The sequence below is a fragment of the Anopheles moucheti genome, chromosome 2, assembly GCF_943734755.1.
Source record: "Anopheles moucheti chromosome 2, idAnoMoucSN_F20_07, whole genome shotgun sequence".
In the NCBI taxonomy this organism is placed as follows: Eukaryota; Metazoa; Arthropoda; class Insecta; order Diptera; family Culicidae; genus Anopheles; species Anopheles moucheti.
The window spans coordinates 10,269,464-10,393,455 of NC_069140.1; the positions used below are offsets into that span (position 1 = coordinate 10,269,464).

The following is a 123,992-nucleotide window of genomic DNA, read 5'->3' on the forward strand; positions in this document are numbered from 1 at the left end:
ATAAAGTAAACGGCTTTATTGCTAGAATTTTATATTACCTAATGGATATCTTTCTATTTCCATAACGATTAATTTTATTTCTTTTCTGAAAATGTATTACGCTGTCATCAATAAAAGCAATCGCGTACGGTGAGATGTTCGGTCTTTTTCGGTTTTATGTTTAATATTATTGACATTCTGTTTTTGTTTATTTTTCCTCCACAGATACATTGATACACCGCTAACGTGGGGTATTGCTTTACTATTGCCTTTCTATTCTTACATTACTTCAAACCCCCCGATTTGTAAGCATGAGTTCGCTGCGTTTTAGTTTTCCGTGTTTTTTGTTTTTTGCTAACCCACCCCTTGGTATTGTGTTGCGCCGTATGCCGGCAGCGGGCAGCGCCACAACACCACTCTTAAACACCACGGCCTAAGTGCGCTAAATGGATAAGAAACGTACTACAAAATAAGTTTAATATTAGTTCGTTGTCCGTGTTGTATGTATTCGTGGTATTCCTTGTTCCATGTTTTTTTTTCCCCGTAAAATGTAAACATATATGCAGTTTGTTCTGTGTCCCTTTCGTCTAAACCGTATCTGTTCCTTCACGGCACGATGGCCGCCTCGAACACGGAGTCCGGGCCATGCTTGAGCTGTGATGAATTCGAACTACAGTTTTAACTAGTAAAAAAAACAATAGAACGCCAATGTCCATTGCTCCTCCGCAGCGGTCAGGTGGTTGTTGCAGATAGGTCAAACCCCATTCCAAACGAACGTAAGTCTCCCGGGACACGCAGCTCAAAACGTGGGGGGAATGTTCTTGCGCACACAATGAACCGGTGAACAAGGCTTCGATGATGGAAGTTGCAGGGAACAACAGGCATCCATGTCGAAAGTTTAAGACCGATCCTGATATCATCGCTAGTTGTCAGTGCCATAGACCTTCACACACATAAGTTGGGTAAGTTTTTAAACATAAGTGAAACTCCTTACAGTATTATCGGACGAAAAGGGATAAAGAGAATACTATCGCGTCTAACCGAAAAGCCTGATAGACACAGATTGTGGGATTAATATATATTTATATGTATGTATGTATGTATGTATATATGCATGCACAATTCTGCCCCATAGTGTAACCACGTACGGACATAGTTTATGAGTCGGAAACATAAATTACATTCTGTGTGACCACAGGAGTGTATTTTAACCAAACACCCCCGCTGTGTATGTTGTGAATGTTGAATATATAAACCCCCGAGAGGGTAAAACTGTTGTGGGGATGTTTCCTATACTGATAATTTCTTTTCAAGATTTAAAGTTCCTTCCTTTCGTAGGAACTAATTGTTCAAAATCTGATCTGATCTTCCTGCCTGCTGCTGACTTCTACAGGAAATGCATATATTCTTAGTGGCCTGAACTGTTTTGTGTATGTATTGGTATGGTTCTGTCAGTGTGTGTGTGTGTGTAAGTGTGCATGCATGCGTAAACCAATTGTTTTGGATCTTCCATATTACACCATTAGATTAATACAAAATACTCTGGTATGATGATACATATTTATAATAAAAAATAGCTTTTGCTCATTGCTTTACAATCACAGTTCACATTGACGCGTTCGTGTATATGTTTTTTTTTTGTTTGTTTTCAATTTGTTTTATGTGCGTGTTTTATTAGTTTGTTTTGTTTGTATGATTTTCTCCTTGTCACTTTCTCCCTTTTCGTTTCAAAAAAAAAAAAGTATACCCCCACCCATTACGCATTACAATATAGCCACACGAACACGCACTTTTCAATCTGTATTTCCCCGTCACACAAACACACACACAATCGTACGTTACTGTTACTCGCGCACATACCGACATTAAAACACACTCATGCTTCGTTCACGATCACTCCAATCATCGTTCATGCTAAATTGTCGTGCGATTTATTCTTCATACCAACTATCTCTTATTTTGGCCGCCGACAGCCAAAAGCCAGCGTGCCGGTCGAACGTTCGAATAGAATATTCCAGTCCTGCCTATATCCTGCTATGGTAAAGCTCGCCCAATTGCTTGAAGGTTGGGCTTGTTGGCGAAATGGTTTAAAACAATTAATAGAGCAATAGAAAAGGAAACGCCAACAGCTCCTCTGCGAGCGATCCTACGGGTAACTGGAATTTCTTACTAAACTAGTTGTATCGTAAAAAGGAGAAACCATACAGCAGTAGTACTGCTACTGTTGCAGGGCGATAAAAGGTGATAGATGAGAGTTCAAGACATAAGATTGAGCAAATTGTAATGTGTGTATGTGTGTATGTTTCATGTACAGCACCACGGCTCGTGATGCTACACGCCCTTACTCTGTAGTCCCTTCTTCCCACACATGCACGATCATACGCTGGTTTTTTTTGGGTTCAACGGTATCCGCCGATGCATCGCCCACAGCAAAGGGCAGTTACATCAGGCTTGGGTGACGTTCATGCGAAGCCACAGTGAAACGAAAACCCTGGACAGGTGACAATGAAGCTATCCCCCTTGAGTCCCGGTGGCACTGTGTCAAGCGGTTTAGCCTCGCTTGAACTTGAGCACCAGCATCGTGATGACAAGGAACAGCGCGATCCAGGCGATCGTGGAAACGAAACCCATGTACACGTCCGGTTCCATTATGCTCCAGCCACGGGCCAGTATCGAGCGGAGGGACGTCGTGGCCAGCGTAAGTGGCAGACAGAGCGATACGTATCGCAGCACCAGCGGCATACCTTCGATGGGCCAAATAACACCCGACAGGAGCAGCGTGGGATAGAAGGACCCAAGCGCCAGCTGGATGGCGTTACGTTCGAGCTCACAGATTGCCGAAATGACAAACCCGAAGCACATACCGCACAGACCCTGCAGGATGGTCAGCACGACGATCCAACCAATCTCACCGTTGTTCGTCACACCGAATACGACGATCATGAAGATCAGTACCAGTGCCGTTTGGCCGCACATCACCACAAACTGTGTGACGACGTGCGAGAAGAGAATTTCGGTCGGCGTTACACCGGCCACCCACGAACGGTCCAGCAAACCCTCGGTACGTTCGATGATCAGAGCGGAAGAGGTCAGTGCTACTGCCAGGAAGAACACGATACTGCGAATGAAAGCGAAAAAGGCAGGTTAATGGGCATGGCACGCAAATGCTGCTGCGGCTAGACAAACATACGTCAAAATGACTCCTGGCGCAACGAAGTCCGTGAACGATGGATCGTTGGTGCCGTAGATCGGGGCCTTGAACTGAATCGGTACATCGCCAAGCTTCGGGTTGTTGTCGCACACTCGGAGCAGCTGTTGGGCAAACTCCCGGTAGGCGACCTGCAAGTCCCGGTTGAGCATGATGCCGATCTGCTGGTTAGACATATCGAGCCACACGCGAATCTCCGATTGATCCAACGTTTCGTCGTCCGCATCGCGTCCTGCGGGTAAGATAAGCGCGTTAGTGAAACAAATTCCAATTCTCGTTTGCAAATCAACCTCAAGATCACTTACCAAGAGCGATACGCGCCACGAGTGCGTCGGTGAAGTTATCCGTGAAGTATAAAGCACCCCAGGCATTGCCATCGCGTACCGCACCGAGCGCCGAATCCAGATCCGTGTAGTACTCCTTCACGATGGTCGTGTTCAGGTGGCTCAGGTATCGACAGGACAGGTTGGTAAAGCTGCACCCCGGATCGAACGCACAGTCCGCACCGATGGTCGAGTTCATCTCACCGTTTACGATGGCCATCTTCAGGTTGGTTGGGTCGCGACCGATTGCCAAGCAGAACAGAATCACCTGCATTACCGGGAGGGCAAAGATGAACAGCATCACGCCCACGTTTCGCCACATGCGCAGGAAGTTTTTAACGAGCAGTGCTCGGATTTTTCCCTTCGATGTGAACTTTGGAGATGCGAAACAAAAAAAAGGGTACAGGAGATTAATACACTGTCGTCTGAGGTCATCTTGTCTAAGGTGAGAACTTACATTGGAACAACCCGAACATTCGGTACAGTTATCGCATTCGACGGCCTGACTGATCGCACCGGGCGCTGACCCATTGAGTCCGTTAATCTGGTGTAATAAATTGGTGGGTTAACTTCGCATCCTATCGAAAGTGGAACTCAAAATACTTACAGCAATGGTCGATCCGTTACTGTCACTGATGAGCACTTCCTTGCTCTGGTGGAAGTTTAGTCCGACGACTCCACTCTCCTGGCTGACGTAGACTGGGTTATCCTTTTTGTTGCCAAATGCTAGCGCCGACAGTGATATGTTGTTGCTGTACGACAAACATTCTCCATTAGTGTTCGTTCGATACAAGGCAACGAAAAGAAGCACAATATGCCAGCTTACCTGATGTTCAGCTCAGCTGGTGCCACATTCGCTTGGCCCTGTTTGCGTGACAGCTTAAGGAAGACATCTTCCAGGCTGCTGCAGCGATACATCGACAGCAGACAGCTGGGCGATTCTTCGGCCAACAGCCGACCGGATCGCATCAAACCGATCTAAAACGAGGCGAGCAAACAGGTTTTGACAGCGTAACGCAACTTCACCCCGGCAGAGTATCTTCCGACTTACCGTGTGTGCTTGTCGGGCTTCTTCGATGTAATGTGTCGTAATGATGACGGTTTTCTGGCCGGCCTTGGTGATGTGTACGAGATGATTCCATATACTTTGTCTAAGTAGTGGATCCACACCGACGGTTGGTTCATCGAGAATGAGCAGCTCCGGATCGTGCATCAGGGCAACGGCGAACGAGACACGACGCTGCTGACCGCCACTGTAAGTACGCGCGAAACAAATGTACGCAGTCAGCACCGTTTCGACAGAGAAACAACCGTGGCTATTTCAGACTTACCTCAAGTTCTTCACCAACCGAGACTCCGATGGCAAATCGAGAAAATTGAGCAAAAACTGTAACCGCTCGACGATCTCTGACGTGTGCATGCCAAAGATCCAACCGAAGTACATCATCGTCTCGCGGATCGAGAATTCGCCGTATAAAGCTATCTCTTGCGGCATATAACCTACGCGGGCTCCCGGGACACCAGATCCTGTGGAGGAGAAGATGCATTAGACGGTTTGGACAAGACTCAAGACTTCGAGACTCCTGCAAAACGACGCCACTTACCCTTTGTTCCCGGCTTTCCTCCAAGCACCCATATTTCTCCTGAGTTTAGTCGCTTTCGGCCTACTATGCATGATAGAAGTGTCGTTTTGCCGCAACCGGATGCTCCTAAAAGTCCATAACTGTGAAGAGAAAAGTGAGAATAAAGAGATCACTTGATTGAAATTAAATAGCCACCCATATTTAGTATTCGGCTTGAGAGTATTTTTTTCGATTTGGAGAAGCTTCAATACGATCATTCCTCCGGTGCTTTATGGTACTTCGAGCTAATTGTTTCCACGGTTTTTTTACCACTCCGAACTACCTTTTTTGTTGCGATCAGACAAGAAATATCACACACAAGGGTAACTAAACAACAATACTGATCCCCGACGCGTCACAATGCTTTAACGCGTCTGCCGAATCCATTCCGATCACGTACCAACGATTTATGTACGCCTTTGGACGGTTGGGATGTCCATTTGCGTTAGATGGCCTCCGTTGGCCGACTGCTTAAGGTAACGAAATAAACAATCATTGCCATCAGAACGCGCAAGGGCCGAAGCGAATACGACCATTACACGATCTAACAAATTCCTGTGTGGCTGCTGTGATGATATGGCAGACGCTTAATGTGTAATAAAAAGATTCTCTCCGGACAGACTTTGCAAATAAAATGCCATCAATCAGTCAGATACCGGACCGGTCGGTGTTGTGGCACGGTTATTGCATTTGGGATGCATCGAACGGGATGCACTTGTCACATGAGCCCGGTACATGTATGGAATCTATCTAACCGGACCCTATCCTTTACTCCGACACGTTGCCGCTGGAGATCTCGAAACAATGATCATTCTGAACCGGACGGCTTTGTGTTGCATTAGGGAGGATTCTATGACCATTGTGCTGGTGTTGAACAACAGTAATTAAAGCTATACCTCATTGTCCTGAGAGTTTCTACGATCTAATATCTCTAAGGTTGTTTGTGTGAGTCACTATTCTTGAAGTACCTCCCGTAACATGCTTCAATATTCATGTGGCATGTTCCAAAGCCAGGGACACAATTACTTCAACATATGCCACCACATCACCATGTGTGATTGTTTTTGACATAAAACGTTCTAAAATTTGCCTTGACCTTTAAAATGTTGTAATAACTTTTTGGGGGCGCCCAAAAGGCGAAATAAAAAAGCGCCGGTGTTAAGATTTGATGCTTTGCGCGTGTCTTCAATGTGCAACCATCGAACAATGCTCCGGAAGCGGCACATCCAAGGACGATACGCAACGAACCGCTGGCGATTGTTCCCCCTGTGCGGGCAGTGTCTGACAGCGTGAAGAAAACATAGCGGAAGCAACATCCAACCGGGCCCTCCAAAAACCCTTGGCGCGCGCAGTGTCTTGGATGATTCCGCTCGGACGAATCAACGTCCATTGTTGGGCGCGGGAAAGAAGACAATGTACTCGTCGTGCCATAAGTGAAATGCACAGGGACGTCAACAAAACGGTACGACGTAAGGCCATGCCAGACCGTGGCCATAGTGTTATCAAATCATAAAACACGGAAATAAAAGGGAGCTGAGGTTTTGCTGATTTGTGGGGAGGGTAATTCTTGAAGCGAAAGGTATTCTACCTTCGGCAATCAGACGACTTAACTTCATTAATCATGGGACCAAACTTCGGCGACGTGTTGTATTAAATGGTTCAGTTATAGCTCAAAATAGCACTACATTTGGTTCTAAACGTTGGATTCGGTGTGGTCCAATCATTGTAACTACAACAATTACTCGTGTGTCCATTGACCATGCAACCGTTACGGACCGTGTGTACGTATGTCGGCCTTGTATACTGCGCGAGTTCCATCATTGCATGGTACAATCCGTTGCATGCTCGTCTATTACATCGTACCGGAACGGACAGTAAACTTTCGACCTCGGTGAAAGGTGTATTACTTGGGGTTGTGATGAGAAATTGTCTTTTTGACAACAAACTCCAATTGCACATCATGCTATTCAGTGAGATCGAAGGTTAATTCTCCTTGAGACCTTTAGAGATATTAGCTTCACCGTGGTAAACAAACCCGAAAGGAAAGAAACCTTTACATAGTTCGTTGAATATGAGAGGTATTTTTTCTCACCTCCACAGCAAAACTATTAACGGCCGACCACACGTTGGTCACAATAAATTGAGAGTAAAATTGCCCGTTTTCATCCGGATGCTGCCGGTGAAAAATGTGGTACGCATGTGTCTGGCCTATCAGGTGGTTCACCACCGGAACACAAAGCGCACAGAAATAAAGGTGTAGAAAGGCATTAGAGGACAAAACAGACAACCGAAGGCAACGGCTGGTTGGTTGGAGGAGGTTTTTTTCTGTCTGTTTTGGAAAAGTCGATGATTAGCAAAGATGAACGCAATCCGTAATTACTTCCGTGACGGTGGTGAGGGAACGGTTCGTACCGAGCAGTGATGGGTCGGATAGCTTACAGCAAACATTTCGTTGGCTGCCGCTCGTTTTGCGGTGATTGAAAACGTTGAGAAAGAAACGGAATGCACGATTGGGGTTCGATTGGGGGTTTTCCCCACCCGAAATTGCTTAGTTTGCTTTTAAATAAGCGAACGGGAGAATTACAAAATCTTTAAAATCTCCCGGTCTGCCACGTCAAAAAACGATCTGGAAAAAACGGAATTATTTTGCAGTCATCGTACATTCTGCAAGTTGTACTTTCGATTTCCTTCAATACTAAACAATAGTTTTACGCCACCCCGAGTACGAGTTCCTGCTTCGGTAGTCAAGGTTAATCGATGAGCTCTTGTTCGGGTTCACCCGTATGGCGAATCGTTTCCGTATTGCAAAAATGGAAAACATCTGAAGTGAGCTAATTATAAGATGAGTGTAAATTTTTTTTTATTTAAAAAAAAAAAGATTTCCAAAACTGTCCACATTACATAAAACCGAATGAGAAGCTTAATGAGTTTCCTTTTAGTGCTTTAATTAGCTTTGACGGTAACAAATGAATAAGGATGAATCTATTGAAAGAAAGTCATCAAAAATCATATGCATTAGTTAGAAACAACGCATCGGTTGATCATGCTTCCGATCAAGTTAATTAACAAAGTTTGCAATAAATAAATATTCAATCATGTTTGCAAACACTGGATAACCTTTTTTTCAAAACAAAAAAAAAAACATTGCGCTTTTAATTCGATGACCAATCTGATGAATCATTCTCGTTACGCAAGGGTTGCTTTGTTTATCCTCCAAGCAAAAAACTTCCACCAGAAATTAATCGTAAACGATCGATGAGTGTAGTAAAAACAGAAAAAAAAACCAACACTTACATAGTTCCTTTGGCTACTGTCATGTTAAGATTCGATAGAACTTGATTTGGTTTCTTCTTGGTGCCGTACGATTTGAACGCATGCCGCACGGAGACGGCATTCTGCTGTCTGCTCCACATCGTCCCTCCATCGTCGATCGTTGCCACACTGGTCTCGCTACCGCTGGAAGATGAAAGAAGATGAAGAAGAACCAAAAAAAAACATTATTAATTACATTTCAATCAATGCACAACTGAACGAATTTAGTCTTTAAATTATTTTTGTTTAAAAAAAGGTTAGAGAGGTAAGAAGTACAGGATGTAGCAAATTTGATGCATCATAAGACTGTTGTTCAACTTTGATAAAATGCGAGTAAACAACAGCGGAATGCAACCGACACTCATTTGTTGCGTTAGTGCTGCACGCTTTGTTTGTTCCGCCAGTTACATTCGATGCGCTTTTGGTTGGTTCCAAGTGCAAAAGGTAACGAGCGAAGTTGGTCGGTGATTGCTGCATTTGTGATGTCTCTCTCGCTGTTTTTTTTTCGTACGGCACACATCATTGCGAATGAAAAACCGGACAAACCCCGGTGTGTGTGTGTGTGTGATTAAATGCGAACCATCGCTGACTAATTGTAATTGCACATCTAGCCTTGATCTAACTCCGCCAACAGAGTGCTTCGCACGTGCAAGAGTTGGTTTTGCTGCGGTGCAGCGATGGTCGTCGCAGTGGTTTTGATCCTTCTGAAAGCCTGGCCGGACTTTTGATACGAGAAGGAATTTTAACGACCGGCAAATGACGCTCGACCCGTCAAGCTGAAAGTTTGCCAGTCTAATTCCAGTTCAACTAGGTCTAGGATGGTGTTTTTTTTCTTGTTGGGTCCTCATGCTCAACAACCAGCTTGTGGTGAAAGGAATTGAGGTTTTTTGATGATTAAAATGGTTGACATTAGTCACCATTAGTCGAGAGTACATTAGTATCATCAGGCAGGAATTCGTGATCTTGAAAGATACACTCAGGCAGAGGACGTTTGTCGGGTGCTTTATGTGCTTTGCCTCGTAAAAGTTACGTAGTGTCTAATTTCAAGAGTACCAGCGCGACTCTACGCCAACTCTGATATTGGCCTCAATTTCAGTGTGTCAAATGTTTCAATTTGACACAAATCACTCGCCCCGGAGTGTGGAGTCTATCGAAAAAAAAGGTTCCCATTCGCGCAGGCGCTCGCAGGTCTTTTCCGGGAGAGAAGGTCATGTTATGCTAATTCCATGCGTAAGCCACTCATCCACGTTTCGAAACCAGCCGGCCCACCAATTGAATGCGTAAGCTCGTCAGCTATTAACACGCAATGATCAAACAGGCCAATCCCCTTTTCCCAGGCAAACACGCACACCTGTGTGTCTGTGCTGGTGATCGATACAGCGATGATCGATGACCACCGAAAAAAAAAGTAATAATAAACGCAAACGGAAAGTACTTCCGCCATGGCGATCAATTTCCAACCGACGTGAATGAAACGCCGATCGACAGGCGATCAGGGATCAATCTTCAACATCGGCTCGCTTGGTGCCGCAACAGCAACAGCACCAGCAGTGTGCACGATTGCAAACTACTGCAGCTGCTTTCGTTTATGGAAGCTAGCTTTTGCCCCGTAAGAGCCCGACCCGAGGCCAGAAGCTTTCGAATAGAAAAAAACACCAAACACCCCGCGGTACGCGGACCGGTAAGCCTCGCATCGCACCGTCCGAGCGAGCTTTCCATTCGGCATGCGTGCCAGGCAGGAGAAAACGAGTCGTGCAGAGTTAGTCCGCCAGCAGCGGTGAACTTTCAAGGACACCGGAACGTTGGCCGCACGTTGAATCATCGCTGTTCGGTTCGTTGAAAAAGCAGTGAAATCACGCCACCTGAAGTGGTCGACGGTTGCTAGAAGTGTTGCAAAGTCTTGCGGGGTCTTGTGGGTCTTGCTTGTTTGAATCTCTTTTTTCTTGTAACAAATGATGCAATAACAAACCAATCCATTCTGATATGATACCCAATTATGTTAAGGGCTCAAAGGAAAACGCCTTCAATAATTAAGAACAAAGCTTCAACTCCTCTCCCAAACACGTCTGCAAATAATGCTTCTGTCGCGCAAAAAGTTTGCATCAACTATGCGCCAAATGATGTGAGGACTGACTGTGTTCCTTAACCATAATCAAAGCAAACAGACATTCATTAGCATAGACGGTACGACGACGAAGACGACAAACCACACGGCACTGGAAGTTGAAGACGCTTGCATTACGTCAGGTTTGGTTACGGTCAGGCCGTGTTTGCAGGTGCGTCTAGAACAAGGAAGTCTCGCCGATGAAGAAGATGACCGTGAAGCAGAAAGCGGACAAAATCCCTGACAAAACCGTTGCCGACGATACCGACGCATGCCGCCATCTTGTCTGTCTGGGACGGGCCGATCAGTTGTCAGAAATTGCACCAGCAAGATATATGACACAGTTTAAATTCCACTCCGTTAACCGATAATGGAGTTGGGAAGATTCCACCCATTCTGTCGAACAAGTGAGCACTAATTGTGGCACAGATGCGAACCGTAATATTCCATTAGGATGGCACCTGTTTTCGGCATTCAATTAGACGGGCACATTAGACGGGCAGACACGCTGTTACGGTTGAGAATATTAATGTCTGTAGGGTAATGTGCGTATTCTTAACGTGACATGTTTTGATTTGGGAGTTCGTTTTTTTTTATATATTGGATGGTCTGTTCAGCTCGTTAAATGAAACACGCATGCGAAAGGAAGAGCGATCCATCATCCACGACGCACGATGATCGTCCACGGCCTAAGTACACACCGGTGTCTAACCTTGAGGATGGCCGCTTATAGTGCGTGGCCATCTCCCACTCTGCGTGGTCAAGCCATTCCGAAAGAGAGAGAGAGAGGGAGAGAGAGAGCGAGAGAGTGGGAGCAACAAAAAAAACAAGGTACTAAGTGGCGTGATGTGCGTACTTTGTGTCATGACCGGAGCCAATCCTCAATTGGTTTTTAACCCGTTTGTGACGCTGTGTATGCGGAGCGCTGTTTTGTCGACGATAGAAATCTGAAACATTTATTTACACTTATTACAGCACCGACGCTATACTAATGCCTCCGCTACCACAGGGTGGTGGAGGGTCACATTTGCGTTTCGTTTCACCCTCCCCCGTTTCGACCCCTTCGCCGGTGCACACTGAATTCGGGGCGACCTTTCATGCTGCTCGCTATGCTTCGGCTACCCCTCGAACCGGTTTCTAATCGTACCGACCTCTGTACCTGTCATTACACCGACCAGCGCCATCACCGATCGCCTTGATCGCCCAAGCTGGCCCAAGACGGCGAAAATTTCGCCCCTAAACAGCAGCTCCAAAACTTCCAGCGATGACTGGTTTGGTCGCACCATACACAGTCGACAGTGTACGAATTGTGAATACAGATTCGATGAAATGCAAAGATTAATGTATTCACGTTCCCACACCACCACAACCACACACACACACAACGAGTCACTCAAGAAAAAAACGAAACCGAACGTTTTGGCATCGTCAGTTGCGTCGTCGGTCGATCGGAATGGTTCGTAGAATCACCACTCTGGCGGTTACTATCAAATCTATTGACGCACACTAATGGCGCACACGCATCGCAAGGCTTTCTCTCGCCAACCCCCATTTGTTTCGAACCACCCCACCTGATGCGCGATGGTCACCGTGAGTGGCCGATGGTGGGATGGTGAGTGTGTGAGAGAAGAGATTGAATAAGAAAAAAAAAACTAGTGGATGCGTGTGGTTGTATGCGTACGGCCACTCGCACACACACACAAGCACACACACACACATTCACTCGCAACTCGGGGTGCAACTCGAACGAAACTGAATTGACCTTCGGAAATGTAGGCCGTCTCGTTTGTTGTATAACATCGCGATCGCACGCCAGCGATCGTCGTCCGGTTCGTCGCTGCCACGGCCGTTGCAGTCGCTGGTACCGTCTTGAGCCGGTACGTTAATACATCGAGCGCGCGACGCTTTTTCGGTTGTTTATACGCACCGAAATGTAAATGATGCGTTTGCCGGTATCCTTCGACAACACTTTAACGGAAAGCACAAAACAATTTGCTACTCGCCTCATCCATCAGCGCGATGGGGATTTTGTTTTTGGGGACTAAATCTAAAACAAAAAAAACCATCCCTCGCGTGCTTGGTGTCAACCTTGCGTTTGTTTTGAACAACAGCATCAGTTTTCCGCTTGCAAACGGTAAACCATCTAAACTTTTACGATGCTATGCCTTGGTTAAGATGCTGTCGTCTTTGGTGAACGAATCTTTTAATGTTTAATTTACACACGCCAGAGAGAGTGTGTGTGTGTGCGAGAGAGCGAGAGACCCCCCACTCTCGGTTGTTGTGCCGGAAAGTTTCTTGTGATCATTTTATTGTTGTGTTACAAGCGATGCACAATTTCATCGCCTGCCGGGGGCATGTTGGCGCAATGTTGTCGGGGCACGCGAATAATCCACCGCCAGCCACGAACCAACCGCGAACTAAAGCCTCCACTTTGTGTGCCCTTTTGCCTCACGCCGTCGCTTAATGTGGCGCAATTAAGCCTAAGAAAGGTGAAAAAGCACGATACCCACCGTCGATGATGGTGCAAAGGGCCGTGAACAACAGCAAGAAGAAGTGGGGGAAAAAACTACAAACAAAACAATTACAAACCATGTACACAGATTGATACAGCACTGTACAGCATTATTCAGCATCAGTGCTGGCCGAACGTATACGGACGTATGCATGAGAAGAGAAGGAAAGCGTTGTAAAACATCGGCAAACGATCGCATTAGCCATCCGCTGAATGGTTTGATGATGGCTCAATTACACAATTGCATTCAATGTACCATCCCGGGAGGCCACGAAACGTGTCCACGATCAATCATGTTTACCGCGGTTTCAATGGCAGTATGGGCATTGGGGCGAGAGTGATTTTGGCTGATAACATTAGTCAAAATCATCCCGTATTCGTAGAAACAGATGTAATTCTGGTAGAACATCGATTGGTTAATGTTGTTGTCAAACGATAAGTTTTTCTGATCGATGGCTTGCATTGCGTTTCCAGTAATCTTGTACTTTACAAAAGTTTCACTGTGAAGTGTTTCTTAAACAATCTTTTGGGAGATAAATCAAGCATTTCTTTTGGATATCCGTCTTGCTTAAAATGTCAGGAAATATTTGGTAAAAATTCCAAAACATTGAAGATCAGATCATTCATTCAGAGGAGTATTCATCACGAGCAGTTCTATGTTTGATATTCAATCAAAGATTTATATAAAAATGATTCAAATATCTGCGGAAAGAATTTCTTGAAGATTAGTTTGCCAAATGACTTCAAATTGTTATGAGATAAACCTATTGACAGTTGCATCTCTAATAATCATTGCCTTTTCGGTTTAATATCGGAATATTGATTTTTCAACCCTAAATCGTCTTTTCAAATTTAAAAGTACATTAAATTAGAATTATCTTAAACAGATTAGAATCCGTGAAGTATTAAATGTTAGAAATAGAATTCTAATGAATTTTCAAGAGTAGTTCAAGCAACGACTTCAGTGACTTAAAAATGGGTCTTAATTTAAATTAAAATCAACAAATAAAACGAAAGACTGTGATGCTTTTCCACATGCATTATTTCACGAACTTCACTTAAAAACACTTCCCAACCATTAACTGAGGTAGTTGTTAATCTATAAACACACTGAAATTAACCTTTTTTTGGAAGCATCAAACTCAATACCTCCCCACTGTTAAAACGTTTTGCAAGTGTTTTGTGAAACCAACGAATAATACATCGAAAAATAATGTCTGCCTCCAGACGCGTTTACCAGCGAAAACATTATCCATTTTCACTCCAAAATAAACAAAACAAACTCGCACAAAACACTGATCGTCGATCAGAGCCGCTGCCTGATTGTTTCCGGTCTACTTACGTTATCAACATTTTATCATGTATTTCTGTGCGTCGGTTCGAGGGTACTGTTGTCGTAACAGTCGGTGCGATTCGGCGCTCACTTCCGGTGGCAAATAATTGGCTCGTCGGCTCGTTGATATTGCAACCACCGGCGGTGGGTGGTACTCCGAAAGTGTTGCGTCCAACCACCAGCAAGCTAAACACACCAGGCCACGAAAGGTTTCGTGGAGCCTGCCGTTCCCGGTTTTTTTGCGGGGAACAGTTCTGCTGCGTCCCGTTTTTGCAGGTGCAAAGTTCACCACCAGAAGCTGGCTGTACGTAAATGTTATCACTGTACCATGCACAACACTGAACGGATGGACCCGTGGACACCAGAATGGAGCGTATTATCACCGAACAAGCGCGAAAATCGATAACATTTACTAAACCAAAAAATACGGAATAAAACACGGATTAATAATCTCCGGAGCACGTTTTGCACACTGCCTATGCACATGAACACACTTCCGAATGCGAGTTCTAGCGCTGCTGAACTAATGCTGAAATCTGTGCGCAAGCGTACAAAGCACACCTGCTCCGGTGCGCACACTCCCACCATTCGGGACACGCTGATCACTTAAATTCGATGAGGATGATGGCGTTGAAGAAGACAAAGTAAATCGACCGAGAATGGGTTCCGCCCGAGCGAGGGGTGGTGGAGGGGGGGGGGGGGGGGGGAAAGATGGGGTAGGAAATGCGGGGGGTGTGTGAACCTTACAACACCAGCATCACACGCAGATCGCTATCATAAACCGGTAGTGGTAAGAAAGCGAATAAATCATCTCGGAACGGTGATGCGGATGCAGTGCGGACTAGTCGCCGATTCTGTTCCGCATTTTGTCGATCGTCGATCGGCGTATTTTTCCCACCCAGGTGCGGATCAATTGGCAATTGGCTCCCGGTGTGCTAAAAGGCGTGTTGGGCGCTGTGGTTTCGGTTGCTCCCGATGCTAGGCGAAAATTAATCTACACATCTGTGCACGTGCAAAGCGCGGGGGTTGGGGTAGAATAACAACAAACCAATTCGCGCAGCAAAAAGCGCCAAACGATCTTACAATCCCAATCGTTACGACACGCGATCGCGCACCCAAGCTCGCTCGTTTTAACGGCGGCTCGCCGTGCAGCTCAATTCGCTGCATTCCGCTAATGCTTGAGCGCGCGCTGGGCCACAAACATCGATTTCGACATTTTGCATCCACCCTCCGTTGCCCCGGAGCCGACCCACCGCGCCCATGCCCGCTCCAAGCCAGAATTAAGCAACGTTGCAGCCCGTCCGACTGGTTTTGGCGCACAAAAACACTGATGGTGGGCACCCATGAGGAGGACACGTTGTGCATGTGTGCTCCCGTGCAAGTGCGCACGGCAATCATGCTTCATACGCACACATACGACGGCACGGCATCGACACATCGCACGAAGGACTTCTTGTATAACTGGCATACTAATGGTGAAAAGGAAAAAAAAAACACTACAGCCACTACACCAAGCACGGTAAACACCGCAACGGTTTGAGGTCTTTGTGGCTTTGCAAATCTTTCGTTTCGTCGCTTTGTTGGGCCGGTTCATGTTCAAGTGGTTGCGGGGGCAGGGAGGGAGTTGGAGTGGGGTTGGTGCGGCGGAGACGCAAAACAAATTAACCAACATGATGTTGCCAAACGCCAAGAACCGTCGACGCCAAGAACGGATCCGCCAATGGTCAGATGGCGTGTTCTACAGCGGAGAGCAAATAGATACTTGTCGGAGCGGATTCGAAAGGGTGGTAGTTATGGCAACACTCTTCATTCGAAGGTTTTCGTTTCATTTGCCACAGCACAAGCAATAAGAAGGGGAGTCTGATGTTGAACATATTTGCTGCACCGTTAGCCATGTACAACAAGTCGGAAGACTCGATGTTTGCTGCTGGAAGATGAGATTGCAACATTTTGGCTTGTTGTTTGAAAGTTTGTTTGGTTTGTTTTGTTTTGTTTCACTAGTTGCTTGTTTGACGCATCTGCTCAGTTTGGAGTTTTCCATCATCTCGAGGTAGGTGGCGACAAATTGAGGCCATCCTCGGTTTGGCAAACTTTTAAGTAGCTTCAAGTCATTAGCTCTGCTCGTAGATTGCATCCAACTTATGCGCGACAACTTCATGTATTTTGGAGTTTGAAGTTAAGCCTTCGGTTTGGATGTACTTATTGAAGGATCAAGATCTTCAGGTGGACCAGTACCTTCGTACCAGGTCAAGACCTCTGCTGCGGTAATACTAAGAATTCTGCAACTAAGAGAAAAGCAGCTCTCTCTGGTTGAAGTTGAACCTTCAGTATGGATATACTTATTGAGAGATCAAGATCTTCAGCAGGACCAGGACTGGAGTTTTCCCAATTTGCATCAAGTTTCTTCATTTACAAGTACAGCCTGTCTTTCTCTACTTGAAGATAAACCTTCAGTATAGATGTACTTATTGAGAGATCAAAATCTTCTGGAGGATCAGTGTCTTCGTACCGAGAACTGATTATTCTGGTAAGAACAAGTAGATCAAACCAGAAGTAATTGGTCAAGACCTCCGGTGCAGTAATACTAAGAATTCTGATACTAAATAGAAGAGCTACAAGCACTTACTGGAGGCACTCCATTTGTATCAAGTTTCTTCATAAACTTTATTATTTTACCAATTTGCATCAAGTTTCTTTTATTAGCAAGTATAGTCTCGCTCTTTCGTCTTACTCGTTCGTCTCAACCTCGTTCACTACCAAGAAATTACGAACCAAATGTTCTGGCAAATTCTTGCAAAATCGCGACCCCCCAATTTAACGGGAACGCATGGTGTGATACCAATGGAAATTCGCAAGATTTATGCAAATTGTATGCCTTTTTTGCTGCTTTATGTCATATCGCATAATATGATATCATTCGAATATATGCCGGATGCGCTTGAAACCTGTTCCAGTGCGATCTCGATCACAATCCGCGCTTGAAACTGCCGCGCAGATAGAAAAGACGTGCCTTCACCGGTACGCACTTCCTACTGCGTTAACAAACGGTTGGAAATGAAACAGGATTCGTATGCAGATGAACATTTTTTCGGTGGGACATAAGCCGGTAAAACTGCACGACTCTGCACCGGCCACCACACACTGGTCGGGCAGATGATATTAAAAACCTTTCTCACACCGTTTTGTGGTGCTGATACGCGGAACTTTAAAATATAATTTATAGTGGAAAGGCTCATGACAAAGGGGAAGAAATAACGCGACAAGGGGGGAAACAGTTTTTAGCATACGTTAGCAACAAATTGCCAAAATGATGCGCTGCATTCGATGCTTTGTGATGAGTCGCGCTATGCGGAAATACATCGCGCGAAAAAAAATCCGCGCGCGAGGATCGTTTAGTCTGTTTGCTAATGCGATCATTAAAACGGATAGAATTTGCATTCCTGATATGGCACGATGGCTCAATGAATATAATCAGTAGCTTCGCACAGCTTGTATTATTCAGTTTCTCTGGCTGCTTAGAAGAAGAGTTGCCCCCCGCTAATGAATTCTGTTTCTTTGTTCGTTGGTCACTTCCTCGGTGCGCACACACATTTCCTATAGAAAGGAAAACAATCACAGAGACAATTACTGCTAATTCTACCGCTTAATACACGGGAACTCGTTCGTGATTCCGAAAGATTTCCATCCGTTTCCAACGCGGATTTTATACGTGAGCGGGTTAGATTCATGCGTAACAGCAATTGCGCGGGCCGAATGCTCGTGCGTAGCGAAATGCAGTTTTCAGCAACCGGAAACCAAGCCACGATTGAAACCGACACCTTGTTTCAGGTAGATGAGTGCTAATCTCGCAATCGCCAGAACAAATCGCCTATCCGCATCTCAATTACCCACGCAAATCGTGCACGCAATGGGTTTTCCCATCGTTTCCCGGCCCGTGGCTCACATTTTCATCTCACCAGTTCGAGGCCAAACACTGCGGATAGCGTTTTGCGATGTATCCATGACTATCAGCACACAAAACCCGGGAGACAGGCTGGATTGTGTGTCGCACACAGTTCTGCAGTCGTATACGCATGCATCATTCACAGTCAGCAGTCGAGGCGGGAGTGAAAATTCGCACCACGCAAAAAAAAAACCCACAACAAACCCCACAAAACAGCAAAACAGCAGTGCCCGCGGGGCCCTACGGTGCGGGCAAGGCTTTTGTGCGGTAGGTAAGGTTTCAGCCGCAGCGAGCCGCAGTTGTGCAATGGTCAGCAGTTCCGTGGCGGATATCGTATGGCGGGAGCGGGAGCGAGCAAAAACCCGAAAGCAAAACAGGCGCAAATATTCGTCACTGGGCCAGCGAACAGCTGTGCCAGTAATGTGCCACCACGGAGTGGCCCTTTCCCCTCAGTTCCCCTGTCGTCGGTCGAGTCTGTCGAGTCGTACCGCCGGCCAAAATGGACTCGAATGGCCTGGAGGTCCAGAAGAGAAACTTGTGCGGCAGCAGAGAGAGATAAATAAAGCAACATCAACTACGGCGAGGTTCTTGGAGGGTGATGGTTATCCAATGCGGTGTCCCACATTCCAACCAACTGACCGACCGGGAGGGATTATGCAAAGCCGTTTCCCTCCGTGTGTCAACCCCTCAGGAATCGAGGATCTTGTCCTGGATCGCCCTAATCGCCTCCGCTCCCGTCCGTCGTGAACTTCAACAGTAGCTCCAACTCAAGGGGATGAAAAGGGGTGAGTTCTGGGGAGGGTGGGTATGGTAGCAAAACCTCATCATGTCGCACCCTCATTGCGCAGCAGTGGCGTACTTGCGCACATATTCGTTTCGTTGTGTGCAATTATTATTATTATGCACGATATGTTTCGAGCACTCGCAATGCGCACCATGAAACAGACACACACGCGCATGGTGGTCACGAAAACAAGGGGTGGCAGGCGGCGGGAGGGGGGTGGTGTGTGCGATTATCCAATTCGATTTGAAATCGTACTTATCTAATTCTGCCATTTTTGCACACGCTCGTCTATTCGGTTTCGCACACGCATATGCACATGCACATCAGAAACATACCTATACGCACACACACACACACACACACACGCACACTCAAGCGAGCTTAAAAGCACACACATCACATCCCTTCTCGTTCGCTTTTCCCAACCAGCTGAAGAAAGGTTTTTCCAAGTGTATGTGCGCACACGTGCGGGGGGTTTTTTTTTTTTTGCTTGCCATACTTCTGCGCAACACACAAAACCAATCTGTCCGCTGGGATCCCGAACCGCTGCAACTGGTTTTCGGCCTCGGCCAGCTTAAGCCATCGTGTGTGTGTGTGCACCACCACCACCACCACAACAGCAGCAGCAGCAGCAGCATTAAACCAAGCCGGGTGTGAGAAATTCAAGCAAAAAGCCCCAACCGTGAAGGCCGCTTTGGCTTTGGACTGGGGAGCTTCGCTGGTGCTTGCAGCTGGTGCGTCGTCCTCCACCATCTACGCGATCGTTGGCACACCCGCCAAAGAAAAAGAAACTTTCGATTTCTGGCACGATAGGCGCGCAGGCGCTATTCGACCCGCTTCGCCTTGTTCTTCCCAAGAACAAGCTGAACTGAGCGAGCGTGTGAGCATTAACCGTGAGCAAAATCTCGCCAGCGCCGGGTGAGTTGGGCTTGAAAGTGAATTACCTTCAAAGTTGGTGGCCCGCAAAGTTGGATGCACTTGTCGCGGTTTGGGTCGGCCTCAACCCCTCCACCGGCCTAGTAGAAGAACTTAAAAACACGCAAAAACAATATCGCTCTCTGTTCGATCTCGATTGATCAGCGTACGGTCAATCGCTACATAACGGTAAATGTGCAATTCCACATCGCTTCAAACGGGGGTCCACCAGTGTGTGTGTATGTGGAGGGGTTGTTAAGCATCCTTACACAACGATCCCGCATGACTCCGCATGACTCCGAACCGAATCGCCGAAGCGAATCTCAGGGACAAACGAGTGCGTATCGGCCAAACCAGCGCTACCGATGGGCTGTTGGGTGTTGAGTAGAAGAATTCGTTTAGCGTATCTGCTTAGAAGGGTATGTGTGAGGCTCGATTCGATGTCCGGTTGGCATTGAGTCACCGCTAAAGCACAAGCGAACGAGTTTTTTCATCGGCTGACTTTTTGGGGGATGATCTTTCGCATGCGCTTATCGCATTGCTTGGTCCGCCAGGTGAGGTCGAGCACGGCTTGAAGGATCCAGCCAATCTTTACCGATAGATTCCATCCCCTAGCTCGGGCAAGGCTCTCACGGTGTAACCAAGGTGAACCAATTCCACGCCACGCCATGCGGTCCAATTGATTCGCTCACCGCTGGTGGAATGTGTGTTTTTTCCATGAAATACGACGTCACCGTCAGTTTTCGGTGCCTTGTGAACACCGTCCAGGGGATGGAAGCATAGCATTAGCTACCATTACACCCCCGAGTGACCTTATGTAACTATTCCTTGTCGCTCGGTGCGTCCTTCAAGCAATAGACGAGCCCGAACGAATTAATCAAAGGGCAGTGTTGCCAGCACGATCCTTCGCTTCTTCGATCGAGCATTTGCCGACGCTGGGCCGAGAACTTCTTGTGCATTATAATTTGCCGCACGGAGGTCGTCACTCGTAACGAATTCTCGGCAGGTTGGTGCAATCGATACCCGGGGAACTTAATTGCACCGCAATCCAAACTCTCCACCCGTCTCTCCACAGCCCCCTTCAGCCGGCGGGAGTGCGCGCGATCGGCATGCACAATGCGGCGGTAGTCGTCGTGTTCAAACCGGTCACATTATCCTCGGCCGATGCATTGGGGAGCTATTGCAACACATCCTCGATCGAATGTCTTGGTTTGGTAGCACCTTATTTTCCCTGCCCATTGCTCAAGGGGAGTGTACGTGTGTGGCCGACATAGAAAGGAAAAGTCCAACCCCATTCTTGCGTCCACGGTAGTCAATCAGAAGCCCGCAGGCACCTGCAGGTGGTTGCTAGAATCGAAACCTTTACATGCTCGATTGAGGCCAATCGGGCAGTGAGGGGGGGTGGGCTACATAATGATCTGTGAAATTGACCATGTGTCGTTAGAAGGAAAGCGAAAGGCTGGAGAGCATTGCAATGATTGTTTTTGTCCAGTTCAATCTCGGCCAATCGATCGATTTATGCTTTGTTTTTGTGCAGCAAACCTATCAATACCGTGGATATTGATCGTAAAAGTTAAAGACATAACGTTCATTTCACAATGCTGCGAACGGTTTGCTGTGGCAGTTGAGCAAAACGGGCCTCTATCAGAATAACAAGATTGCTCCGAAATCTCAGTTGTTATTCATCATCCATTTGCACAATCTGTTCACATGATGTTCAATGCACAATGTACGAACATCCGGCTCGTTTCGATCGAAATCTCCAATTCACCAACCGCGTGATAGCAAAAAATAACGCTCGGTGATGCAATGTCTGGCGGTTAGAAATTTAATAATATAATAACAAGCCGCACCGTGAAAAAACCCTTCGAAGGAACCATTGCAGGGGCAAAATTGCCACACACGGCAGCGTGTACCATGCGACGTACTCGACTCGATCGGGCGCGTCTTCGCTTGGTGGTACGTTGTTTTTTTTTTGCTTTCATTCAGTTGCAGCTAATTTTTCATTATCTCTGCCATTTTCCCTTTCCATACTGCTGGTCGTAACCAAAAATGAAAATTCATTCAAACAACTTTTCCTTTTCATTGAGCGCCACACACACACACACACGGGCGCTTGTTGTCTTTTCTTTCCCTACCCATTTCAGACAGGTTTCCATATTGTGCTCCCCCGTCGGCGAACCACCCCACCACCCCTCCGATTGGATCCTCGCCGTATCATTTGCCACCCTCTTGCATCTTCCCCCTATTCGTGGACACATTTGCCATTGCGTAATGACAATTTTCTTTCCCCATCCGGGCTTCTCCGGGCGTCTTCTTCATCTTCTTCTTCAATGCCTCATCCTTTTGGGGTAGTGTGGAAACGGGTGAGAGGGGGGTGTTTGAAAGAGGTTCTTCTTTTCATTTCCCGTTCCGATACGCTTTCCACACCATCTTCTTCCTGCACCCATACCCGGGTGTTCGCACTTTTCGCACACACACTCACACACGCACACGTTAAATACCACCCCCCATCCCCCACAAATCCCCAACACTCTAGTGGCGGAAAATAGATCGGTGGCGCACACATTTGCACTCATTTGCACACTGTTTTTCTTGCCTTTTTTAATACTTTTTTTTTTGGGGGAGAGTTAGCACACCCCCTAGTCGGGGACGAGGGCAAAAAGGCGAAAGGCAAGCAAGTTTTCCCCTGAAACACTTCAACTTCAATTTCTGCACTGGGGCACTGGGCACTGCAAAGCTGTTTGTTGCCATCATCTTGCGGTATGATTCTTTTCTTTGCCTCCGTCAGCAGAAACAAAAAACCACCCCCCGGGGCTGAAGATTGTCTTCAGTTTTGTCACCGCATGCAAAATTGATTATTTCACCAGCGGACGGCACTCCCGAATGCGTACGAGATTCAATTGTTGCGGCCTCTGTTACCTCTATTACCACCCCTCGGTTTCTTGCAACAAAAAAAAAACAGCCACACACGCACCCACTACGGCAACGCGAAACACAACCACGAGCACGAACGGCCAACAGTAAACTGACACTGGGGGCCGAGTCCGCGAGACCATCATCCGGCGGGCCGCGACGTCACAACCGTTCGGGTTCGGGAGCGGGTAATTACCCCTTCTCTCTTGCACCTCTCGCTCCGTCCGCCACGGCCACGGCGTGGTGGTGGCCAAACAACTGTCTGTCGCACTCGCACCCATGCGGGCAGTCGAGCCGCGCGCAGATCGGGGACGATCATGGTGCGTGCGTGCACACGAGTCACAGCCGTGAGGTTTGCCTTCGGGGCAGTGAAAAAGACGCGTTTTCCACCCCGAACGAACGGCGCGATGGCGCAAGCGACTGACCAAAGCGCGACTTCTTTTCGGGTCTGGCTCCTTCTGGTGAGTTTCGAACTGAACTTTGGAGCGGTGGTGAGTGAGTTGCTGCTGAGCGCTATGAGAGTGTTCCAAAGCTCAACAGGCTCGGATACTGACAGGCGGCTACGAAATGATCAGGTGCAGTTCAGTTCGTAGACAACCAAGAACGAGCAGAACAAAGAAAAATTTAGTAATTTGAATTTCAATCGTTTGGATAATTTATGTCGGTCAACAACTGAGAACCAGGACAAATCATTCAGATAGATTTATTGCCATTTGTTGGACATTTCCACTCCATTAAGTGTGTTAAGTGTTTTGCTATAAAACACTACGCTTACCTGACGGTTTGACATTTTATTTTTGAAACCAAAAGGGATCGTTTAGGACATGGAATCGATTTCTCGCACGTCGTTTAATTACGGTTCCATCAATCAAAGGAGGCGATAATACGAGGGGAACTAGACCAGCTTTAATACGCACCCACTGCAACAGCTCGATTTTGCTCGTGCGAATCATTCTTTGCCGATTCACGTGTCCCGGTCGCTAAAAAACCGGTCGACCCGTCGACTCGTATCCGTGCCTGTCGACGAATCAATCAATTCGTGTAACTAGGGTGTAACATTGCTAGAGCCTTCTTGCGAATCGTCCAAAACCCCGAACGGATCAGAGGCGTACGGATGGCCGAACCGCAGGTGAAACGTGCCCGATAGATTGAAGGTTTGCAGGTGGCCACACCAGCCAAAGCCGAGTGAACCGGTTATGCGAATCGATTCATTCATAGCTCCAGCGCGTCCGGAGGTTGACCGGTGCACTGTTGGACGTGCTGTGGAAACGCCACTGTTGTTAACGTGCGGTCCACGCCACCGGAAGTAGCAGCGTTCTTGATAACAGTGCTCAGTACGCTATTATCCCGGTAATGATCTAATCGATTCTAAATCGAGGTGCTTGCAACTATGCAACCAGGGCGACATTGGACGCAAGATGCAAAGCATTGCACGCGCTCACTGTGTGCCCGCGGGCCAAGGGTCACCAATCCAATCGAAAAAATGCATCCATCGATTGGGGGACACGAGTTTCTGCTCGAATAAATTTACCCCACAAAGCATACCGATGCCGATGACGAGGATGCGAAACTATGCACTACACACACGTGAGCCGCAAACCTTGATGCTTTGATCTTCGCTTGTTGCTGTTGACCCAATCGTCATCTTTTCTGAGTGGCGTCAGTAATTCAACCTCAAACGATTCCACACACACGGATTCGGAAAACTAACAAACGGATGAAAGCGGATGGGGTAAAAACCCACGCCACCATTGGCCGTATCCTTCACGAATGCCGAGTACACTCGTACCGTTTGGAGGGATAAGTCATCTAAATAACAGGGTGCTAGCGACACTACCGTGCAAAACGGTCCACCCTACCGCAATCGGCACAATTTGCGTGCACTTCGAGCACGAGAACGCTTTAACGCAGAAGGTTCAGGTGTGATGATCGGTAGCCTACTACGAGTCGGTGGGAGCACTCAACGACACGCGGGTTCAGCACTGAGCATCGAATGCCCATCATGTGCCCGAAAGGTGTTAAGTGTAGCGCAAACAGCGAGCCGGTGGTACCAAGGTACGGTTGACGTAGTGCAAATGAGAGGTTTTCCTGCGAAGGTACGATCGGGATTTAATGGGCGGCTGGGAATCACCGCTGGGTTCCGGCATAGAGATGGCACTTAAGGTTCGTTAGCTAGTCCCGCGGGTGGAATGCAGTCTTTGCCAGTAATGTCATGTAATGGAATGACTTAACTAGGGTGGATAGACGACAATGTATACCGGGAAGATAGATGGAGAAATAGTTAGTATTACCTCTCGGTCATCGTTTGTCATGCGTTTTAACGAGACAGAAATATGTTTTAATATTTCCGTAAAGTGATCTCAAGTGATGTACAACAAGAGTAGTCTTTTTTTGTTGCACCTTATCAGTACGACTCGTTCAAGTAACATTTTTACTACAAACGATAGAAATTACGAGCTGCGAGTTGCCTAACAGCAGCGAAGGTCACTGCCAACGTGTAACCCTAACCAAAATACACGAAACGCATGGTGAGTTCGGGAACTCTAATCGCTGTACGATCATCATCATTATGGCGATGATGTTACGTCCCAAACAACGGCTACCACTTCCAACTCCCTACGGCTGACCAAAAATTCGGAACCATGGTCGCGAGTTGGCGGTAAATTGGCGCTACGCTCGCCACACCATTTCACCAAGACGCACAGCAATTGCGTCCCTGTTCGGACGATCCGAAACGGTACGTGTCCGGAATAAGTGGACGGCCGCAGACAATGGTACCGAAACACGCCAGGTCCTACCGCTCATTGCGGCTTCCACAGCACCCAGATAACATTGAACTGATTTCTGGAGCCAATGTTCCAGCAGCAGGCATAGAAGACGCGTGCGTTATGCGAAACGCGTCCAACGCCAGCTGTCCGTGTTTTTGGAAAGTCACTCATGGGCTCTTCAGGGTCGAAGGCGGACACATTTTTGGGACGTTTTTTGTTGCATTATTATTATGTTTTGTTTGTTTGATGATGTTCGTCTTCAAACATTGCCTTGTACGGTAGAAATCTTTCTCCCGCCACCATGGGCCATGAACTTGATCCCTTCGGCGAAGGGTCACACTATCCTACGCGATTGTTTCGAGCAACGCAGCAGCCTCCCCCCGTTCGGTACCGGAGCAAACGGTGCTGAGAAATTGCTTACGATAAAAGTGTGATTGTTGCACCACCATGGCGACCGAGTCGAGTCCTTGACGTTTAGCTGTGTCACCTGTGGATATCGTTTAGCCGCGGTACGTTTACGAGCAAAGCGGACCATTACGGAGAACAAAAAGGCAATCGTGGGCATCGTTTGCATAGTTAACGATGACGAGGCTGGATGTCAACGAGCGAACCACAAGGATCGGTGCGGATTAGCACGAACGAAGAATGGCGAAAGTGTCGTACCGACATTCCTGCAGTTGGCCGTTTGATCCACTTGGGGTCGTAAAACTAAGCACCGCAAGGACATTCGGTGCATGCGATCTTGGGCCAAGTGTACATTAGTCCCTACCACTTAGAGGGAGAATTAAGAGCGATGATGGAAAGGATCTTTTTGTAGATTTTGATGTGCAACCTTTTGCGTACAACAGCACGTGCAAGGCTCTCGACGGCTCTCTGTTTAATCGTGTTTCCAGTGACCTTAGGTTGCTATCAGCAACGTTTAATATCTGATGACTCGTTTCTACGATACGCGGTTGCTATGGTTTTCTCCACTATGGATTACACTGTGCTTGGTTGGCTGGTTGTTCAATCATCTGCCACGCTTTAACTACCAGCAAAACGATGACGAACGCGCACGGGTTGTACTTTGGACCGATTCGATCTTGCCATCGCCTGAACGACACTGTACAACACTCACACAGCACAGCAAACGAATGACGAAAATTGTTGCGCTACGCTAAAGAAAAAAATACTTCCAGTCCGGGCTTTCCAAGCCCGATCGAGCCGATCCGTTCGCTGGCCAGACGCAGGGCGCTAGAATTGAGCAGCGCGACATGTACGTCATTGGATCGCAAGGCATGATTTGCATTAATTGAAGCCTTCCGTTTGCTGGAGGGCACTTAGTGCGCTTAGCGCAAGAGAAAGGATGTTTTTTTTCTCGTTCGCTTCAAGTTAATGCTAGACAAATTGCTACAGAAAAAAGGCACCACAAGATGAAGTATTTCTTCGATGCGGAGGTGCTCAAAGTCTCCAAACCGACCGCGTTACAGCGTTGCAAACGGTTTTTCCACTGCATTATTGAATGTTCATTGCATCTAAAAACCGAAGGTCTTTGAATAATCAATTTTCTCATTGAAAATGGAAAATTACGTCGCGCGAATACGTTTCGATTGCAGCTCGGTGGAAGATTTTCGCAGAAATTGGTGCCGGGTCAACACCGAGTTGGTTATTCCCGTCCGCGCGAAGCAATCGCTCTGCCAGTTTCATTTCAGGGAAGACTAGTGAGCGAAGCGAAAATGATGAGAAATAAGGGGTGAGAAATAACTGCGATGACGGAATGTGACGAATTGACGAACATCGTGATGAGATCGTGACGCTTCTGCACCATGGGAGGGTTGGAAGTGTTGTTTATAATGTTTCACTAAGGGAGGGATATACACTCAGAAGCTCAAAAAAGGGCACTTTTAAACCAGTGTACGGTAGCCACTTGCGTTTTACCAAAAACTATTCGAATCCAAAAATTCAAACATGTGTAACAAGAAGATACTTAAATCTAGTAGCCAACTGAGTCTAGTACCAACTGAGAAATTGTTTGGGACAACTTTTTTTTACAGTTTTTTAATGATCTTTTGTTTGTTGTAATTTGTTTATTTATTTTTTATTGCTATTATTTATGTTTTATTGCATTGTTGTGCAACTAGTTTTATATTACGCTAAGTTTACAGGTTTAAATCCAGGTCTCTTAGCGTTTTTAATAATTTTGTAAATTTACTGTTATGTAGGCCTAATTTGCCAGATGACATTGAGCAATAAATAATACTTTAAAAACAATAAATAATAATAATGATAATAAATAAATAATAATCTTTAATTTTTTTATGACATTTTTTCTGTCACTCACTGTATGATTTAATTTTCAATCATGTAAACCATGTAGAGTATATTTAATATTTCAGTTCGGTGCAGTAAACATACTTAAATTTTTCACTATTTTCTACACACACTAGCAAAATTTTAAAATAAAAACAGACCACGAACCAACTACTAACGCTGCGACACAATGTTGGACGGTCTGTTGTGGATGGATGAGGTGTGAGCAGCTCCACGCACGAGGCGCACGAGGGAAAGGTTATTGAAAATTCGGTTTTTATTGCTTTGCTTTTTTTCACCCTCCTCGGGGAACGAAAGAAGAAGGAGAGAAGCACTTTTTTGTTGTTGCTGCAATGAGGAACACAAATCATCAACTGGAAGGGATCATTGTGCTGCCGAAAGCTCCACCGTACGGCAGCGACAACATCAACAACGACCACAGCAACATGAATGAACGCACAAAAGATTTGGGCCGCGTGTTGGGCCTGGGACAGGGACAGGCCGGGTTACGTAATGTCAAGGCCTCCGGTGTACGCTCGGGATGGTGTTCGTTAAAGCCATTTCTTTCGAGGACCGATCGAGTTTGCCTGATGACCGCTTTATTGGAAGTCGCGATAGTCCAATGCCACGCAAACACACATACATCGCGAAAGAGTCGAGATTGTGTTGTTTTGTGTGTTCCATTCGAACAGTGCATAAAACCTGTGCATGCCCGGTGCAACTTCACAGATGATTGGTGGTTGGTTCCCCATTGTTCCAAACGGACCCGCCGCTGCCAGCTGCCGGACGATCGATGGATGTTCCGTGGCAAATGATGACGTGGCCGGGGATGATGATTGGATCCCGATGACAAATGGCCTTCGATGGCTTTGTTCGGGCCAGGACACTTAAGCTTGACCTTCTTGTTTGATTGCTTGGGTCGCACACGCCCAACGCCCGCCCCGTGTGCTATCCGTGTGCTCGCCCAGCACGCGCAAATCAATGACTCAAACTACAGCCGACCGTATCGGGATTCTCATTACATGCTCATGCTGCTGTGTTTACGATTGCCTACGGTCACCCTGGGTTCCGTTTATTCCGTTTTAGACGACATGACAAATCGAATCCCTGTTGCTTGGTACGCCTGGTAATAGCCATAATGAGCAAAGGACAAGGCATCTCATTGAAAGCTTGTGTAATACAACGCGCATTAACATTCTTATGCGCATGATGTGTCCGTCTTGGGGAAAAACAGCAAAACATAACCTTTCTTAAAGATGGAATTTTGTGGAGAAGAGAAACAACATTTTCCTTGCTGGAGGAGGACACTTTTTTAAACCCACCAGATACTTTCATTGTCTTGCATTTGGCAGCAGTGTTGCCAAACGAATGTTGAACAACAACTTTTTCGAAGTGCGGCTAGTGAAGGTATCATTCGTGGAAAATGGTATGAAAAATGCCCCAAATTTGAGGTCTTCATTCCACATCGCATTCGCACTATCTGAGTTGCAACGGCGGTACGCACGTAGTAGGGAGGGTTGCCAGCTTCAGCGCACGAATCGTATGGGTGTTTGGTAACGAATAGATCGTCAATATGGCAGCGTGTGGGAGTAACGACGTTCAAACGCCGAAAATGACCCAAGGCGTCTCCACGCGAACCTCCACAGCAAGCGCACAACATTACGAAACCGGCTACAGGGTGAGTGTTTATGGAAGAGCTCGCTATCAGAGAGAATACCACACGCGGAACGGAACCGATGGAATTCCTTGAGGAATTGTCATTGAGAGTGCATCCTTTACAATCTTTCACACGAGGATCTTTTACCAGTTCTCCACACCTTTTGTAAAGATGAACCTTTCCTTGTACACATAAGCCGCAGACAGACATCCGTTGCGATATGTGCTGAAGTTCGCACACATTTCGTGCAAAACATACAAGGGATGGCACCCCTATGGCATAAACACAAATTGTTGACCGACTGCCAGCGGGCTTTCGCTTTCCGTGTCACTTGCGTTGCGCATTTTCTTCGCCCGGTCCAGTGCATTCTCCCTGCACCGTGCTCACCAGCGCGGAGGTGGGGCTGTGAGATGACGATTCGAGTATGCGACGGGCAAGAATTGCAACAGACCAAACTGTCCAAGTGGAGACGCACGTAATCGCAGCGCGTCGCCTGTGCCGTACCAGCTCGTAAACGCATACACCTGCACACACCTTCTATTTGTCCAGCGTCCATGAGCGTAGATAGGGAAAGAAAAATCGCTTCTCATAATCGATAGACCGTGGCCAGAGCTTTGAAGTCGCAATGAAGGAGTAGCAGCTTCAGAGCTACGTAAAATATTGCATCGCGCAGTACGTACGATCCCAGCCTTTCGCCAGTGTTCCAGGAGTCCAGAAGTTTGTCCGGCCTTTCGAAAATGTACGAATTCCCAACCGCCGATCGCTGACAGCTGCATCACAAACGAATCGCAAGGGGGGGAGCCTTATGCAATCTTCTATCAGACCGCCGCACGTTGACCGCGGCTGCCATACTGTGGGACATCGTTCGCGTGAAGCACCAAACGCCGTTTTGGGGGGAAATAATCATTTTCCTCCAGAAAAGGGAGTAGTAATTTTCAAAGCAAACAGCGTTTCTTCCATACAACACAAACAGCGCGATTGTTTGGGCGAGAAGAAGCGGCCCCAAACTGACCCTTGCGCGGCTGATGGCAGTGAACGTATCGGAACCCTTCTCCCTTCTTGCGCAGGGCAAACAATGGCCGATGGTCTGTTTAACATCCCGCTAAGTAACAGGCGGAAAGTCGAGGGGGGGGGAGGAAGGTAAGCGTTAGCGTCCTCGACCTAATTTCATTTCCAAGCACTGCCGCCTTTATGAGTGATGGTAGGGAAAAGGAGGTTGTGATGTAATATTCATAATATGGCTAGTTCATCGAACGAACGAATGGTCACTATCGTTCGATTGTATCAACGACCTGATGTTGCTGCAAGGTCCGGGTATTCCCATCGGCGTCCTTTCCCTTATCAATCGTGAACATTGCGGTGCAAGTAGCGAATTAGTGGAGTAGTCCTAAATTAATATTCTACCCTCCTTTGCGTGTGTGAGTGTATGAGATATTGAGTGCATTAGATGTCGATTAACTGATTCTTTTTATAGATAATAAGGCTGAGTCATAGCGCTGTCGGAATGTGTGTTTCTATAAAACATACATGACGATACGCATGAAGCGTAAAACATCTAGCAACAGAACTGTAATTGATGTCTGTTTCGATGTTGTTAATTAATGCGATTACTTTGTTTTAGTTCTCAGGAGTATTGTGGGGTGACTCATTACAATTCATAGATTTTTTATTGCTTCAGCTACATCCTTGAAGTATTATTATTTCTAATGATAATGGATAACCTGGTTCGGCTTAACATATTCCGAAATAGACTTAGGTCGTACGATATCATTCTATTGACATGTCTAACCGGCCGAAGATTGCCGAGTCTAATTCTTCGTACGATAGTGAGTTCAGCGGAAATTCGTAATGTATTCCGAGCATCTTCCTCGGCCAAGATGGAGTCGTCAGTTTTGAACAAAGCCAATGTCTCAGAGGCTTATGTGAGAACCGGACCAATATAAGTTCTACATAATTAGTCTTATTAACTCCTCAAGACCAGTACTCCCCACAACACTAAAAATATCTACACAAACCGAGCAGAAAATGCCTAACGGAACATAATAAAACTATTCAACGATATCTTCCGTATTTAAGAGTACATATTTGTGTCTAGTACTAGGATATACTAACAAAGAAAAACAAGCAGATAGACAAGAATTTTGAAATACTCAAACAGATAAAAAAGTTCATCGTTCTTCTGAAAAAAAAATATATATATATATATACAGCGCTACAAAACTATAAAAGGCGAAAAAAGTAAAAGCTTTTAAATTGTAACAACTTTATTCGGTCTCTTAAAAAAACAACAAACTAAACACTTTTTTGCACACCTAATTGCCATTCTGCGACACATTTCCATTAACACATTCTAGTTAATTTCAACTTGATCGTCGCATTAGGAAGAAAAACTTTCAATACTCAAGTACTCGGAAGGTACATGAAGCACTAGAATGATACATTAAAGAAGTAATATCTTCTATAAAGCTAGGGACAACAAGAAAAAAACCCACCTTAATGTACGTTAAATATCCTGAAGCGGGCGGAAGTAGACGAGGCAAGGTTAATTAGTGGCGGATTCGCACAACAGCATCATCGTGACGCAGCGCTTTGGCTGACGGAAAGCTTAAGCGAGTGGCAAGTGACGCAAAACAGTGTACTCGTAGGGTGGTTCTGTTTTTTGTTTGTCCTCCAACACAATCTATTTTTAAGTAGATCGTATTAGCCAAAGGTCAGTGATCTGATTCATCTCATAATATATATGAAAATATTGGGTTTTTTTTGCCTGTATGATGAGAGATCCATCAATCCAAAATGGAGATAGTAGACATGTTCGAGTTTCTGACGATTTTCCCATCCTCGAACACACCTGCTGCTGATCGAGCATTAAGATGATAAATAATGGATACTATTCTCCAATTAATTGAACGCATGTAATGGTAAAGCTAATTTGTTAATTAGTATCACCGGGCGCGGTAAAAGTGAATCATTTAAAAACAAAACAAAAAAAAAACTGACCCAAATACACGCTGCGTTGCACATCGGGGCAAAAGAATGGTCCGAATGGTAGGATGGTTGCTCCGAATGACATAAGCGGGACCAACGAACCGAACGGGGGCAAATGGAAACTTTTACCGGGAGTGTTTCGGGCTGTCGGTGTGTGCGTAGTTTCTTCGCACTACTGCTCGCTACTGCTCGTAAAGTACCGCCACACACAAACTCACACACCCCTCACTGGTCCGTGAAAAGTTGGCCCCAGTGATAGCCGGTGGTGCGTAATCAACACCTTGACAAATCCGATACACCGCCGTGCTTAACTAGCCAGCCCCACTCCAGCCCCTTGCGTCTCTGCGTTAAATAATCTAATTTCGTCAGCTAAAATCAACCGCTGGCCAGTGGTTGAAAACAGTACGCTTAGCCGAGCGCGACTTCGCACCCGGTACAGGCCCCGGGGAAACGCCGAAGTTCGTCGGGCGCATTGCAAAACGGCCGTGCGCGGCGTGCGTGCTATGCGCGGTATGTTAATGCTGCCATGCGATTTTCGCTTATCCTCCCAATGCCACCAATACACCAATCTACCAAACTTCAGCGGGGTAGGATTTGTTTTTCCAAATACAAAAACGCAACGCCAAAATCGCGGGCCACTTCAGACGCCTCCGATCGGCCCAGGATCGTCATCGAAAGGTGCGTCGTGCGTATCGTCTTAAAAGCATCTATCCAATTTTGTTCGGTTACGCTTGAACGCGGCCCCAAAAGCTCCACAGTGAGAGAAAGTGAGACGGCGGAGCTATTTACGGAAAAAAGCGAGAAGCGAAATAGAGAGAAATGTGTGTCATTAATAATAGCTTCGGCACCGAAAAAGTAAACCTCCGTTGGCCGATGCGGAGTAGTTCACCCGTGCTTCTGAACTCCCGGCCCGACAGACCGAGGGAACGACGCCGAACCCCCAGCTGACCATCGCTCTGTTATGGCGTGGTGTGTGGCTCGTTTATTTATGTATCCTTTCGGACGGAGAAAGGCAGACTCAAACCGTAGCATTGACGAAAACGAAAGTGTCACGGCACGAGGAATGGTGGTGCGGCCGAAAACTTGCCAACGCGCGCGGACGGAAACCGAAGCGCGCGCCCGTACACAAACCGGAGTAACCTGATCGGGTTTGGTGGTCGTGCGTAGTGGAATCAGCGTTGACCTGGAGACCTGGGAATTATGTAAACGTCACACACTTGCGACGCGTCCCACACGAGCTGCTCCGCGTCACCCGCAAGCGCAAGACAAACAGCAAGAGGGAGGAAAACTGTATGAATGTGGCCACCGTCCACTACCCAGCTGATGAAAATAAAGCGAAACAGCAGTCAATCGGTTGACCGACAAACCGACAGACCGACTGATCTCAATTTGATGCTTTCGAGCCGGTCTCCCATCCGTCTCGGGATGCTTGGGTCTGGCTAGTAGTTTTCGGTGTTCGCATCGGTGAATGCGTGCGTCTTCATCCGTCCCTCGATCCCTCGCTTATGTATTTTTAATGTGTTTTTGATCTTTTTTGATGAGCTGCTAGACATTTTGCCCAGCATGGCGGTAATTGTTGTCATCTGTCCACGCTAGTGTGGACGCCACTCCGTACGACCGGGTTCGTACCACAACAACCTTCTTAAGGCACTGGCGTGCGTAATGCAGTCAGCATCACAGAAACCATTCAAAGTTCATGTAACACAACCGGTTGCGCGTCGGGTACTGCCTTCGCCGAGTGGCGCTAGACGCAGTGCATCGGGTTGCGACGTCAGAAGATAGATTATCTGCCTGGTTGCGGTACGGTACGGTTTCAATACAACCTGGACACAAAGGACTAGAATTTGTAGTCGCTTGCTTTTGCTGAACCAAACGAAACGGGCCGCACCGGCACCGTCCAAACGCTTTCGTCCTTTCGTCCCGCAAGATGAAGAGGGGCCGGTACGTTCGTATTATATCACCGAAATCGGTGCAAAACGCGTGCGACAAACTTAAGGACAGGCGAAAATCGACGCAGAAACTCAACGAGGGAGACCCGTGCGGTGTACCGAATCGTACCGATGTGTGTGTGTGAAAGGGAACGCTAGAGGATGGGATCAATCTGACGACGGTGGCAAATCGGCATAACTATTACGCAACGCGGTTATCTGGTGGTTTGCTTTTTTTCGCAACACCATCTGGATGACGAGTTCGATCGCTCGTTAGAGAATCGGTGGCACCGTGGATGCTATAAATTATCAATCTACGAGCAATGCTATTAAAGATCAGTTCAGTTATTGAACAACCGATGCAAAGAAATTGTAACTTCTGGGGAGATATTACTAAGAGTGGAGGATAACAATTAAAACTACTTGCTGGATAGCTTTCAGGATACAATCTCTTCTTTCGGTCACTAAATAGTCGAGAAGAGTAATTAAATCTGAGTGTGTACCACGAAAACACGCCTAATGAACTCTCATCTCACTAACAGAAATAATGACGTTCAAGGTGTCGATGTGCGGGTACGCGTTTCGCGCAAGTGAATTCCAAATTCGATACGTAGGGCCATTAAACTTCGCAACCACTGACGTCAAATAATCAAGTGGGCCGCCCAGCAGTGCCGAAACAATCGAATTCTTGAGCTTTCCGCTGTTGAGCAATGACTCATTACTTCATTACCCTTAAACGATCATCAAGCGTTAAGCACAGCGTACGTAGATTTCGATGTTGATGATGGATTCTTGGTGTTTTGGGGTTCGCTTTCTGAACAGCTGACAGTACGACCATGAAATCCAGCTACCAGAGGTTGTAATTAACTATTCGCAAAAAATATTGCTTTTCATTGTATGTAGGTAACGCAACTAATGGATCATTTTTCCTACAAATAACTCCTTAGGAGCAAATGAAAGCTTTAGCAAAGCTATGCGTGAGCTTTCGAGCTACAGAGAGCATTCGAGCAGTTAAATACGTACACAGTGGTCCACGCACACTGTGATCAACCACAAACACCACCAAGCTCACTATGTTCCTTGTGTGCAATATTGCACGCAAACAACGATCGATACCGTAAGCGTCGTATGCGCTGCATGCAATATACGATACAAAAGACAGCAATGCTGAACGCGACTTACAAGCGACGAACCCTATGGAAGAGTAAAGAAACATCGCCTTCATGGCAAAACGAAAATTATGCGTTAAGGTTATATGATTCTTAATTTTTATTGTTTTAAGACGACTTCAGGCATATTGTAAAATGCAAATCTGTGTGAATAGTCTTTTGCAAAGTGTTTAAAAATTATAATTTTGTTCGGAAAATATTCTATTAATTAGTGACTGTGTCTGAATCGATGTTTACGTCGTATTGTTAGGTGTCTTCGCTTGATTTATGTAAACAGCTAATTATTCAGATATAGTTTCGTGTGTTTACTTCCGCACCGAAACTGCTTATTTTAAATTTGATCTAGCTCCACGCGCAACATCATGTTTGTTTCGCTGACGATTGCTGGAGTTAGAGGATGGAATCTTACTGGAATACCGTTGCTCGGTCAGCAAATGATGAGCAAGAAAAACCGGATCTGTGCATGGGTGGTTGATTTTACGGAAGGAATTTGCATAAATGGTACCATCGGAATGTATTGTCATCGACTAAAACACGACTCCAGCGGAATAGTGGATGTTCATCACTAGCACTAACGCTGAAATACAAGACTTCTTTTTCTGATGTTTTGTAAAAGTAGAACGCTGGATTACATTTGATATGATTTTGTTCTGATTCATCGCCTGCTCGAGGTAGATCAGCATCAACCATCCATCATGTCCGTCGGTACCTGCTCTGCCCTAAGGTCAGTCGTACTGTTAGTCCCAGCTTCCGCTCAGCGGAGGTGGGGATGTCCGTTCCTACAGCACTTTCCAGCGTGCGTAGGTAGCGACAGCCGAGACAACTCTGCGCCCAATGACAACTACTTCGGCAGGTCGATAACAGCGAGCAGGGAGATCGAGTTTTTCGATGGTCAACTTGAACTTGAACGATGAGCGGTTTGCGGACGATACACGTGTGCGTCCTAATGGCCGGTCGTAAACACACATACTCTCGTACGCACAACTTACATAGGTCCAAGATCACATGTAATGGTGTGGCGAAGTTACAACAACATGTTGAAAGGAAGCCGCAACAATCCGGAAACGAAGAGCGGTATTGTTTTATATCGTTTAATCGATATAATGAATTTGGTGTCGAAGTAGCTTTTTAGATTACCATGAACACCGTAGAAGCATGACATTGAAACATTTTAAAGTCATCTTCATCGCAATAAAAAATAGAGACGATGTTTCAACGTAATTTTCTATCGTTCGTGTTCTAACGTTGGCCATACACACTCGGTTTTAATTAAAGATGATTTTATGAGGAGAACTGCCTGTATACTTCGCTAGAATATGATTCAGCTTCATAATAATTACATCAAGAGTACGAGATTGAAAATTAGAACCCTCTTTTTGGATAAATCCTGCTCCTGCAAAAAAACCCCAGAAGAAACCCAACATTAAATTTGCTTCTCTCTCTCTATCTATCAACTCTCGTTCTTTCTCACCGTTCTTCTGCTAAGCATAACTCGTTTGGTGGTAAATCACATGATTGCATAATCAGGCCACCATCCACAGGCTGTTAAAGCTTTTCTAAAACAGTGAATCCGGTTATAGCATTTTTTTTTTTGGGGCACGATCGCTACTAAGTCGAACCTCATTCGCTGATGTCGACAGCAAAACAACAGGAAAACTAGTTTCGTGGTAGGAAGCTTTTTGGGGGTGATAAGCTAAACCTTCGGGTAGGCGACAAAAATCGGTCGAACAGCTCGTAGATACGGTGTGAAGCCTGTCCGTTAAAAAGCAACCACCTGGCTAGCAGCCACATTACCAATTCGAAGGCTACGGGGCTTAGATTATGATCGAGTCGCGCCGGACGGATCCGTGGCGAGGTCACAGCGCTCCGAATGTCAAGGGAGTTGTCGAGCAACGCTAATGATCATCACATGCCTTCGTCTCCTGAACGAATGAGTGTGGCAATTATTGGTTTAAAAAAAAAGTAGAAACACCAAAGATAACATTAAGAAGGCAAGGCTAGGGCAGCAAAGGTGTCGAGCGGTCACCGGTGTTCAATGATTATGAAACACACAATCAAACGAGTTTAATTGCTGGGAAGATACCGTGCTACTGCTGTTATAATGGATTAGCTGGATCTTGTTATCGTCGAAGGTGGATTCATTTTTATTCATGCATGTCTGGCAGTAAACAAGCAATTATTCTCACGATAGTAAAAAAGTTCAGTATCAGCAGAATTATGTTGATAAGATTTGTTGTAACAATATTCCCCGAAAAACCGGACAACACTGCAGCACTGCACCCGAAACCAAGCTGTGGCACCTTGAACGCTCGAAACGTGACACAGCTTAGGTTTAGTGAAAGTGCCTGAAGTAGAAAGCTGTATTAGCGAGAGCGTACATATTCCGTGTGCATTACTGTTGGTGGACGTAAACGGTCTGCAGCGTCTACTGGCAAACACCCGGCCCGGTCGTGGTATTCGTGATCTTAAATCTTACCCTTAAAAAAATCGCCCCAAGGAATGTGATTGCGGAACGTAATGGTCAACCGTGGGACACACCTTTACCCGCTGTCAATATTGTACCGGGGTTCCTGTTTGTTCTCTTCCTCCAAAATTCACAAAATCCATTACCGTACACGATCCACAATCGTGATCGCGAAACGGGACAGGTATTGACGTAAGCATGCGACACAGCGTAAGCATTTCCAATATTTTGTTAACAAATGTACCGTGCGGGTACCGTCGTCTTTAAGGTCAAGAACAGCAAAGATAGCGTAGTCTTTCGTGTCCATTTTGCAAACACGACGCAATCGCGTTTCCTAACCACAACTTCAACCACCACTCTCATCACCACAAATTGGTACGTTACATCCTTCCCCGGCGGTGTGTCGCGGTCGTGATTGATATTGCGCTCATTAATAGTAGCGTTCTACCATCGGATCTCAATGAACCCAAAGGGTCACGGACGGTGCAGGGCGGGTGCTGAATACAAATTGCCATCCCCCAGCCCGATCGCTCGCAACTCACTCATTAGATGACGCGGGTAAGATTGTTTCACTGCGGACCTCTCGGATGACCCCATTTACATCCTGAAACTCCCTGCCCCGCACATCAAATCCCTGCCTCTCGTCACTGTGCGAGTGAATGCGAATCTTTCAACATACGCCCTATTCGCCCTTGCCCCCTTGGAGACAATGACTTTTAACAAGCTGTGCGTACTTTCCGTGGCGACAGTGTTACACGTTACGCTTATCGCAGGTGCAAATGATCGGGGGCGGTACTTACGTTACTGCGGGCGAGTCCGCGGTCCAGCTAAACATGCGCTGAATGCGCCTTTTGTCCAGATCGGGCCGAATGACACTTAAACCATCGTCGGTCGGTTGCGGTTGTGTCCCGGGCGGCTGCGTTGGCGCTGTGGCCGCAGGTTGCTGGTTGCCACCGACCATTGTCGTGTTGCTCATCCTGTTAGCACTCGGTAGATAGTCGGCTATCGCACCAATCACTTATCAAACACTCGGAACTTACTCCCGGAACTAACACTCACACTCGTACTATCCTGTGGAAGGTTGAAAAATTTAAAGTTCGACCTTTAAATTTGCGCCCTTATTTAACTTTTGTTTTATTTAGCTGAGGACAGAGGCTTTTGTATCACTTTTTTATAAATAATTTTATCTTCACAATCCATGGCTAAATGGCAAGAATATCTTGAAGGAAGGAATATGCTACACACTCGAAAGTAAGTGGCCACTCCGAGTATCTTCCGAGCTGCCAAACTGTTTGCACCCCTTCGGGTAAATAATAGATATTGAATCCATCGCACAACGGTAGCTGCCTGACAATCACGACGGCCACACCAACACATCAGCCCCGTTGCTCACGTGGAAACGCACACAGACGGGCATTGGAGCAGCCTTTCCGCTATGCCAATGACTCGCGATCGGAAGATTTCTTGTTTTGTTTCGCATTCTCACTTTTGAGCGCACTCAACTGCTTCGGCGCACGGGGTTCGTCGCTTGATCGTTTCTTAGCGGACGTTGAAATCTTCACGGTCACACACAGAGCACCAACGTTTAGGTTCTTTCCGATACATTTTGGGGTGGGTTTTTGTTGTTGTCTCCATCGCTCTGACGCACTGGAGCCACAAAACGTAATCTTTTTAGCGAGAAGCGTCAAATTAAACAAACCAAAGCAAGGTTAAAGCGACGCATCGTTTTCTACCAACACATTAGCAGCGAAATGATTGAACATGTGAGGATGTGGACGATGTGTTGAAGTGGAGGAAGCGAACTCTATTGGGACATTTGGCTGGACAAACCCCACTCGACACCTTGAAGCTTTAAATTAACCCCATTTTCCGGCACTCTGTGTTTGTTGTTGTTTTTGTCGTGCACGGGCACCAAGCGTGAGGTGGGGGGGGGATTTCTTCTCTTCCCATCCCCCCATTATTCCACCCCGTGGTTGGGCTCTTCTGCACCGCACTCACTTTCTTTTGTGTCGTGTTTTTCGGATGTGTGTTTCTTTTCTCCGGGCCCTGCTTTCGTCTTTACCAAACCGCGATCAAGTTCACGGCACGCGATTATGACTCTCTTTTCTCAGCGAGCACACGCATTGGGATGTACACTCTCACTCGCACTCTGAATCACTCTTTCTGCTCTCTACGTTTTCTCGGCCGAGTTACACCAAACTCCACGGAAGATTGTTAGCAATGTAGGTTTCAGCCTCAACATAAAGGTTTCTTCAGCAAAGCTTGCAAATTCGGAAGGAATTCAGAAGGAATTGATTGCCTACTAAAGCCTTGAGTAATTCCAACTCCAAGGAAACAAGTTACATCAAAAGGTAAGAAAAAGGAACTTCTTAAAACACACGATCGCCTTACGATTTTCAATTGCACAGCACACACAGACAACAGACGATCGCGGCTCGACGGCAAGACGGTGGAAAAACACTTCATTCACCTACGGCGACTAGAAACGCAATAAACCTGCCAGACCGGTGGAGATCGCATTCGTAGACGCGATCTATAGCGCCTTCGGACGGTTTGGTGCTCAGCACACGGTTCATCGGGGAGACTCACGCGTGGTATGCGTGTGTTGCACCTGAACGTAATCCGTACGACGAGCTGTAGAGAACGAGTTATTGAAACACCAATCGTATATGGCACACCGATGGCTTACTGCAACGGAACGCAGGTGGATATTAATGTGCTCAGAACTTACACAAAGAGCAACCACAAAAATTAAAACAAACACCATAATCCTTCGAAAAACTACTATGGAAGTGTTGAGCAATGTGTTTGTCTTATTGGTTCATTTATTGTGAGCGATTCTTGTAAGAGAACGAGTGAACTGCATCCAAAAACCACTGTTGATTTCACAATACGCCACAATTGCCTTTAAATAATCGAAATTTCCACCGGATTTTCTTAATTTAAAACACAGCGCAATAGGCATAGCCAACTTTGCTACTTATCTAGCTAGATTTGTGGATGAAGGAGTAACTCATTCGGTTACCTGTACGATGGGCGAGTTCATCTGCCCGCTACGGGAAAGCGGGCGTCTCCATCGTATCGATTGTATTCATTCGACCGTTCGTGTCAAGGGTTCGTCGCTTAATTTTGTTGTTGTCGTTCGCCAATGTCACGCATTGAGCAATCACATCGTACCGCCGGTGGCATTTCGTGCGGTTTGTTTCATCGGTTCCACTTTCTGTTTACCGTTTAACCCTGGAAACCTGGCACACCAGAGATAGAGATGATCTTGCAATTTTTTCGTGCCTATATTCACCAAATCATGATTAGATAATCAAAAACAAATCATGGATGGCAACCATTGCGACAATATGTTGCACGAGCGTAGAAATGGGGCCCTCACATACTTTGAAGCTGGAGACCGTGTTAAAGGTTGTCAAACAAAAACAAACAATTTCGTCTGCATTGGCATTGGCTCACACCGCTCGGTGTTATCACACAATTCGTTCCACCCGGTGCGGAGGTCGATCGGTCCGAACTGCTAATCTGAAGTTAATGTATAGCAGCGCATTTCAACCACGCACGGATGCTTAACCATCCTTGAGTGTTATGGAAGCAGGCCTCAAGTTTAATGCTCTCCGATCGTTTGGATCGACCGTGAAAAACTAATGCGCTTCGAAATCCGAACGGATCGGAAATGCGCACCATTCGCTGTCGATGGCATTCGATGTCTTTCACAATGTCTACAACACCAACCAACCGCAGCGATCTGACTCACAGGCGCGTTTAAATGGACGGGCAATATAATGTATATTATTGAGTAAAACCGACTCGTTAAACTATGTGCGCTTTTTTTTCAAAACGATGAGGCGCCCAGATTCGAAATTTCATGATATTGTAAGCCGATATTTCACGAAGATAAGCTAAACCGTGTACTGCCAACTTAATCAGCAGGCATGCGTGAGAAATGTGTTTAATTGTAATGCGTCAGCATCAACCGAACATGTCCAAGCTGCTCAGTACGGCCATTTTAATCCACACCACCCCTCAAATCCGTCCGCCATCTCATTCGTTCAATGTCCAGCGTTGGTTCGTTCGGCAAAAAAAAAAGTACGAACATAATCGGCTACGCTGATCGTCGGGTGATTGCGACCGGTTAGCATGCGATTCATCGAGTGCAAAACAAGTGCATCCATTCGGTGCCCGATCATGCCCGGGTGGTTGCGTCTTCCGCGTTACGTGACACGGGCTTGGGCTGCCCCGGCCATTACCTCGCTCGATCTGACTCGGCGTTGAACAACTGGACGCATGTTTTCGTGTACGCTACCAACCGCCAGCCTGGCGCACTCTCATCTAACGAAAGTACGTTGCTGGATGGGAATGTTTGTGCAGAACCTAACCTAACGCGGGGTAGGGAACATGCCGTGGACGTCGGAACGTGACGGAGGGACTTTGCGGAGTTAGCTAGAAATTCAATCTAGCAAACTTTCTCGCAGGAGGTTTGTTGACAAATCTATTACACAATCAACTTGTTTGTCTCACTCAGGGAGATCTACGCTGCCTCGCTATAATAGGCTACACTCGCACCAGCAATAACAACAACCTGCAGTCTGCCGAACGACATTCCTGCGACAGATTCATTCCTCCCTTCCAGTACGCACACATCACATACCCTGCAGTAGAGAATTAAAGAGTCTAAAGGTCGTAAGGTGGGGTCATAACTTTACGATTCATATGACACTTTGGAATGGTTGGAAAGGCGATGTTTACGATGCGTATATTACCTTCAATTCTACAGCAGCTTACAGCAAATTGCGATCGCGGCGTTTGCTATTGCTAGAGTCCATTCTGAACCGATCGGTTCGAAGAACAACAGGTTTTCTGTATTATCAGATTCTAAAAGCATCGTCGCGGTAGACAATCACCGGTAGGCGACCGTGCAGCAAGGACACCGCCGTTTGCTTGGAGATTCCCCCCGCCGGGTTTGGCAAGGCGCTTCAATCCAATTGACTAGCAGCACAGTCAAGGCTATTTATTGCAAACGCGATGCACTGCGCCGGCGACTTTTATTGCGTTTGATAATGAAAAATATGACGAATGGCCAATGGCCCCTGCGGCAGTGCAAGCGAACGGTGAAAAGACCTTCACCGAAGGGCAATGGACGTTGGGTTTTCCAAGGCGCGGCTTTAAAAGCGCCAAAGGCATGCTGCGGTTCTGAACCAAGGCACTGAAAACCTGTTTGTGAGAAGATTCATTCTTCGTTTCCTGACTTTCATTACTTGCATAGAACGCACGGCTTGCGATGCAAAATCTGAACTTCACTTGAAATTACAATTCAATGTTATTGAACTTTGCGAATTATATTTGAATTTACTCAAGAAATCGCTCTTTAATTTCTGCAATTAAATCTTCAAATATATGATACTTTCACCAACGTTTGCAGTTGTTACGATATCGCGAATAATTAATAAAACAACGCGCACTGTTCGATTCAAGTGTTGCGTGCTGTAGTTGGTGTCTACCAACGATAAAAGTGACATATCCTATTGGGTTTTGCATATTGCATCACCATATCCAAACGACTCCCACCTTATCATACCCGGCAGGTAGTTACACCGGTCAGACTAATTGCCGGAAGCACGGTCAATACAAAACCCTTCATCAACCACGTGGACCGACACAAGCCGCTCGTGTTCGAGGATTGATCAAGGAATTGTTTAACTCCGTGTCGCCGTTACATCAAGCTGGCACGTTGACGCGCCCAATGACATTAGCGCAACCCCCGATTAGCACTGTAGCCAAGATTGGTGGTACCTGTATCTCAGCATTCAACCTGACTGACTGTTTGTTCGGATTGGACCAAAGGCGTGCGCGGTCGTTGTACTAATATTTATTTTCACACTTCTTATAATCTCGCAGCACAACGCCATCAGCGGGAATGGTTCGCAATTTGTTGTCTTCGTAGCAGAAACGGGGGTGGAAAAACACCCCACAAATAGTCAATATTGAACTTGGCATTAAATCAAGCAACGCCGAGCAAGCGCACAGAGATGCGTTACACTATCGCGTACGATGGAGTTATTAAGTATTCGTTTTACCTCGTCGTTTCCAGTCGCAACGAATTCTTAACAGATTGCCTTAAACCCAGAACCGAGCGTCCGGTAGCTGGACGTGTGGGCAGTCTGGCTGGTCGTGCGAATTACGATGATATCACTGCTGGTGTTGGTCCCCGTAAGGGCAGGACCATCCGCCCGATGGCCACGAATATTCTCGACGAGCTTTATTTTCTCACGTTTCTGTAATTACACCGTAGGCGGTGGTGGGAGGCGTGTTAGAATAAATCATGTTCGCTTCTGACGCTCGCCGGGAACTGTCAGCTATCTTACCTCTTTTACCAGCTCCTTCTTAGTGTCCAACAGCGCCTGTTTCAGTTGCTCCAGCGTACAGTCTTTCGATTTGCAGTCGAGCTCCTTGATGCGAATTTCTGCCGCTAGGGCCTTCAGCTTCTTTGTGCGTGCAGTGAGTGCCCGTTGGGTGGCGGATAGCCGTTCCTTGACCTTATGGCTCGGTAGCTTCTCTACCACCTCCTTCAGCGCTTCGTACATTTTCTCCGACTGCTGGAGCGTTTTCTCCTGCTCGGACACCGTTACCGATTGGTAGAGTACGCGCCGCTGCAACGTTTGCACCTTCACAATCAGGTCCATCTTTTCCGGATCCTTGCCGCTCAGCTTTCGCCAACGGTGCACGTTCATCGGTGTGAGCATTTCGTCCTCGAGTGCACGCGCCTTCACGCGTTCCTGATTCAGCACACGGTTCAGCTGCAACACCTCTTGGCGCATGTCGGCCGTATTGGCGAGGCCGCGTGTCAACAGATTGCGCTGCGAGCGCAGATTGCTTATCTCGATCTTCAGCAGCCGAATGTCGTCCAACCGGTCACGGTACTGATTTTCTCCGCGATCTAGTGCCATGTTGAGCATGTTTAGCTTTTCCGTCAGATTGTTAATCTCTTCCACGCGCTGGGTAAGCTGTACCTTTACGAGATCCTTCTCGTTGATGGCTCCTTCGAGTTGCTTCTTCAGGCGCGTCATGTTCGTCGCATCGTCCTAGTAAAAGCGTCAAATAAGATGCATTACTTTTCAGTTTAAAAAATACACAACCCAACCACACACAACGTACCGAAAGTGTCTTATTAAGCCGCACATTTTCGTTCGTCTTTTCGCTCAGCTCGGATTTCGAGTGTTGCAAAGCGATGCTTATGTTCTGCACGTCGGTTTTGAGCGCCTGCTTTTCCTTTTCCACCTTGTCGATCGTTTTATTCGCCTTGAACAGTTCAGCCACCTTGTTCGCATTTTCCTCCTTCAGCTGGTCCACCGTACGGATTGCATTTTTCAGCCGCTCTTTCAAACCTTCCGTCTCCTTGCTGCAGGTCGTTAAATCGCGCTCGAAAATGTTCCGTTCGCCACGTGTAATTTCCAGCATGTTTTGACACTGGAACAGTTTGGCCTCGCATTCCTTCAGCTTTTCGCGCAACTCCCCAATTAGATTCTGCTTGTACAGCAAATCTTCGTTCAGTTGCTCGATGCGGTCCGACAGATTCTGGACCTCTTCCGCGTTCCGGTCACGATCTTTCTCTACCTTCAGCAATAGCGTTTGCTGTTTTTGTGCCGCGGCCTGGTGTGCCTTGATTTCGTTCTCCAACGTTTTCTGGTGCTTGTCCAGCAGTGTCATTTGCTCCGTTTGGTCAGTAATTGTTTCTGCGAATAAAAGACGCGCGGTGGAGTTAATGAAAAGGTGGTCTGTGAGATTGCTTACAAGCTACTACTCACTGTTTGCCTTTACGAGATCTTTTCGTACCAAATCCCGTTCTCGGAGCACTGCATCGACCTGCTTTCGGGCCATGTCGAATGATTTTTTCGAGGCATCCCGCTCCTTCTCAAATGTCACTATCGTATTCCTAAAAACCGAAGCGTTTTCCATTAACATGCAACTTCAAAACTGTCCCGTACATACGTACTTAAATTTAGCCACCTCCTGGTCAAGCGTTCCCTTTGTTGCTTCGATTGCTTGGATGCGCTTCTGCAGCAGCTCTCGCGTTTTCAACAGCTTCGCATTTTCCAACCGAAACTTGTTATTTTCGTCCTCCTTCAGCTTCAAAATGTTCACCTTCGTGTTGAGCTCGTTGGTCACTTTTTCCTTCAGCTGCACCATATTATCGTAGTCCGCCTGGGACTTTGCCAGCTTCACCTGGGTCAGATTGTTGGTAGTCATAACGCGCTCGTAGTTGGTGCGTATTGCTGCCATCTGCATGCTTTGCTGTATGGTGGTCTTGTGGTTCGAGTCTGCCAGCACCTTGAAGTGCTTCGCTTCCTCCGTTTTGGTTGCCAGCTCGGCGGTAACTTCGGTGTGCTGCGTTTGCAGGCTCTCCAGTTGCCGCTTGTCCCGGAACGCTTCGTTCGACGTCTCGTCCAACACCTTGTACAGCTCCTTTACCTTTGTCTCCGACTCGAAACATTTCTGCTCCAGCTCTTCCATGTACAAGCGTTGCGTGTGCAGTCGACGGTTCAGCTCTTCTACCTCCACATACAACCGATCCCGTTCGCGCAATATGCCCTCCTTATGTTTGTTCATCGATGAACCGACGCTGAAAGATAGAAGAAGCACAGTAAATGCACCTTCAAGAAAACTACCCTCTATCATTCAATAATGCTCACTCCTCGTCTCGATCACCATAACGATCACTCTCGGCATGCAATTTTTCCAGCTTCTCTCTCATCTGATTCATCGCTTCCTGGACGTTCTGTTCACGCGTTTGGGCCGCATCCGCACGCTTCCACGCGTCCTGAATTTCCGACTTCAACGTCTGGATGGTGTCCTGATCGCGCTGGGAAAGCTGCATCGCCTGTGCCACTCGTCCCGAGGCGGCCGAAACTTCGTCCTGCATTTTGGCGATTCGGTCCTGCTCCTCGATTAGCTGCTGCCGCAAATTTTGACCGGTAATGAGTAATTTCTGGAAGTCTTCCGCTAGCCCATACTGTCCATTACCCTGCAGATCTTTCACAGTCTGCAAAGGACAAAAAATACCAAAATTAAAAGGTTTGGAATTGTTTGAAAGGAAAACAAACTCAAATATACTCACCAGATTAGCTTTGGAGCAAAGCTCCTCGAAAAATTCGTCCGTAATTTCTTTCGGCACCAGATCATCCTCGAACGTAGATTCCGGTGCCTGCGAATCTTCGCCACTTTCCTCTATTTGGTCCATTGTATGTTATGTTCTTTTTTTTTTTTGAACCAAAGATGATTGAAGCGTGGCTTTGCACTTAATTACAATATACGTCCGTTTCGTGCTGGGATGGATTTGGAGTAAAAATTTTCCACTGCTGTTTTTTCCCAACAAACAACTCCGTTCCGTTGCTATGGTTCCATGGAAACTTACTACGCTCCGTATCGTAAGGTGCAGCATGCAATGAGGTCACGCTGGTTTTTAACCTCCATATATGTGCCAACCGGCAGCACACAGCAGAGCACCGCGACAAATAGCAACAGGTTGTGGTAGAAGTGGTGTAAAATGCGCTGCAACCCGAATAGCCACCAACGGTTGCTATGTTTACTGTTGCTTTCACGACATTGCTCTGATCCATCTTTGATCTAAACTTCACTGTACCGATCGTTTCCTTGTGATATGTGTTTTTGTGAAACTTTACAGAATTTTTTTTGGAAATGGAAAATTTGACCTAATTTTCTTGTTAGCCATGTTGCTGTTCTTGTCCCCCCAAAAACTAGAAGAACCATTTCCGTTCAGTTTTCATTCACTTTATTTTGTTTGCATTTATGGTATCAATTTTAAAAATATATAAAGATATCACTCAAATGATGGGGATGCTTCCTTTCCATTTACACCAGTTCATTCGTACCTGCGCTTGCAATGTTCCGTGTACGGGTAATGTTTTTTTTCCCCTATCTTCTCCATACGTAACCCATACGAATCGCTTGCACTGTTCCTACGCCTCACTGCCTTTTATCGCTTTATCGTACATACTTTATTGTTTGTTTTGCTTCTTTCCGGAAACTTTAAAAGCAATAGAAAGAACTTGCCTGTTCAACTTTAATTCGATTAACACTATGCTTACCCCGTTGCCCACACGACGAATCACATCTTTTTGGCGGGAATCTTGCACAGAAAAATGGAACGCGCTACCGAGCGCGAGTGGATCATCATTACGGCGTTGTATATCGCGGTATCGTACATTTGGAAAACACGGTAATAATCGAAAATTTTGCTATTCATATACAACGGTAATAAACAAAAAGGGTAAAAAAAAACAATAAATCAAACTAGTAACTTCACTTCGACGGCGTGCCAGGAGGCAACACAAAGGTGGGTACAGCAAGAAAAGCACGCACTCATCATTCGACTAAAATGACTAAATATTTATCTTCATGCACATAGTCACATCCACGACACAACTCCCGAAAATGCATACAAAAAAAAACATCTGGCAAACAACGCAACAAATCGTACGGTAGTACTTAAAACAAAGTCTTTACTGCTGGCATTAGTTTCCTGCTTTCGCGTAGCTACGAGCCGAACTATTACTCCCGTGGTTCGCGCGTCTCGATTGCTGCCGGGGAATGTGTTGGAGCTGAATATTGATAGCAAGTTTAGATTAGTTAATTCGATGGGGGGTCCTTTTTTAAATGGAATACGCGTCACATTCAACAACATTTTGATACACAGTTTTGATTGGCTTGCCAGTAAATGTTTTGAACGATTTATCCTGTGTTGCGGGGGCGGGGCCAGGACGTTCTTGGTGTCATGAGTTGGTCAAATTATATGCCGTTTCCGTATGAATATACGCGTCGATATTTTTGTTTTTACATAATTATTCGTACAGACTGTTTGTTTTTATCGTAAATCAAATGATTAAACAATATCAAATAATTTGTATGATGCTTAAGGTGCACGGTGAAGTATTCTTCGGTTTGCGATAGAATTAAAAACAAAACAAAAAACATGCGAATTGCTTCATTTCGAAACCTAAACATTTCAACACAAATGCGGTCCGGCCATTCCTTTTGAATACACACAATAACAAAAAATATTAAGATTTAAAATCAAAGTACAAAAGAAAAAGTGGACCGCAAATAATAAACAAGAGAACAATGTATGTTCCCACCAAATGGATGCATTTGCGTTGATGGTCAATTGATGAAAGTCTATCACAAATATTGAAAAAAGAAAGTAAAAATAACTGCACTTCGTCGAGAAATATGTAGCTTCCGCACGTCCAAATATACAGTCAAGCAGATGAAAAAGTGAAACAAAAAGAAAAATAACACGAACAAAACAAAAACATAAGCATATCAAGCATGAATGTAACAATCTAACCAGCACACTACACACTAAGCGCCGGAAATGGCGGACCCTAGCGTCTGATGCGACTTTTGGCTACTGTTTTCCAACGTTCGACGTGCTAGTTTACACTCCAACCTCGTGAATGTAGCAGTCCCGGCACACGCGCACTGCTTTTGTCAGACCATATTTTGGTAGCGGTTTCGATAGATTGGAACAAACGCCACAGAACACCCCACCACAGTTGCGGCAATGGTGTCTTCTGCGAAACGGTGTAAAAGCCGACGCACAAGACATGCACCGTGGGGCATCACAATCCGGGATCCACCTCGGTGGCTCCTCTGGCATCCTTCGCTGTGACTGATGTTGCTCTATGTGTAAATCTCGCCCTGACGTGGCTGTTGTGGTGGTGGTAGCGTTGGCGGAACCGTGATGATTACCGCAACCGCCATTACTATTGCTATTGGTTGGACTGCTTGGACTGCTGCGACTACGGCCGTAGTCGCTTTTGGACCCGCTTGCACTGTGCCGACGAGTTCCGGACGTTGTTTTTCCTCCCTCGACAACGATGCACGCTTCGCTTAAACTAACGCTACGTTCTTGGGCTGTGCGAGCACTGCCGGCACTGCTGTGGCCACTGCCAGCTCCACCGCTCGGCGATGACGCGACCACCGATACGGACACATTCACCGTCACGTTACGGCCCTCAACGCTGGTCGTTCGACGCACCGGTGATGAGTCGCCCGACGAGGCAAACACCGAATCCTGCTCGGGGTTTGCCTCCTCCGCTGAGTAGATGCTTTGACTGGAGCCGCCGCTGTGGTTCTGCTGGTCGGCCGTTATGACGTCCTGTTCACTTGCCCGGAACTCGAACAAATCGGACGGGTTATGGTGGTTGTCTTTCGATTCCTCCACGTTGGCGTTCGCTTCCGGGGGTTCTTCGGGTTCGGGCGGCGACGAATTCATGATGAATACGCTTTTCAGCATTTTGCGCAAATCGGCCGCAAAGTTCGTTTGCAGCTGATCAGCCACACCGGCAATGCACACAAACAGACGATGAAGAAGGTTCTCAGTTGTTCTAAAATTGAACGGAAAAGGAAACATGTTAATAAAACCCTGTGTGTCTGATGGAACAAATTTCAACCACTTACTGAAAGTTATTTCGACCGACCGCTCTGATCGCTAGTACTACCTCCTGCACATCACTGCATTCGCTCTGCGTTGGTGATGTATCACAGCTGGAGGATGAACTACGCTGATGCTGCTGTTGCTGCATACGGCTATGGCGAGTGCTTCCGTTCGTTCCATTCTTGCCGGTGGTAGTGCTGGCAACCGAGCTGGTCGCTTCCGTCGCTGCAGCATAGGAATGATTGTGATGGTGATGATGATGATGATGATGATGATGATGCTGATGCGATTGAGGTTTACGGTATGTCGATGACGTCGATGTTGATGCCCGTGGTCGATGGTGGCTCTGCTTGCGATGGTTATTATACTGCGATTGCTTCGTTTGGCTTGAGCTAGGCCGAGCTGAGATGTCTTTGGCATCAAACGTTATACTTTCCTTCGGCGGTCCACCTAGCCTGAACTTCACGTTCTCCGTGTAACACTTTTCCGCGTCCTCTTCTTCATCCTCGTCGTCGTCTGCATCCATATCGTCCGGTTCGTCGACGTCCGCTTCCTCATCCTCGCTCGAGGATTCACTGATTTCGGGAGCCTTGTGCATGCTGCCACTTCTCGATCGGTTGCGAACGGATTTGTTTGCATTGCTTTGCGCTACAACCGTCGACAATGGATCACCAGCGACGTCGTTATTTTGTTCGTGCACCGTCCGTTCGGTGTCCAGCTCGGGAGACATATCCGTGCTGTGACTTGCCGTACCGTGCCCGGAGTCTGAATCCACCAGCTTCTGCTGGTCGCCGGGACTGGGACTCTTTAGAATGCTTTCTATGTTCCCTTGGGTCACATTCGAAGATGAGGAAACTTCGGTACCGAGAAGCCGCAGTTCGTCGTCCGTCGCGATAAAACTGTCCGTAAGCGGTGCCTCATTTGTCTGTAATAAGTTGCCAAAGTTGGTGTTTGGTATCAGGTATCCCGAAGCACAGTCCGTAGTGACCAGCCCATCTTTCAGGTTCGGATCGTTGTCACCTTCGTCGTCATCCTCGTCATCGCCGTCGGCAGCTTTCTGAATGTGATTGTTATTGTCTTCATCGACCTCCGGTATGTCGTCCCCACCGTAACTACTGACTGGTTTCGAGACCTGTGAGGTAGGCCGCGTTTGCCGCAAATGCCTTTGATTGTGCTGATTCTTTGCCCTGCTGGTGCTACAGCATTCGGCGTTGATGCCGTTACCACCAGTGCCGTTCCGATCACCGCTGCTAGTGCTCACCCCATAACCTTGACTAACTATATGCAAACTTTTATCACCTTCACTAGCATCGTTCACATCCGTCTTTTCATCGGCAGCTACATTGGCCGCGTTCGTCGTCGTGATCGTCGTCGTTGTTACAATGACCACATGCTCTTTGCTTTCGCCCACTGGCTCGAGTGCATCGAAATCTCGCACACCTTCACCGGTGGTGGCACCGCCACCACCACCCTTTTCATCACAGATCAATTGTTCGCCCGCACTGATCTCTTCGTTTGTGCAGAGCAGCTTCTCCAGCTGGTACAATTCGTGCTTTGTCAGCGTGTGCAGCAAATCACGCATTTTTATCAGCAGCTTCCGGAAAGGTCGAAAGATCTCCGAAATGTTATCTGCCGGCTGATCCATATTCAGTGGACCATCGCGAAAGATCACCAAACCGGCGATTATGGCCAACCGCGGTATAGAGAACATTAGCGCCGGATCGTACGAATCCACCTGTTCCTGCTCGAGCAGTCCAATCTTTAATGCCCGCTGGAGCGTTTCGGAGAACAGCACGCAGATTAGCTCCTGCATTTCGTACTCCTGTTTCGTTTTCACCTGCACCATTGCGCTGACGTACACCAGCTCGAACTCGGCAAACAGACGATCGAATATCTTTAGGCTCTCGTACAGCTGCTCGGTTGCAGCATCGTTGAAGTCCAGCCGCAACGTCGGACTGTTGGGTGTGTTATTGCGAAGGCACTGCTCACGTAGGCGATTCCGCACAATCTCGAGACTCTTGGTAACCGCTTTTGCGAGCGGGCGCATCTTCGCCGACTCGGCCTCGCGGTTCAGTATCGACGAGCCGGCTGCTAAACACTCCGCACCGAACCACAGCTGCCCGGCCAAGCTTTCCTGCAGCACCTCCTCGGGAAATTTCACCCGAAAGGCACGCTGTGCACGATCATCACCGAGCAGCTCGTCCATGATTTGATTGGTTATCGCCAAGACGCGGTCCTGGAGGAAGGATAAACCGAAACATTAGTGTCTTGCGGATGTATTTGCAGCATAGAAATTGATTCTTTCGATCTGCTCTTACCTGTCCTTGACGAAGTCGGCTTACAAGTCGTGTACAACGAACGGGCTCTGCACGCCCATCGAAACTGTCCAGTTCGCTGGCAATCGCTGTCAGCGCACGATCAGCATGGTAAAATCGTGCCAGAAGCGATTTGTCGTCAGCCTATTGAAAATGAAAAAGACAAAATTTAGATTTAAGACAAAAAAAAATTCCAACTCAACAAATAAGATAAAATATAATTTGCTAAAATTCATTTCTCGTGCTTTCATTAAATAATTTATGGTTATTGTTATGGGTTTGATGCAGTACATTTACAAACCGATTAAAATTAACCACGGATTCTTCCATTTTTGGTGTTTTTTAGTGAAGTTTCCACTTTAACTTTAATAAACCAAAAGACCAACTTGCATACTACATCCCACAAACACCATAATCGGCAGGTCGGCATGAATCGTTCATGAACATTGTAGTGCGATCGTACCAAACAGTACGCATGCACGATTATGCGTTTGTTGCCGTGTGATGATTATGATCGAAACGAAACGGAACTACAGCGCACCACCGCCTACAATGCGCAGGAAAGTTACGCGAGGACTGCAATCGAACGGTAGATTTGATAGTCCACGGTACGCGCCACGGATTGTGCACACAGGTGAACACTCATTTCGCTCACAAAACGCAACTGTGCCGAGTGTGGCAAATTTAGTTCATATACAATAGCGCATGGACAGTAGCGCAGAAGATACGAGACAGGCCCCGCAATGGTGCTGGTTGCCGAGGGAATGAGCCGTTTAAGCCGTTAGTAAACAAACGGTGTTTTACACCCTGCCCGAAATAATAATCAACGATCATCATCAACCCGTTACGTGCCGGTTACATTTGGACCAACGTGGCCAAATCAGCCGGAGGACTGCGTTGCGTTTGCGTTAATTGATTTCCTTCCGCCATCCCAGGGGGGGGCTGTAAGGTACGGTAATGTAATTCGCCCATTACGATTACGATTGCACCATGGACAATAAAAGAAGGATGATGGACTTTACTATCATATAAAGGTGATGGATAGTAGGAGTACCAATGCAACGATAAACTGTACTGTGGGTCTTGATCTTCGCCCACACAACAGAAGCCGTGAAAGAAAATAGTTGCCACCAAATGGGAAGTAAGTCAAACTGTTTAGATGTGGGACGTGCTGTGGGAATAAACACTAATTAAAAAAACCCAAATGACTACTTCCAGTTCCGTGTTTTGCACTGCCACACCATACAGGTGAAGAGATGGCCGTTTTGGCAGCAAAAAGGTACGGCACAGTAGATAGCTTTCTCTGCATTTGCCACTGGGTCAACACGTCTCTTTGTCGCACAATAATTAGTGTGTCCTCAGCTCAGCAGGGAACGATTCCGCTCTGTGATTTCTTATCATAAGAATGACTCAATTCAACTGAGTCGATTGTACTGCTTATCAACCAATATATTTATAGCTCATATTTAGTATAAAGTTGAAGCAAGTTTGAAATATAATAATCAAATTTCTCAACACTACCTTCAGCGTGTTTTTGCACAAAAGCCTTTTTAAAATAAATCCTACCGATTAAAATGCAACAGCACACATACAAAGATTGCAATCAGTAGTGCACGTGCAGGTCAAATAATTGATCCACTTTAAACGTATAGGTTGATTGTTTCACGAATAAATCACTCTGCACTACACATCGATCTGTGGTCTCATTTTCTTCCACGTGATCTTGGGCCGTTCGATTGATAAGGAGGCGACTCTTACCGGTTTCCGTACTGAAAATTGTTTGACAAGGAAACACCTGACTGAGTATTTTTATTTATGAGTAGTAGTATTTTTCATTTATTTAATTTTTGAGATATCGACATTACAATTATAATATAAGTTTTAAGACGTACGACTTAAGATTTGGTGTGTTTGGGAAGAATTAAATCTCTAAAAAATCTATAACTGTCATTAAACCATTAGCTAAACACATATCACTACTAACTTCACCAAATAGTTCACCAAATCAACAAGAAACATAACTTGTGACATTCACCACAGCAAGAGCCAGAGCAAAGGTCTGCCAAATCCTCGGTAAGCTGTGGTGGTTATTTTTATTTCTTCCTCAAATGCTTTTACTTTAGTTCACATCCGAAAGAAAGAGATCAAAACTGCCTACAGAAAACTTGGCCGTTCACAAGTGTGGTGGGAAAACTTGTTTCACATTGGCCACCATTTTTTCCTCCCTGGCGCCCTCCTGGCCGCTACTGCTGCTTAAGACACAACAGGGAAAAGGAAATGAACTGCATCTGAACGGGGAGCGGAAAAAAAACTTTCCACGCACACAAGCGCGTTGCTTCGTCGTGTCCAACGCCACATACTTATGCTGTTGGGAGATGGTAACAGGCAGGGAGAAGTTGGTTGGATGTGGATTTACTTTCACCTTTACCCACGATTCAGCAAACTTGGCGATAAATGCGATATGGAAGAGATTTCGTTCGGTGTATTTCCTGAGCACTGAAAGCAAAATGTCGCAGATGCTTTCAGTGGTTGATCATATGCTTGAAGGATGGATCAAGACGCATCTATGTTTAATAAACCAAAATTTTATAATTAAAAATAAGTTTTCTTTTATATATTGTTGATAAATTGCTGAAGGATTGCTCTATTTCTGCAATTTTAATTAAAACAATAATTCTATATGTTTCCATACATTTAAAACGCAGTAATTTCCCTGTTTCCACTGCACTCTACCCCAAGTGCAATGCAAATGTTGTGCATTAACATGTCACGTTCCACAATTTTGATCGGTTTGGCCCGCAAAACCCCTTTGTCATCATCATTAGCTTTACAACGCGCGTAGGAAATATTATGCATTCAGAAAAAACACGTTCATTCCCAGCATTGGAAACTACGCGATAAAGCAGTGGGATTTTAATCAAATGACTCACTAGCTGCGGTGAACTAATTAAGCGGGAAGATCACCCAGAGAGCTATACCCCTCGCTGAAATTGTCCCCATGTTTAGGGAATTATTAAAAGAATTTCATAAAAACTGGGTACTGGGAATACATTAACGCACGATTAACGATCCGTAAGAGATCCGCGAAGATCTTCCAACACAATCTTCCGACGTTAAGAAGGGAAAATGAAAGTGCTAATAACGATCCCAATGAGGAAGGCACTTTCCATTACTTTCAATTATTAACATATCACACAGAAGGGAGTAGCGACACAAGGAAGAAACTCGCTTTATTAGAGCATTAGAGCGCACAATGTGCTGTCAGCTTGATCGGACTGCAACTGTCACCCGAATGCAAATGCACAAATGCCCAGCCGGGTTAATAACAACACGGTGACAAAAGCTGCAGCAAACCGTTCCGATAATAGAAACACGGCTTGCAAGCCGATGCGGGGCACGTTGCAGAAATAATAAAACAAAATACCAAAACAAAGAAACTGAGAAACGGCTTCTGCACCACCCCGTGTGTGAATCAAATCGTGTGTATGGAAGACAGAAGCAACACCGTTTTATTTCTCATTTTGCCACTGCTCTCCGTAGACCAGTGACGTACACTTTACGATGGACAGCGGACAAAGGCAAAAACGAAAAGAAACGTCTGCCGGTCGCGAATAAGACCCAAGGGACCCCGGATCAGGCCGGAGGAAGTTTGCTTCCTGGTTCCGCGATGATGGTGTCCCGTTTGTTGGTCGCTGACGGTGGTTAGCATGCTTCAGGTGAACCCAGAGTGTGACCATACCCGAATAAGCCATCGTACGGTAGCGACAGCACCGAGCCGCGCTTCAACGTTGCCGTACAAATTGGCGTCGAGTCTCGCGCCAAGGTCAACACGCAGGAACTCGTTAGCGGCTACCGTCCGTGAAGGCGACACAATGGAAATTTATCGACGCACTAGTGCCCGCAAGTCCGTGATACCCAACACCACCAATACATGGCCGCTGTATCCTCACTGTGTTCGTCGCGCTAGACCTTTTCAAAAGGGTTTTAGTGCGAGGTGAAAAGAAAAGAAAAACGGTTCTGTCCCCGAAGACGTCAGCGTGCCTTTTTCCTTACGCGGCCCCAGCAGGGCTCGCGTGGAAATGGTTTCCACACTTAATTTCCACGTGCACTTTGCTACGAATAACGTGGCGCCGCGTAATCGGTGTGACATTTGTCTTTAAACGTGTGCTTAACAAAAAAAAAACGAACAACTCTGGGTGAATGTGGTCCCTTTTTCCGAGGCTGATTCCGATGCATGCGATAATGGGGATATTGAAATAGATTGCACTACAATTAACTGTTTCGTTAACTACTCATGTGTTGTTAAGGAACTGGAAAAAAATTTACATTATATACACGCGGTTTTATGCATTTATCCATTTTACCCAGAACATTTAACTAAAACTGTTAATTCTGTACAATTAAATCTTCAACACCGCTTGCTAAAGAACTACAGAATAGCACTATTAATATGTCATTTTACTTGTATCTCAAGGAATTATCTTCATTAAAAACTGAAATAACATTGAACTTGAACCAAATCTTGTAAATATAATAACCTGCTCCATCTTTGGCTTCTCGGCAAAACAAATGTGATGTTGCTTCTGACGTTTTAAGACTTTTTGCTTGAAGAGTTCGATCACATATCGCTCATGTCATGGATGTTCCCAACCAAATGATCTCTTCTAACTAAGGAATTAATTTTTCAAGGGACCTTTTAGCTACACCATTATGCCATAGCTTCGTCTAAGCAGAGGTTAAGATCTCTGTTTTCAAAATTAAAGTTAAAATAAGATCCTCGAATATCCACCCAGGTCTGATCAATAATTCTTAGATATTTTAGGTATAGGGATTTTAAAGAGCTCCAGGTCCAGAACGTTCAAACGGAATTTATATACAATATGAGGATGGCATATACCGAATAATACATATATTTGAACTCAGATAAGCTCATTTAATTTTGTTCGTCATTTTGAATTGAAATAATGAGCATTTTTACCATTTTGCACCATTTTCTGTACCTACACAAATAATACTTGTTTGAAACGAAATTATTTGAATCAAAATGCGTACTAGAATGAGTGAATTGGCTGTTCTCGAGGGAGAAATCATTCCGGCACGAACACTACACACGTGCTATTGACATTTTGGATCACTCGGGTTTGTGGAGCATGTTACCAGGCGCAAGAATGGAAGATCAAGCCGAAAACTAAACATACAAATTGAAAACACACGACAGATGTGCTTGACGTAAACTTTTTCTCTGTTTTCAACCACTACCCTCCTGCCCGCTGCCTTTGCATATGAGGGCTTCCAAAACAATTATTATATCCGATGACCAACACCGAAATCGGATGGGGTTTTGTTTTATTATTTAAAATTAATAATCTCTTAAATAAGGTAAAACCTGCCCTATCCGCTTCAGTAACAACCGGAGGGCTTTTAAGGGCCAAAGCCGATGTGAAAACAAACCGAGAACGATAAGCGGTTTCGCTGTGTTTAGTAACACATACAATGGTTGGATTAGTATATTACCCACACACACGGGGGTAAGGTACGAAGAAATCATACCGGCCAGGTGTGGTGCTAGTACCGCTTCCTATTGCGCCGCAGACACCGCTCGGTTGGCGGTGCATAAGTGTCCGACCGGGCTGGCGGATTGCGAAACAGTGCAAAAGAAGAAGAAATAAACGCAACAAAAACGCACGATGAGACGCATTTGGTTTCACAGTTCGGTCCGTTTTTCGCATTATCAATTATGGAACCCGTTCGTGTGCGAAGGCCTGAATAAAGCAGTATGACTACGGTGTGTTACATCACCAAAATACATAAGCCACTTCACAATCCTGCTTCGTTATCTTCCTTCCGCAGCAAAACGCTTTCCCATTTTAGCGCTTGATGATGCGTACTAGCTTTTTTTTATCACACTCAGTGAGTAATCCGGCAGCCACAAAATGAAGTACCGGGTCCACACCGAAATTGGAGTTTATTCGAATTCTATATCTAACAACAATTAGCAACTTCTGCCTGAGAGCAGCACAGCGATTAAGCGTTAATATTGCTCATATGCTGCCATATTTTGGTGGTTGGATTTTTCCGCAGAGTTTCACCATCGGCCACCAAAAACTAAAACCAGCAGTCCACATAAGGGTCAGTAGTTTTGCGAAAAAGGTTCACAGCGAAATGTATTCCGTACGTTCGTGCGATCTTGAAGAAACAACCAGACCAGAAAAGGCCATACATGCCCCGCGCTGCACAACGGGCTCAAAACATACACACCACCAAATACACAACAGTTTGGGGTGGCCTCCTTTGATGAAACCTGTTCGAAACTGTACACATGTGTGTGTTGCTTGGGGGTTGTGAAAAAACAATCCTACCTTTTGCTCTCGTATGTCGAGCAGTTTCAACATAGCTTGCTGGGTGGATCTACCAAAAGCTCCTCACCATTATTGATGATCTTCGTTTGACTGTCAGGGACAAAGTGTTTTGCATACTTTTCTAATCCTTTCGCTGTGTGAGTTGATTTGCATTCCAAGGGATTGTCTGAAATCATAACTCCATAATGGCGCTTCTGAGCACCGTAAATGCATCGCAACGACACTTTAATGGATTACCAGTTAAAGCTTTAATTCCACCGTCCGTTAGGATTGCGATCGAACTGCAATTGCACAACGTCGCCTTTGGCTCGCTCAGTTCTGGGAGGGGGACGATTGGCTATGGTTTGAATCAATTAGCGGGACTTGCTGGCTTAAGGAGCAGCAATTGACGGTGTTTCAGTCTGCCTTATCACGAATCTTCAGCGAAATGCATTGACGCAGTATTCAATCGTTTGATTGCTGCGCATTACATGCATTCACGAGCTTAACATTGTTCAATATCCATATACACTGTAAGAGTAATATAAGACTAAACGTACAGTGTTATAATGCAACCTTACAAAGTCGACATTCAAACCAATTTCGTTACAATAAATGACCCGTTCACAATTTGTTGAAGAGTTGTGGAAAAATCCACTTGTTTGCAGCACACGGTTGCTTCATTTTAGTACACGGCAGTACGAACTCATTTCACCAACATAAACGTACGTACGCGACCTCGCCGGGTAAAGTCGTTTGGCGTGACTAGAGCCCTCGAGTAGGCACGAGTTGAACAAGCTGATAAGAAGGTTTGTCGAGTGGCCCTTCACAGTGTGGCGAGGCATTGGCAGGGAAGGAAGAAACAGAAGAAGAAGAAACCCTCGAACTGGAAAATTGACATCCCATTAAATTATATAGGTTATCAGCATTCGAATAAGCGACCGAATGTCTGATGACCTGGTTGAGGATTAGATGGAACCAAGCTTCCATCGAACTTTTCCGAAAGCTTCATTGAACACTGGTTCTTACCGTACTGTAACTGCTGCGTATATTATTAAGAAACACGTGTAGCTCTCCACCCCATCTTGCTTGTTTACCCCCATTTTACGCGACGAACAACAACATACGCAGTCGCAGTTGCTTCATGAAGGTTTTATTTACTCTTACGCATACGATTTGGTTCGAACAAAAACGAATCCAAGGGAATATTGGGACAGAATGAGCAGGAACGAAATGGTTGATTATAAATAACTGTATCAATTTCATTGTTCCTCCATAAGCTACACGCTTATCGGTAGGGACTGCACACTCGCAACGATAAAAGAAAGGATAGGCTTTGTTATCATGGGTGTATAATTTCCTTGATAAGATATAGGTGTCTGTTTACTTGTCGCTACAAAACTGCAAGTGCAACTGGCCCGCAAAGGGTCAGACTACAAACAAGAACCTTCGGCGAGGTTAATGCCAGGAGAGCAAACACGAAAAAGCGGACAACAACATGCACCGCAAAGGGGATTTGGAGCAGATGAATTCCTCAGGTCGAAGGCAATTTGCACTTTGTCAAGGTCTGCTTCTATCGTCACAAAAACCAAGCCGTAAAAACCAAATAGATAACCCGGTGGATATTCTCCGTTTTCGAAATAGTGATGCGAATAACAGCTCACTAAAGCGAGTTGAATCGGAGTGCGTGAGTTGCAATACAGAGTTAACTCTTGACTCTTTGAAGTGTTATTCTTCTATACAGCTCATCAGTGCGTTATGTTGTGATTTTACACTTTGTGGACACTATCGACTCTCAATGAATGGAGCTAAATGAGAATTTTTGTGGGAATTTGAATTAACTCACTCGCTGGTTAAAATTCAATACCACTCGCTCATGTATGCTCAGACTCAGGAGGATAGTTTTGCTTGACATTTCCGAGCCTTCACCGCCAGGCTTGTCTGAAATTATCCAAGCAACCGAATCGGGTTGCCGCGGATAAAAACACGTGCGTATCCCAGTATGCGTGTGCACAGTTTCACTTCTTGCGTGTTTATTTATGGGTGGCGATACCCCAGTCCAGACTCGTCGAGACAACCCCCTCCCAAGAAATTGTGTTGTGGCGCGCGTGTAGTATGCCGTGCCATTTGTGGTCGATAATACCGCGTACGCAACGGCGCGCGGACATGAACCATTCGAACGCCTTGGACGAACGATGGTCCGTACGTTTGCTTCGGTGCTGGTGACGCAATTTGCGCTCCGAACTCACCAAGGCCTTCGATTCGCGTCGATTGCCGTCGTACAGTGGCAGCGTAGTGATGTTATTCATAATTGAACGCGGGTTCAAACACAGAAAAAAGAAACATTGCGCGATAAAATTCGGCACAATGAGACTCACTATTATCAGCAACATTCACGACCAAGAACATCGCGCTAGGGGTAGTTTCACCATCCCTTAGCATCGCAGTGATACGCAACGCACTCACGCACACACACACACATCTGAAGGCGCGTGTTGGGATGCGTGTTTTTTTGCTGTCTTTTCAATTCTCACCTCGCACACACTAACGCTCACTACACACACACACTCGCCATCTCTCGCGCACTACGTCACAGACGGGAAGGAACAAGAAAAACAATACTCCAATGCATTTCTGGTCGTTTCTGTGGCGCCCAATGGTTTCGCTTTTCTTCTTCTCGACGCAAATGAAAAGTGCTTCAATGGCTCCCCACCGTCGAACATACCACCCCTTCCAAGGCTGCCCAGTAGCAACCGTCAAAGAGGAAGTGTGTGGAAAAAAAAATCATAACTACCCCCATTTAACTCGCTACGTGAGAGCAAAGTAGAAAATGGTCGCAGCCACAAGGACGGCAGTAGTTGATGCGAAAAAAAAACCCCATCAGCATGACTTTTTCCTCTTGTCCGGGGACAACTTACCTTCGGCTTGTTCAACCATTTTCGCAACGAATCCATTGCTGGTCACTTTTGACTCCCTTCGGATCCGCTTATCAATCGAACACTGCGCTGCACAACACGGATATTCCGCGGTGACCCGCGCGTTTATGTTGCACAAAGTGGCTGCGTGGATATATAGTCGCTGGGTGGCGCACAGTCTGGAATCAATTCTACTTTCCACACCACAAAGCAACCAAAACGTCGCCAGGTGGCACACAGAGTCGCCTGTTTTTCTTGTCGGGGTTGTTATTGCTTCCTCTACACTACGCGCGATTTGTTGTCACAGTGATGCACTTCATTCACGAAAACAAACACACACACACACACGCGCGCACGCACGCTCGCGGGTACGGACGCACACACGGTGCACAATGCAAATGACACTAAACACGACTTCCTCGCCCTTAACCGTACATCTTCGACACGCAATCGCCAACGAAGGGCAGGCAGTGACTGGCTAGTGACTGGTGATAGGTGATACGTTGTGGAGATGCAAAGCAGACGCCACTTCCGGATTCGATCACCATGGCCAGACGATTTCACTGACTCATTTTTTCTCACAACATCACAGCAACCAACGATGTCCCATTTTTCTCGCTGCTGCTTAACGAGCAGATTGTGTTCTAGCCACCTTCACTTTAGGTTTTCCCGTCCACCCCTCGTAATCACACAGCAATGACTCACGCACTACGTGGAGACGTGTTTGTTCACGCGGGGCAGAACGCAATAGACAGTGGAACCACAATGGAACTGCACAACACACAGCGCCCGTCTGACGATTTCCCTCAAATTCGCGTTTTTTCTGCCTAGCGCCACCATCCAACCAAGTTCATCAGGCACCTAAACCCACACAACGAAACCGAGCTGCGTATGGAACGAAGGTCTTCTTCTTCGTTGCAAGTTGCGTTTGCAGTGGTGTGCGTGCAGGTTGCTGTAAATAAAAAAAGGCGAAGAATCCCGACGTTTGATGATGCGTGTTCGAAATGGACCACAGCTGTCAAATGAGTTCGAAAGGCGAAAGTTAAGCTCGAATTCGAGAATTCGAATTCGAAACGAATTTTGTAAAATTTATTGTAGATGTAAAGATTTGAATAACACACAGTGAACGTCGTGTAGATATTATAATTAGGTCAGAATTAGAGATGAGCGTTAACGTTATCCGATATTAATCCGATGCTAGTCCGATGGTTATCCGATGCCAGTCCGAAATTAATCCGGACGCGGCTGGACGCTCTTTGAAATTGAATATCCAGAGCGCAGAATCATGATACGGAGCGCGCTCCGGCCCCGGAGCATACCGGATTGATCTGAACCGGCAAAAGGTAGGATCAACCCATCTCTAGTCAGAATATATTCTTTCGGCGCTTCGCCCACTGTGCAAGACACAAGAGCGAAAACGAAAACGTTGGCTTGAAGCAGATAGCGAAAATAGCTGTCAAAGCATGCACAGATCTTGGCGCTTATTTTCCAAAACGTTTCGTGAAAAGTCCTGTTCTTGATTACAGCTTGGTTGCTGTTAAACGGAATTCATCATGTCTACGATCCATAAATTAGAAATACGAGGAATACGCAGCTTTGGTGTCGAGCGTGAAGATGTTCAGGTAAGCAACGTTTGTTGAAGGAGGAGATGCCAAATTTCGTATGAATCTTACCGGCTGCCCAATTTCAGCAAATAAATTTTCGGTCGCCGCTTACGCTGATCGTGGGACAAAACGGTTGCGGAAAGACTACCATCATCGAGTGCCTTAAGTATGGTTTAACAGGCGAGCTTCCACCGGGCGCCAATCGGGGTGTTGGTTTTGTTCATGATCCTAAAATATTTAACACCATAGAAAGTCTCGGACAGGTGAAGTTAATGGTGAAGGATGGTGTCGATAACACGGTGACAGCCATTCGTTCCATGAAAATTACCCACAAGGGAAAGAATCCAAAGTTCGAGACGATGGATTCTAGCATCACTATGGAGAATGCCAGAACGAAGGAAAAAATAACCATGTCCCGGTCGCGTGTTGCGGACATCAACAACGAAATGTGCGACACAATGGGGGTGTCGAAGGCAATCCTTAACAATGTCATATTTTGCCACCAGGAAGACTCGTGCTGGCCGCTGGATGAGCCAAAGGAGTTGAAGAAAAAGTTCGATGCCATTTTCGGAACCACCGAGTACAACAAGGCCCTCGAAAAGTTATTAAAACTGGGAAAGGAATACAATGATCAGCTGAAGGATAAGATGGGAGATTTAAAACTTAGAGAAAATTTAAAATTACAAACGGAAAGTAAACAGCTGCAGCTCGAAAATGGCGAAGGGAAGCTTGAAAAACTGCGAGCAACAATTGTCGACCTGGAGAGCGATATTAAGCCAATCCAAAATAAGCTCGAACAATTGGCATTAGTTGAGCGACAGTATTCATCGTTGTTGGCAAAAAAGATCGAATACAGCTCGAAGTAAGTATTTCACGTGCCACGTACGGGTTGTCAAGGTTTGCACTAAACTTTCGATTATTTTCTAGGATTAAAAGCAAACAAGAACAAAGCCAACAGCTGCGGTCAAAGATTAAGAAACTGTTCGAAGGGTCTTTGCCAGAGTTGGAAATGGAAATTAAGATATTCCAGCAAACCTCAGCATCGAAGCATTCCGAGCTGGAAGAGGACGAATCGGAATTGCAAAGGATCAAGTCACAGGATCGTTCACTGCTGAACAAGCTCCAGTCAATAGACGGGCAAAAGATTGAGTTAGCCGAAAAGCAGAAACGTGAACGTGAACTTCAGATTGAGCGAGGCAAAAAGATGAAGGCGCTCGGCGATAAGCTTGCCATACCATTGTCCGATGACTATGGTGATGCTTCGATCAGCGCTAATATTATAGATTCGGCAATTAGTTCGATCCGCAATGCTTTGCAAAACCAGGACATGATTGTACAATCTAAGATCAAAGCGTTTGATGAAGAAGACGTTCGGGCTCAAAAAAGCATCGATAAATTGCGCGAAACCAAGGTAACTCTGGAGAGCGATTCCATCTCGAAGCGTAAGCAAATAGCACAACTAGAACGGGAAAAACTACAAACCACGCGTGAGGTGTCTGAAATTGAAAGATCTGCCGAAGCGCTCAAGGGACTGATTGACAAAATCAACCGGCACGAGCTAGAGTACGAAACGCTGGTGGCAGCTGCAAATTTGCCGGCAATGAAAAAGGATTTAATCGAACGGAAGCAACTTCGCGATCAACTGCAAGGTGAGTTGGATCGTTTGGAAGAGCGCATTAGCTCGCTGAATGAGGTAGCGATGAAAGAAAGTGAACTTACACTAGTGGAACAGCAATATACAAGCCGTGAAACTGAGCTTGGCAGGTTGCGCAACAAACACGCAGATAACTTACGTCGTCTGTTTCCCGATCGCACTATTGAGTCAAAGTATAGGAGTAACATGCAAAACCTGTACGATGATTTGCAAAAGGAGGTAAAAAATGTGAATGAAAAAATACGTCGAGCGCAAGCGATTGTAACAGAGATGGAAACGACCCGTAAAAGCCAAAAGGCGCAACTCGACCGGCTGGAGCGTGATTTGGGAGAAGCGGAAGAAAAGATTTACAGCGCCTGTCGGGGTAATGCTTACGAGGAAGTGTTGAGCAAGCTGAGCGAAAAAATATCCAAAAACAATCTGGAACATGGAGAAGCGCGATCGGCCGTAGTTTTGTACCAAAAGTTTATCTCCAACATTGAAAATGATCGCTGCTGCCCGGTGTGCGACAAGGGTTTGGAGAGTGCAGATGTTCACGATATCAGTGGCAAGTTGTCGGATGAAATTCGACGACTGCCAGAGAAGATTGAGACGCTTGAACGAACGCTCAAAAAGGATCGTTCCGATTATGATAAGCTACTCGCTTTAAAGCCCATTTCCGAACGGTTGGAAAAGCAAAAGAAGGAACTGCCTCAGTTGAAACAGCAGTTGCAGGATACGGAAAAGCGCCTCACTAATGCGTCGGACGAATTGGAGGAACATCAGCTAGCTGTGTCGGAACCGACAGCCAACATGCAGCTGATTAATTCGATTGTCGGTGATATGAGTATTCTAGACAAGCTTGGCAGCGAGTTAGAACGCATGAAGCGTAATGTCGACGAGCTGCGAACCCAGCTGGGAACTCGCATTTCCGACGGAGTGACGATTGAATCGCTTAAGTCGGAACGTGAAACATTGCGCGTCAAGTTTAAAACGGAACGAAATCTGGTTGATGAAATGCAAACCACAATCGATACCAAGACGGAAAACCTTAACGAAATGCAGTCCAACAACAATCAGTTGAAGTCGAGGAAGCTGAAGCTGCAGGAATCGGTTCAATCATTAGAACAGAAGCGTACAAACGTTAGAGAGCTGGGTGCGAAAATTGCTGCACTGAACGGTGAGCTAAAAGATGCCGAACAGCAACTTCACCCCGTACAGATGCAACTGCAGAAGGAAGTAGAGCAAAAGCAGCGTGCAAAGGAGCAAAACAATCGAGAGCAACAAAAGCTGCGCAAAACATTAGATGCGTTGCGTTGGGAGGAGACGGAAATCGTTCGGTTGGGATGTGAGTTGGACGAGCTGGCTGTGCTGAATTTGAGTTCAGAGTTGAGTAGGGTTCAGGCGAAAAAAGATCAGGTACAGCAGGAGCAAGATCAGCTGAAGCGGATTATGGAGTGTAAGGCGAAAAGTATCGAAAAGCAGAAACATGACATTGCCAATCAACATTTGCAAGAACGCGACCTGATAGACAACAGGGATTTAAAGCGTATGGTGCGAGAAACGACCGATCTAGAAGCGGAGCTAGCAGTGTTGGTTAAAAACATGGGAGAAATGGAAGTGGGAAGCGTACATAAAGAACGCGACCGGCTTTTAGATGTTCGCGACGGTTTGCAGGCCAAGCGCAGTGAACTTAACGGTCAGACGAGTGAATTGCAGCGTCAGCTTGACGAGCTCCGCAAGGAGCTGGGTCGAGATGAATTTCGCAATGCCGTCCGGAACTACCTCGCAACTTTGCACGAGACGATAGTGATGCAAAAAATAATTAGCGATCTCAAAAAGTACCGGAATGCGTTCGAAGATGCATTGCGGGAATTCCACACGGAGAAGATGCAAGAGATCAATCGTACGATTTTTTCGCTGTGGCGTGACATCTATCGCGGAAACGATATTGATTACATACGCATCAATACGATTGACGAAGGCGTCGTGGAACGGTCGGATCGGCGGCGTTTGTACACGTACGGTGTAATGCAGGCAAAGAACGACGTGGAAATCGAAATGCGTGGTCGCTGTAGTGCCGGTCAGAGGGTGTTGGCCTCGCTTATCATTCGCTTGGCGCTAGCGGAAACATTTAGCAGCAACTGCGGTGTGATGACGCTGGACGAACCAACTACTAATCTGGACCGGGACAATATAGAGTCGCTATGCTTAGCTCTGCGACAGATTGTCTCCGAACGCGAAGGAGGCCCCTCTCAGTTGATAGTAATCACGCACGAAGAGGATTTTGTGAACAAGTTGGATAAGTTGGAGACTTATCACCGCATTTCACGTAATAATGAAGGCAAATCGGTGATAAAGGAGGAAACTATCTAAACGGGTCATTCCATGCGTAAGATAATTGTTATTACTAAAGCATTATTATACACAACCACAACATTTAATGGTTAAAAATGTAATAAATATGAATTGTTTAAGAGTTTCTCGTTAAAAATCCACAACGTTTATCATCTCTAAATGATTAACTGATTCTGATCTAGGTGCTGTTTTTCATGTTTTATTTCATCCTATTTCACAGGCTGAGTTATTCTGACCATGTAAAATAATAGCATTCAGAAACATCTTTCTATTTCTCTCGAGAATTGCAAGGTTTATTTTGTGATTAGTGATGGAAAACACTCCATACAGTAGCAAATTATTAAATCACATTCAAAATCCACCATACATAGCAGATATTCCACAACAGAATCCGTGTATCAAAATTATTAAAATTGAGATGGCTTATCTATCTGATGAATTAATTAACAACTCAAGCACAAAAGCAGTCCAAAAATCTATCAGTAGTACAATTACAATACCACAAATAATACAAAAATATCCCACATTGCAATGGCACAAGATATGGAAAAATAGCAATGCAAATAAGCTTAGTTCTAGCGAAAGAAGTTTTGTAGTGTATAAGTTGGTTAATGAAAGAATATACACTCAGGAGTTAAAATTTAAATATAAAATGGTACAGCATCCTAACTGCGAAAACTGCAAATGTGTGGAAACTATCGAACATAAACTAAAGGATTGCAAAATTAGAAACAAAACTTGGCATTATTTTTGCCAAATTGTTAAAGAACACAATATTAAAATGCCAACATTTAGCCAGCTAATGAAACCGGAACTTAAACTGATGAGTGCAAAAAAAAACGAATAACGATATTGTCAATTTTTAGCAAATACGTCCAGTGTGTTTTCAATGATGAAATAAATCAGGACGTTTCAAAGGATGAACTAAAACAGCTGATAGGATAACAACGGCATGGTGCATTAGTAGGAAATCCATAATGTAAGCTTATGTAGACGAATACTTGAAGTATTGTTTTATATAAAAAAAGTGCTGCATCTTTTATACGCAGTTGCCTTCTATTACGGAACGATATAGACTTCGAATTTAAACGAGGAAAATTCAAAAATAAATGTCAGCGTTATTCAAACAATAATGACACATTTCTAAATTACCATAGGCTGACCTTGTGTAAAAGATGTGACCGCTGTCGCAAATCAACGGGGCACGCACGGCAACCTTGTACGCAGAGATGAAACTACAAGCAAATCGGTATTTATGGATCAACAATAGTCTCTTAATTGCTCCCAACCACAAGCTCGCTTTCCTTAACGCTTTTTCCTACTTTCCTTTTACGTGGACCGGCTAAGGAGGGGAACTGTTTTAGATTGGAGTATTTCTTCGGTTATCTATACCCTTATGCAAATGATACGTCTTACGCTTTCTCAACAACAACCTTGATCCTCCTGTCTGCCGGTCACATACCCAGCCGCAAAACACTTCTGCGTTGGCTGCGTTGGCACGTCAGCAAATCCGTGGAACGTAATTTAGCTCCTTTTGTTTTTCAATCCCACTGAAAGTCATGCCCATGCCGAACATATCCTTTCGCTACGAGCGAGAACGGGAATTTCGCCTTCCTACTCGCGGGCGTATGATAATAACCAGGATCAAAGATGCCCTTATGCTTCTTGAATGTCCCGGAGGGTGGTATGTTTGCAATGGCATATGGAGTATTCTCTCTTGCCCCAGCCCGGATTGCCCAGAGTGCTCTTCGCATACGCGTACGAGCGGTTTTGGAGGATTTTTGTTCGGTTGCGCTATTTGCATAATTTTAACTCTCACCACAATCCGATTCACTTTAATTGATTGACTTTGATACGCTGATCCGTTCCTGTCGGCTGTTGCGAAGAGGTGTTTGGTTGTTACTGAGCTGGATAATGTGCGTGCATGCCGTACATCCCGGATGCCACAGGACAAGGCAGCAGGGCTAGGGCTGGGTGTTGAGTACGTGATTTCGTCGAACTGATTTGTTGATGCGCTCGAGTATGAACCGTCTTTCGTAGACAAGGCGAAGATGCTGTGAGTAGTATAAAAGCAGGTTGCAGGACAATATCTAGCCAACAGTGTGAAATCGAATTTGGACTAGTGACAGTCGGTTGGAACCTGTTGGCTGTCTGGTGAAAAGTGAACTTATTTGGTGGTCTACTTACTACAATTTGAAAAACAACGGAATAAACGAACAAGTGCTCGAATTGTGGTGATAAGGTATAGAAAGCATAGGCTATTTATATATTCTTACGCGCTATTCTTATATTAGGAAGTGGTTCTGGTTCATGATTTGAATATTTACTAGCTCCGATAGAGCCTTACTGTGGTGTGCTATTAGGAAGACACGTTCAGGTTCATTCATATTTTCCTTCCTAGATCTGGATTCAGTATGCTACATACACGCACAATTGCGTTCCTGCTAGTCGGGCTGGTAGTGTTGGTGAATGCGCAAACGTTTCAGTACTCCCGCGGATGGACAAACGGCAAGCGATCCTCGCCGGTGGAACCCATCGCTAATCAGGTCCCGGTTTCCGGCATATCCCCCGGAGCACTGAGCTCTTTAAAACCGAACGAAAAGTATGCACTAATGAGATGCAATTACTGGACACCACACTAATTGTATTGCTTATTGTCATTCGGAACAGATCGCTGCTGCGCCGGTTTTTGCGGAATCCCTGCGATCTGCGTGTCGCCAACCTGCTGGCTGGGCATCCGAGCAAAGATCTGTACCAGCTGGGAGGTAACAGCTACGACAGTTCGGAGTCGGCCGGATCCGCCTTCCTTTTACCGCAGTTCCTAATGGATCCCGATGAAGGCAACGGAAACAGCAATTTGCCCAACGGTCGCCCAATCGAGGACGAATTGCGCTTCAAGCGCGGTGCGTCGTCCGGTATGAGTGATCCTCGTCAGAAAATTGCCTAAACAACCTACCCGTCAGCCGTCATCACACGCCATCACAGTCAGTCAATGCTTGAAGATTAAAATCTGCGGAAGCAGGTGCCTCCGTTTCGTGGATTGTCCACGTGGCCCGTAATCGACAGCACGCCAACGGAAAACGATGATTTAATAATGATCCTCTGGTGGGGCAAACGGTCGAAGCGATCATTCATTTTGTTGCCGTTTGACAACGATGTGTCCCCGAAGTCCCAAAATGCCCACCCCGTATGCTTTTCTCGTCTGCCGGTACGCTTTTTCCGGTGGCAGTCGGTACAGGTTGCAGCCATAGTTACAAAAACCGTCCGTGTACCGATTTGCACCACAGCCATGTTGCCAGAAGTATTGCTGTATTCCAACCGCGGTGGAGTTCCAGCACCGTCCGCGGACCGTGCGAAAAAATGTGTATTATAATAGAAGATAAAGGCAAGACATCTTGTCGCGTTGAAGCATAGTGGGCGTTCTGTTTGTTTTCTGTTTTCTGGCCCGGCCCGGCAAGCACAGATCGATTTCGGGCGGAAAGCGTCGATTAGGGTTTGTGAAAAAAAGGAACCAAAAATGACGTGGAGTAAAACGAAAAAAAAAACCACCGCAAAAGAGCGCCGAAATTAAGTTGTCGCTGCAGGTTGTGCAGGCCGTGCCAGCGGTGCAGCCTAATTGAAAGGTTCGCTGGGTGGACGAGAACGACCTTGGCGGTTGTCTTGGGATGGGTCAAATTATGGGTTCTGTTTTTTATGACCCTCTTCCGATATGCGTTAGCTTCTCTTCCGGCGATAAGCTTGAATTGTTTGAAGACATGACAACGTTGTTGGTGGTTTGAGCAGCTATTAACGGATGTCAAATGATAATTTTGAAGGAATGTCCGGTCCGGTCGATTTTTTTTTTATAAAGACGGAAAGCAGGACTCGGGTATCGAAAGAAAGATGATAAACGTTTACATTTAAATGAGCAACGATCGGCAAACATTGATCGTGGATGGCTTTTTTGAGCACAAAGGCTGATTGAAACAAAAAGATTTTAAAGAAGTTCTTCAACGTCACAAATTCCTCCATTCCTCCTACAATTGATTATCAATGAACTCCGCGTGAGTTCCAGTTTTCCAGTTTTGCTCCAATAGCTTAAACTTGGCACCTTATTCGTATTCTTCTGAAAAAACCACAACTCAAAAGTACGAATGTATTTATCTCGTAGTAAAAACAATCATGAGCTGCAAGCTATGATAATCCTACAGGATTAGCTACAATATTACAGTAATATTGAGAGGAAATGCAAGTGGATTGAAGTGTTCAAACGAATCATTAATTTGTCAAACTGACGAAAAGTGACGTGAACGTTGTGATCAACCAATTGTGTCTAGCTAACACGCGCTGTCCGGTGTTCCAATGTTCCAGCAATGAGAATAGCAATCGCCCGGGAAACACTTGCCCGGGACATCGATCGGTGGGAAGAAAAAAGGTAAACGCTTGAAGCGTTCGTCCTAGTGGGTGTGTAATTTGATCGGCGTGAGTACAATGAAAATTTGTGTACGTTGGTTAGGAGACAGCTTACACCGGCAATTCTCCTGCCGTACGGTACGGGCTGGATGCAATAGATACAAAAGATCTGATTATTTGGTGTGGGACATATTTTTCATTGCAATCTAATCGTCCGTCGATCTCGCTCTCCCGGCCCAGTCGTCCGTTGGACGTTCGTGGTGGATTGCAGTGCAACGATTATGAAGGGGTGGAACACACGGCGCGAGTTATCAAGGCAAACCAAACAACTTCAAACGAGCAAACACCGATCGACATGTTTCATCCCTTGCGCAGGGCATCCGTTTTGTTTTTCCTCATCCGAGAGACATGACCCTATTTCGAGAGCGGACTAAAAAGACCCTTTGTTGCTTATCGTGACCCGTTTTCTGTCCCGTGAAGAGCCTGGAACAGCTTCGTATTACTTTATAATTAATTTACGTGGATGAATGATTGCCTGTACCGGTGTGATGTGGAGAGTACCGGGTCGTGCCGGTTTTCCCGTGACAGTTTTTGCAGGGCACAAATTTTTCCCTTGGGTATGTTTCGTTTGCCCGTAACTGCGACAATGGAAAACAAGTGAATCTTTTCACCGGACGGGCGCGTTTATCACTTTACTGATGGGAAATATTCTTCATGACGTTAGGATCTTTTTTTTTGTTTCTATGTCCTATGCCAGAGTTGTCCGAAAAGATCAGTCCGTAATTTTTGAAGAATCAACGCCAATTCTTTGATTGATTCTTTTCTTTTTGGGTTGAGTTTGATTTTTTATCCATTACGCTTTACATTTGGATGGTGTTGATAGGAAATTCTAATCAAAGAACACGATCCACAACGACCCCGGCATGGAGTGTGCGTTTTTCACACCGTATTTGATTGTGTACATCCACCCACCGGGCCATCCTGGTCAGGCGTTTTCCGGAGAATTGTATTCGGCGGCAATTCTCCGTGGCAAACCGTTTTCCCATTTCAGGTGAAATTCATTTATCTTTAAAGAATTCAATTTGCGAGATTTTAATCAACGCTTGCACACGGCGAAGACCCGGTGCTGCCGGACGTAACCGTAATCCCACACACCGAATGGGACGATCATATTTAGGGCAAATAAGCTAGTTGATGGAGGATGATGCTTCAACCTGGGTGAATAATTTATTTGCATTAACAAAAAAAACCCGGAAACAAATGAAGAAGTGGGATGAACAGAAGAAGATATGAACGGGACGTGCACTTAGAATATGTTGGAGCCAACTTCACTGTGTTGGCCGGCATATTTAAAACATTCTCAGTCTTGGGGGATTTCTAAAGTAATACGAATACTGTCCAATTTACTTACGAAATAAGCACAAAATGAAGAGCCCTTGCAAATGAAGCGCTGGTCTAAATGAAGCGCAACCGTGTGATTGTGATTGTGGACATCAATTTCTTTCCAGATGTCTGGCGAGATATTCAAGCACTAAGACGGACTGAGCTCTTTTTGCGCTAATTTATTGATTTTCCCCAATAATTTGTTGTTTGAAAAACTCTGTGAAAAAGTGTCTTATTCTTCGATTAAACGAAACGGTTTCATGCACAATTATTCAAGACTTCTTAAGACTATGTTCAACAAAAGCATTACTCTGTACATCTTACATGTACGGATGTAAGCGCTCGGGCATAGTTCATGAGAAAATAATTCAATTAGCTTACTCACGCACCAGCCGTGCTGCAACGTGTCTTGGGATCGATGCATACGCCTGCTTCGTTAGTGCCGGTGCAGTTGGTAAACCTCCAGGGACTCATCCGTGCACTCGGGTACCACCTTACCGTTCATTTTCATCCGAACAATCCGACGCCTGATGCTTGGCGAAACCAGACAACTCAATCAACCAAGGCAAACCGTTGGCAATAGCCACGTGACGCTACCGTCCGCCCCAGGAACACACTGCGTCTGGGTCTGGGCCCGGGTGTTTGCGAGCTTCGAGCTAATCGGTGCTCAAAAATCATGGGAACCGCATGGCAAACAACCGCCACCCAGCATGATCCGTACACTTGTTGGCGTGGCAAGCGTAACGGCACCGTTTCCCTTCACTCTCGAGCGATTAATGGGTCGAAAAGGCTGCGTTTGTGTGTTTGGAAAGTATCATTTTCGCGTGTGATTTTCAACCCCTCCGAGCGCACGCCCTAAGGACAGCGAAGGGGCCGGGCGAAATGATAAACATATTTATAATGTTATTAGGGATGTGTAAAGGGCAGAGCAGCGGATCGCGGATCACCCGGTACTTTGCCAGACATGGAAGTACACAGTTAATAAACTTATGAAATCAAACTTCAACCAACACAACACCATCTCAGCACTTACCGTTTGTTTCAACGATTGTTTCATGGTTTTTATCCACCGAAAACGCGGAAACCTGTTCCGGAAACGCGTGGCAAAGCGAGCAACCAGAGGGACACAATCCAGAAGCGGTATTCCTTCGGGACCCATACACCGGGTTGGGAAGAGTGCGCTGAGTGATCCCCAGGAGGATGTGCTGATGTTTGATGATTTTCCGAATAGTTTTCCTGTGCTGTGTTTCTGCATTGACGTCCATTTGAATGCATCCGGAAATGATTGCGAGTCGGGTGCTTGAAAGGACAATTGTTGCTACACACCCCTACTCGAGGATGTACCTTACGTTTCACACACACAAGTCCAAGGGAACAGAGTCAGTGTGTGTGTGTGTGTGTGTGTCGCTACACGGAAATTGACTTTTCCTGTACTGGATTGGGTCCGTTTAAAATGTTGCGCTAAATATTTAATGCACTTCACGTCAACAAAAACCTGTCCAGTTTGAGCATCGTAGCAGTCTCCGTGTGAAGAAGCTACAATGGGTAGTTGATGTTTTGAACGGTTTGGTTTTTTGTTCTTTTTTGTTTCTCACTTTGACTGTGAGATCGGTCCATGAAATACATCAGAACGATTTGGAAATGCTGTCAGAGCGTTTGTGAAAAATTAATCGAATTAAAATAGAGTGTGAAAATCGGTTCCTCGACAGCGATCGGTTGTGGATCGCTCGTTGCTATCGCTAACAGAGGTCGTGACGGTTGGTGAAACGATTACGGAAACAGTATATTTTATTCCCGTGTCCATACCGTTGGCCCAACCCCCCACGGTTGTTGTTAAATTTAAACGTATTCTACACATAAAAACGAAGGGAGGCACATTTTGAGGGACAGTAAACGAATGTGTAGCCATTTACCAACCTGTCCGTTGCTGGTTGGCCGGAGCGTCCTTTCGCTGGAAAATAAATGTCGGCAAGCACGAAACAAATTGAATTGCGTTGTTTCCGGGGTTCTGCCCGGCTCTCGGGCGTTTGACCCGAGTTCCGTTTTATGTTGTGTTGACCGTTTGGTTGTTGGTGCAATTCAAGAAACCCCCGTCGTTTTAAACGATACGATTGACCATTCGGAGTAAATAGATCGTCGCGCATAAAAAATGCATCGCAGTAGGATGTGATTTTTTTCCGATCTGTCCCGGTCCCGGTATTGGTGTTTGGTGTATCGTTTTCGAATAAAATAAAAAAAAAGCCCATTTCATTTTACGTTTTCTCAGTTATTTTATTACACCCCATTTGTAGTACCCCGTTCGGGTTTTCGACACTGTCCGTGCGGTGTGATTGAATTTATTGATTCGGAAAACGGAAATCGTTTGATTGATTCCAATTAAAGAAATAGGAAGAATTATAGTCCTTTTATAAAGGTGTGAGAATAAATCTCTATAGAGTTGTGATACGGGTATGGGATATTAAGGATTAAAAGGAATTCACGTTTAGATAAAGCTCTTTGACTTTCTAGAGGGAAAGATAGGATTTTTGAACTGATTCTGTCGTGTAATGAACAGCATGTCCATCAACTATATCCACCCTATTATGGGTCTTAAAGTTCTAGACACAGGTAGACCATCACCATGTAGAAAAAAGGGAAAATTTGTGATCGATTAAAGGGAAATCTATACCTTCTATATTTTCATTAAGAAAATATATACGTCTAAGCTTATTCTAAAACATAATATTAAAAGAAACACAATAACTTTTTTTTACAAGTCTTTGTTTGGAGCATGGTGACTGCATAATCAATAATTTGAAAATTATACCAAAGTCGATACTTATTTCTAGAACAATACTTTCAGGTTCTTTTAACCCGGATTAACCAGAAACTGTAATTTAAATGAACAAGATTTTAAGCAGTTTAGCAGTTTAAGTTTAGAAAAAGAATCGTTAATAAATAAATACAATGACACAACTCTCAAAACAATGTTAATGGTAAATTTGTACATTGAGAAATGTTGATTAGATCACTCTTCCCACTGTAACCGTGTTTTTTGTCAGATTTTCCCAAAAACCTTACGAAATTAGAACAAATCACAATAAAAAAATATTCTTTTTCTTTCAAACATGAAAATTTTTTATAACTTCCCTCAAATAAAAGGTTAAGAATATAAACTTACTGTCATAAACTTTCAACAACCATCATCATTCTCAAAGAGCTTGATGGTAGATCACGTAAAGACAGCACCGAAGTAAATGAAATAATAGATTATGTTTTCAATCCGTTCGTTTTTTCCGTTAAAACCCAAAGCGCCGCAAAATTATGAAAAGTCGTCCAATGATATCTTCGTTTCATAATATCCCTTTTAGCGATAGTATGACCCATTCGGTGCTCGGTGCTTGGGAATGGACTCAGACTTTACACGAAAACAGACAAACCGTCCCGATGCTGTTTCGCGCATGGCGCTACAATCGTTTGCGTGGCCCATTTGCGCATAAATCAGTCTACGGTCACAGTCGTGCGGAAGGGATTATAAAAATGCATATTCGACAACCTCTCCTAACAACAACAAAAAAATACAAACCCCGAAATCGGAAAGAAACTTCGCTGAGTTCGCCAAACAAGTTTCACCCGCGAACAATCGAAACATTTTCTCCGTGTGAATTGTGCTGTGCAGAATGAGATGAGATGCGGCAATTGTACTTGCATTGTTTTTTGTTTTCGTTTCATTTTTTGTTTTATTTTCCTTTATATGGTTGTGTTGGTTTGATGTTGTTTTTTGCTGTTGTTTCTTACTTCGCCCATGCATGCCCATATTTCGTATGCCAACCCCTTTTAGCTGCGTTGGGAGATAATAATTAAATGTTGTCCTTTTTTTTCTTGCTGCCCGGCTCACATGCCACTCCTGAAGCAGTAAATTAAGCTTACTCTTACTTTATAACAGTTCCTTACGCTGGCCTGTACAATGTGTTCACCGTAAGGTACCGGCTGCCCGGTGATTGATGTCGTCCATTTGTGGGTCTTTTTTGTTGCTTGCAGCAAATTTTGCTGCCCGCAGGTTGCGCCGTGAATGGTATACTAAATGAGTTACAATGCGTCCCAAAATGTACAATGATTTGCTTCCAATGTGGGCGACAAATTTCCAGCCAATCGCTTACATCTGAACTACGAATAATTAGGCTAACAGCGGTGAAGCGACATGATGGAATAACACCGTCCTAATGCAACGGCTCTCTGTATATCGTTTCCGTGTATCGGTTATGTGATACGCGACGCCCATTTGCCCAGCCCAGGGGTCTATTTCGCCGTAGCTTTTGCGGTAATAATTGGTTGCGCAGCGTATTAGGTTAGTATAATATATACAACGCGGGCGGGCACTGACAATACTGCATGTGTAAAGATGCACTTTTCCTATAAGTCTAATAATCGTATGTCACGGCTGATGCCGTGCACGGGCCGCGGGTTCGCGATTTCTTGGCGGAAGTATTTAACCTTTCTCCCCCTAATGTATGGTCACTATGGATGTTGTAATTAAGCTTCTAATAAGGAATGTATCCATTACCTCAACATACCTAATCTACGGTTGCTTTAAAGAACTCGATGCTAACTTTCTACAAAGGTTTCATTAATCGAGATGAAGCAAGTTTCGTTGTGTTTGCCGTATCCTGGTTGAATTTTGTTTTGTTTTTTACACTTATTATACAACGTTTAACATGTAATGAGATTTTCACAGTTTTGCACCGATCGTGTCACTCTCACTTTTTTATCCCACCCCCCGTCTGCCTTGTTGGTGTACATATTACGGAAGCCTGTTGGCAAATGTTATATTACACTTCATTCTTGGCGAGTTCTTTCCCGCTCGAGCATTTGCTGACGGTTCAATGATGTTTTTTGTTTCCTCACTCTTCCTGTATCACAACGTGCAATGTCGCCTGGTTTTGTTTTTTCGGTAGGTCCTATATAGGTCCTATTACTGAATATTAGGGGACGCACACACTCGCAATCACTTCCAATATCCATCGGCTTGATCGTGAAGATCGTGAAGAAAGACTGGCCGGCCATAATCTAACATCCCGCCGTATGTGCTTCGGCCCACGGCTGTAGTCCGTGAAGTGCTGCCAAAGGGGCACCGGGTGTGGCGGAGGAAGGGGCAGCAGCAGATGGTGGCGGTTGGCCAAAGCCTTTGCTCAGGGCTTCTGCTTGCAGTGAAAGCATCAATCGGTTGGCCGCCTGCCGTTCGGCTTCTCGTTCTTCTGCCGTTTGTCGCCTGGAAAAATGGGAGAAAAAAGAGGGCACAAGAAGTTGTTAAAGAAAGTTGTATCAATGCATGTTAAAATGTCATAATTTGCCGTTTTAAATGTGTCGAAAACTTTCACCACAACACCACACCAAAAAAACGGGAAAAGAATGGGACACTCCGTAGAACATACAACAGCAACATGGATAATGTGCTGGTGTTCTGGCTACATGTGTGCGTTTCTCCCACCCCTAAATGAGTTCGAGTCATTTGTTATGAATCCTGCACGCGTGTCGCTCGTTCCGTGGCTCAATGAAATGTGTATGAACCGAGCCGGAACACCAAAAACACACCATGTACTCAGCTGAAATGAAGAAAAATGTGTTGCACCCTTAAGAGCATGTAATTTGACTGATTGGTGTTTTGTTTGTTTCGTTGGGTTGTTTTTTTGTTTTTTTCGGTGGCTGCTTGTCGGCGAGCATTCCTTTCCCGTGTGCTGTTGTTGTTGCCTGTGTGAAGATGGGGAAGAAAATTAACCTCTAGCAAGCAACTCAATTTAAAGAATCGCATGTTTTCGGCAAGTTATTGTTCGCAAACCCAGCTACCCAGTACGGAGCGGGTTGGATGCTTTCTCATTCCTTTTAGCCAGTAGCACAACACAAGGACGATAAACTCACGATTTAAACAGTGAGAAGAGAAAAAGGAAGAAAAAATATCCTGTTAGCCATGATCAACTCTACGGGGTTTTTTTAGCAGGGAAAATAAATCGATCTTTTTAACAAGGCGAAAATCGTTGGCATTTTGGTATGGACGGAGAAAGAGAGAGAAAGAAGGTTTCGCAACCTCGCCACACCATTTCCACACCGGCGGGCATTAAATATTAATCGTGGCTGCCATCTTTTTAAGCGACTTTCCAGTTACACTTTGACCGGGTAGGTGGGAACGTTTGCGGGAAAAGCTAAGTGATTCCAAAGAAGCGGGATAAAGAGTTTTCCCTTATGCGCGCGACTGCGCTTTTTGGTGGAAAAATCCACACTCTCGCAAAGGAGATTGGTGTTTGCTACCATGCTAGGTATTGCAGTTTTGTTTGCCATGATGAGACCCACTTTAAATAGTCTTTTCTGGCCTTTTTTTTTGTTTATGTATGTGACGGAAATAAACGGTCTTTGACATAATTTGTCTGTTTTCATCTACTATTATGGTATGGAATTTATGAGACTATTTTAAGATCGATAAAGTAAATACGTTAGTGATTCCTGTTTGAAAATCGTTCAAATGTTTTGAATATGTTGTGTTTTTTTATTTTGCGATGTAAATTTCTCAATTTGTGGGACACTATAGACGATACCTTATTGATAAAAGAAGATCGTCAAAATGGAACCAAAAACAAAAAAACCCCACGTTTGTCAGTTTTGCATTTCACTGGTTTCCTTCTCGCTCCTTTCTCTCACTGTTTTCCCTAGTCGTGCTAAAAAGTTTGATATGAATTTTTTATACGCTCTGTTTTATACCCAAAACTCCCGCACCATACACTTATGGTGTTACGGCGTAACGGGCACGACAAAAAAAAAACGGCGCGTCACAGAATCTTGCTGCATTATTAAAACCTTCATAATCGTTATGCCAGAAGATGAATCACCGATACACGAACGAAGATGGCGGAAGGAGCAGTTTGTTGCTTTTTTTTTGAAGTGGCTATTTCTGCTAAAGCAAATGATAATACAGCAATGATGTGACGATGGCTTTAAAGGACATTGACGTTCATTCATCGTGTCGGTTGTGTTTCTTCAAAATTGAAAATCGAGGGTTTTGAATTCGGATTTGGCTGCCATAGTGTGGGGCTATATTTGTGTTTGTTTATACAAAAGTTTTTCTTTGCTGTAAATTCATTTAAAACAGCTACATAGAAAGCTTGCATTTGTTCCCTTCTTATCATTTTAATGATTATTTTAAATATTTATACTTAAATTGATTTTGCAGGAGTTATACAGTCAGCATATTTAATAAAATATCGAAATTTGTTGCATTTTTTTGAACATTTAATTTTCCTAAAAAAAATCGATGAAAATATCGAACCAATATACCGAAGGGTACAGTCCACAATCATAATTGCATTAGTTCAACTATGTGGGGCGTTTATTTCAAAATAATGTTTCAATAATTGGTACAAGATCCAGATTATGATTTTAAAGAAAGATTACCAAAATACTTTTGTTTGTTAATTTTTTGTTTGTTGTGTTTGTTAACTAAAAAATACTGCTTGTGAATTACTTCATATTCGTATATTCATCACATTGCTCAAAAGCTGCAAATATATCTTTTTTGAGTTACTGAGTACATATTCCCTCTTATGTTCAATATTCTACAGCAAGTTCTACCTATAAAATGCATAATCTTATAGAAAATTCAAGCGATTTCGCCCTTCGTTCCGTAAGGGATGTAATTGAATTACTTTCTCCCGTTGTTCGATGGTTTTCCTGTATTCGTATTTCCGATTCCTTGTCACGCTATAACACATTGGTGCCGTGTTTTTTTGTGAGTAACTTTCACGATTTCTAACGTACAATGTTCTTTCCGCCGTTGTTGCTGCAGAAAGGTAGAAACATCTATAGCGCCCATTTGTACGGGAATTAAATGAAAGTGCAAGGTAGGAAAGGAAACATTACACACAGTACAACCTGCCTACCATTACTCATTGTGTCACATCGTCGCTTGTACTGTCACATGAAAACATTAGGGCGGATTTTTTCGGTTTTGTTTTGTTTTTCGTGGTGAAGGGGGCGGGCTCTCAGTGATATTTTTAGAAGGGTTTTAATTGAGTTGCCCAGTGGGAAAACGACAACCAGCACACCATAGCAACCATAGCGGCGGAACCTGCTGTCGATCCACTCACCCTCACCGGGTTGCGCAAGGGGTGTGTGCAAGATTCACGCTAGCGCAGTACTGTTATTTAATTATCAAACAGCAGTTGATTATTTCGCATTTAATCGCGTTTCGAATGCGCGCACGGAGCGGAGCGACGCAAAGCAGCGGGAAGAAGCGCCCGGATAATGTGACGCATGTTTATTGTCACAGCGCATTAAAACTACCGCCACAATCAATGCGATGGGGCCGCCTGGTACCGCAAGCGTGTCGCACGGTACGGTGAAACGGTTTATGAATAAGTTAGCGCGAATGTAGCTGCTCGTTAAATGGAAGGACCCTCAAAGCATGGTTAACTATTAAGAAAGCAGTGTGCTTGAGCGGTGAGTCCGTCTGATGGGCCGAAAATTTTCTTAAATCTTCTCACACACGTTTTCTCACCGGGGAAAGTGATCGCCTTCGTACGAGCGAAACGTGGTGTAGCAGCACTGGATGTGTCTTTTTACTAGCCATTGCGTTGAAATTATTTATTCAGCAGGCTACAATCTTCGACGATTTCGGGATCGATTTAGTTTCGGTGAGTTCGGATGGCTTTTCACGAGGGCCATGGGCACGGACGGCCGGTGTGCAATGTCAGGAAAATCAGGGAAATCGATTTCAAGACATACCATGCCACAAATCGCTAGAGTAAAGGAGTGAAAACTGTGATGTTTGTAACGATTTTTATAACCAACATAAGCGACTGAGGAATGAGGGTCATTAAACATCGAAGTGTTTGTAAGGTTTCGATGCTTTAAATATACTTTTCAAGTATTTTAAGAAGTTTGAGTATAAAAAGCAGCAACAGTTTGGATTTTTGCCTGCTTTTATCAAGTGTTTGTATATACAAATAATTGAAACTGCTTGAATCCATGGTCCAGTTAATCACCCAGCTTCAGCAGAATTTCGGCTTGTTCTGGCCTTGTTTTGCTCTTTTAATCCTCGTTATCATGTATGATCCAACAAACGATTAAATACAACGAAGTAAAGTGTATACACCAGAACAAGATGTATGGTACTGTTTCCTTGCATGGAAGATAGAAAAAGGGAGCAAGTTTTAGAAAATGTGTATGTGCGAATAAATGATGCATCGCCAAAAGTGGACAACTATTGCTTAAAACGTTGTCTGCCACATTCTCCAGACCGATTGCCGTGAGTTCGGCAAGTTCATCGCTGCGGCGGCAGGTCTCTCTGTCATGACACACGGATTACGATGCATAATTAATCTCGCAAAGTTTCAACCACTACCCATACATCACCCTAGCACGAAACGATCCTAACGATCACGCTCGTTGTCGCACAGCCGTAACCGTGCGCTCCATCATTCGCTAGTGGTGAAGCGCCATCAATAATTAAAATCTGTAAAATTAATTTCTACCAGTTGGAAGTCACGAACGAAGGTCTCGGAGTCCGCACAACCGTCCGCACAGCGACTCCGGCACCACTTCTGACGACTTGCTGAACGTTTCCATCGAGGGAAAAAACGCTTTAGCTGTCATCGGCTGCAACTGTAAGCCATCGTTAAATGCCTCCACTATTGCTTGCGCCGTTGCTGTGCGAAATGAATGAATTAGTACACCCGTACAGCCGTACCCAAAAACTAACGTCTGCATCCGCACGATGCGTGACATTGGTGCAAAGGTTACGCTGCGAATGGCGAATGGTGGTAATCAAATTTAAATGCGGATCTAACCTGAAGCTAATTCGCATATCAGACCATTTGCACCGGAATGCCCTCGGCTAGATTGAGTATAATCGTTCGGAAAGCGGGCTGCGAGGATACATAAATCATGCATACGTGGCTGTCAGCGAATGAATGGCTGATTGCAATGGCGCATCGAGTGCAGCTTGACCAATTTCAATCGCCGGCGCCATGTGGAACACAACTATTTGCCATAAACTGTGCGATGCGTGGCATAATTTATGAAGTTGATTAAATTAAATCCAAAATACAGTTTATAGTGGGGGTACCCGAAACGTGGTTTTCAACACAAGCCATGGCGCAAACTAGTGTTTTCAACATTCTGCCATGATTGTGTCAGCAGTTGAAATGACTAGCAGGTGTTACTAAGCCGTTTTCCGCAGGTTCCAACGCATTTGTTTAAAATTTGCACTTTGTGTTGATGATGATGGAGCTTCTGCAAGTGAAGGATGCTTTATTGGTCCTGTCTGCCAGCTGACTGATTCCTCAACCTCAAATATGACGCTCGACCAAAGGTTTAGATCTGGGTCTAAATATTAATTTGGATCGGTTTTGTTGCTTCTTGTGGACAGCATATGCTAAATGAAACCAGCTTTGAAGTTCCCAAGAACAATTTGGGTTTGGGAGGTTAGAGAAACATTTGCTAATTCAAGAGTGTGAAGCTCTGAACACTTATGAATAAAAGCAAAAGGTTAAATGGCATGTTTAAAATTGGCAATTAAATTGATTCCATCTGCAGAAACGAAGAACATTCTATGTAAACGAAAACGTCTTACGTCTGAAAAACAAAAACTAGAGATCTAGAACAACTAGGCTCAATTTCTTTATTGCAAGACAGTAGAGCAATATATTAATTAGAACTCAGACTCAGAAGCAACGTGTTTGCCCGCTCGAACCCCTCAAGAGGACCACATCCTTAAACCTCTTTGCAACGGGTTGTAAACTTTATCTCACAACTTTTACCGTAAAGATTAAGCAAAATGCAAATGAAGATGAAAATTACCTCCAAAGATCCTGGAAATGGCCGGTCGGCCAGACGAGGAAGATAAGACAAAACAAGTTTTGCCTTCTTTCTGCTCACGTTCTTACGCACAGCGAACGCCCTTTCGAAAGATGTCGGGTAGAAAATCGGGTAGAATTCGATTTGACAACCCGGCCCGGAAAAAGGATCAGGAAGCGCGCACCGGGTTTCTGCGTGTGGGCCACTTAGCACAAAGGTTGTTGAAATTTAATGTAATTACCCTGCTATTTAGATAATTAAGTTTCGAGTCCCCAACCTGTACAGGCGGACGCGCACAGCAACGTTATCAATCTCCTGCAGCGGCATAGCACGCAGGATATTCTAGGGCAACGTTAAGATGGCGGTTACTCTCGAGGCCTTGCCTCTTCCGGTTCCGGGCCTCCCCCCCATTTAGCGTGGCTTCTTTGCCGGATTTCTTTCCCTCTTCGTTTCAACGGTAGCCGTGTTATTAATTGATTTTAAACACTCTGCTCGTGACGGAAAAACCGCAAAGGGCGCGTGCTTTGTATGTGCGCTGGCAGTGAAATGGTTGTCTCGCCCGCCCGAAAGATGGATGGTCGGTTTTACGCGCTGACTGCCCAAGGAAACGGTCAGGATTTAGAGTGATGAATTAACCGTCCAGCCACACCACGGAGGGAGGGCCATTTTATGGTACCCATTTTATCAAAACACTTTGTCGACGGGCTTAAGGAAACGGAAGCCAGTTAGGTGAATACCTCACAGAGCCGTCCGAAAAAGGGCATAAAAACCTTACCGTGGATGTGTATTACAAAAAGAAAGAATAAAAAAAAGGAAATTCCACCGTTGGCAAAAGCGAACTACAAAATGGGGGCCCGGCGACTGACTCCATTTTGCCGCGATATAAAACGCAACAGTAGCAAGCAGTAGTTTTCGTCCTGCCGGTGGTAATGAAAACATGAATAATTCAGAAATTGTAATTAGCAATGTTAATCTCGTAATTGTTCGTGCCTCGCCTAATTGTTCCGCATAAATTATGTTACAACGGCGTACCGGCATAAAACAGCGCTCCATCCTGCCGGTCACTTCGCTGGATGCAAGTGAAATCGGACATGCTCATGAATATTCGCTAACTAAGTAACAAACTGACCTAAAGTGCTTCGTTTGTGCTTTTTAACAAATAAATAAAAAAAAAACAAAGTTGTGTTTGTTCAATGTTTTATGTGCACGATCGTAATTACAGTTTTGAAAAGGGAACTGATTTTTGCCATTAGGCCAGGCACACCACCGTTAACCAATAAACATCCTATGCACTTCGGTGCCGCACTGCCATTGCGGTGAACTCGCGAACTCGATTATGGCAGGAGGATGTTGTTTTTAATTGAATTTCAATTACCAGTCAAATGGCGCTCGCCCGTTGAGTGAAGAAGTGCAGCTCAATCCCGTACGTAGCACCTCCTTTCGATATCTCCCATCAGCCAACGCTTCGTTCAAAGTTCGGTACGGTTTACCGTCACAAACGGATTGCTGAGACCAGCACGGAGCGGCTGGATTTTCGAGCGATTATAATTGACAAGACACGATGCTATGATAGGATAAGCCCTTCCACACTACCGATTCGATACGCTTAGCCAAATCCGTTTGGCCGGCCCGATCCAAACTGATCACGATTTTCCCCGAAAACGACACCGACGGATTGAGCGGAATTTGATTACGTTCCGCCGGGCGAATGTTCGGCCCAACGGTCCGTGAAAGAAGAAATTGAGCAACGTGTGAGCTGACGCCCGTTTGGCAATTGGGAAAGAATTTTTGGTTTTTCTACGTTGTTGATTAGATTTCTTTCGTTTTATGCTATTGGGATTGTTAGATGTCATTCCGGGATGTCCCTTGCGGTCGATGTTGCACATCGAGCCGTACATGCAAAAGTACACCGACGATGATGGTCCAACGACTTTGCTTTTATTATTTCTGTGAACATTTGCTCAATTTCGTTGTTTTATCAACACTAATGGATGATATGTGTGGAGGAGGAATCCTTCTGATATGTGTGTCCCTTTGATGCAGTGGTGGTACAGTTGTGATTTAGAAAAAAAAGTTCACACACGACAAAAAGCTTCCGCTTAGCAAAAAACAATATTCATATCAAAGCGAACAATAGCAGAACTATATCTCACTCGCTAACCTCAGTCAAGCGTGTCTACCAGGTTGCGGGGGAAGAAAGAATCGCATAACCCAACCCAAATCCCTTTTGCAATTCGCTTTGCTTCGTCGGACACGTTTTGGATATTAATTTCGTACAAAATCGAAAGCGGTACAGCACTACCTTTATGTTTTTTCCTTCTTTGAAATCAATTACCTACACCAAACGTTGGCCGGCGTGTCACATGCAGGAACGGTTTAATTCATCAACAAATACAACGTCCTCAATCGTTGACCCTTCCCCGTTTTTTGGCGTACGATGCTAACGCATCCCGCTTCATACAAAAGCTTTTCCCCCAAAACTCACCTCCATTTTGTTCGTCTATTCTGGAACCAGGTTTTCACCTGAGCGTCGGTCATTTTTAGCCCCCGTGCAAGGGCAGCCCGCTCTGCTGACGCCAGATACTTCTGTTTGTGGAACCGCTTTTCCAGCTCCGCGACCTGGATCCGGGTGAAGGAGGTGCGTGGCTTTTTCCGCTTCGGGGGTGTCCTATTCTGGTACGGATGGCCAATGCGACGGGCAATGGGAAACGCTACAACGAGACGCGGTACCGGTGGTACAAAAATAAAACACACAAAATAGTTAAACGCGAATAAAAGCAGCAAAGAATTAAATGTTACTGCCATGTGTTATGGCCATTAGGTGTTGTCTGTGTGTTGAGTTTGTTTGCACCAAATATACACCCTAAACTAGTAGATAGCTTAACGCCGCTGCCGTTTCGGTGGTCATTTGATGGCACGACTAGCCCTATTAAAGAGCTATTAGCTTGATCGTCCTATGATGCTACTCACTAAGCGGGTGAAAGCGGACACCTTAAAGAGCCAATCAAAAAGTATTTAATTTTTATTCACTCAGTTGGTGATAGCATGTCATTTTGGTGGCTGTTTTCGGTGATCAACCGATTGTTATCCCAACACCTCACTAGGGACTGGGTGAATCTTAACCAGATTCACGAATCAGACATAACTTTTGAACCAACTTAATCGCTCTGAATATGCTTCATGAAGGTTCGTGATTCTTATTTATATATTCATTTATGAAAATAAGATAAGAAATCAACATTCAAAGCATGAAATAACTTAAGTATTGTTGAGACTAAGTCTAAAGTAAGTCTACACAAACAAATTGAAGTTTAACTGCAATACTTGTTGGCATTTCTATTGGAAATTTGCAAATGTTTAGAGCTCGGATGAAAAGTCCCTCAAACATGAGACCCAGAATACTTTTTAAAGGTTAAAATCCTTTTCAGAGGTTAAAATTTGGAATAGTTAAAGATCCGCACGTAATAGAGTTGAGTGTCATGAGTCTTAATAGATTCATAACTACCCATAACTCCCAAATACCCATTAATCTTTTAGAGTCTCCATGAAAATTTTCTTTGAATGACTCATTTCAAAAGTTTAGTGTGCACTATGCTAACCGGAATAGTGCCAAAAAGTATTAATAAGTATTATAAGAAATATAATGATGATAAGCTATTATTCTTTGTTATAGGATCAATAAATCGTCCGGTATTCGGTTGACAGTTATAGGACAAATTGATTTACTTTTCCATCAAGAAAACAAGCTTAAGTTCATTGTCTGCAAAAAATTAAATGAAACATGTAAAATATTATGAAAACAAATGATTATTAGTTGTTTGTTATAGTTTAAAACCTTTTTATCATTACAGAACAAATTAAACTAACAATTCATTGCTCAAACTTCTGCTGAATCCTCAATACAGTTTAGACCAAGCTCTGTGTAGGATAGAGGTCGAGTAATACCCACGATAGAGGTTCGCCATTTTGGATTTCATTTGACATTTCGTCGCCCGTGTAAGATTACTTGCGTTTAGCCTACTTGTTTACTATATCCCGATTAATCAACACAACTACACACAAATCATTTGAATGGAAAAGGGCGTCCAAACGTCAAATCACGTGTAACGAACTTTTGACTACTTGTCAAATTGCTCTATATTACTCGACCTCTATGCTACACAGACCTTGGTTTAGACCAACCAATGACATCAAAATCAAAGTGTTGCTTGGATCGTAACCTAAATCCTTACGGAAATTATTTCCGAGTGATACTATAATTGAACGTTAAATTGAACTTCAACCGTCCTTTGTATTGGTTTTAAGTGGATTTAAGTGGACCATGTCTTCCCTCAGGCATATCTCAAACAATTAAACTACTTTTTAAAAAATGCATTAAAAAAACCTTCTATAAATGCCACTAGAGCTATAACGCCATGCTAACTTAACCTGTCACGTTCATCATAATGATTTCGCGGAACAGAGCTAAAACAGCGCTTAGCTTTAGTGACATGCATGCAGACAGCAAAATTGCAACCGCTGGTCCGAACACATAAAACACACGGCGAGCAAATTGTTATTACTGTTCATTAGCTACCTCGCTGATGTGTATGTGCATTTTATTTGTGTGCTCGCAGCATGCAACCCAACGGGCTGCGCAGTTGCAATCGCCAGATAGTGGTGGTAAACATATTTCAACGCTGTTGCGGTTCGTTGACGGTTGCATGTTTTATCAGCCTCTTAATGTATGAATTTAAAATAAATGAGTTCAATTATACAGCCTCCTTCACGCTCCGGGCACTGTTTTTTTTTTATTATTGCATTGCTTTTCTGAAAAAAAACCCACAACATGGGAAACGGTTCAAGGTGTTTCCTCCAACCTTATCCGATTATTGCAGCACGGACACGTCGTCATTTAATCGTAATTGTTTCGAGGTAGATCATTGTTTCGTTAATATCAACAACCGTTTTGGGAGTGGCATTAAAGCAATAAAAGTAAATTATGTTAAAATATGCTCACTGAAAGTGTGTACATTTGTAACATTAAATCGAAAGCATGTAATGTTTGTTATGTTCTTGAATTTGTCGACATGTTGAGGATCTTCACTGCAGCCATCTTGCAAATCATTGCATCATAAAAAAAGCAACGAACAAACCACCAAGCTGTAAATCCGTTGTACACTTTTCCCAACCTCCAAAATACCGAAATACTTGTCATTAAACTACCAACCAAATGGCGGGATTTTACGACCAAACACGCAACGCAGGACTGTATCTGTAGTACATGGGTGTAAATATTGGCTTTGCTCCAATATGGGAGCGATCCGAACACTCCATAAACACTTACGGTGTTAAAAGCATTCAGCATTTTGCCAGCGCCCTCCAGAAATCTCGCAACTCCTAACGCTCGTATCGTTTTGCGGTGTGGACCAGAAATCAATTCACTTATTCTTAGACAACTCCCTCACCCTGGGGAGGCACCTAACCACCAAACCCTTGACGACTGGCTGCCCCATGCCGATGGCCCCCGGGTTTCCCCAATTCCCAATGCCACCCCACGGGAAAGGGGGCGAACATGCTGCCGGTAGAAGAGAATTGTAAATTTCTGGTTTTATCGGGTGAAATAAAATATATTATTTATAGTTATAGGATGATAACGCCTCGTGTGCACCGCAAAACCTTTAAGCCACGCACGGATCGGGATCGTCCACGAATCGAACGGTTGGATGGCTGATGGTCGTAAATGCGTGGTCTAGCAAATGGGCCAACCGCTTTCGGACGCGGTGAGACGGTGAGCAGTTCAAGCTCATGTACAACTCAATTACGTCGAGCAATCCAACAGGCGCTAAAACGTTTTCGAGCACGGGTGCGATCGACGCTAGAACCTCGCAATAGCGCAACCATTGAGCGCTGTTGTAGCTATGGCGGCCAGTGAGCGATCCGAGCAGGGGACCAGTTTTGTATCGATAATGGTGAAGTGGACAAGTTTTGCCTGCGCAGCAGTGGTAAGGATATCGTCGCGATAGTGCGCCTAAGCATAGTATTAATGGGTAAATAGGAGGTGAGTCGGTACATTTTCCCTTGCGGATCGAGCAACGAGAACATCCACGACGCTGATGCTGATTGTCACGGCCGTACAAATAGTTCCAGTGCAACTGAGTACTTAATTCCAATTAATTGCCACTTTCACGACGGCAGCCATAGCAGCCAAGCATAGAAAAGTAGTGCAAAAGCTCTTAAGAATCGGTCGCATTTGTTTACCTCAAATTGGGGCAATATCGTTTGAGGAACTTTTCCATCTTCGGAGCTTCGGGATATCCCTCAACCCGGCACGGCGGGAATTGCTTTTACGTTGTGATACAACCCCACGCGGACGAGGCGGGTTCGATGGGATAATAATCTTTACAATAATCGGGCACGCTGCCGCAGGTTTGATGAAGACGCTATAACGATCGATCCCCGTATTGGATAACGGTCCAACGGCTGTTGGATTATTGATTGTTGTTGAAATCGTGTCTGACGTTAACGGTTATGAAAACTGGGGGGAAATGTTTGTGCGCTTTCCATTGCCATGGCAAGGTGTATTGAATACGAAAGTGAATTCGATGGCAATAAAAACGGAAATTTGTTTCAATAATATTCGGGTTTAAGACATTGCTTTAAAAAGTCGAATCCTCGTGGAATATATAGAAAATATTTTAGTTTTAAAATGAAATCTACTAATAAGCATTATTTTGTTAGAGTTATCTGTTAAGCATAAATGTAAATGTTTATATTCAGAAGTGTTCAAAACTTTTTGTTACATTGTTAAACAATCTTAAATATTGTTTTACCCTGTTTTCGGTACGATAAGATCGCTACCGTTCACATCTTGCGCCCCAAGAATTCTTTCGGGTCCGGACCTCTTTTAATCGCATGATTCACCGTAGCGTGCAATCTTCCCATTACTCAAAACAACACGAAAGATGTTGCGACGATCATATATTTCCTTCAATCAAAACCCCAAAAAAACGGAAACAAAGTTGTGCATCAGATTGTCCACTTCCGTTGGGCCGTCGGGTATGCGTGCCGACCGCACCGAGGCGGATGACACGAATCAAACAAGGTTTTGCCGAGACGCTACGTCAGCCCCGCTAATCATGCAAGCAATGGTCCGCCACACCGTACGAAATTCGGGTTCGATTTCATTCAAGCGATTAGAAGGACGGTCTGTTTTGGGCTGGTTCTAGTTTACAACTCGCTTGCCATTGCATCACTTAATAGCGACCCAGCTATTAGCCCAGTTCGAATCACGATAAGCAAAAGAAACAAGAAACGGGGACCAAACGGTCCTCAACGACGCGTGCGTTGCGGCGGCACATCCAAATACCTAAGCGCGCTGTGTTGGGATTTCTGGAACTTTTTTCTGGTGGTTGGCATCTTCACAGGTGTCCTTCCTATTATTCGCGATTTTATAAGCTCTGGGCGTGTGCGGAAGATTCCGGCGAAATTATATACTTTCAGCGATTGCCAGATGTAGCCAACACCCTTGACATGGATTTCAAGGCTTTTTTCAAGAGGTGAAGATCAGCGGATCACGCTGACGGCTTAATGATGAAGGTGTGGACATCCCTTATCCCTGTTGTGGGTGAAACCCGTACAGGTGCATGATTGTTTCTTATTCTGGAGGACTTTAGAGAAATAGGACGAGTAGTTTAGCAATGTTTTATAACAGTCTTATACAAGCAGAGCAAGCTATTTATTATAACTACCTTAGTTCGGAGGCTTTGGTTTCTTGAAACCAAACAATTCAGTTCGCAATTAGAGCTTATTTGTCGGTTTTAATGTCAGCAGTGACTGATGGGACGTTGTTTTTCTCCCAGATATTGTCTTCCCGACGGACATTTTCTCGTTCGTCCCCAAGACAAGTGCAATCAGCAATAATAACCATCTACAAATCGTTTCGGACAACTCGTGGCCTGCTGTGTTGCTGTTGGATGCTCAAGCTCAAAAAGCCCGCCATCACCGAGGGAATTGACCACCTTCCGACCGGTTGTAATTGTCGGAGGTTTTGTTTTAATGCTATCATTTTGCTGTTTGCTGCTCCATAATTGCCGCGTCCCCGTGCGTAAACTGTCGACGTTTTTGTTGGTTAAAATATCATGAAAGGAACAGTCCCCGCTTTATGCTGCTGTCAGGTGAAGGCAGCTCATTTGCTGGCAGCATGGCATAATAGCTGTAGTAATGCGCCTCGGATTGCATGAGTTGTGTGGCTCGAGATCTTGAGTTTCGAGTTACCAACTACCAACTCCAGCGCAAGGAGTGGCCAACGAATTCTCTATGGCGGCAACGATTGCAGAAGGTCCGAGGCGATGTAGTTTGTATGTTGTCTGATGCATAAATTGCTTTGCTACCGGGCTTTCCGATCAACATCAGATAGGTGTACTCGATAGAAGCACCGATGAAGAAGCACGATCGACAAGCGTTTGGCTGATGTTGGCGGTTGATTTTCCGGTTTCTGTTGCTGTGCTGATAATTTATCTGCAACTGTTACAAGTCAAACATTCCCCCCTCCGCAAGAATTTCAAAGGCAAAACTTTTCGGGAAATTATGCAAAACTCAACATTTCTTCGCGGACAGATACTGTCGGATGTCCACCGGGAAGACGGTACCGAATCTCAACGATGCGCCTGTTTAGTCGACCAACGTTCGAAGAAGCTACGAAAAGGGTCACTTCTCGCCGGTTAATCTTTTAAGTAAAGAAGCTTGTACCAGCCCGATAAGCGGACGAACGCTCTGCGGGTGTGCCCTCGTCGTCGTCGTCGGGTGAGGTTTCCTTTTGTAGTTTTTTTGTTCGGCCACTCCTGCCCGAAAATGTGTATACGGTGCGTCGCGGGTGACGAAAAGGTGCAAAACGATCAACAAGAAATGTCAGCTTAATTGGCTCTCCCGGGGTGCCGCCGACCCCTACCGGGGCGCGCATGAATGAAGCCAGCAGACACGGTAGGGAAGGCAGACACGGTAGGCTTGGAATTTGTCAACATGGTCCCGATTTATGCTGTGGCGCTTCCTCTTCCGCCTGCAGCTCCGATGGCGCTGGACGGCTGGGAGAAAGTGTGGACATAAATATGTCAAACGGTTTTTCGATGTTGAATCATTTTTTTGTGAGTCTTTTTCTTCTCCACTCTGCGTCTACACCCCACACTCAGCCTAATTGAAAGGACACCTACGAGACGGATCATGCGGTTTATCGTTACATTATCGGGGCGAGTGCTCTACAGCACAGGCATGAGTCAGCAAACGGATGCTGCGAGAACGTTTGATTGCTTCTGCTGCTGCGTTTGAGGTGTTCTTTTTCTCCTCCCGGTGAAATCGATGAAACTGGTTTGTCCACTTTTATGTTGTATGTTTCCTACACCCGACAAACTCGTCAGAGCCGAGCCCGGGATGATTAATACCGATTTAATAAATGTGTCTCCGGGCAGATATTGAATTAATTTTTATTGGGATCTCCTCACCGGTGTTTTCGAGGTCGTAAACCGTGTGTTTACGATCGCACCGATCGCTCGTCAGCCGATCTAAGACGAACGCATCGTTACGCTCTCCAGAAACGCAAGTGTCCTCGGGCGAGATGTGTCGGTGTTCATGGTCGATGGTGGAAATTGCCGAGCGAGGGTCAACCGGGAGCTTAACGTTTTACGATCGATCGCCTACTGGCGCATAGGTCGAACAGTTTTGTTGCCTGTTCCTCAGGCATGAATTTGATCGTGTTGCGTGCGTTTTGACTTCCTCAGTTGCGCCTTTCCACCTAGAGAGCCAATAATTAATACTAATAGCGCTGTTCCGGACCCTAGCGAACTGGAGCTTGATTTGTTTTCCGTTCGTAAGATTCCAATTTACGATCGCTGCAAGCTTCCAAATTTTTCATCCTATTTGGTCGTGCTCAGTAACGCAACGCAATTTCTTCGCCCCTCATCGTGATACGATTACATCCGCGGGACAAAATTCGGGAGCGCACGCACCGGCTGATCATCACGGCTACCGGGCTTTGGAAAAAGAGTTTCGATGCTTCATAATGGGCCACAAAAGTCCACATTTCAGTTATCGTTTCGCTCGCATCCCAAAGCTATGATTTCACCGAAAGTCATAAATTGCGTCTGGTTTTGCTTATTCCAATTGGCGGCGGCACGGTTTTATTTCTTTTCCAATAACATTCTTTCTAATGATCGGACGATAGGATCCAAAACACATTGATCGACTTTAGCATTATCAAACCCTGAAGATCGTAAAACCAATCATAAATTTCCGTGTAATCGCCTAACAGTATTACCAAGCTATAAAAAGTAAGCCTGTTATATATATACTGTCCCGCATATCGGCGGAGTGCTCCTCGTTTTGTACACCGTTTTTATTGCGTAGTTAAAAAAAGGCTTTAAATGCTTAAAGGATTTTCCGTTGCAGTTCCGTTTTGGAGCAAATGTTTCATCGAATACGTACCAGCAAGTCGATCCTTCACTGCTTGATGGGCGAGCGCGGCAGGATGTAGTGGGGGCAGGGTCCAGGACAGCGGATTGCATGGTCCCCGCTGGGGAGGCACTCGAAGCACGTGTCCGGCAGGGTACATGGGGTAGCTGTACAGTGCACCGGCCGCGTACTGTAAGCTTCCCGCCGAGCTGACCGTGATGTGATGGCCGTTCTTGATGAGTCCCTCCGGACCGGTGTCCTCCGAGTGGGCATCCTTGTCCTTCTGGTCACGATCGTACGATTTACCCAGTAACCGGGATATGCTGAAGGGCAGGTTTTCATTCGGTGATCGTGTGGTTGGTTCGGTCGCGTGTGTTTGATGATCGCTGTTGGAGTGAAAACATGACAAACAACAAACAGTTATCATACATTCCCGATCATTCAATTTATTTGTATCTTTGCTCAAGCAAACAGCATTCTCCCTAAAGTACTGCAAGACAGAGGGAACCACTTCATAAATTCAATCAATTCTGCTGGCCTTCATATCATAAAAAGGATTATTTTACAACCTGTTTTATTGAGGTAGCTCACCCGAACGAACGTATGAAAATATGTTGCATTTTTAATGAAACATTTTGGTTTTGAGGTTTAAGGTGCATCTTTAAGAAAGGCTTGAAAACTTAGGTTTTTTTTTGGTTCATTCCGCACTCCCGATTTCCCAGAGTGGTGTGGCTTCCGGTAAAACGAGGTGAATAAAATATGAGATAACTCTATCCTATCGGTAAACGCCCCCATCGGAAGGGGTTACCGAAAACTTGTTCCATTTTCAAAGCGATCTCCTTAAATCATATCACTCCCGCAACAGCTTAAAGGAATGGCGAATGAAAATTATGGATTATTCCGAGCGAGAACCCACCGAGAACTGCGGGGGGAATGGCTTGAACACATCCGCCGAGTAAATGATATAACCAGAGCGAAATGATTCTAACCACGCTACGATAGTGCGACCCTGACCATTTCGGGCCATCGGGTGCGGTTTGGCTAGCGTATTCAAAAGACTATTTCTTATGGCATAAATTAGAGCTTAATTAATTTGTTAAAATCCAGCGCGATCTAGTTCAAGCATGCGGAATAGTTAAATGGAAGAATAAATTGGCAAACCTGTTGAAATGTTTAGAAAAGTGAACCACAAAAAAAAAATCAAAAGAAAACAACAACTTAACCGGTGCTGATGGGTAAAAGAAACAACCGCAAATGAGATTCACAACTCCGCAAAGAGCACTGGCGCGTCGTTTAGTGATCTTAATTGGATCGGATAAGCTTGGTGCACACTATCGTGTTTTCATTAGCCTAACATAGCGGGGACCACAGCAAAACCGTCCATCAAATCCGATGGTGAAAGGCTGCCCCGCCGAACCAAAAGCCACCCATTGTCAATCATCGCGAAAATGGTACGCAATTAGGGGGAAATTATGCTAAGATGTTACGCTATAAATACGCAAATGTTGCGTATAAATTGCGCTGCGAGAGTCGCTATCGCTGATATCAGTAGAGTAGTAGCTATCTTCTTTCAAATTATTCAATTTGCTACCACTTTGGCTAATTCTTCATGAAGTGCATAATCATGAAAATTAGCTTTCATAGAAAACTTATTAAAAAAACGAAATGCAATGTCGTTTGGATAAAGTTAGACAATTTGTACGTAACAATGGGAAGAGATCTCGCTGCTGAATTAAAAATAATTTTTGAGTTCTTTAATGTAAATGTATCACATACGACACAGAATAATGCTTTCATTGGTTGAATAGTTAAATATTGCACAAACAGAGTTTAATTTAATTCATTATTATTATTTTTTGAAGAGTTATTTTGGCTATTTTTTCAGATAAATAATAGAATCATCCCTTTCGTACAAGGAAGCATTTTAAGGGTATTTTTAAACGAGATTACTTGTATTTTGATTTGGTTAGTTAAGGATAATTTCTTTTCCCTATCACTGTTCCCTATTGTAGCATTAAAATATAAACCCTTAAAAGTTTTCATCCTCCTGTACCTTGCAATATCAGATTCATCGTAGCAGGACACATTTCCATCTCCGTCCAGGTCAATGTCTTCGGACCCACTGTTGTAGGATACGCGCGATTGACAGTCCGAGTCGGCGTCCACATTAATCTCTTGATCAAGATCCTGATCTTCGTCCTCGTGCGGAGACGACATTATCGCTAGTGGCGGAATTTTGAATGTATTGTGAGCACACGGTCCGGCACAACTATTTGCTCTTGAAGGATTCGAACACTACTGTAAAGCCAAATTCGCACTTGGCGGGTATTTTCTGTTATTATCAGCACTCGCTACACAACTTTGTTCTTGTTCTCACATTCACACTACGCACGATAAACTTTTGCTACTAATGATTTCGTCGAGTATATCACTTGCAATAACACTTATTCTATTGCTTATTAATTATTCATGTTTTCAAAGCACAGGTTTCGTGGATTCGCACTGTATCGTGGGTGTCGATTTCATCGATACTACCGAACGATTTCTTTTGCCACTCTTCACTGAAAGTTATCTAATTAATCTCAGCACTGCACCGACAAACGAAACGTAACTCAAAATCACTAGAATAGGAAGAGTTTCACGGCATTTATCCTCCAATTCACTCACTTTCTTTAACGAGCCAGAACATAATCGTTGGCAGCGGACGAGATTGCGTGTTTTCAAAAAAGGTTCGCCGTTTCCGTTTGTTCCCGAGTCAAAACAATGCGAGACTGGTCACGCGCCAAAGAAAAACACTTTCGTCCACAACCGTTGTTCTAAGCGTTTTGTTCGCAAGTGAAGTGAAGAAAGACCCGCAACTATCAAACTCAAGCGAAGACACGCCCACAGGGTGCGGAATATATAACCGGCTTATGTAAAAATCCTGAATACATAGCCGCGCGTTCGCATTCACGCAATCGGCTGCGGAGGCCCTTCTTTTGTCCGGTATGTTTTACCGAGAAAGAGAACGACAGTGGTGTGGACTGAAAGTGGGACGCTGTTATTTCGTACATCTAAGCGTTATATCGTTTAGGAAAACTTTGACATCATTCAATCACAATTTTATATTAAATACACACTATCAAAACGAATCAATGAAATTAAGTACAATTAGCAGTTATTTAAAAAAAAATAAATTCGCTTAAAGAGTACAATTGATAAACCAAACTGTAAATACAGCATATAGCGTCACGTTACCTTACTTCAATAAATACCAATTTATTTCTCTATTATTACTTGTGCATGTAATTACTTATTTACTGCTACAAACGCTAAGTTATCTTGGCTAAATGCAGAGATAATTTAACTTGCTGATGGGTAAGTAGATACATTTGATAACTATATTACGAGTACTACTTGTATCTGGTTTGTACACTCCCAGTTCATTTTGTCTTTTTCGTTTTATCGTTTAAAGTTTGTTTTTCTTAGTAAGGCTTGGCTGTTGGAATAAGTGCTGATTGTTTTGTGTGTTGACTAAATTTTATGTTACGATTTAAGTATCAAACTATTTTTTAAAATTTCACAAAGTATGGCCTAGCTTATCCCTGGTGATCTTAGCTGTCAAAAATAAAACTTAAGTTTTATTGATACAAAGGCAACCTGACCTGTTGACTATTTTCAAACCATCTTAATTAACGTCTAAATAGTATGTTTTTAATTTAAGTATGGATTGACAGAAAATAAGGAAAAGAACATAAAGTTGCTTAAAATAGTATGTTTTATCTGATCGTTTAGTTTAGCAACAATATTGTATACCAAATTTAGATAACAAAAGTGATGAAGTTTCCTTGCTTAATAGTGATACTACTTACGTTACATGACGTGTTTTCGGAAAAAAGACAAATGTTAATATGGATTATTTTATAACAGTCCAACATCATATTTCTATGTTTTTATGTTTGTGCCGCGTGTCCAACATTCTCTTCACATCACTGTTCATCCCCCTCGGTACGCCCAAAATGGTGGTTGAACGAACAAAGGCGGAGCTTAAATTCCATGAAATCGATCCTTTTGCTATATAGCAAGTTAGAAGCAAATTCATTCATTACACTAAAATGTTTTTACCTTTCATCCATTGCATTTCTTTATTTTCAAAAATCTGACTGCAAGTTTCTTTCAAACCCTTTCCAACACATGGAAACATGTTCTGTGGTTCGAGGATTCGGTTCCCAATTCGTTGGACCGTATTATTTGCCACGAGCACGTGAGCTAAGGTGTGTTGATTTTTTTACACCGCTTCAGCTGCACAACGCACTGTATGTTCGGTTCCACTCACTCAATATCAACAAATATGCCATTGCGTGTGTATGGTGCTGATTGGCTGCAGTTTGCCGATGGTGGTGCACTTTTGTGCATTCTCGGTTTGCTGATGTTAGTGAGAGGCGAGGGTCTAGTTTTCGGAAAGCGCGCAAACGCGGTACCTAGGCGACGAAGGATAACGATGTCAATCAACCGTTTGCAATCTATTATCAGCCAAATTATGAAATGTTCAATGTGTGTTCATTTGAAAATCGCTTACCGGTAATGAATGAAATGTGTTCAAACTCGTTTCCTTAATGTGCGTTTGCTGTTTATTTTTTCAGCACAAATGGCTGCTAACTAGGTTACAATGTTATAAGACTTATCACATATTAAATCGAGGTTAATTGTCGATTTATTGCGTAGATTGCCATACAAAAATTCAAGCTTTTGTATTTGGTTTTATAAATATTCATAAAAGTGTTCCCCAGTTATAAAGTTTGTATACTAATAGAGGAAGTCATCAAAACAATTTTCCGATCACAACTTTGATTGTTGGATTTTTGTTGGAAACAAATCGGAGAATAAAGAAAAATATATAAATAAATAAAATAATGTATAAAAATTAACATCTGTTTGGACGAAATAGAATCTTTAATATCTGTACCTATGGATGCATGCATCAAGCAAAAATTGTATTATTCGTATTGCTGTCCATTGCCATTTCTTCAACTCACAAATTGCTCGCCGTTTGTGCGCAGAGTCTGTGGTGGAGGAAAATAGTTGCAATTTATTCTTTCCCTACCCAAAGCCGTATTAAAATGACCTTCGAGCATCGATCCCGTGCCGCCCATTCCGAAACAATGTAATGCAAATCGTAGTAATTGAGCTACAATGTACGAGCGCGTGAAGTCTCCGGCATCTGGCGTACCCTCGCGGTGTGTGGCGTGGCGTACCGTACGGCGAAGAAAGAACCCATTTTCATTCCTTTACTCACTTTACGAGCGCATCCACCGTTACAGTCCCTTCCGAAGCTTTCATCCCTTGCTGGCATTAACTGCCTGCTGCAGCAAATGCTTCAGCGCGGCCCGGCCAAGACGAGGACCATCGCAGTTCGCATCGTCATATTTTAATCATTTTTATGATGAATATTTTTCCGAGCAATCATCATTTATTTCAATTGCGTCGAGAATATCCGTTGGCCCGGTTTGCCGTAATTCCGATTGTGATTTGCTGGGCTGCCGTTGCCCAGCGACAATGGGAGGCCTTTTCGTTATTTCGTGTCGGGTACGGTGGCACGGTAAGGGCAACCCGGGATAATTTGATTCCTTTCATTCGTTTTGGAAGATGTCGTTGGTCGATGTTCGTGCTGCGGTGGTATCCATAGTGATCGGGACCGTTGCGTTGATCGCTACGCTGTGGTAGATTTTGCAGTAATGCCGCAATTTGTGGCTGCTAATTTGATACAATGTAGCCAAAGATCGGGCCATCGGTTTGGGTGACGGGATTGGGTTCGAGCATTGCGCCTGTGAGAATATCCCACGAGCGGAATCCAGGAGGGATTTTTTCCTGTTGCAAATTTCATCATTTCCATCGTGGTTCACTCACTCGCTTGTATGATGGAATAACGTACTCAATTAAGCATCAAATATTCATCCAGGCAGGCCCCTGTCCGCGAGCCAGTTGTTTTGCATTGATGATGCTCCATTGCATTCGACTACAAGTTTGATTGCTTCGCTCGTTTGTATTTGCCTGGTTTACGTGGTTTCCGTGTTTCAGCTGGATGCCTTTTCTTTTTCGTTCTTATTTCTCCCCCTTCGAGGGGCGTAAGGGCGAATGGGGAACATGGCAACATGGTTGCCCCCGGTTCGTATCCAGCCTGAAATTGACCGACGACGTGTTGTGCGCTTATCGATGTGCGGATAGCGTTGGTAGTTGTACGATAAAAGCTTTCATCCAGTCGTCTCTATCATCACGGGGAAAATTTCACGCAAGCGTCCCTGATTGCTGCTCTGCTTCAGCACTCAGCACAGCACTTGCACCGTGCACCACCACTATTGGATGTTGGAATGTTTGCAAAGCTCTCATGTTATGCTCTCATACTGCGTTCTAGTGCTTTTGCAGTTTCGTTTGCCTTTATGGCAAAAAGGGGTTAGCTCTTATGTGCTCAAACTCTGCTCTCCACCGTCAGTAGTGCTGCACGAATGTGTTTGTAGCTTCAACGAGCTACGTGTGGTGGTGCCTTTGCGAGACGATCCAAAGTAGGCTGGGAAGAGAATGCAGCGAGCGCAAAAAAAAAACATCCCCCAACAGGCAAATATGGCTGTAAACGAATGTGTAAAGTGTTATGAAGGTAAATGAAGAATGATATAAGCTTAATTTTGCCTGGGTGAGAAACAAACCGTCATCTGCGTCTTCATTTCGGCACGATGAAACGCTTGCATGCAGCTTTGAATCTTAAGTCAATGGTAATTCATTAAGAATTTTGCTTAATTTTGTTCTATCTTATTAAGTGATGTTGATAAATCTACATAAGAAAGCTCTTGTTAGTCTATTGCATGGATGATTTAGAATAAATAATTTTAAAATATAACTTTTAATGAGAGTTGCATAGGCAGCTTTTCCAGAAAAATTGAATATTCTTCTTGGCACTTTGACTTCAAAATTTCCAATACCAAATGTCAAATTAATATAGGGCCTATAATAATAGAAATTACCAGCCATCGTCCAGCTAAGCAGACAAATTGAGTAATGTCCAAATGAAATGTTTTCCTCAAGGAAACATTATGCAAACTTACTCCCAAAATTATACAAAATCTTGGTAACCATTTCAAAAGAATTCTTCAAGAGGCGTTATTTGCTCTAGCTACAAGTTCTGTATGATATATTTTATTTTTACACAAATAACTTTAGAGAGAGAGTTTGTGGCTTTTAAACCCCTTAAGGATTGAGGGGTGAATAGCAATCATACTGATAGGTTTTCATTCAAAAACCGCTTTTCTTTAAATCGTTAACAAATTAAAGTTTTCAAACTACCAGTAGTGTAACAAACACGATTTATGCTGCAGTACTCTGAAGAATGGCCTGCTTAAACATTAATGTGTGTACAATTTCTCATAAAAAGCTCAACAATTTAATATTTGAAGAAGTTCCTATGCAAATCCACACAACTTCTCCATTTGTTTTAGATCTTCCTTACTTGGATTATCTTAATATTGTGACTGAGTAAATATGTTTTGATACACACTTTACTCACTCATTCACACACGTTTTGGTAAATTATTTTTACGACTTTGTTGCTTTTGCGACGCCCAGTGGCCGCAAACGCAAACGTAATCATTGTTTTATAGCGTATCGATTGCAGTTAATTTGTGACAGCGTAATTCCATCACGATCGGTCCACCAAAAGCTGCCTAATCTGCTGTGCTCTGCTGTGCCAGTTTGTCGATCAGCAGCGCCACGAAAGCTCCCATCAACTATAAACTGCCAATCGCAATAACAATAATTCCTTTCGATGAATTATTGATCGCAGCGCGCGCTTTTGGCAGGCAGGCAGGCAGGAAGGTGAGAAGCGGGTGGACGCGTACAGTTCAGACGCTCGGCTCGTGAGATGAATGTGTGGTGCCGGAATTCCCCGATGGGGTTGAGCGGATGCTGCTTGAAGACATTGTTCCCACACCCACGCGGTTGCGGCTTGTGTGCGAGAATGTGTCTGAGTGGGTCTATATTGAGCGCGTTTGTTATTTATACAATTGAACGTAAAAGGTAATTTGTTTTTGCTAAATATAGTCTGCCGTAAACGTATCTAGAGTACTGAACCTAACCTTCTTTACACAATATTTTTATAAAAGCGCTAACGATTTCCTGTAACGTTTATAACAATATCGTCTATTACTTTTACCAAACAGCTCCAAGGTTCTTCTTTGTTCGCTGCTGAAGCAATCAAACGAAACGGTGCTCACTGAACGAATAGCTAGCTCGGTCTGTATAGGTTGGAAAATACAACCAAAATGAGCACGTAAAACTGTGCGGTGGGAACCTTACTGTAGGGGGAAAACGGAAAAGGGCCCAGCAGCAAAGATGGAATATCAATCGGCCGATATGTACTTACCGGGATGGCTACCCGCTACAATAATCAACTAACTGCCAGAGTGGGAAGGAAAATTCAATCAAAGGTAACACACACAACCAAAAAAGAAAAACAAAGGAAATGGCATCCTCAAACACAAAACCGCCCTTCGCTTGATTGCGGTGTTGGAGTTCAGGGGAGGGGGGGGTTTGGAAAACATTTGGGGGGGAGGGAAAATGGGAACGGGAAATGGAGCAGAGCGCAGTAAAGGGAGAGAAATAAAAAGATACTTTGTATGCTAGATCCGTTCTCGTGGTGCAATAAAATAATCCTTCGCTTAACTGCCATTGCAATCATTTCTGCCGAAGACAATGACGAAGTGGTTGGATTCAATTTATTGTTTCGACAGACACCCCTCCCTGTGTGGATGTTTGACCTGTTTTCCACCAAACACCAGTATGGCGGACGATGCCTTTTTTTATTCCTATCCAGCAGATGGCCGGTTTCAAGTGAGAATAAACTGACTTATTGTACAGAGGTTGTTTAGTTAGTCGTGGTAATTATTTATCAACGTGCTGAAGTGCGCATCAGTTATCTCGGGAAAAGCCGCATAAAGTCTAGCAATTTTGCGATCCTAACTTTAAGTACCGATGATCGTAAGATTAATGTAGCGGTGATACAAATGTGTAGGAAACGAATTATTAAATGTACCTCTTTGTGCCATGATTTTTAGCGAAAAGGAAAACTTTTCCATTTGACAGTTTGCCTGTGCCTGTGAATCATAAGCACGTACACCGCACCGGCGTGGGCTATACTTCCACTATTCGAAGCGGTCATGTTCCGCTCGGCACAGAAATCGTTTAAGCCCGCGTTTGCTGCAGCAATTTACCGTACGACAATGACCATTTGCCCGAGCGGTTTACGGCCGTGAAAGCAAAGGGCTGTTTTCATTTCAATTTTATAGTCCATGATTGCAGAGCGATCGTGTTGATGTTGTTGGCGTCGCTGCTCGTTCCGTTTGCTGCGGCCGTGCCACACAAAACCGCACATTAAAATGTTATCTCGCGTATCTCGCGCAGCCCCGTTCTACCATCGGGCCCCTCTTGCCAACGAGGAAATGGCCGCCTGCGAATAATCGCGCATTTGGCCGAAACGGTAACAGCTTAGAAGGTGGCGGAAAATGGGGGGCCACCACTAGCGAACGCCGGGGGGAAATCAATTTCGAAATAAATATACCATTTTCCCGAAACGTTCGCTCTCCAGCTCTCCAGCGGCCAGCGATTTGCGTTTCGTGCGCTTTGTCTGAAATTACATTTAATCTTTCGGGCACCGGTCCAAATAAAACTCCACCGGATTGGAGTAACCAACAAACACACACTCTCGACCTGTGCACGTACCGATTTGCAGCGGCCATTTTAGTGGCTCATTGGGTGCTTCTAAGAAAATGCTCGCCATCGCCAAATGGGTGAAGGAAGGGGAAACAAATTACGTGCCGGAAATAAGTGCCAGGGTGAAGTATTTCATTTTGGGCGGCAAACTGTGAAGGATGTGGTGGAATGTGTTTTCACATTCGCCGGGAGATTTGGTCGCCAGTGAGGTGCGTTTGAGAGTCGTTGATGAAATTATGAAGTTATTGGGAACTTATTATATTTACGGTGCTGGTTGAAATCCCATGTCTGAGGGGTACGATTTCGTACGAGCTATAGTTGATAGTGTGTGGTTCATTAGAAGCTGGCGGAAGTTGATGATAGCTTTGTTACGATCAGAACGATAGTTGAAGAATAAAGAAAATTGTACGGACATGTTTTTAAATTCAATGTCTTCTGCATTCTTTAATTTCGTAAAACTTGAGAGGACAGCCGATGCTTAAATTATACAACATTCATATAGTCCCCGTATTCATATACGGCTCTGAGACATAGACACCTCCGAGTCGTCCAAGCCTCACCGTTAGGACTCTGGAAATTTCAAAAAAAAGGAACTGCGAGGGAGTCTGAGCACCAGAGACACCTACAGAACCGAGTATATCTACCATCTGACACTAGTGAAGGACCTTTTCGCTTAGGACCTGTAATTGGTCTCTGCCCGTATGTGTGGAATGACGTTGGAGGAGTCGCCACATTGACGATCTCTGTGTGTTCTACGATGATCTGACTACCTTGAAGCGTATTACACTCGCAAACCTCCGGTGAACTGGTGATAAGATATCCTTAGAATCACTCTGGACGACCCAGCACATAACATCTTCTTAGAGCAATCAGAGTGACAGAGGAGGTCCGTTATGTAAAAAATTCAGATAGAATGATGGTGATAAGACCAATCCGTCAGAATGGTAGAGATAATTGATAATATGAAGGTTGTTTAACATCATGAGCAATTTATAGAGCCTCTGCGACATACAAAAATGCGATTGATGCAGTATTAAAAGATGTCATGACAATTCGTTCTTCCGGAAATTCAATTCCAATTCTTTGTAACAAACAAGTCGGTTATCTGTGAATAATAAAGATTGAAGCATTTCTAAGGGTTTTACTATGCAATTTTGCAGTCCAACTCTTTTATACTTAATTGACATGATTTGTGGTTGTGGAGCTAGTTGAGCTAAGCGCTGCGGTTTGACAGAGAGCAAACAAATGCGAAAGTATGGAATTCGTTAGCCAAACCATTTGCGTGTCCAAGCGCTGTGCTCACCGTACAATACGCATTGGATGGCTTTGGAGGAGAAAGTACGCGGAGCGAAATTTAATTCGTGCTATAATTTGATGTAGCACACAAAAAGAAAGCGTCAATCTACTGCGGTGTAAAGGAATACTACAATAAAATGAATTTCGATGTTTAATATACTTTAACTCTAAATTCTTTTGTGAAGTGTATAGTGTTCGTATAAATATCGCCACATTTATTTAATATTTCCTCCAAAATGGCGAGAAATTATGGAATTCTGTAGCTCAATTGTAAATGATAATAATTAAATTAAACAGCGACAAATATCTGGTTCCGGATAATCATAATCAGCAAAGCCGTAATCGTGAGTCCGATTACTAACCGGCACAAATAATCGTTATGATGACGGTGATGATGTTATTTTTTTGTTCTAAAGAACTCGAAATCGCAATCCAAAAAACAACAAAGCACATCGCAGAACGTTCCCCTGTTAAGGCACAATCGAATCTCAATCGGAACCAACCCAACAAATATCAGACCATAAACCGATCTCTTTAACAAAACCAGATCGGCCAGCCAGACGTCAGAAGAATCGATCACGTTCGCCGTGGGAGAGGTTCATTTCCGTTGACAATCAAACGCGACGGAACGGTTGGGTGCGCGCGTTCCGGCTGTTGGCGATTTGCGTCCAATCGCATGATCAAACAAACGATCATGGTTCAGAACACACGGCCAGACGGACAGAACGCATGCAGAGAAGGAGCGAACAACTATAAATTAACTTCCTTCTTCCGAACGGCCAGAAGATGCACCCTCTCGTTGCGGTACATCAAACAGTCTAATATCATCAATGGAATGGCGAACAACCCCGTAACTACCAACCCGGGACCGAATGGTAATAACAGGGATGTTGGTGGTAATGGTTGGTTTACGAAATCACTTCGATGGTGTCGGCGATCCCAACTACACGTACCCCGTAACGATCTGCTAATAGGTGGTCTCCGTCCCGGGGAACACACATGCGTGTGCGGATCTTCACTTTCGTTTGCGGACGGCAGAACTGTACTTAAAATTCAGTGTAAAAGATGAAACACATCCCACGCCAGCGGTGACAGGATTGTGAGCGTATCGTCCAAATGCGACGCTTTTAAATGCAAATCGTTCCCGATCGTGCGGAAGAAGCGTTCCCCAAAAGCCTTTCCACGTGGTGTGCTGGGGATGAATTCTTCGTATTGATTCGTGAAGAGTATCGAAATGGCATTGGTATAGGAACGGCGTTTTAGTGTGTCCAGCAACAAGCTGAGAGACATTCGAAAAGCTTTTCAATTAGCCACCAAACCACCGATAAGAGACGTCACATAAATCCATCGGCATTTAATATTCGACTCGTGGGCAATCGGGGAAATGGGCCAGGTTGAATGCTTTTTGGCGGGCTGTCCGGAATCCGTTGGAAATGATTTTGACTGTCGTATTGCGCGTATTTAGCCGGTCGGAGCATCGTGATCACGGGAGGGTTCCCGGCCGGTACGCACCCCCAGGACCGAATGATTAATGAACAACTCAATTCCTTAATCCGCGACTGGCGCTCTCGAGGGGCACCGTTTGGGAATGGGAAGGATTTCCCGCATGAGAACAATGAACCTGTGCGCCCGGCAGTCGTCGTCCCGTTGACGAGTCAACCGAAAGCCCACAGACCCCGTCCCACATACGGGGCATGTAAAAATATGTTTGCAAACCGGTAAACACCAAAAGTATAGCATCCGTGATCTGTGTAGGATCGGCTTGATGTGATTACGTCGTGACAGTTTCGCGACTCGCATCGGAAAGGTTGGAACGGAAAGTCACTAGGGTAACGTTTCGTCGAACGCTATCCACACGCGCCCATTGCATATGGAATCGGTCCCGAAACCACCGAAAGCTCCCATTTCGGACATTAACGAAAAGCTGACAGCACCGGAACCATCGGAATATTCCATCGAAACATCGATCGTAACGTACGTAACTGTTCGGTCTGCCCTCGGTCTGCGCACGAAACGGCAAAAACCGACCGCAACACATTTCTATAATCTCTTGATTTACTCATTAACATTTAAAACACGTGTTGTTTAACGTTAAAAGCTTTCGGGGCCGATAGATTAAGCGATGGAGGCAACGCCTCGAACGCAGCAACAAAACGTTACCGAGCCCGTGCCCGTGCTTCGGTTGGAAGATGAAGACGCTCGGTTCAGGCGGAATCTGTTGCGGTTTGAAGCCAGACCAGCTTTGGTTTCGATTTCCTTCCATCCGTCCGGTTGTCATCGAACGAAATTTGTCTCCTCTGAGGCGTTGGCAGCGAGCTGAAAAGAGAGAAAGAGTTGGCAGCGTTTTGTTGCTGTTGCCCCAAAGCCCAACCTGACGCGATCAACCACCGTTTGATTGTCCGAGATTGTCTCAGGTACCAACCGTAATTACCTCGGCATCGGACACATCAAGACGGGACGTAATTTATGGGAAATGGTACGAACGAGCTCATCGTGCACGGCACCATTTGAACGGGAAATAGAAGGAAAAATTATGACATTAAATAAATCGTCCTTCCTTCCGATCGCCCACCACGATGCAGCCGGATGGAGGAACCTTCCCGTGGCAAAGGCCCCTTTCCAACCCCTGATGTGGCCCCGGAAGGTGTCCCAAACGGTTCGCACTGACATTGCCCGGGTACGGTTGGCCACTGTCTTGAGTTCATTCATCAATTTTAATTATATTTTCTTTCCCGCTCCGCGCTCGGAGGATGTTTATTTGTTTTCCTTCCCTGCGTGGGGCACGAATTGAAACGATATGAAAATGATTCCCTAAGACGATTTCAGGCTGATGGGTCTGTTCCCGCCACCTGTTCCGGCACGAGGAACGACGAGGGTAATCAACTGGCAACGTTTGATGGGGGCATATTTGTTTTAGTCTATAATTAGGGAGCTTTGGTGCCGAAGTGAAACATCTAGCCGGTGAGTGGTCAAAATGCGTAAGATAAATGCATTTCTTTCCTATTTCCGTGTTGTGCTGTGAGAGTTGCTCGTTATTGGAGTTAGTTTGAAGATGTTTTAACCCAAACGTCATAAAATAATTACTTATAGATGTATACAGAGTGATTATGAATTTGCTTTTGTTAAATATATTAAACTTTGAAGAAAAGCAAAAGATTGTTTTAACTTTCTTGCTACAGCCTGGTCGTTTTTCAAACAAAAACATGAACCTTTATGTTTTGTAGAATGACGTTACGGAAAATAATGCTTACAAGTTTAAGGGTTGACGTTCAAATTTTCGAGTATTAAAAGTCTAAATTTAAGTGTTTCAAGTGGTTGGTATTAACCAAGATTAGGAAGAGTATTGAGAGTATTGCATCACCCATGACGGTACATCAGGACATCTGGGGCTCATCCTATCCATACAACAAACACATATATTTTGTTCTTTAAATTTGGTGGGTGTAAGATAATATTTGTATAGAACTGTAAATATTTGTCAATAAAATGATGAACAAATGGCACTTACAGTTGCTGTCGATCTTGACCTGATCTGTAACATCTCCAGCTTCGTTTGTAAATAATACGATCCAGTCATACTCGTAAACCGATTCCGATGATGACATGATGTTATTGTGCTTCCGCAGGCTGAATAGAATGAACGTCTAGTCTTTATTAAATTGCTTAATACTTAGACGACTTCACTAATTGAAGATGTTCAACGTATTAACGAAATCGAAACATTAACGTTATATTTAGTATTTGCATTCTCTCAAACTACCGTTTTAAATGTTGCTCCATTAGGTCGAACCACCGACCAATACCCGCTTGAATAGGTCGTATAGACGAAGCGGTGGACGCAAATAACAATTCGAAAGCTTTCGTAAGCCTGCACCCCCCGGCACACGGATGACACGGCGACAGTGCACGGGCGAGAATGAAAACATTAAATCGATCGCTTTCTTATCAGTTGAGCGGTTGTTGCTGTGGCCCGAGACTGTCGCGAAGGGCGGAAAGCCGTGAGCTAAATTATTACACACTGTCGTGGCCCGGCCACGGCAAGTCGGATCGAAGTCGGACGACACGAAAAGCGAAAAGATAAATAAGGAAAGCAGAAAAGCTGAAGAAACGATCGAGAGGGAAGCATAACCCAATCTCAGCCCGGGCCCGGTACGATGGCGCTGAGGACGCGCGAAAGGACGAAGAGACAACCAATTTAAGCATTAGTGTCACGCTTATCGGTACTCATCCGCACATCTTTCCGCCTCCGAGCGCCCTGAGATGCCCTGCAAAAAAAACGGATCATTTTCCGTTCCACCTTCCCGGTGTTTTGCCGGGTCCCTGCTGCCTGTTTTGCCAATGGATGAGTCGTTAATTTACTGGTTTTTTAAATTCGTCCACTTGTGCTTGTGATACGGAGTGTGCTGTTCGGTTTGTTATTTCTTCAGGCTTCAGTTTCCATTTCCTATTGTTTGCACGGTTGGTTTTCGATGTGGCCATCCTGATCGATACGATTCGGTTTGGATGGGTGGAAAAAGGGACAGAAATAGAGAGAGAGAGGGAGAAATGGGGAGAGAAGGGAAGGACAATAAAGGTAAATGAAAAGAATGTCTCCGATAAGAAGCGATGACACGTAAGGCAGAAGCGGAAATAAGCTGAGCCCCGGCTGCGGAATGCGTGAGGGATGAAGCTCATGCCGCAACTTTGGTGTGCGTGCCGGTGATGGGCCACCTAGGAATGTTAAAAGCATTTTCTGCTCGATCGTTCGCAACGGCACAGAATCGGACGATGTCGATCGCCGGACGGTACCCACTTCTGTGTTACGCAGCCCGATCGATCGACGGTTCGCCGGAAGGCAGCAGAAAACCGATCCCAGCCAACGAGAACAACATTCGAACCCATCGATCGTTCGACAGTAATGAAGGCTTTAAAGCGTAAGTAATTGAATATAAACCGCCTCGATAAGATAAGCCACGACGCCGTACGCACACGAAAAGGGACTCCCGATCAGGTCCACCGGGTGATCAGGACCGCTACCCCTTCGGCAGTATCATAAGCACCGACCGGTGGAGTCGTTTTTGCGGAATAATTAAAATGCCGCTCAACCGTCGCCGTGCCGATACGGTGAAATGAACTGTCCAACGGTGCGCCCGATCGGTACGCAAAACATTGAAGCGGTCGAATCTCACCATCGGTAACGGTCAGCCAAATCGGGCCACCAAACGCGAAACAGTCGAACCCGCGGGGTTTTCTGGCGGCGATCGTCATCAAATTAACGACGATCGGGGCGATTTGTAAACATTTCAATTGCGGCTCCCGGGTGCGAGCTGAAACGCGTGCGCACACTCATCCGGAAGTCCCCGGCCGGCCACGGGACCGGGTGCTAATGGACGTTCGATGTACGCGATCGCACACGTGGTGGGGCTGCTGTGAATTTTAAGCACAGCGTACCGGGTGGGGGGTGGTTTTTTTGTGTGTGTTTTTTGTTTCGCTTTGGACTCGGCCGCCCCATCATTGTCGGCAATGTGTCGGCGTGTTGTTCGCTCGTTAGGCATTATGCAAAATTTGCAAAAAATAATTAAAGCTCTTTGGTGGCGGTGGGTCCCATTCACCCCGGAACCGCGGTGGGAAGGGGAGCCACCCTTAAACGCCCTTTTCGGCGAGGCGGCGCTGTGCACGAGCCAACATAATTTGCATATTCCGAAAAGTGTTCCATGTTGCCTAATTAATAAGAAATTCATTAGCGTGTAGATCAGTGGTCTTCAGCGAATGTGGCCCCGGGGAGGAGAGGGAGCGTGGTGGGCGGTGTTGGGTTTTGTGTTTGCAAACGAGTTGAAATAAGTGTGTTTTCCTCTATTTCATCAGCCGCTTATCAGGAAGAAAATGAGATTGAATACCGGCATGCATACCAAGTAGTGGGAGATTATGGTGAATAACCAATGCTGTTACCAATTGTAGGCAATTATCTGACATCGTGCGCATATTATTTGAATGTGGCTAAAGCAGTGGCAACATTGAAGCGTTGTTTGTTACTATGTTTGAACGATACTGGTTTAAAAATAATTACTGCTCAAAACTTCTTGGCTGGAACACTCATATAAAACCTTTCCAAATTTAATAGACGCTAAATAGAATAATTTATGTTTCGTCTTTATATGTTTTACATATTGTTTGTTCAATGTATTGCATATAATTTTGTTTTGAAATTATTATTAATTTTCTGTACAATTTTATGTACGATATGACCTGCCTTGTTTGTATGCAGACACTGTGAATTAAATGCATTAAGATCAGCAGAGGTTTTACGCAATCTGATACAATTAAGTATCGTATATGATGTGCGTGGTTAGCTATTGCTACCATTAGTTATTGCATATTGTCTACCTGTGCCTTTTTAGTTATGATATTAGTGAATCTCCTGTCAACAAAAGACTTTAAAAAGTTGTAATTAAGAAGGTTTAGTTGTTTTGGCTTCATAATTGCAAATAAATACACTCGCCCCAAAAGTTTAAAACAATTCGATGATGGATAGTTTGATTGAAGCTTCTTAAATGTTACAAAATAAATGTTATTGGAGTAAAACGATCACATCAGAGTTTTTACCGAGTGAAGTTTTGAAATTTGTTCAGTAACCCAACATTTGGTTAATGTAATACGTTTGAAACGTCTGACGTCTTCTTTCCCTTTGGCTTCAGTAGTGTCCTCTATGTGTGAAAACCTGAAGCTATGATATTTATTCGTTTGCGTCGCCTTCAGTGCCATCTACTGGTCAGATATGAAGGCAAACCATCCGTAGCGACATCTATGTGTGAAGTACGAAACCGTCCCTTTGGTGTTTGAATCTGTAGAAATAAATACGCATAAATATGTTAATTGTAAACATTTGTAAAAAATATTGCAACAATGAAGTCAAATAAGATGTATTTTTATATTTATTAATAATTCATATTCGTAGATTTTGTTTCATCGTATTAATAACAAAATTTTTTGATATTTAACATATTGTTAGCTGGATTGATGCGAATGAATTTTTATGACAATAAAAAATTACAAAATAACAAATATTATAATAACCAATAAATGCGGGCCACGAGAGTTGACAAAATGCTGACAAATTTGTCAAGTGGCAAAATCAGCTTCTCAACTGCGAAAAACCACTATACCGTAGCCGCGCCTACTTTTGTTTTTAGATTTCCAATACCAGGAGAGCATGTTTTTCAAGAGGTGACATCCGCAGCTTGGGACAAATTTGCCCATCCTTATTGCATTACATACTATCAAACCCATCAGAGAGATCCGGTAGTGTAAGGAAGATGGATGAAATGGAAAGCATCCATCATTTCGCTCAAACTTTCCATCAACTGGTACGAAATTCCATACAAAACCAGCTATTTTTAAAATTCCGATACCAGGAAAGCATCCACGGAAGAGGTAGCAACTCTACAGCAATTTTGCTCGAAACCGCCGAAAGGTATGCAATATTTAAACACTAACTTTCCCGTCGGTCGAGAAAAATTTCTTCGAAAACTACCAGTTTCCGAATTTAAAGTACCTGGAGAGCATCCTCGGAAGAGGTAGCTCCTGGTACTGCGCCGTAAGGTATGCAATGTTTAACACTAACTTTCCATACAAACCAGCTGTTTTGAGATTTCAGATACCAGGAGAGCATGTCTCTCAAGAGGTGACCCTCAGACTCTCAGGCACTCAGTCACTCAGTCACTCATGAGTGACCGGCACTCATGAGTGACCGGCACTCATGAGTGACCGGCACTCATGAGTTACCGGCACTCATGAGTGACCGGCACTCATGAGTGACCGGCACTCATGAGTTACCGGCACTCATGAGTGACCGGCACTCATGAGTTACCGGCACTCATGAGTGACTGGCACTCATGAGTGACTGAGTTACTGAGGGTCACCTCTTGAAGTACATGCTCTCCTGGTATCGGAAATCTGAAAACAACTGGTTTGTATGGAAAGTTAGTGTTTAAACATTGCATACTTTTCGGCGGTTTTCGACCAAAATTCCTGTACTAGGTGCTACCTCTTCCGTGGATGCATTCCTGGTATCGGAAATCTGAAAACAGCTGGTTTACTATGGAATTTCGTACCAGTCGAGTTTGAGCGAGATAAAGGATGCTTTCCGTTTCATCCATCCTCCTTATACTAGCGATCGCTCTCACGGGTTTGATAGTATGCAATGCAATAGAGACGCGCGTAGATAGATTTCAGCTCGATTTTAATATATGTTTAAAACTCAAATTTGTACGATATTTGTTTAAATGGCTTGGTGTTTAAGCTTTTATATACATCTTTTTCCGTTGGATAATTGAAACAAGAAACATATTGGAAATAATGTTGTTCCTAGGATTTGAATTTGTTTTGTTCAAAATTTAATTCAAAAATTTACCGAACATGTAAAAACTCAAATAAAAACCATACTGATAATATTCATAATCAATTAAAAGAATGCCATACACGATTGAAGAGTACCAGATTGATTTGCTTTAATAGAAGATTCGCAGGAAAAGATTAATCAGCTCGGCATCATTGAAGTCTCAGCCTCTAGTCTTACTTAGAACAACAGCTTAGCTGACCTGCTCGAATACAGCTGCCAATAGGCCATTGGTTCTACAATGTAGCTATTTGATAAATTAAAAATGTTTTTAAAACAATACAACTTCAAAAAAGTTGAGAAACACACCGGTACACCCCTCAATGGTGGATGAGTGTTAAATAATTAATTTTTCAGCTTGATGTTTACGACGTGGTAAATCGCATAAATATTTCCTATCCTAGGCATAAAGTTCTCTCTCGCTCGACTGAAATCAACAACTCCTGCAAATATGACCCGTTTCGCTTGAATCTCTTGCTCCAGCCAAACAGTTCCCGGACTTATATTGCAGAGACAGACAAGATTGTGGTTTGGCCATTCCGTAGGATGAGTACCTAGTGCGAAGAAACACACGTACACCCAGTCCGGGCCAGCGTTAGAGCCCGGTGCCGTTACTTTGTTGCCGGTACCACGGCGGGCCAGGTGGTGCAAAGGTACGAACCCTTGAGGAGCTCCATTTCCTGAGTAGCGTGCAAATGTGCGCAGCCTAATAAAAACCAAAGTGTAAGTACAATGGCGTCGTTAATTACGAGTGTCGTCGAAATGGGACGCTTCAAATGTAACTCGTATTCTCAATTGGTTGCGCCGCTGTTGAAATGAGGGCAATAGTTATCGAACACACCGCAAGCCATAGAGGCGGTGATGCAGAAGCTTGTTCCTATTGTTTCTTGGTGGCTTTTTGTGACAAGCAGATAGACGATTTTAAGCGCGTTTCAGGGTTGAGCAGACATCTTTTACTCATGTTATTTCCCCTGTTAATATATAAATGAATTTAATGTTGTGATTGGAATAAGCCTCTATTTTTACTTTTTAATTGATTTTTATGCATTCCCACTTTATTTACATTTGTGTTTATTTTTTTTAATTTCATGTCCATGATCTCACAAATGTCGGCCATATTGCCACGTCCCATGACATCCTTTTAAAGCTGTCGCACATCCTCGGTAAACAGAGTCCCAAATCCGATTACATCGTTATACAGCCCATGGTTTAAGGACGGAGGTTCCTTTGATGGTGTAATTTACGGTAATATGCATTAATCCTTAGAAGATTAATCATAACAGAGCGTGCCCCATCGCACGTCTGCGGTTTTGAAAAATCATCCTTCTCAAAAGCAATACGCACAAGCCGAAATAGAAAGCAATGGTGCAGCAAAAAAAAAACAACACCAACATCAATTCCATTGCTAAACCCTCAATTAGTTCACACTCTGTTGCCTGTTGGGAACTTCGGGGTTTCTGTCTCGAAGGATCAAAGTGCGCCTCAAAGGACGGCTCAAGCGGGCTATTAATTAAATTGCCAAACGCGATCTCATCATGGCGATCACCTGTTCTGGCAGGGAAGTCCTATTTAGCTGCTACCTCAACTAATGTGCAGTTTACTGTGTCTAGTTCGGTTTTATAATGAATAGCATGAACGTGTATGTTTATTTACGTAAAATTAATGGATCATACGATTATTTGGAAAAAAATTGACCCTTTATTTGTGTTTAATATCTCTTCTCGTATCGTGTTTAAAGTGGGATTTTTAACTTTTTAAATGATAATTCAGGTCGAAGATGATTTGTTTTTGCATTTAACATACATAAATTATACAAAAATAGAAGGTTTTGCTAAATGGCCAGAACGATGAGATCCATTACGTTCTTTTTTGTTATTGTAATTTCCACTCTGCAATGTACTGCATCTCGTCTAATCTGTACCGTTTAAACATTACATCCATCCGCCCGTACAAGCTTAAACATTTTTGTTTAACAAAGCAAAACTACACCAACGGTCTAATGAGGAAGAACATTTAATTACATGGTTCGGTGCAGGCGCCTTCACTAAATGAAATGAAAACAAAGCTTCCCAAAGCTCTGTAGCGTCAGGCCAACCATTTTTGCCAGCGGTTCTTATACATTGCACAGCCTGCTGATGTGTGTGTGTGTGGCTGTGTGGAGTGCATCATTTAAATAATTCGTTGATTAATATCGCTGATAAGAATGCGTCGCTCCTTACGCCCCTGTTGGCACCCACTAATTATGATCATTTCGACAGAAGGCCGTTGTGTGTTTGTGTCCGTTTCTGCATCTTTTGCCTATGTTCGGCGAATGGTTTTGTTGAACAAATGGTAACCTGGTATCGTTTGTTTTCTTGTACAGACTGCTCTGCCCTACAACGTTCATGGGTTGGACCAAATTGCTGTTTGATCCCATTCTTGGGACTCCCGGCAGTAGGGCAAGAAAAAGGTGCGCTAGGGTCGTTGCTGGTAGTCGCTGTTATCGATCCGGCTGTATTATTTGGGTAATTTGTTACGGTTTGATGCTACAGGATGGGTTTTTGATAGTTTTCGCTGTCCCAAACATTCTGTCGGCGATGTTCTATTTGCTCTAGGCGTTTGTTTTTGAGCTTCTGCACGCTGATATAAATATCTAACGAAACCCCATGTCTATTTGTTTTCGATTTTATTCGAATGTGTGCTGGAAAAGCATGTTTTACATGGCAATACTTTATTTAAGTTAAATGTTGCTTTTGCGCTGACTTGAATGCGAATTTTGATTGTAGAATTGATCGGTCGAAGCGAGTAAAGTACGGACCAACTCTGTAGTTCCACAGGAAAACCAAGGACCTTAAGCATGTCATGTTATGTGTGTAAAACGTGAGGTTGATGTGAATCGAACTTGTTGGAACTTCAAAAATGCAACTTAAAAAGGAATGCTATATCAATGAATAAGTTTGGACGAGAAGTGCTCAAATGTCTAGATCATTCCCTTGCAGAATGGACGTGAAAAAATAAGTCGATGTCTCCTAAAAATTGCTCAATTACTGCCTCGGTATATTAGTTGAATAATATTTCACATAATTCTCGCATTAATTATGCACACATTAAAACAACATACAAAATTAACTCTGAGGTCTCACATACATCAACGGTAGTGGGATACAGAACACTAATGAAGGTCTATAGGGACTTTAACGATCATATATAGGTAAGCACCCAATGTTCAATTATTTGGATAGGATGGATGGTTAATTGACGAGGGACTTTATTACGCAAATTTCCCAAAATCACAAGAACAATATATCAGTACCTCTCTCGCCTTCTTAACATCAAAGAATACTCCATGAGTTTAGCCATAAAATGCAACGTCACGTAAACGTTTCTAAGAATATATAGACAATTTAAGCATCTTTAACATTCATCTAAGTTCAAGGACTTGTTGGACAGGGTAGAAAATGGTTTCTTATTAGACTACAAAGGAGAAGAGGACGAAATACAAAGCGATAGTTGATTTAAATAAACAATGAATAATATATTCAAAACCTAAAGAATAAATTAATTAACCTTTGTTGGTCCATTATAAATACCAAAACTATACATACATACGATCGATTAAGACATAAATGTAGAAATGATAGCCATTATCTTCCATATAAATTAAAGGTGTGCTGAGAGAATGGGAAATTTTCCTACTCCAATGGAAGATTGCATTCATTAGAATCCTCCATAATTATCGTAATTATCCTTCCATGTAGTTATCACATTGCCAAAAGCCACAACAGTAAATAAACAAAAGTAAGATGTCATCAGCATGTCCACCTTCTGTGCAGGGACCGTTGTCATGCTGCTTCGAACCGATGTGCTGGAAAGCACAACAGCAGTAGCAGCAGCAGCAGCAAACAACCATCATAACCTCAGCCTTCGTAAGTGGATACGGTCGTTGGCTTTTTAACGCACGCAGCAGCAGCAGCAGCGATAATAGCAGCGACAGCTTTCGAAACGGAAATTCCCCTTCCAATTTTCGTAACCGATAGCAAATGGTTAATTAATATTGAGATCTCTTCCGTACCAAACCGGCCAAACCTTTCCCGCAAACACCGCAAATGGTGGAAAAGTTCAAGTTCAGACAAATGGACAAAACCACACAAATAACTCACAACCCCACGGGAACATCCTGGGCATGTCGTTGCTCGCGTACATTGGGTGTGATATTTTTCTTGCCATCAAACGGTCGTCATCGGCGAGACGCAATGCAACGAAAGGGGTCGCCCGGGCATAGAACAACCCGCATAGACAAGGGATCGTGCGCCATTTTTGTTTTGTGTCGGGTCCCGAGGCCCGGCTCACGCCAGACCGATAGTGGCAATGCCGAACGATTCTTGCTTAATGATGACATTTGTTTGGGAAATTCGTTACCAGCTGTCAACGGTGGACGAATGGATGTGGATGTTGTTTCAGTGCGTCGCGCACGTGAAATGAAATGGAAATGGTCGTACAATAAATACGCCAGGGTGTCGAGTGTGTAAGCGTTCATGTAAGCGTGAAATCGAACATAAACAGTCGCCGGTGGGTAATTCTTACATTTTCGCCAGACAGCGAAGCTAACGAAACAAATGTTTGTTTGCGCGTTATTGTTTGTAAATCCGTAGTGTGTTTTTGAATGGAATTTATTTTTATAAATCAGATCAAATGAAGTCGCTTAAACTGGAAGCACTCTTGGTTAGTTGAAAGAAGATTAGTTGAAAGAAGAGATTAATGTAAAGGATATTCATAATCATTTTACGCTGCTGTCAATCAGTTAGAAACGATCGAGAGGGGAACGATCACAAACATATTCCAAACGCTTCAACACAACTCACGAACGCAACCACACATTAACGGAAAACATCGGCCGGAGGCTGGCAATAAATTAAACCATAAACAAATTACACTTCCCGAAAACTCATTTATCGAACGTGTGGTCCCCCCATGGGACACGAGCGGAATGGTGATGACCTGGGCCAGGAAGCAAGTACATATTTTCGTCAACATCAATTAGTATTGGATCTGTGTGGTGTTTAGAGAAGCGACCGAGCAACGAAACTTATTGGTGTGGAGAAGCGTTCTTACGAAATGATTCCACTTCGAAAAACGCCGTGTGCGGTGCTGGCAACACTGCCGGGAAAAGGGGAAAACCATCCACGCGCTTTCTATCTCTCTCTCTGGGCCGTGTGTTGGAAAAGATCTACCGTTGCTTTGTTTCGTTCCTTCATTGCTGTTTTGTGATTGGAGGGTGGCTTAGCTCCTCCTTGTCGCATTGTTGTTTAGGGGTGCGCGTGCGTCTATGTGTGTGTGCGCTCGTGTATGTGCGCTTCGTTTATTGGAACAGCATGGAGGAAATAAAACTTATCTAGATCACTTTGTGCTGCTTTTCGCACCGTTTGGGTAAAGCAAAGCGTAGAGCAGCACGTGGGAGAAGCTCATGGATTTGAGTTTCAATTAAATTAAAAGCGGAATTTATCGTTCCTTTCGTTAGCTTTCGCCGACAACGTGATACAGACAGCAGCGAGCGGACAACGGCGACGCAACGCCGGTGGTGGTTTCTCACACGACTTATAGTTGCTTTGGTCTTTAATAGTCCCGATGCTCGTCGAATTGGCTAGCGAACGAATGAAACGCCTTTCTTCGAGCACCGGCGGCGACTGTTTTCCACGAGCACGTCGATCACGCACCATCGTCCGCTTAGACACAGCACCCAGTACGAGACAAAAGCGCAGCACAATTAAAAATTTACTAATCTTATTCCGCAAACGGATGGATTGGATTGCCGCGGGGAGTTTTTTTGTTGTTGCTGTTGTCGAAATCATTTGACGCGGCTGTTGGTTAGCAGGTGCTTGTCAGCAGGCCATTTTAATTCAGTGTAATACTGACGTAGCGGTAAGCTTACGATGACGACGAGCGACGACAAACGAGCGATTCATTCCGGAGTCAAGGTTAATTTAGTTGCATTTTAAGGAGAGCGGTTGGATGGAACCGGCTAAGCAACGCATGACAGCGCGAACATAGGCTCGGCGAACCGTTAATGATGCGCCCGTTGAAAAATATCGGAAAGGCAGGTGCATTCGTTAATTTGGTTTGTTATCGAATGAAAAACATTTAAAACTAACAATATTTTATTTTGCTTGTGTGAATTAATAAACGTGCTCGATATGGTTAAATGATGTTTGAACTGAGTTACAAGCAGAAGAAGATGAGTCCTTTTGATCTTACCAAAACGTAAGTACTATTGTAAAGAAATAAGTTGAGGATGGTTAAATATCCATAAATAAATTCGAAAGTTTCATATATGTTACTCCAAGATAACTTGAAGGCATTTCAATCAAAATGTTAACAACATCCAGAATCAGAACCCAAAGTGGAAATAATATTAATCTCGTTTGATATTTGATGTCCAACTTCTATTCTCTTTGGCATATTCAGTGTTGTCTTGAGTAAGTTAGTGAAATGTGCTACAAGAAAATATAAATAATATAAGTTCCAACGATCTAACGCAGGGTTAAAACATTAAAGAATTGGCTTAAATTATACTAAATAACAAGACATCTTGAAGTTTTAAACAAAAGCATTATAATACTCGTGACGCATTGGAAAATAAATTCATAACATAAACATGTTATACATAAACATAAACCATGTATTATTTTTAAAAAATTACAGCGGTCACATTTTTTAGTCGAAAACATACGAAAAACAAACTTTTTAATCAAATTAAGAGATAATTTAAAGTTCCGTAAACTAATAAAAAGTGTGTTGAAAATCTAACGATAAAATGGTTTAACTTTAGCTCTCTCTTTCGGAATTTGCGTACCGTAAGGCTCTACAACTATCATTTAAAAATTCTAATTGAAAAGACAATTTCCCAAGTGCAAAAGTACAATTTCACGTAGAAACCGTTGTGGTATAATTCAATTTCTAAAATGCAAAAGGTTAAATTTTCACCAAAAGTTGAAAACTACCTATCATCCAACGCTCACCACGCGAATCCAATTTTCCTCTTAGCAAACGATCAATTTTCAGCTTGACAAAATATGTTTCCAGCTATCTGTCTGTCCCCACCCAGCACCCAGCAGAACACCAATCTCAGTCCTCAAGACCAGTAAATAATGAATTTGCGATCCACATGCGTATATGGACCTAAACATTGTCATCGAGCGAACACCCCCCCTCGAAGCGAGACACAGGCGTAACTAAAACCGCTACTTTGGGGGTGAGAAAAACTGTCAAATCACCACCGAACATAATGGCGCTAAACATTGTAAACTTACCGGCAAACTTTCTGTGCCGTCATTCCGTCCCCGGCTCCGTCCCCGGGCACATCCGCCCTTATGGGGTGGATTCATTTTTAGCCTCGATACACTCCGATACCTTTCGGGCGATCCGTTTTTCGGGCTGGGTTGATGGGTTTCCGTACGGTGCTGGCAGGACCGGGCAGGACCAGCAGGATGCGGCCACCGTACATGTTTAGTGTCGGGGCGTGCTCCAGTTAGAATCACCCTACGCGCAAGGCAAACGCCAACCCCGGGCACTCGACAATCACTCAACCGAAGCGAAGCCCGAAATCTTTCCATCGCCCTCATCGTTTTGGCGTGCGAGTGTGTGTGTGTGTGCTGGTTGGCCAGAATTGTTCATAAAAAGGTTGAGAAGAAAATGAGAAAACGTAGAATGTGCACTCACTTGGAAAATCAACTTCTTGTCGCCTTTTTGACACTGTTTTGTGCATGTGAAGGCGTGCGGGATTGGGTTGGTGGAGTGCTGGACAGATTAGGCGGAAATGGTGGGGGAATGACTGTTGGTCGATTATCTGTGAGATTGACAAATTCTTGGTCCAACCACTGGTGGTAGAGTAATTCTATTCAGTGCTGGGTTGCGTACGGCTTACCAATTCGTGCCTGCCATCAATTGGATTGTGTTGGTTTTGTTTGTGTATTTTTCCATGAAACACGATGCAGTGTAGTAATTTGTAATCATTTGTTGTGACGAATAGATTTGGGAGAAGTTTGCATTATTTAAAGTTATACAGTTATACAGTTATTAAAGTTATAGGAGTGAAATAGGATGTTCTAATATTGCTTTGGATATTGTTGAATTAATTTAAAAAAAAATCATGAGATCTCAACGTCCGGCAAGAGTTTCCAAATGTAAAATACAGTCAGTTCCCGCCGTGCTGTTTGCTAAATTAGCGTCACGCATTCCAATCAAATGTTGCTGTCCGCAACGAATTGCTTCCTTCTTTTCAGTTATTTGTAACAGAATTTGTTAGCAAAACATAAAACGATGCAAAAATATACGATATTCACGGCACTGGTGGGCCAAAACCAAGCAGGGAGAGGCTTTTCATCGAACCCAGGACGCTTTGGCTACGTCAACGACCGGATGGAAGTATGAGAACGCCCCGAAATGTTCCTAAAAATTTCCTTCGCAACAAAATCTGCCGCAGCAAATTTTCCGCGCACAAGGGCTCTCCGCACGGCTGTTACAGTACCACCGCCCAATACAAACCCGTGCACGCACTAAGAACAAGCAGAAAACCGCACCATGGGCGGAAAACGGCAACCTTTCTCCCGGGACAGCAACATACGAAAATCGAAACGAACTGTACGAACAAAATGACCCGACCCGAGTTGAGCACACGGTGGAGCCTTTGCCCGACAAACCAAAAAAAAAAACCCCGAACGGGCGGTCCCGCGCTGGCATTCGAACTTCCATCATGTTTTTTAAGTGGTCAAAGGAAGCCGCGGCCTTAGGTGTCGGTTAAGCTAATTGGTAGAAGATCAAAGGCGCCGACAATGTGTTTAAGTACGATATAATACGGTAAAAGAAGGAGGCTGCCGGCGTCCAACATTTGCCCATCCAAACCCGGCCCGGCCACCCGACCATTCCCGGTCCGGATCTCGCCTCTCAACAGGTAATAACTCTATCTCACTCATCGCGCAATCTGGGAGGCCTCCGGTGGCTCCGACGCTGGGCACTCGCAGCGCGCCCAACCTAGGGGGGCGCAGGAACAAACCTCCAAATCTGGATCTTCGACGCGTATGGGAGTACCGGCGCACAACAACCGACTGCACTGATGATCGGTATTGGGCAACCATGCGCACTCGCGGATCGATCCCGAAACGTCGAGTCCGGGGCGCGAATATGCGGCGAAGGTACTGGATGAACGCGCATCATCATAATGTAAATTAAAGTCCAAAGAGATTGAAATATGTTATTAAAGAGCGGGCTATCGTGGCGCGTATGAGCGATCTCACGCGTGCGAATTTCCGTAATTTGGCGAAGTTGGAGAGAGCAACAGAGAGAAAGAGAGAAAGAGAGCGAGATCATCGAAGCAAAAGTGCAAATATACGATCAACGGTTTTTTTTGGTTTTGCAATTAATAACAAATAAATAGTGAAGATAAGTGGTTAAATAAGTTCAATAAAATTGCATTACATTGCATTTGCCCATGACCGTGAAAATATTGCAGGGTTTTACAATAGATGTAATAAGGCGAGCACCACTTACTGAATCGCGCCAACGTATAAGATAAACGGAGAGTTTGATAGTGAAGTACGAAGAACAATTTAGTGAAAAGCATCAGTCGTCGGTTTACATATCGGCGGGTTTAAGAGTTGAGATTTAAAATGCAATTTTTGACAACGTGAACTTTATTTTATTAGTATAAGAATTTGTTGATATGTATTTTTTTAAACATTAATTTAAACAAAAATTTTAAAC

The 123,992-nt window shown here is 44.5% G+C and overlaps 6 protein-coding genes across 7 annotated transcripts; 2 read left to right on the plus strand and 4 right to left on the minus strand.

The window, feature by feature from the left end:
- Window positions 1-273: 273 nt before the first annotated feature.
- Window positions 274-39,241, minus strand: LOC128299758 (ABC transporter G family member 23). 2 transcript variants are annotated; one of them, XM_053035826.1, is made up of 12 exons: window positions 22,958-23,042; window positions 14,403-14,805; window positions 8,427-8,588; window positions 5,115-5,233; window positions 4,842-5,037; window positions 4,562-4,763; window positions 4,337-4,488; window positions 4,118-4,262; window positions 3,968-4,054; window positions 3,493-3,883; window positions 3,170-3,419; window positions 274-3,097 (listed from the first exon to the last, which is right to left on the minus strand). In XM_053035826.1, the coding sequence occupies exons 2-12, from the start codon at window positions 14,411-14,413 to the stop codon at window positions 2,530-2,532; spliced, it is 2,283 nt and encodes a 760-aa protein (XP_052891786.1). In that variant the 5' UTR covers window positions 14,414-14,805; window positions 22,958-23,042; the 3' UTR covers window positions 274-2,529. The 2 variants fall into 2 exon arrangements, with proteins under 2 accessions (XP_052891786.1, XP_052891785.1); XM_053035825.1 differs by lacking the exons at window positions 14,403-14,805; window positions 22,958-23,042 and adding an exon at window positions 39,012-39,241.
- A 4,898-nt stretch (window positions 39,242-44,139) lies between these two features.
- Window positions 44,140-47,452, minus strand: LOC128298115 (cilia- and flagella-associated protein 58-like). Its single transcript, XM_053033853.1, has 7 exons — window positions 47,330-47,452; window positions 46,905-47,254; window positions 46,208-46,834; window positions 46,020-46,147; window positions 45,370-45,947; window positions 44,580-45,296; window positions 44,140-44,489 (listed from the first exon to the last, which is right to left on the minus strand). The coding sequence occupies exons 1-7, from the start codon at window positions 47,450-47,452 to the stop codon at window positions 44,319-44,321; spliced, it is 2,694 nt and encodes an 897-aa protein (XP_052889813.1). The 3' UTR covers window positions 44,140-44,318.
- Window positions 47,453-47,993: 541 nt separating this feature from the next.
- On the minus strand, window positions 47,994-63,038 carry LOC128297386 (lateral signaling target protein 2 homolog). Its single transcript, XM_053033017.1, has 4 exons — window positions 62,243-63,038; window positions 52,990-53,130; window positions 50,695-52,907; window positions 47,994-50,621 (listed from the first exon to the last, which is right to left on the minus strand). Exons 1-4 carry the CDS (start codon window positions 62,276-62,278, stop codon window positions 49,670-49,672), a joined length of 3,342 nt encoding a protein of 1,113 aa, XP_052888977.1. The 5' UTR covers window positions 62,279-63,038; the 3' UTR covers window positions 47,994-49,669.
- Window positions 63,039-63,734: 696 nt separating this feature from the next.
- LOC128309639 (DNA repair protein RAD50) lies at window positions 63,735-67,915 on the plus strand. Its single transcript, XM_053046073.1, has 3 exons — window positions 63,735-63,861; window positions 63,930-64,705; window positions 64,771-67,915. Exons 1-3 carry the CDS (start codon window positions 63,793-63,795, stop codon window positions 67,850-67,852), a joined length of 3,927 nt encoding a protein of 1,308 aa, XP_052902033.1. The 5' UTR covers window positions 63,735-63,792; the 3' UTR covers window positions 67,853-67,915.
- A 2,333-nt stretch (window positions 67,916-70,248) lies between these two features.
- LOC128298198 (pro-corazonin-like) lies at window positions 70,249-71,175 on the plus strand. Its single transcript, XM_053033944.1, has 2 exons — window positions 70,249-70,436; window positions 70,505-71,175. The coding sequence occupies exons 1-2, from the start codon at window positions 70,249-70,251 to the stop codon at window positions 70,779-70,781; spliced, it is 465 nt and encodes a 154-aa protein (XP_052889904.1). The 3' UTR covers window positions 70,782-71,175.
- Window positions 71,176-78,655: 7,480 nt separating this feature from the next.
- On the minus strand, window positions 78,656-97,069 carry LOC128298239 (T-cell leukemia homeobox protein 3). The gene is made up of 4 exons (XM_053033986.1): window positions 96,906-97,069; window positions 94,886-95,238; window positions 86,916-87,141; window positions 78,656-78,857 (listed from the first exon to the last, which is right to left on the minus strand). Exons 1-4 carry the CDS (start codon window positions 97,067-97,069, stop codon window positions 78,656-78,658), a joined length of 945 nt encoding a protein of 314 aa, XP_052889946.1.
- Between the last annotated feature and the right edge of the window lie 26,923 nt (window positions 97,070-123,992).

What these genes read in the sequence shown, in the direction of transcription:
- LOC128298198 (XM_053033944.1), top strand. Translation starts at nt 70,249, where the DNA reads ATGCTACATACACGCACAATTGCGTTCCTGCTAGTCGGGCTGGTAGTG. An exon ending in TCTTTAAAACCGAACGAAAA is followed by an intron (nt 70,437 to 70,504) that starts GTATGCACTAAT and finishes CATTCGGAACAG; the next exon opens with ATCGCTGCTGCGCCGGTTTT.
- LOC128298239 (XM_053033986.1), bottom strand. Translation starts at nt 97,069, where the DNA reads ATGTCGTCTCCGCACGAGGACGAAGATCAGGATCTTGATCAAGAGATT. An exon ending in GATGAATCTGATATTGCAAG is followed by an intron (nt 95,239 to 96,905) that starts GTACAGGAGGAT and finishes TCACTCCAACAG; the next exon opens with CGATCATCAAACACACGCGA. An exon ending in AGTGAAGGATCGACTTGCTG is followed by an intron (nt 87,142 to 94,885) that starts GTACGTATTCGA and finishes GTCTCGTTGTAG; the next exon opens with CGTTTCCCATTGCCCGTCGC.
- LOC128298115 (XM_053033853.1), bottom strand. Translation starts at nt 47,452, where the DNA reads ATGGACCAAATAGAGGAAAGTGGCGAAGATTCGCAGGCACCGGAATCT. An exon ending in AGATCTCGTAAAGGCAAACA is followed by an intron (nt 45,948 to 46,019) that starts GTGAGTAGTAGC and finishes TTTTATTCGCAG; the next exon opens with AAACAATTACTGACCAAACG. An exon ending in GGCTTAATAAGACACTTTCG is followed by an intron (nt 45,297 to 45,369) that starts GTACGTTGTGTG and finishes CGCTTTTACTAG; the next exon opens with GACGATGCGACGAACATGAC.
- LOC128309639 (XM_053046073.1), top strand. Translation starts at nt 63,793, where the DNA reads ATGTCTACGATCCATAAATTAGAAATACGAGGAATACGCAGCTTTGGT. An exon ending in TCGAGCGTGAAGATGTTCAG is followed by an intron (nt 63,862 to 63,929) that starts GTAAGCAACGTT and finishes GCCCAATTTCAG; the next exon opens with CAAATAAATTTTCGGTCGCC. An exon ending in AAGATCGAATACAGCTCGAA is followed by an intron (nt 64,706 to 64,770) that starts GTAAGTATTTCA and finishes ATTATTTTCTAG; the next exon opens with GATTAAAAGCAAACAAGAAC.
- LOC128297386 (XM_053033017.1), bottom strand. Translation starts at nt 62,278, where the DNA reads ATGGATTCGTTGCGAAAATGGTTGAACAAGCCGAAG. An exon ending in AATGGTTGAACAAGCCGAAG is followed by an intron (nt 53,131 to 62,242) that starts GTAAGTTGTCCC and finishes CATTTTCAATAG; the next exon opens with GCTGACGACAAATCGCTTCT. An exon ending in GTCGGTCGAAATAACTTTCA is followed by an intron (nt 50,622 to 50,694) that starts GTAAGTGGTTGA and finishes GTTCAATTTTAG; the next exon opens with AACAACTGAGAACCTTCTTC.
- LOC128299758 (XM_053035825.1), bottom strand. Translation starts at nt 39,187, where the DNA reads ATGAGCAACACGACAATGGTCGGTGGCAACCAGCAACCTGCGGCCACA. An exon ending in CCAGCTGAGCTGAACATCAG is followed by an intron (nt 4,263 to 4,336) that starts GTAAGCTGGCAT and finishes TTTGTCGTACAG; the next exon opens with CAACAACATATCACTGTCGG. An exon ending in CGTGGCGCGTATCGCTCTTG is followed by an intron (nt 3,420 to 3,492) that starts GTAAGTGATCTT and finishes TCTTACCCGCAG; the next exon opens with GACGCGATGCGGACGACGAA.